The 144,179-nt window shown below is 50.0% G+C and overlaps 1 protein-coding gene across 8 annotated transcripts; it reads left to right on the forward strand.

Annotated features, from left to right (window-relative positions):
- Nucleotides 1-25,357: 25,357 nt before the first annotated feature.
- Nucleotides 25,358-119,699, forward strand: PTH1R (parathyroid hormone 1 receptor). Of its 8 annotated transcripts, none has more exons than XM_038755740.1 (14): nt 25,358-25,547; nt 37,720-37,825; nt 79,425-79,530; nt 98,934-99,044; nt 99,265-99,383; nt 101,287-101,384; nt 104,954-105,143; nt 105,282-105,435; nt 111,563-111,623; nt 111,759-111,825; nt 113,575-113,669; nt 115,752-115,893; nt 116,433-116,474; nt 119,005-119,699. In XM_038755740.1, the coding sequence occupies exons 1-14, from the start codon at nt 25,483-25,485 to the stop codon at nt 119,368-119,370; spliced, it is 1,722 nt and encodes a 573-aa protein (XP_038611668.1). In that variant the 5' UTR covers nt 25,358-25,482; the 3' UTR covers nt 119,371-119,699. The 8 variants fall into 8 exon arrangements, with proteins under 8 accessions (XP_038611668.1, XP_038611670.1, XP_038611669.1 ...); XM_038755742.1 differs by having other exon boundaries at nt 104,954-105,104; XM_038755741.1 differs by having other exon boundaries at nt 101,290-101,384.
- The last annotated feature ends 24,480 nt before the right edge of the window (nt 119,700-144,179 follow it).

The raw sequence follows: 144,179 nt of genomic DNA on the forward strand, positions 1-144,179 counted from the left end.
CTTTAATTCTATTTGTTCTGACGATTTTGACACCTGTCTCCATGTTTTGTTTTGTCGTCTGTCTCCCCCTTCTAGACTGTGAGCCCATTGTTGGGTAGGGACCATCTCTATATGTTACCGACCTGTACTTCCTAAGCGCTTAGTACAGTGCTCTGCACACAGTAAGCGCTCAATAAGTACGATTGAATGAATGAATGAATGAATGGGAATTTGGGAATCATCATCATCATCATCAATCGTATTTATTGAGTGCTTACTATGTGCAGAGCACTGTGCTAAGCGCTTGGGAAGTACAAATTGGCAACATCCCCTTAGAGGTGGGAGTTGAAGCCGTGGGAGCGAATGTGTTCTCCAAGTGAGTGGGTGTCGATGGAGACTAGAAGGGGACCCAGAAATTAACCTTGATAATAATAATAATGGCATTTATTAAGCACTTACTATGTGCAAAGCATGTTCTAAGCGCTGGGGAGGTTACAAGGTGATCAGGTTGTCCCCCTGGGGGTTCATGGTCTTCAGCCCCAATTTCCAGATGAGGGAACCGAGGCCCAGAGAAGTGAATTGACTTGTCCAAAGTCACCCAGCCGACAGTTGGCGGAGCCGGGACTTGAACCCAAGACCTCTGACTCCAAAGCCCGGGCTCTTTCCACTGAGCCACGCTGCTGCTTCCCTAGGGAGTTGGAGGAGACCTCAGGACCCCCTCCCAGGGCCCTGGGAGGGCCGGAGGAGACCCCAGGACTTCCTGATCTCCAGCCCACCGGCCCAAGAGAGCGTCAGCAAGCTGGACAACAGAAACCTCATTGCAGAACTGCTTTCTCATGACCCTTGACCCCCAGGCCTGTGGAGAAAGGTCAAAGCTGGATCCCCGGGAATTTACAATTCCCCCCGTCCCCAAATCCCCGGAGGGTAGGGACGGTGTCTCCTCCTCCCCCCATCCTCCCCCAGCGTCCAGCACAGTGTGTGTGCATTTGTGGAGCTTGTCCTGTCTCTCCATCAGACTGGCAACCCCCTGAGGGCCCGGTCTCCGTCTCCTCCTCACAGCCGCCAGCTCAAGGGCTGATTATAATAATAATAATGATGGCATTTATAAAGCGCTTACTATGTGCAAAGCACTGTTCTGGGGAGGTTACAAGGTGATCAGGTTGTCCCACGGGGGGCTCACAGTCATCACCCCCGTTTTACAGATGAGGGAACTGAGGCCCAGAGAAGTGAAGTGACTTGCCCAAAGTCACCCAGCTGACATGTGGCGGAGCCGGGATTTGAACCTCTGACTCCAAAGCCCAGGCTCTTTTCCACTGAGCCACGCTGCTTCTCTAATTATAATAATAATAATAATAATAATAATAATAATAATAATAATAATAATAATAATAATAGCATTTATTAAGCACTTACTATGTGCAAAGCACCGTTCTAAGCGCTGGGGAGGTTACAAAGTGATCAGGTTGTCCCACGGGGGGCTCACAGTCTTAACCCCTATTTTACAGATGAGGGAACTGAGGCCCAGAGAAGTCAAGTGACTTGCCCAAAGTCACACAGCTGACAAGTGGCGGAGCCGGGATTTGAACCCATGACCTCTGACTCCAAAGCCCGGGCTCTTTTCCACTGAGCCACGCTGCTTCTCTAATTATGTCCAGTGACCCTTCAAATAATAACAACAGTAATAATAATAGCTTTTATTGAGCGCTTACTATGTGCCGAATAACAATAATAATAATGATGGCATTTGTTAAGCGCTTACTATGTGCCGAGCACTGTTCTAAGCTCCGGGGGGATACAAGGTGATCAGGTTGTCCCACGTGGGGCTCACAGTCTTCATCCCCATTTTCCAGATGAGGGAACTGAAAAGTGAAGTGATTTGCCCAAAGTCACATGGCAGACAAGTGGCGGAGTCAGGATTAGAACCCACGACATCCGACTCCCAAGCCCAGGCTCTTTCCACTGAGCCACGCCGCTTCTCAATAATAATAATGATGGCATTTGTTAAGCGCTTACTATGTGCCAAGCACTGTTCTGAGCGCTGTTCCAAGTTCTCAGTGTGAGGCTCCCACCCCCGAAAAAAACGCCTGACCACCGCTCCCCTAAAGGAGCCCTGGGGCCGGGAAATCCGAGGATCTGGGTTCTAAACCTGGCTCGCCTGCTGTGTGGCGTTGGGCACTACACTTCACTGGGCCTCAGTTTTTGTTTTTGCATTTATTAATAATAATAATAATAATAATGGTATTTGTTAAGTGCTTACTATGTGCCAAGCACTGTTCTAAGCGCTGGGGGGATACAAGGTAATCAGGTTGCCCCACGGGGGGCTCCCAGTCATAATCCCCATTTCATCATCATCATCAATAGTATTTATTGAGCGCTTACTGTGTGCAGAGCACTGTACTAAGCGCTTGGGAAGTACAAATTGGCAACATCTAGAGACAGTCCCTACCCAACAGTGGGCTCACAGTCTAAAAGGGGGAGACAGAGAACAAAACCAAACATACTAACAAAATAAAATAAATAGAATAGATATGTACATTTGACAGATGAGGTCACTGAGGCCCAGAGAAGTGAAGTGACTTGCTCAAAGTCACACAGCTGACAACTGGCGGAGCCGGGATTTGAACCCATGACCTCTGACTCCAAAGCCCGGGCTCTTTCCACTGAGCCACGCTGCTCAGTTTCCTCACTGTCAAATGGGCCTTTGTGACCCATTCTCCCTCCCTCCCCTTATATCCAGCCTGACCATCTCACGTCAACCCCAGCGTTTAGCACAGCACTTGGCGCTTCACAAAGACCCCGGTGATCATCCCAACCTCACCTTCTCCTCCAGGAAGCGTGCCCAGATTCCATTCCCAGCATCCCGGCTGCCTCCGGCCGGCACCGTCGACTCCTCTGCATTTGAACCCACAACCCAGGGTGGCCCAGTGGAAAGAGCCCGGGCTTTGGAGTCAGAGGTCACGGGTTCAAATCCCGGCTCCGCCAACTGTCAGCTGGGTGACTTTGGGCAAGTCACTTCATTCATTCATTCAATCGTATTTATTGAGCGCTTACTGTGTGCAGAGCACTGTATTAAGTGCTTGGAAAATACAGGTTGGCAACATAGAACAGAAAAGAGAACTTCACTTCTCTGGACCTCAGTTACCTCATCTGTAAAATGGGGATTAAAACTGGGAGCCCCCCGTGGGACAACCGGATCACCTTGTAACCTCCCCAGCGCTTAGAACGGTGCTTTGCACATAGTAAGCGCTTAACAAATACCATCATTATTATTATTATTATTATTAATCCCGAGTGCTTGCGGAAATCAGCCCGCTTTCCCCGGCTCATTATTTCTCGGAACATTCAATTATCTTTTGGCTTGTTTGTTGTATTTCTGTGGCTTTCCTGTTTATACTGCTTCTTCCTGCCGCTTTCCCTATCTGGAAGGCCTTCGGCCCCTCTCCGGGGGCGGTGGGATTGTCCCCTGGAGGCCAGGGAGCTTGGGTCAGCACAGTGCTTGGCACAGTGTGCGGCACTCAGTGGGCACCTGCACCAGGCCTCGGATGCCCTCGGAGTGGGGTGGGCCGGGCCTGCTTGGGTGGAGGGATCCGCTGCAGGAGGATGGGAGTCTTGGCTGCCCACAGTAGGCCCCTGCCCTCTTCCCCTCCCCAGGTCCTGAGTGCGAACTGCGCGCTCGCCAGCGTCCCCCTCGCTCGGTGCATCTGGGGAGCCTTCTGAGCGTCTATTTGAGCAGTAAGCGCTTAACAAATGCCATCACTATCCCCCCCCCCACTTTTAGACTGTGAGCCCACTGTTGGGTAGGGACTGTCTCTATATGTTGCCAACTTGGGCTTCCCAAGCGCTTAGTCCAGTGCTCTGCACACAGTAAGCGCTCAATAAATACGATTGATTGATTGATTGATTGATCTTTGTCTCCCCCTTTTAGACTGTGAGCCCACTGTTGGGTAGGGACTGTCTCTATATGTTGCCAACTTGGACTTCCCAAGCGCTTAGTCCAGTGCTCTGCACACAGTAAGCGCTCAATAAATACGATCGATTGATTGATTGATCTTTGTCTCCCCCTTTTAGACTGTGAGCCCACTGTTGGGTAGGGACTGTCTCTATATGTTGCCAACTTGGACTTCCCAAGTGCTTAGTCCAGTGCTCTGCACACAGTAAGTGCTCAATAAATACGATTGATTGATTGATTGATCTTTGTCTCCCCCTTTTAGACTGTGAGCCCACTGTTGGGTAGGGACTGTCTCTATATGTTGCCAACTTGGACTTCCCAAGCGCTTAGTACAGTGCTCTGCACACAGTAAGTGCTCGATAAATACGATCGAACACCGGACTAAGCGCTTGGGAAGTCCAAATCGGCACCAGATAATAATAATAATAATAATAATAATAATAATAATAATAATGACGACATTTATTGAGCGCTTCCTATGTGCAAAGCAATCTAATAATAAATAATAATAATAATGGCATTTATTAAGCGCTTACTATGTGCAAAGCGCTATCTGATAGTAATAATAATAATGATGGCCTTTATTAAGGGCTTACACAAAGCACTGTTCTAAGATAGAGATGGTCCCTACCCAACAACGGGCTCACAGTCTAGAAGGGACAGACGGACAACAAAACAAGTAGACAGGTGTCAACACCATCAGAATAAATAGAATTATAGCTATAATAATAATAATAATAATAATAATAATAGCATTATTAAGTGCTTACTATCTGCAAAGCACCGTTCTAAGCGCCAGGGAGGTTACAAGGTGATCGGGCTGTCCCTCGGGGGGGGGCTCCCAGTCTTCATCCCCATTTGACAGATGAGGGAACTGAGGCACGGGGAAGTGAAGTGACTTGTCCAAAATCACACAGCTGACAAGTGGCGGAGCCGGGATGATGATGATGATGATGATGGTATTTGTTAAGCGCTTGCTATTTGCAAAGCACTGTTCTAAGCGCTGGGGGAGGGAATACAAGGTGATCAGGTTGTCCCACGTGGGGCTCACAGTCTCAATCCCCATTTGACAGATGAGGGAACTGAGGCCCGGAGAAGTGGAGTGACTTGTCCAAAGTCACACAGCTGACAATTGGTGGAGCCGGGATTAGAACCAAAGCCTGGGCTCTTTCCACTGAACCACACTGCTTCCCATATACGTTATATACACAGCATTAATAAAATAAATCCAGTATCCCATCTGCTAGACTGTGAGCCCACTGTTGGGTAGGGACCGTCTCTATATGGTACCAACTTGTACTTCCCAAGCGCTTAGTCCAGTGCTCTGCACCCAATAAGCGCTCAATAAATACGATTGATTGATTAATTGATTGCCGCAGCCTAACCCAGGTGAGGGGATCCCAACGGAGCAGCGGGGGGTCCCCTTTGAGTGTCCCCCGGGTGCTCCCGGCCCGCGTTCATTCCTTCATTCATTGTTGAGCGCTTACTGTGTGCAGAGCACTGTCCTGCTTGAGAAGAGAAGCAGCGTGGCTCAGTGGAAAGAGCCCGGGCTTTGGAGGCCATTTTTAAAATATATATAAAATATATAAAAATAAAATATATTTTATTTATATTATTTATATTTATATTATATATATTTTCTAAAATATAAAATAAAATATTTATTTTATTTTGTTAGTATGTTTGGTTTTGTTCTCCGTCTCCCCCTTTTAGACTGTGAGCCCACTGTTGGGTAGGGACTGTCTCTATATGTTGCCAACTTGTACTTCCCAAGCGCTTAGTACAGTGCTCTGCACACAGTAAGCGCTCAATCAATACGATTGGTGATGATGATGATGATGAGGCAGAGGTCATGGGTTCGAATCCCGACTCCGCCACATGTCTGCTGTGTGATCTTGGGCAAGTCACTTAACTTCTCCGGGCCTCAGTTCCCTCATCTGTAAAATGGGGATGAAGACTGGGAGCCCCACGTGGGACAACCTGATCACCCTGTATCCTCCCCAGTGCTTAGAACAGTGCTTTGCACATAGTAAGCGCTTAACAAATGCCAATTATTACTATTATTTATCCCTCCATCTTACCTCCTTCCCTTCCCCACAGCACCTGTATATATATGTTTGTACATATTTATTACTCTATTTATTTTACTTGTACATATCTATTCTATTTATTTTATTTTGTTAGTATGTTTGGTTGTGTTCTCTGTCTCCCCCTTTTAGACTGTGAGCCCACTGTTGGGTAGGGACCGTCTCTCTATGTTGCCAACTTGGACTCCCCAAGCGCTTAGTCCAGTGCTGTGCACACAGTAAGCTCTCAATAAATACGATTGATTGATTGATTGATTGATTGAAGTACAAGTTGGCAACATAGAGAGACAGTCCCTACGCAACAGTAGGCTCACAGTCTAGAACAGTGCTTTGCACACAGTAGGCGCTCAATAAATACGATTGATGATGACGACGATACTAAGCGCTTGGGAAGTCCAAGTTGGCAACATACAGAGACGGTCCCTACCCAACAGCGGGCCCACAGCCTGCAGAAGGGTGGTCTCGGAGGCCGGCTCCATGGCTAATTTTAGGCCGCCCGGAAAGGGCACCGGTGCCCCCCTCGCCCGGCCTGCCGCCTGCCAGCCGCCCTGGGGGAGCGGAATTCCTGAATATCTCATTAAACACCAGCGGGAATGTTATTGGAGCCTGACAGCAACAGAGCTGAACTTTGGCTCACGTCTGGGCCTGCGGGGGCCGGGGGTCGGGGGTCGGGGAAGGGGCTCGTGACTCCCAGAGAGGAGAAACCCCCCCCCCTTCCAATTTTCCCCTCCGAGGGGCCTCCCAAGGGCAGTGCCATTAAGAAGTAATAGTCCATTCACCGAGGGGGCAGAGGGGAAAAGTGGGGTGGGGGGGGCTCCCATTATGGGCTGCCCTCCAGGGTCAGGGGAAGGACAAAGAATGACTTTGGGGAAGTCGCTTAACTTCTCTAGGCCCCAGTTCCCTCCTCTGTAAAAATGGGGATGAAGACTGGGAGCCCCCCGTGGGACAACCTGATCGCCTTGTAACCTCCCCAGCGCTTAGAACAGTGCTTGGCACATAGTAAGTGCTTAACAAATACCATCATTATTATTACCTGTAAAAATGGGGATGAAGACTGTGAGCCCCCCGTGGGACAACCTGATCGCCTTGTAACCTCCCCAGTGCTTAGAACAGTGCTTTGCACATAGTAAGCACTGAACAAATACCATCATTATTACTATTATTATTAACTGCAAAAATGGGGATGAAGACTGTGAGCCCCCCAGGGGACAACCTGATCGCCTTGTAACCTCCCCAGCGCTTAGAACAGTGCTTTGCACATAGTAAGCGCTTAACAAATGTCATCATCATTATTATTTTTATTATCTGTAAAAATGGGGATGGAGACTGTGAGCCCCCCGTGGGACAACCTGATCACCTTGTAACCTCCCCAGCGCTTAGAACAGTGCTTTGCACATAGTAAGCGCTTAACAAATACCATCATTATTGTTATTATCTGTAAAAATGGGGATGAAGACTGTGAGCCCCCCGTGGGACAACCTGATTGCCTTGTAACCTCCCCAGCGCTTAGAACAGTGCTTTGCACATAGCAAGCGCTTAACAAATACCATTATTATTATTATTATTATCTGCAAAAATGGGGATGAAGAATGTGAGCCCCCCGTGGGACAACCTGATCGCCTTGTAACCTCCCCAGCGCTTAGAACAGTGCTTTGCACATAGCAAGCGCTTAACAAATACCATTATTATTATTATTATTATCTGCAAAAATGGGGATGAAGAATGTGAGCCCCCCGTGGGACAACCTGATCGCCTTGTAACCTCCCCAGCGCTTAGAACAGTGCTTTGAACAGTGTAAGCGCTTAATAAATGCCAGTATTATTATTATTATTATTAAAGAACAGCTCTAAATTCATTCAGTCAGTCCTACTTATCGAGCGCTTCGCTGTGAACGGAGCGCTATAATAATCATAACTGTGGTACCTGTTAAAGCGCTTACTCAACGCCGGGCACCGTCTTAATTGCCGGGGTGGATGAGAGAAGCAGTGTGGCTCAGTAGAAAGAGCCCAGGCTTTGGAGTCAGAAGTCATGGGTTCGAATTCCGGCTCCACCACTTGTCAGCTGGGTGACTTTGGATGAGTCACTTCACTTCTCTGGGCCTCAGTGACCTCATCTGGAAAATGGGGATGAAGACTGTGAGCCCCACGTGGGACAACCTGGTTGCCTTGTAACCTCCCCAGCGCTTAGAACAGTGCTTTGCATATAGTAAGCGCTTAACAAATACCATTATTATTGTTATTTATTTGCTGGCTTGTACTTTCCAAGCGCTTGGTCCAGTAAGCACTCAATAAATGGGAAGCAGTGTGGCTCAGTGGAAAGAGCCCAGGCTTGGGAGTCAGTGGTCGTGGGTTCGAATCCCGACTGCGCCACATCAGCTGTGGGCAAATCCCTTCACCTCTCTGGGCCTCAGTGACCTCCCCTGTAAAATGAGGATAATATAATAATAATAATAATGGCATTTGTTAAGCGTTTACTATGTGCAAAGCACTGTTCTAAGCGCTGGGGAGGTTACAAGGTAATCAGGTTGTCCCACGGGGGGCTCACAGTCTTAATCCCCATTTTACAGATGAGGGATCTGAGGCCCAGAGAAGTGAAGTGATTTGCCCAAAGTCACACAGCTGACAGTTGGTGGAGCCGGGATTTGAACCCATGACCTCTGACTCCAAAACCCGGGCTCTTTCCACTGAGCCACACTGCTTCTCCTAGACTGAAGACTGAGAGCCCCACGTGGTACAACCTGACGACCTTGTAAGCTTAGAACAGTGCTCGGCACATAATAAGCGCCTAACAAATGCCATCATTATTATTATTCTTAATTACGACTGAGTGAATGACAGAGCTTAATCGTGCCATCAACCGATCCATCACGGGTATTTATTTAGCGCCTACTTTGCGCAGAGCACTGGACTGAGCGCTCTCCCGCCTACTAGCGCTGGTTTTGCCTCCGCTTTCAGCCTCCTCCCACAAATAATGATAATAATAATAACGATGGCATTTATTAAGCGCTTACTATGTGCAAAACACTGTTCTAAGCGCTGAAATACACACATACATGCACACACACCAGGTAGCCTCCTGGATCTGGTTTGGCCTCCGCTATCAGCCTCCTCCCACAAATAATGATAATAATAATAACGATGGCATTTATTAAGCGCTTCCTATGTGCAAAGCACTGTTCTAAGCGCTGAAATACACACATACACACCAAGTAGCCTCCTGGATCTGGTTTGGCCTCCGCTATCAGCCTCCTCCCACAAATAATGATAATAATAATAACGATGGCATTTATTAAGCGCTTCCTATGTGCAAAGCACTGTTCTAAGCGCTGAAATACACACATACACACCAAGTAGCCTCCTGGATCTGGTTTGGCCTCCACTATCAGCCTCCTCCCACACATAATGATAATAATAATAACGATGGCATTTATTAAGCGCTTACTATGTGCAAAGCACTGTTCTAAGCGCTGAACTACACACATACACACCAAGTAGCCTCCTGGATCTGGTTTGGCCTCCGCTATCAGCCTCCTCCCACAAATAATGATAATAATAATAACGATGGCATTTATTAAGTGCTTCCTATGTGCAAAGCACTGTTCTAAGCGCTGAAATGCACACGCACCAGATACACACACCATGCATACACACAACACAACCCCCCCCAAACCATCCACACACCCACTTTGTACACGTAATTTGGCATCCATTCCTTCATTCAATCGTATTTATTGAGCGCTTACTGTGTGCGGAGCACTGGACTAAGCGCTTGGGAAGGACAAGTTGGCAACAATGCGTGCACATATCTCCTTCACACACACACCCTGTGGATACCTATGTTGCCAACTTGTCCTTCCCAAGCGCTTAGTACAGTGTGGCTCAGTGGAAAGAGCCTGGGCTCTGGGTTCAGAGGTCATTGGTTCAAATCCCGGCTCCGCCAATTGTTAGCTGTGTGACTTTGGGCAAGTCACTTCACTTCTCTGGACCTCAGTGACCTCATCTGGAAAATGGGGATTAAGACTGTGAGCCCCACGGGGGACAACCTGATCAACCTGTATCCTCCCCAGTGCTTAGAACAGTGCTTTGCACATCAATCAATCAATCAATCGTATTTATTGAACACTTACTGTGTGCAGAGCACTGTACTAAGCGCTTGGGAAGTACAAGTTGGCAACATATAGAGACGGTCCCTACCCAACAGTGGGCTCACAGTCTAGAAGGGGGAGACAAGAGAACAAAACAAAACATATTAACAAAATAAAATAAATACAATAAATACGTACAAGTAAAATAAATAAATAAAGGTGATCAGGTTGTCCCACAGGGGGCTCACAGTCTTCATCCCCATTTTACAGATGAGGTAACTGAGGCACAGAGAAGTGAAGTGACTTCCCCAAAGTCACACGGCTGACAAGTGGTGGAGCCGGGATTTGAACCCAGGACCTCCGACACCAAAGCCCGTACACTTTCCACTGAGCCACACTGCTTCTCACTTCCCAAGCGCGTAGTACAGTGCTCTGCACACAGTAAGCACTCAATAAATACGATTGAATGAATGAATGAATAAATAAATAAATGAACAAATGCCATCATAATTATTATTATTACAGTGCTCTGCACACAGTAAGCGCTCAATAAATACGATTGAATGAATGAATGAATGAATAAATGAACAAATGCCATCATTATTATTATTATTACAGTGCTCTGCACACAGTAAGCACTCAATAAACACGATTGAATGAATGAATGAATGAATGAACAAATGAACAAATGCCATCGTTATTATTATTACAGTGCTCTGCACACAGTAAGCGCTCAATAAATACTATTGAATGAATGAATGAATGAATGAACAAATGCCATCATTATTATTATTACAGTGCTCTGCACACAGTAAGCACTCAATAAATACGATTGAATGAATGAATGAATGAATAAATAAATGAACAAATGCCATCGTTATTATTATTATTACATTGCTCTGCACACAGTAAGCGCTCAATAAATACGATTGAATGAATGAATGAATGAATAAATGAACAAATGCCATCATTATTATTATTATTACAGTGCTCTGCACACAGTAAGCGCTCAATAAATACGATTGAATGAATGAATAAATAAATAAATAAATGAACAAATGCCATCATTATTATTATTATTATTATTACAGTGCTCTGCACAAAGTAAGCACTCAATAAATACGATTGAATGAATGAACAAATGAATAAATGCCATCGTTATTATTATTATGATGATAATGTTGGTATTTGTTAAGCGCTTACTATGTGCAAAGCACTGTTCTAAGCGCTGGGGGGAATACAAGGAGGTGAGGTTGTCCCATGTGGGGCTCACAGTCTTCATCCCCATTTTACAGCTGAGGGAACTGAGGCGCAGAGAAGTGAAGTGACTTGCCCCAGGTCCCACAGCAGACATGTGCTCTGCACACAGTAAGAGCTCCATAAATACGATTGAATGAATGAATGAATGAATAAATGAACCAATGCCATCGTTATTATTATTATTACAGTGCTCTGCACACAGTCAGCACTCAATAAATACGATTGAATGAATGAATGATTGAATGAGCCCCCCATGGGACAACCTGATCACCTTGTATCCTCCCTAGAGCTTAGAACAGTTCTTGGCACGTAGTAAGCGCTTAACAAATACCAAAATTATGATTATTATACCCACTGGCAGACCGCCACGCCATGCGGGCCCACGCCCTGGACGGACAGAGGGACAGACAGCCCCACACACTGTCCAGGCCGGCCCTTGGCTGGCAGGCTCGCCCCCATTCCTTGCGCCATTCCCTCCCTCCGTCCCATTCCCAACTTCCCAGGTCCGCCCGAAGCCACAGGGCCGGGACGTGGACGATATTTTGAGCAGAAGCAAACTTTCCAGCGAGCGGCGGCTCTTAAAAGCTATAAATAGCTCGGGGAAGTGGCCCCGAAGGGCCTGGAGGCCCAAAGCGGCCAGCTGCTACTGCTTCACAAAGTGGGCTGGACGCCCCCCACCCCGGGGACCCCCCCACATCCTTCCCTGGGGGGGCCCAACCCGCCGAGGGAGGGGAAACTGAGGCTCCAGAAACTAGGAAGACAGGGGGTGGGTGAGGAAACTAGACTGTGAATCTAGGAATCGTCTAGACTGTGAGCCCGTTGTTGGGTCGGGACCGTCTCTAGATGTTGCCGACTTGTCCCTCCCAAGCGCTTAGTACAGTGCTCTGCGCACAGGAGGCGTTCAATAAATACAATGAAATGAAAAGACACATAGCTTTAATTCTATTTGGTCTGATGATTTTGACACCCGTCTATGTGTTTGGTTTTGTCGTCCGTCTCCCCCTTCTAGACTGTGAGCCTGTTGTGGGGTAGGGACCATCTCTAGATGTTGCTGACTGGTCCTTCCCAAGCGCTTAGTACAGTGCTCTGCACACAGGAGGCGTTCAATAAATACAATGAAATGAAAAGACACATAACTTTAATTCTATTTGGTCTGATGATTTTGACACCCGTCTACGTGTTTGGTTTTGTCGTCCGTCTCCCCCTTCTAGACTGTGAGCCCGTTGTCGGGTAGGGACCGTCCCTAGATGTTGCCAACTTGTCCTTCCCAAGCGCTTAGTACAGTGCTCTGCACACAGGAGGCATTCAATAAATACAATGAAATGAAATATAGCTTTAATTTTATTTGTTCTGATGATTTTGACACCCATCTACGTGTTTGGTTTTATTGTCCGTCTCCCCCTTCTAGACCGCGAGCCCGTTGTGGGGTAGGGACCGTCTCTAGATGTTGCCGACTTGTCCTTCCCAAGTGCTTAGTACAGTGCTCTGCACACAGGAGGCGTTCAATAAATACAATGAAATGAAATGAAATATAGCTTTAATTCTATTTGTTCTGATGATTTTGACACCGGTCTACGTGTTTGGTTTTGTTGTCCGTCTCCCCCTTCTAGACTGTGAGCTCGTCGTCGCGTAGGGACTGTCTCTAAATGTTGCCGACTTGTCCTTCCCAAGCGCTTAGTCCAGTGCTCTGCACACAGTAAGTGCTCAATAAATACGATTGAATGAATGAATGAATGAATCCAGTAGGGGAGAGCAGCCAAGTCTAATAATATGAATTACAATGGCATTTGTTGAGCACTTTTTATGTGCCAGGCACTGTAATAATAATAATAACAATGATGATGGCTTCCTATGTGAATAATAAGTTAAGTAATAATAATAATGATGGCATTTATTAAGTGTTTACTATGTGCAAGGCACTGTTCTAAGCGCCGGGGGGATACAAGGTGATCAGGTTGTCCCACTTGGGGCTCACAGTCTTCACCCCCATTTTACAGATGAGGGAACTGAGGCCCAGAGAAGTGAAGTGGTTTGCCCAAGGTCACCCAGCTGACATGTGGGAAGCCGGGATTCGAACCCACGACCTCTGACTCTCAAGCCCGAGCTTTTTCCACTGAGCCACACTGCTTCGTGCTTATAATAATAAGAATTACAATGGTATTTGTTGAGCACTTATTATGTGCCAGGCACTGTAATAATAATAATGATGATGGCTTACTATATAATGATAGCATTTATTAAGCACTTACTATGTGCAAAGCACTGTTCTAAGCGTTGGGGAGGTTACAAAGTGATCAGGTTGTCCCACGGGGGGCTCACAGTCTTAATCCCCATTTTACAGATGAGGTAACTGAGGCACAGAGAAGTTAAGTGACTTGTTCAAAGTCACACAGCTGACAAGTGGAGGAGCCAGGATTAGAACCCACGACCTCGGACTCCCAAGCCCAGGCTCTTGCCACTGAGCCACACTGCTTCTGTAATAGTAATAATAATAATGATGGTATTTGTTGAGCACTCCACCCATTGTCAGCTGTGTGACTTTGGGCAAGTCACTTCACTTCTCTGGGCCTCAGTGACCTCATCTGGAAAATGGGGATGAAGACTGTGAGCCCCCCATGGGACAACCTAATAATAATAATAATAATGATGGTATTTGTTAAGCACTTACTATGTGCAAAGCACTGTTCTAAACGCTGGGGAGGTTGTCCCACAGAGGGCTCACAGTTTTAATCCCCTTCTCTAAGCCTCAGTTCCCTCATCTGTCAAATGGGGATGAAGACCGTGAGCCCCACGGAGGACAACCCAATCACCTCGTAGCCCCCCCAGCGCTTAGAACAGTACTCCGCACATAGTAAGCGCTTAACAAATGCCATCATTATTATTATTATTATCGTCATCTAGAAATCATTAAGGCCTCACCCCATGATCCCCCCATCTTACCTCCTTCCCTTCCCCACAGCACCTGCATATATGTATATATGTTTGTACATATTTATTACTCTATTTATTGATTTATTTTACTTGTACATATCTATTCTATTTATTTTATTTTGTTAGTATGTTTGGTTTTGTCTCCCCCGTCTAGACTGTGAGCCCACTGTTGGGTAGGGACTGTCTCTATATGTTGCCAATTTGTACTTCCCAAGCACTTAGTCCAGTGCTCTGCACACAGTAAGCGCTCAATAAATACGATTGATGATGATGATGATGATCAGTAGAAACCCCGGGCAGATTTAGGCTGTGTGACCTTGGACGGGTCACTTAACATCTCCGGACTCGTTTCCCCGGCCTCTAGGACGACGGGGAACTCGACCCCCGGGGTCGATATGGGGTCCACAGGGGGGAAATGAGGGACCTGGGAAGCAAACTCCGCATTCCGGCTGCTGGACATGGCCCGGCCCAACCAGAAATTCATTCATTCATTCATTCCATCGCACTTATTGAGCGCTTACGGTGTGCGGAGCACTGGACTAAGCGCTTGGGAAGTACAAGTCGGCAACATCTAGAGACCCAACAACGGGTTCACAGTCTTGTCGGCCAAACCGGCCCTGCGGGGAGCCGGACAGACGGACCCCGTCCGTCCCTTGGGAGCCTCTCAACCCTCCCTCTTTCATTCATTCATTCATTCATTCAGTCGTATTTATTCATTCAGTCATTCAATCGTATTTATTGAGCGCTTCCTGTGTGCAGAGCACTGGACTAAGCGCTTGGGCAGTCCAAGTCGGCAACATACGGAGACGGTCCCTACCCACCAGCGGTCTCGCAGTCTAGAAGGGGGGAGACAGAGAACAAAACCAAACATATTCACAAAATAAAATAAATAGAATAGATATGTACAAGTAAAATAAATAGAGTAATAAATAGAGTAATAATAATAATAATAGAGTAATCCAGGATTTGGACGGATCCCCCAATGGGCCCACCCTAAATAATCCTGATGATAATGGTAAATGTTAAGTGCTTACTATCAATCAGTCAATCAATCAATCGTATTTATTGAGCGCTTCCACTGGACTGAGCGCTTTGGAAGTCCAAGTAGGCCCCATACGGAGACGACCCCCTACCCAACAACGGGCTCACGGGCTAGAAGTCTCCCTCGGCCTTCTAGGCCCCTCATGGGCCAGAAGGTTCATCCTTGAGTCTAACTCAAGTCCCTCTCGCTTCACCCCACACCCCCTCGCCTTCGTCCTCCTCCTAAAAACCGTGGGCGGCGAGGGAGGGCCGGGGCGGCCTGCACAGTTTTCCTGGGGAATTTCATGAGGTGTCAGCAGGTTTTAAACGCGCTGGGCTTGCAGGTTGTGAAGCCAAGAGGGACATATGAATTTCCATCCTCCCGGGGAGAATTGTTGACCCACCGCCCGGAGACAGAGTCCGGTCTCTCCCGGGGGGCGACCCCCAGGCCGGGGTCATCCCGTCCATCCCCCTCCCTCCGTGCGGCCCTGTCTTCCCTCCGCTGGAGTCGGCGGGAGAGCGAGGAGGTGGGGGTTGCTATTTATTGATGATGATGATGATGATGGCATTTGTTAAGTGCTTACTATGTGCAAAGCACTGTTCTAAGCGCTGGGGGAGGTTACAAGGTGATCAAGTTGTCCCACGGGGGCTGAGGCACAGAGAAGTGAAGTGACTTGCCCAAAGTCACACAGCTGACAGCTGGCAGAGCCGGGATTTGAACCCGTAATCTCTGACTCCAGGAGGAGTCAGACTCCAGAGCTCACCTCCTCCAGGAGGCCTTCCCAGACTGAGCCCCTTCCTTCCTCTCCCCCTCGTCCCCCTCTCCATCCCCTCCATCTTACCTCCTTCCCTTCCCCACAGCACCTGTATATATGGATATATGTTTGTACATATTTATTACTCTATTTATTTATTTTACTTGTACATATCTATTCTATTTATTTTATTTTGTTAGTATGTTTGGTTTTGTTCTCTGTCTCCCCCTTCTAGACTGCTCAATAAATACGAGTGAATGAATGTACCCTCTCCATCCCCCCATCTTACCTCCTTCCCTTCCCCACAGCACCTGTATAGATGGATATATGTTTGTACAGATTTATTACTCTATTTATTTATTTATTTATTTATTTATTTATTTATGTATTTTACTTGTACCTATCTATTCTATTTATTTTACTTTGTTAGTATGTTTGGTTTTGTTCTCTGTCTCCCCCTTCTAGACTGTGAGCCCACTGGTGGGTAGGGACCGTCTCTAGATGTTGCCAATTTGTACTTCCCAAGCGCTTAGTCCAGTGCTCTGCACATAGTAAGCGTTCAATAAATACGATTGATGATGATGATGATGATGATGACTCCAAAGCCCGTGCTCTTTCCACTGAGCCACGAGCCACCGTGCGCGAAGCACTGTGCTGAGCGCTGGGGAGCGGCCAATCAAGATGGGAGACGTGATCCCTGACCTCCTGGAGCCGACAGTATGGCGGGATTTACAGTCCAGTGGGACCCCCTAAATTATGGAGCTTGGGGGGTCAGTGTGGGCCCCCTTAGACGCCCCCAAACCAATCTAGGAAACCCCAAGAACACCCAGATTAGGACTAACTCGCCCAGTAAGTGCAGAGCGTGTTTGTTTGTGTGTGTGTGTGTGTGTGTGTGTGTGTGTGTGTGTGTGTTGGGGGGAGGGACAACTGCTCCAGGGAGAGATTCCAGGAGGAGGATGAGGAGGAGGAGGATAATAATAGTAATAATAATAATGATGGCATCTGTTAAGCGCTTACTATGTGCAAAGCACCGTTCTAAGCCCCGGGGAGGATACAAGGTGATCAGGTGGTCCCCCGTGGGGCTCCCAGGCTTCATCCCCATTTTCCAGATGAGGGAACTGAGGCCCAGAGAAGTGACTTGCCCAAAGTCACACAGCAGACAAAATAATAATAATAATGGCATTTGTTAAGTGCTTGTTATGCGCTAAGCACTGTTCTAAGCACCAGGGAGGTTGCAAGGTGATCAGGTTATCCCAAGGGGGGCTCCCAGTCTTCACCCCCATTTGACAGGTGAGGGAACTGAGGCCCAGAGAAGTTAAGTGACTTGCCCAAAGTCACACAGCAGACATAATAATAATAATAATAATAATAATAATAATAATAATAATAATAATAATAATAATGGCATTTGTTAAGCGTTTACTATGTGCAAAGCACCATTCGAAGCGCCAGGTAGGATACAAGGTGATCAGGTTGTCCCCCATGGGGCTCCCAGTCTTCATCCCTATTTTCCAGATGAGGGAACTGAGGCCCAGAGAAGTTAAGTGACTTGCCCAAAGTCACACAGCAGACATAATAACAATAATAATGACATTTATTAAGCGCTTATTATGTGCAAAGCACTGTTCTAAGTGCCGGGGAGGATACAAGGTGATCAGGTTATCCCAAGGGGGGCTCACAGTCTTCACCCCCATTTAACAGGTGAGGGAACTGAGGCCCAGAGAATTGAAGTGACTTGCCCAAAGTCACACAACTGACGGAGCTGGGATTTGAACCCATGACCTCTGATTCCCAAGCCCAGGCTTTTTCCATTGAGCCACGCTGCTTCCCACAGGGATGTAAGCTCCTTGTGGGCTGGGCAGGGAATGTGACGACCAACTCTGTTACACTGTGCTCTCCCAAGTGCTCAGTATAGTGCTCGGCACACAGGAAGCGCTCAATAAGTACGATTAACTGGTGGAGGGGGAGGAAGAGGGGGGAGAAGAGGAGGAAGAGTATAAGGAGGAGGAGGAGGAGGAGAATGTAAGCTCCTGTGGGCAGGGAGTGTGTCTACCAACTCTATTAAATCGCCCTCTCCCAAGCGCTTAGTACAGTGCTCTGCACATACTAAGCGCTCAATAAATCCGATTAATTGATTGAGGGGGAGGAAGAGGGGTTAGGAGAGGAGGAACAGAAGAAGGAGAAGGAGGGGGAAGAGGAGGGGGAGGAAGAGGAGGAGGAGGGAAAGAAGGGGAAGGGGAGGAGGAGGGAGGGAGAGGAAGAGGAGGAAGAGAAGGAGGTAAGGGGTGGGGGGAATAACCCACCATGATTAAGACTGTATTCCTGTATTCTACTTTCCAAGCGCTTAATACAGTGCTCTGCTCACAGTAAGCGCTCAATAAATACGATTGAATGAAGACTGTGAGCCCCAAGAGGGACAGGGACTGTGTCCAGCTTAATTTAGCTTGTATTTTCCCCAGCGCTTCGAATAGGGCTTGCCACAGAGTAAGTGCTTAACAAATAGCATCACTGGTATCCCCGCTCCACCTTGGGGTCAGCGGAGGCCGGAGCGTTCAGCACAGCTCCCGGCCGGGGCTGAGAGGGGCCGGGGAAGTCAGGGGGGAGGGTTGGGGGGGAAGCTTGGGGGTCCAGGAGGGTCCCAGGAGACTGAAGGAGATTGGGGGGCAGTGGGGAGCTGGGGGGAATAATAATAATAATAATAATAATGGTATTTGTTAAGCGCTTACTATGTGCAAAGCACTGTTCTAAACGCTTTGGAGGTTTCAGGGTGATCAGGTTGTCCCACAGGGGGCTTGCAGTTTTCATCCCCATTTTACAGATGAGGTAACTGAGGCCCAGAGAAGCGAACTGACTCACCCAAAGTCACACAGCTGACAGTTGGCAGAGCCGGAATTTGAACCCATGACCTCTGACTCCAAAGCCCGGGCTCTTTCCACTGAGCCATGCACAGGGGGAGAGAGAAGGCCCCGACTTGAGGCCGAAGTCACCTTGGACAAGTCACCCGTCCTCTCTGGTCCCCAATTTTCCTCTGTAAAATGGGGATAAATTCCTTGCTCTCCCCACCTCTCTGCGGGCAGGGAGAGTGTCTACCAGCTCTATTACCTCGCCCTCTCCCAAGCGCTTAGTACAGTGCTCTGCACACAGTAAGTGCTCAGTAAATCTAAGAGAAGCAGCTTGGCTCAGTGGAAAGAGCGAGAGCTTGGGAGTCAGAGGTTGTGGGTTCTAATCCCGGCTCCGCCACTTGTCAGCTGTGTGACTTTGGACAAGTCGCTTCACTTCTCTGGGCCTCGGTTCCCTCATCTGGAAAATGGGGATGGAGACTGTGAGCCCCAAGTGGGACAAACTGATCACCTTGTATCACCCCCAGCGCTTAGAACAGTGCTTGGCACATAGTAAGCGAAGACTGTGAGCCCAATGTTGGGTAGGGACCGTCTCTCTGTGTTGCCGACTTGTCCTTCCCAAGCGCTTAGTCCGGTGGTCTGCACACAGTAAGCGCTCAATAAATACGACTGAATGAATGAATAGTAAGCGCTTAACAAATACCATCATCATTATTATTATTATTAGAGGGGGAGATGGGCATTAATATTCATTCATTCATTGGGCAAGTCACTTCATTCATCATCATTATTATTATTCAGTGCTTAGAACAGTTCTTTGTACATAGTAAGTGCTTAACAAATACCATTATTATTATTATTCTTATCATTCAATAGTATTTATTGAGCGCTTGCTGTGTGCAGAGCACTGTACTAAGCGCTTGGGAAGTACAAGTAGGCAACATATAGAGACGGTCCCTACCCAACAACGGGCTCACGGTCTAGAAGGGGGAGAAATAAATAAATGACAGATTTGGACAAAAGGGTCGCGGGGCTGGGAGGGGGGGGATTCATTCATTCATTCAATCGTATTTATTCATTCATTCATTCGTATTTATTGAGCGCTTACTGTGTGCAGAGCACTGTACTAAGCGCTTGGGAAGTCCAAGTTGGCAACATCTAGAGACGGTCCCTACCCAACAGTGGGCTCACAGTCTAGAAGGGGGAGAAATAAATAAATGACAGATTTGGACAAAAGGGTCATGGGGGGGGGGGATTCATTCATTCATTCAATCGTATTTATTGAGCGCTTACTGTGTGCAGAGCACTGTACTAAGCGCTTGGGAAGTACAAGTAGGCAACATCTAGAGACGGTCTCTACCCAACAACGGGCTCACAGTCTAGAAGGGGGAGAAATAAATAAATGACAGATTTGGCCGAAAGCGGGGCTGGGAGGGGGGGATTCATTCATTCATTCAATCGTCTTTATTGAGCGCTTACTGTGTGCAGAGCACTGTACTAGGCGCTTGGGAAGTACAAGTCGGCAACATATAGAGACGGTCCCTACCCATTACGGGCTCACAGTGCAGAAGGGGGAGAAATAAATAAATGACAGATTTGGACAAAAGCGTCGCGGGGCTGGGAGGTGGGGGGATTCATTCATTCATTCAATCGTATTTATTGAGCACTTACTGTGTGCAGAGCACTGTACTAAGCGCTTGGGAAGTACAAGTCGGCAACATCTAGAGACAGTCCCTACCCAACAACGGGCTCACAGTCTAGAAGAGGGAGAAATAAATAAATGACAGATTTGGCCAAAAGTGGGGCTGGGAGGGGGGGATTCATTCATTCATTCAATCGTCTTTATTGAGCGCTTACTGTGTGCAGAGCACTGTACTAGGCGCTTGGGAAGTACAAGTCGGCAACATATAGAGACGGTCCCTACCCATTACGGGCTCACAGTGTAGAAGGGGGAGAAATAAATAAATGACAGATTTGGACAAAAGCGTCGCGGGGCTGGGAGGTGGGGGGATTCATTCATTCATTCAATCGTATTTATTGAGTGCTTACTGTGTGCAGAGCACTGTACTAGGCGCTTGGGAAGTACAAGTCGGCAACATCTAGAGACGGTCCCTACCCATTACGGGCTCACAGTGTAGAAGGGGGAGAAATAAATAAATGACAGATTTGGACAAAAGCGTCGCAGGGCTGGGAGGTAGGGGGATTCATTCATTCATTCAATCATCTTTATTGAGCGCTTACTGTGTGCAGAGCACTGGACTAAGAGCTTGGGAAGTCCAAGTTGGCAACATCTAGAGACGGTCCCTACCCAACATTTCTACCAAGAAATAAATGAATGCCAGATTTGGACAAAAGCGTCACAGGCCTGGGAGTGGGGGGATGAAACCTCTCTGCGTGGGTTACTTCGAACCGTGGTCCTTCCTGGGGTGGGAAGATGTCCCCGTTCCCCCAGCCCTTTCTCAGGGCCCAGGGGCCCCCACCCTGTTCCTTCCACCCTCTGGGAGCCCCCCATCACGCCCCCAGCCTGCTTTTTGGCCTCCCCTGGCCGTCCTCCAAACCCTCCCTTCAAAATCAAGCATCCTCTTGTGGTTTGCGGAAAGAAGGAGGATCAATTGATCCGGTACCCAAGCGCAACAGATGCGGCCTGCTTCCCGGCCCTGACAAAGCAGTTTTCCCGCCGCCATCCCACAGCAGGAAGAGCTAAAAATACAACGCTCATGTGTGGCCTAGGCCGGGCCCAGCCCCAGACGAAGCGGCGGCCTCCAGTCCTCCGGTCCGGACTTCCCCGTGGGCCCAAGGACTGGGTTCGAGGGGCTGAGTCCTGTCCCCCCATTCCGCAGCCGGTCTCCTGGTTCTCCTCTCCTTCCCCGGCGTGACTCAGTGGACAGAGCAGGGGCTTGGGTTCTAATCCCGGCTCTGCCCCTGATCGGCTGTGTGACTTTGGGCAAAGTCACTTCACTTCTCTGGGCCTCAGTTCCCTCATCTGTCAAATGGGGATGAAGACTGTGAGCCCCACGGGGGACAACCTGATAATAATGATGGCATTTATTAAGCGCTTACTACGTGCACAGCACTGTTCTAAGCGCTGGGGAGGCTAAAAGGTGATCAGGTTGTCCCACGGGGGGCTCACAGTCTTCATCCCCATTTGACAGATGAGGGAACTGAGGCCCAGAGAATAATAATAAATTTGTTAAGCGTTTACTATGTGCCAAGCACTGTTCTAAGCGCTGGGGAGGCTAAAAGGTGATCAGGTTGTCCCACGGGGGGCTCACAGTCTCAATCCCCATTTTACAGATGAGGTAACTGAGGCACAGAGAAGTTAAGTGATCACCCCGTATCCCCCCAGTGCTTAGAAGAGTGCTTTGCACATAGTAAGCGCTTAACAAATACCATTATTATTATTGTTATTATTATTATTATTATTATTATTATTATTATTATTATTACTCCCCGATGGCTTCGGCAGGTCGCTCTGCCTCTCCGGGCCTCTGGGGAGAAGCAGCGTGGACCGGCGGAAAGAGCCGGGCTTGGGAGTCAGAGGTCATGGGTTCTAATCCCGGCTCCATCACTTGTCAGCTGTGGGACTTTGGACAAGTCACTTCACTTCTCTGGGCCTCAGTTACCCATCTGTCAAATGGGGATGGAGAATGTGAGCCCCGCGTGGGACAACCTGATCACCTGGCATCTACCCCAGCGCTTAGAACAGTGCTTGGCACATAGTAAGCGCTTAACAAATACCATCATTCTTCTTCTGGAAAATGGGTTTCTTTGACCCGCCTTTTCCCCCGCTCGAGGCTGCTGGGATCCCACACAGAGGCCTCTCTACTTGTTTTGTTTTTTGGTTTGTCTCTCCGCTTCTAGACTGTGAGCCCGTTGTCGTCGTCTCTATTTGTTGCCGAATTGTACTTTCCAAGCGCCTAGTAATAATAATAATAATAATAATGGCATTTATTAAGCACTTACTATGTGCAAAGCACTGTTCTAAGCGCTGGGGAGGTTACAAGGTGATCAGGTACAGTGCTCTGCACACAGTAAGCGCTCAATAAATACGATTGAATGAACGAATGACCATTAGCTTCTCTAGGGAAGGTACTGTGTGTACCACTCCATTGGACTCTCCCCGACGTTCAGTACAGAGCTCAGTACACACAGGACTGTAAGCTTCTCCAGAGCCAGGACCACATCTACAAACTCTATTGGACAGACCCTGGCTCTCCCCACCTTATTAAAAGCCCTTCTCCTCCAAGAAGTCTTCCCTGATTGAGGCCTCCCTTTAAGCATTTGATAATAATAATAATAATAATGGCATTTATTAAGCACCTAGTAAGTGCCCTAGAAAGAGCCCGGGCTCTGGAGTCAGAGGTCATGGATTCGAATCCTGACTCCGCCACTTGTCAGCTGTGCGACTTTGGGCAAGTCACAGCACTCCATGAGAAGCAGCGTGGCTCAGTGGAAAGAGCCCGGGCTCTGGAGTCAGAGGTCATGGGTTCGAATCCTGACTCCGCCACTCGTCAGCTGGGTGACTTTGGGCAAGTCACTTCACTTCTCTGGGCCTCAGTTCCCTCATCTGGAAAATGGGGATGAAGACTGGGAGCCCCCCCGTGGGACAACCTTGTAACCTCCCCAGCGCCTAGAACGGTGCTTGGCACATAGTAAGTGCTTAATAAATGCTATTATTATTATTATTATTATTATTATTATTATTATTATTATTATTATAAATAGCTTCGACTGACTGGGGGCAAGGGCTCCCCAGGGTCCGATGTCTCCCACCTGCCAGGTGTCTGAGCCAAGGGGCGATCCTGCCAATCTCCCTGTGGTCGCTGGTCCCCCCTCATTCATTCATCCATTCAATCATATTTATTGAGCGCTTACTGTGTGCAGAGCACTGTACTAAGCGCTTGGGAAGTCCAAGTTAGCAACATATAGAGACAGTCCCTACCCGACAACGAGCTCACAGTCTAGAAACACTGACACATTCAGTCGTATATATTCAGCGCTTACGGTGTGCAGAGCACTGGACTAAGCGCTTGGGAAGTCCAAGTCGGCAACATCTAGAGACGGTCCCTACCTGGCAACGAGCTCACAGTGTAGAAACACTGACACATTCAATCGTATTTATTGAGCGCTTATGGTGTGCAGAGAGCACTGGACTAAGCGCTTGGGAAGTCCAATTCGGCAACATATAGAGACAGTCTCTAGCTGACAACGAGCTCACAGTCTAGAAACACTGACACATTCAATCGTATTTATTGAGTGTTTACTGTGTGAAGAGCACTGGACTAAGCGCTTGGGAAGTCCAAGTCGGCAACATCTAGAGACGGTCCCTACCCGACAACGAGCTCACAGTGTAGAAACACTGACACATTCAATCGTATTTATTGAGTGCTTACTGTGTGTAGAGCACTGGACTAAGCGCTTGGGAAGTCCAAGTCGGCAACATCTAGAGACGGTCCCTACCCGACAACGAGCTCACAGTGTAGAAACACTGACACATTCAATCGTATTTATTGAGCGCTTACGGTGTGCAGAGCACTGGACTAAGCGCTTGGGAAGTCCAAGTCGGCAACATCTAGAGACGGTCTCTACCCGACAACGAGCTCACAGTCTAGAAACACTGACACATTCAATCGTATTTATTGAGCGCTTATGGTGTGCAGATCACTGTACTAAGCGCTTGGGAAGTCCAAGTTGGCAACATCTAGAGACGGTCCCTACCCGACAACGAGCTCACAGTCTAGAAACACTGACACATTCAATTGTATTTATTGAGTGCTTACTGTGTGCAGAGCACTGTACTAAGCACTTGGGAAGTCCAAGTCGGCAACATATAGAGACAGTCCCTACCCGACAACGAGCTCACCGTCTAGAAACACTGACACATTCAATCGTATTTATTGAGCTCTTACGGTGTGCAGAGCACTGGACTAAGCGCTTGGGAAGTCCAAGTTGGCAACATCTAGAGACGGTCTCTACCCGACAATGGGTTCACGGTCTAGAAGGGGGAGACGGACGACAAATCAGAGCACCGTGGCTCAGTGGAAAGGCCCTACATTCCCAGGGAACCCTTTCCCCCGTGGGCCTTTTGGGGGGTCAGGCCTTTTCGTGGCCTGAGTGGCGTTGGCACGATGGAAAGCGCTCAGCTCCCGTGTGAATCATTACCCGGAGGTCCCCGGGGCTTCCGCCCAGTACAGTCCGCCCGGAACCGGTCTGGGGAAGGAGGGCGGCCCACCAGGGCCCTCACGCCCCCCGAAATCCGTGGGGAGCCGCGGGGGGACCGAAGGGCAGAGAGGACACTCTGGAGGAGGAGAAATCCCTGCCACCCTCGCAGGCGGCCTGGAATGCCGTGGGCACGGCGCCAGCCTGACCCCAGCCCGGAAGGGATCAAGAGGGCAGAATCCGGGCCTGATGTTGTGTTTCGTAAAAACAATTAAAAATGTAAAAATCCACCCTCTCTCCCCGCCGGCCCCCTCCCGCCGTGGGCCCACGGGCTCCTTCCGTTGGCTTCGGGTCAGCGAGTGGCGGGAGAGGAGGCCTGGGCACCGACCGCCTAGAGTCCCCGGCCCGGCCCGGCCAGATGGGTGCCGGGCCCGAATCCTGCGGTGGTCTCTCGTCTCGCCCCGCAGGTGAGCGGCGGGGAAGGTGGGCAGACTGGGACACGGGGGGGGGGGGGGGGGTCTCGGTGAGCGAAGGAGGGTCTTCTCGCCCTCTTCTCGCCCTTAGGCCTCAGGGTTTCCGGCTGCGGGACTTCTAAATCAATCGATCAATAAATGTTGGTATTTGTTGAGCGCTTACTACGTGCCAAGCACTGGGGTAAGCTACAAAGTGATCAGGTTGCCCCACGCGGGGCTCACGGTCTTCATCCCCATTTTCCAGATGAGGGAACTGAGGCCCAGGGAAGTGAAGTGACTTGGCCAAAGTCACACGGCTGACAAGTGGCGGAGCCCACCGTTGGGTAGGGACTGTCTCTATATGTTGCCAATGTGTACTTCCCAAGCGCTTAGTACAGTGCTCTGCACACAGTAAGCGCTCAATAAATACGATTGATTGATTGATTGATTGAGTGATTGATTGATTGACCTCGGACTCCAAAGCCCAGGCTGTTTTCCACTAAGCCACGGTGCTTTCCGACTCTAGACTGTGAGCCCACTGTTGGGTAGGGACCGTCTCTATATGTTGCCATCTTGGACTTCCCAAGCTCTTAGTACAGTCCTCTGCACACAGTAAGCGCTCAATAAATACGACGGAATGAATGAATGAATCGCCCCCTCCCAGCCCCGCGATGCTTTTTTCCAAATCTGTCATTTATTTATTTCTCCCCCTTCTAGACTGTGACCCCGCTGTTGGGCCGGGACTGTCTCTAGATGTTGCCAACTTGGACTTCCCAAGCGCTTAGTACAGTGCCCTGCACCCAGTAAGCGCTCAATAAATACGATTGAATGAATGAATGAGTGGGACGTGCCCACTGGGGCCGTGGGTGAAAGAGCGGGTACTGAGCCGCGTGGCCTAGCGATCGGAGCCCGGGCTTGGGAGCCAGAGGACGTGGGTTCAAATCCCGGCTCTGCCACGTGTCTGCTGGGTGACCTTGGGACAGTCACTTCACCTCTCTGGGCCTCAGTTCCCCCATCTGGAAAATGGGGATGAAGACCGTGAGCCCCACGGGAGACAGGGATTGCGTCCAACCTGACGACCTTGAATCTACCCCAGGGAGGCACGGAGTAGCGGCTTGGGAGTTGGAAGGTTGTGGGTTCAAATCCTGGCTCAGCCACATGTCTCTTGTGTGACCTTGGATAAGTCACTTTACATCTTTGGGCCTCAGTTCCTTCTTCTGGAAAATGGGGATTAATAATAACAATAATAATAATAACGATGGCATTTATTAAGCACATACTATGTGCAAAGCACTGTTCTAAACGCTGCGGAGGTTACAAGGTGATTATGTTGTCCCACGGGGGGCTCACAGTCTTCATCCCCATTTGACAGATGAGGTCAATGAGGCACAGAGAATAATAGTAATAGCATTTACTAAGCGCTTACTATGTGCCAAGCACTGTTCTAAGCGCTGTGGAGGTTACAAGGTGATCAGGTTGTCCCACAGGGGGGGCTCACAGTCTTCATCCCCATTTGACAGATGAGTACACTGAGGCCCAGAGAAGTGAAGTGACTTTCCCAAAGCGACACAGCTGACTGTTGGAGGAGCCGGGATTTGAACCCATGACCTCTTGACTCCAAAGCCCGGGCTCTTTCCACTGAGCCACACTGCTTCTCCTAGACTGAAGACTGTGAGCCTCACGTGGTATAACCTGACGACCTTGTAAGCTTAGAACAGTGTTCGGCACATAGTAAGCGCTTAACAAATGCCATCATTATTATTATTACCCAACACCGGGCTCACGGTCTATTATTATTATTCTATTAAGTCGTATTTATTGAGCGCTTACTGTGTGCAGAGCACTGTACGAAGCGCTCGGGAAGTCCAAGTTGGCAACATATAGAGACGGTCCCTACCCTGTATCCCATCTAGCATTTAGAACAGTGCTTGGCACATAGTAAGCGCTTAACAAATCCCAACATTATTATTATCACCCAACAACGGGGTCACGGTCTATTATTATTATTCTATTCAATCGTATTTATTGAGCACTTACTGTGTGCAGAGCACTGTACTAAGCGCTTGGGAAGTCCAAGTTGGCAACATATAGAGACGGTCCCTACCCTGTATCCCATCTAGCGTTTAGTACAGTGCTTGGCACATAGTAAGCACTTAACAAATACCAACATTATTATTATTACCCAACAACAGGCTCACGGTCTATTATTATTATTATATTCAATCATATTTATTGAGCATTTACTGTGTGCAGAGCACTGTACGAAGCGCTTGGGAAGTCCAAGTTGGCAACATATAGAGACGGTCCCTACCCTGTATCCCCTCTAGCGTTTAGAACAGTGCTTGGCACATAGTAAGTGCTTAACAAATCCCAACATTATTATTATCACCCAACAACGGGCTCACGGTCTATTATTATTATTATATTCAATCGTATTTATTAAGCGCTTACTGTGTGCAGAGCACTGTACGAAGCGCTTGGGAAGTCCAAGTTGGCAACATATAGAGACGGTCCCTACCCTGTATCCCATCTAGCATTTAGAACAGTGCTTGGCACATTGTAAGTGCTTAACAAATCCCAACATTATTATTATCACCCAACAACGGGCTCACGGTCTATTATTATTATTATATTCAATCGTATTTATTGAGCGCTTACTGTGTGCAGAGCACTGTACGAAGCGCTTGGGAAGTCCAAGTTGGCAACATATAGAGACGGTCCCTACCCCGTATCCCCTCTAGCGTTTAGAACAGTGCTTGGCACATAGTAAGCGCTTAATAAATGCCAACATTATTATTATTATTATTACAGGGTGATCAGGTTGTCTCCCGGGGGGGCTCCCAGTCTTCATCCTCATTTTCCAGATGAGGGCCCGGAGGCCCGGAGAAGTGAAGTGACTCGCCCAAAGTCACCCAGCTGATAATTGGTGGAGTCGGGATTCGAACCCATGACCCGGGGAGGAGGGAGGGGGGTTTGGTTTCAGTCGGGGCTCACAGCGCCCTGGGCAGAGCCCTTTTCCAGGGATCACTGCCAGCCTGTGTACATATTTGTTTAATCCATAAGGGTGTCTATTGAAGCAGACAGATCCCTGGCTGTTAGTTTGAGCTCCAGAGCTCCACCCTTCTCCATCCCCTACTTTCCCCCTCTTCCCTCCCTTAATAATAATAATAATGATGATGATAATAATAATAATAATAATAATAATAATGTCATTTATTAAGCGCTTACTACGTGCCAAGCACCGTTGTACCCAGGCTTGCGGGGCTCTCTGGAGAAGGGCTCAGTCCAGGGCCCTGTGATCCACAGCTGAAACCAAACCCCCATCCCACCCCCAGATAATAATAATAATAATAATAATAATAATAATAATAATAATAATAATCGCTTACTATGTGCCAAGCACCGTTGTACCCAGGCTTGCGGGGCTCTCTGGAGAAGGGCTCGGTCCAGGGCCCTGTGAGCCGCGGCTGAAACCAAACCCCCATCCCACCCCCAGATAATAATAATAATAATAATAATAATAATAATAATAATAATAATAACAATAATAACAATAATAATCGCTTACTATGTGCCAAGCACAGTTGTACCCAGGCTTGCGGTGTTCTCTGGAGAAGGGCTCAGTCCAGGGCCCTGTGAGCCATGACTGAAACCAAGCCCCCATCCCACCCCCAGATAATAATAATAATAATAATGATAATAGTAATAATAATGATAATAATAATAATAATAATCACTTACTATGTGCCAAGCACTGTTGTACCCAGGCTTGCGGTGCTCTCTGAAGAAGGGCTCAGTCCAGGGCCCTGTGAGCCGCGGCTGAAACCAAACGCCCATCCCACCCCCAGATAATAATAATAATAATAATAATAATAATAATAATAATAATAATAATAATAATAATAATAATCGCTTACTATGTGCCAAGCACCATTGTACCCAGGCTTGCGGTGCTCTCTGGAGAAGGGCTTGGTCCAGGGCCCTGTGAGCCGCGGCTGAAACCAAACCCCCATCCCACCCCCAGATAATAATAATAATAATAATAATGGCATTTATTAAGTGCTTACTATGTGCAAAGCACTGTTCTAAACGCTGGGGAGATTACAAGGTGATCCGGTTATCCCACGGGGGGCTCAGGATAATAATAATAATGGCAAATCCCCCAGCCTCCCCAAGGCCTCAGAGTGACCCCACATTTCGGGGGTCACCTAGCAATGAAGCAGCCTGTTCATTCATTTATTCATTCAACCGTACTTATTGAGCGCTTACCGTGTGCAGAGCACGGGACTGAGCGCTCGGGAAGTCCAAGTTGGCAACATATAATAGACTTCTAGACTGTGAGCCCACTGTTGGGTAGGGACCTTCTCTATGTGTTGCCAACTTGGACTTCCCAAGCGCTTAGTACAGTGCTCTGCACACAGTAAGCGCTCAATAAATGCGATTGAATACAATAATAATAATAGACCGTGAACCCGTTGTTGGGTGATAATAATAATGTTGGTATTTATTAAGTGCTTACTACGTGCCAAGCACTGTTCTAAATGCTAGAGGGGATACAGGGTAGGGACCGTCTCTATATGCTGCCAACTTGGACTTCCCAAGCGCTTGTGCTCTGCACACAGTAAGCGCTCAATAAATACGATTGAATAGAATAATAATAATAGACCGTGAGCCCGTTGTTGAGCGCTTACTGTGTGCAGAGCACTGTACTAAGCGTTTGGGAAGTACAAGTTGGCAACATATAGAGACGGTCCTGCTGTTTCAAGGCCGGGCTCTTTCCACCGAGCCACGCTGCTTCTCAAGGATTCATTAATTCATTCAACCGTATTTATTGAGCGCTCACTGTGTGCAGAGCACTGTACTAAACGCTTGGGAAGTACAAGTCGGCAACATATAGAGACGGTCCCACTGTCCCAAGCCCGGGCTCTTTCCACCGAGCCACGCTGCTTCTCAAGGATTCATTCATCCATTCAATCGTATTTATTGAGCGCTTACTGTGTGCAGAGCACTGTACTGAGCGCTTGGGGAGTCCAAGTTGGCAACATATAGAGATAGTCCAGCTGTCCCAAGCCCGGGCTCTTTCCACTGGGCCACACTGCTTCTCAAGGATTCATTCATCCATTCAATCGTATTTATTGAGCGCTTACTGTGTGCAGAGCACTGTACTGAGCGCTTGGGGAGTCCAAGTTGACAACATATAGAGATAGTCCAGCTGTCCCAAGCCCGGGCTCTTTCCACTGAGTCACGCTGCTTCTCAAGGATGAGAATAGGGGTTCCGCGCAGGAGGGGACGGGGAGCGGGTGCGGGAATCTCCGGCTCCCCAACTCCGTCTTGGGGTGAGGGATAAGGGGGGGATTGTTCCAGCATGGCGATGGGAAGTGGGGGGTGGTTTTCCTTCTGCTCTACTGAGTCCAGAGCACCTACATGGCCCTGAGGAGGTAGAGCAGTTTAAACATCATCCAATCAATCAATTAATAGATGGTACTTATTGAACGCTTACCGTGTGCGGAGCACAATTCTAACCACTTAGGAGAGTACAATATAACAGATTTCATAGACCAGCCCATGATGATGATGATGGCATTTATTAAGCGCTTACTATGAGCAAAGCACTGTTCTAAGCGCTGGGGGATGCAAGGTGATCAGGTTGTCCCACGGGAGTTCACAGTCAGGCCCCATTTTACAGATGAGGGAACTGAGGCCCAGAGAAGTTAAGTGACTTGCCCAAAGTCACACAGCAAGGTGGGGGGGAGGGGTTCCCTCTGCTCTACTGAGCCCAGGGCTCCTACATGGCCCTGAGGAGGTAGAGCAGTTTAAACATCATCCAATCAATCAATTAATAGATGGTACTTATTGAACGCTTACCGTGTGCGGAGCGCAATTCTAAGTGCTTAGGAGAGTACAATATAACAGATTTCGTAGACCAGGATTTCGTAGGCAGGGTCGTTGGGGAGTGTTGCCGACTTGGACTTCCCAAGCGCTCAGTACAGTGCTCTGCACACAGTAAGCGCTCAATAAATACGACTGAATGACTGAATGAGGGGGTGGGGGCCTGGGCGGGCAGACAGGAGGCTGATGGAAGGTGTCAGCTGTCAATCACAATCTACCACTCTGCAGAAGCAGGCCTGGGATTCAGAAAGACCTGGATTCGAATCCCGGCTCCGCCACTTGTCTGCTGTGTGACCTTGGGTGAGTCACTTCACTTCTCCGTGCCTCAGTTCCCTCATCTGTCAAATGGGGATGAAGACCGTGAGCCCCACGGGGGACAACCTGATGACCTTGTATCTACCCCAGTGCTTAGGACAGTGCTTGGCACATAGTAAGCGCTTAACAAATACCATCAGCAGCAGCATTTGCCTCAGTTCCCTCATCTGTCAAATGGGGATGAAGACCGTGAGCCCCACATGGGACAAGGGACTGTGCCCAACTCGATTTGCTTGTGCCTATCCCAGTGCTCAGTACTTGCCCTCTCTGGGCCTCAATGATTTCCGGGCTTTGGAGTCAGTGGTCATGGGTTCAAATCCCGGCTCCACCAATCGTCAGCTGGGTGACTTTGGGTAAGTCACTTCACTTCTCTGGGCCTCAGTTGCCTCTTCTGTAAAATGGGGATTGACTGTGAGCCCCCCCCCCCCCCCCCCCCCGCCCTGCTGTGGGACAACCTGATCACCTTGTAACCTCCCCAGCGCTTAGGACAGTGCTTTGCAAATAGTAAGCGCTTAATAAACACCATCATTATTATTATTATTATTAAGTAGTAGTACAGTGCCTGGCACATAGTGAGCGTCTAACAAGTAATAGCATAGTGCCTGGAACATAGTGAGTGGCTAACAAGTAGTAGTATAGTGCCTGGCACATAGTGAGCATCTAACAAGTAGTAGTATAGTGCCTGGGACATAATGAGTGTCTAACAAGTAGTAGTATAGTACCTGGAACATAGTGAGCATCTAATAAGTGAAGCGCTTAGTACAGTGCTCTGCACATAGTAAGCACTCAATAAATACGATTGATTGATTGATTGATTAATAAGTGGTAGTATAGTGCCTGGGACATAGTGAGTGTCTAACAAGTGGTAGTTTAGTGCCAGGCACATAGTGAGCATCTGACAAGTAGTAGTATAGTGCCTGGAACATACTGAGCATCTAACAAGTAGTAGTATGGTGCCTGGGACATAGTGAGCATCTAACAAGTAGTTGTATAGTGCCTGGGACATAGTGAATGTCCAACAAGTAGTAGTATAGTGCCTGGGACATAGTGAGCATCTAACAAGTAGTAGTATAGTGCCTGGAACATACTGAGCATCTAACAAGTAGTAGTATGGTGCCTGGGACATAGTGAGCATCTAACAAGTAGTTGTATAGTGCCTGGGACATAGTGAGCATCTAACAAGTAGTAGTATAGTGCCTGGGACACAGTGAGCATCTAACAAGTAGTAGTATAGTGCCTGGGACATAGTGAGCGTCTAACAAGTAGTAGTAGTGTGGCTCAGTGGAAAGAGCCCGGGCTTTGGAGTCAGAGGTCACGGGTTCAAATCCTGGCTCTGCCAACTGCCTGCTGTGTGACCTTGGGCAAGTCACTTAACTTCTCTGCGCCTCAGTTCCTTCATCTGTAAAATGGGGGTTAAGACTGTGAGCCCCCCGTGAGATAACCTGATCACCTTGTAATCTCCCCAGTGCTCAGAACAGTGCTTTGCACATAGTAAGTGCTTAATAAATGCCATTATTATTATTATTCTAGTATAGTGCCTGGGACGTAGTGAGCGTCTACCAAGTAGCAGTATAGTGCCTGGCACATAGTGAGCGCCTAACGAATACCATAAAAACAGAAAAAGGCAGGCCTTCAGGCGTGGCCCCTCGCCCGCCTCCTCTCCACCAAGCCAGCAGGGCCCGGGGGGCTGCAAACGCCCCCTGCCCGCCCCCCAGCCCCGCCATCCAACATGGGTTCTAATCCCGGCTCTGCCACGTGCCAGCTGTGTGACCTTGGGTGAGTCACTTCACTTCTCCTGGCTTGGCCCCGCCACCCAGCTCCGAGATGGGCCATCATCTGCAGCTATTAAATCCCCCAATACGGCAGTGGGGCAGAGGCCCTGGCACCGCCGCGGGCTGGGGCGGGGTCTCGCCCTCAGCATCCCGGCCTCCCCCCGCCCACCCGGCCGCCCCCCGGCCGCCCCGCCCACCAGGCCGCCATGCCCCCCCCGGGGCGGTGCCCACCCGGGCCGCTGTGGGGTCGGTGAGCCCCTGCGGGCGGACCCCACCCCCGGACCCACCCCCCACAAAAGCGGGCGTCAAAACCCCTCGCCCGCTTGTGTGGGGACCATGTGGCCCGAGGACCGGCCCCCCTACCCTTTCTCCCCCCTTCTCCCTCCTCCTCTTCTACTTCTCCTTCTCCCCCTCCTCTCCTTCTCCCCCTCCCTTCCTCTCCCTCCTCCTCCTTTACTCCATCTCCTTTCCTTCTCCTCCTCCTCCTCCTCTTCTTCCCCTTCTTCCCCCCTCCCCTTCTCTTCCTTCCTCCTCCTCTTCTTCTCCCCCTCCTCTCCCCCTTCCACTTCTACCCCTCTTCCCCTTCACCCCCTTTCCCCTTCTCCCCCTCCTCTTCTTCTACTTCTCCTTCTCCCCCTCCTCTCCTTCTCCCCCTCCCTTCCTCTCCCTCCTCCTCCTTTACTCCATCTCCTTTCCTTCTCCTCCTCCTCCTCCTCCTCTTCTTCCCCTTCTTCCCCTCCTCCCCTTCTCTCCTTCCTCCTCCTCTTCTTCTCCCCCTCCTCTCCCCCTTCCACTTCTACCCCTCTTCCCCTTCACCCCCTTTCCCCTTCTCCCCCTCCTCTTCTTCTACTTCTCCTTCTCCCCCTCCTCTCCTTCTCCCGCTCCCTTCCTCTCCCTCCTCCTCCTTTACTCCATCTCCTTTCCTTCTCCTCCTCCTCTTCTTCCCCTTCTTCCCCTCCTCCCCTTCTCTCCTTCTTCCTCCACTTCTTCTCCCCCTCCTCTCCCCCTTCAACTTCTACCCCTCTTCCCCTTCACCCCCTTTCCCCTTCTCCCCCTCCTCTTCTTCTCCCCTTCCTCTCCCTCTCCCTCTATTCCCCTTCTCCCCTCCTCTCCTTCTCCCCCCTCTCCATCTTCTCCCCCTCTTCCCTTTCTCCCCCTCCTCCCCTTCTCCCCCTCCCTCTTCCCCTTCTCCCCCTATTGCCCTTCTCCCCGTCTTCCCCTTCTCCCCCATTGCCCTTCTCCCCGTCTTCCCCTTCTCCCCCTAGTGCCCTTCTCCCCCTTCTCTCCTTCTCCCCTCCTCTCCTTCTCCCACTCTTCTCCTTCTCCCCCTCCTCTCCCTCTTCCCCTCTTCCCCTTCTCCCCCTCCTCTCCTTCTCTCCCTCTTTCCCTTCTCCCTCTTCTCTCCTTCTCCCCCTCCTCTCCCTCTTCCCCTTCTCCCCCTATTGCTCTTCTCCCTCTCCTCTCCTTCTCGCCCTCATCTCCCTCCTCTTCTCATCCTCCTCCCCCTCCCCCTCCTCTCCCTCTTCCCCTTCTCCCCCTCATCTCCTCCTCCCCCTCTTCTCCCCCATTCCCCTTCTCCCCCTCCTCTCCTTTTCTCCCTCTTTCCCTTCTCCCCCTCCTCTTCTTCTCCCCTCCTCTTCTTTTCCCCCTCCTCCCCTTCTCCCCTCCTCTCCTTCTCCCCCTCCTCTCCCTCTTCCCTTTTCCCCCCTATTGCCCTTCTCCCCTTCCTCTCCTTCTCCCCCTCCTCTCCCTCTTCTTCTCCTCCTCTTCCCCCTCCCCCTCCTCTCCCCTTTCTCCCCCTATTGCCTTTCTCCCCTCCTCTCCTTCTCCCCCTCCTCTCCCTCTTCCCCTTCTCCCCCTCCGCCCCCTCCTGTCCTTCTCTCCCTCCTCCTCCTCCTCCTCCCCATCCTCCTCCATCCCCTCCTCCCCCCCCAGCTCCTCCCCCTCCCCCCATCCCGGACCCCGCCCCAACCAGGCCGACTCCGTCCCGAAGAAGAGCTGGGCCTGGAAAAGAGAGCGCAGATGGGGGAGGGGGAGGGGGTCCCACTCTTCAGATGGGGGGGATGGGGGGGACACTCTGGCTACTTCAAGGCCGCCCCCCCCTCCCGTCACGTGGGCACCGAGGGCGACCAATAAGACAGAGAGATCCCGGGGCTACTTAATACCTGCCTCCCCCCCCGCCCCGTTATTCCAAGCCCTCCCCATTCCATCCTGCCAAACCGGGATGGACCGGGAGAGGGGAGAGCGGGGGGGAAGAGGAAGAGGGAGACGGGAAGAGCAGGAAGAGGGGAAGACAAGGGAATGAGGAGAGGGAAAGGGGGAGGAAAAGAGAGAGAGGAAAAAAGGGGAGTGGGAGAGACTTTTTTCCCCCCAACAGGAAACTCTCTGCTGCAGGAGAGAGATCCTTTTCATAAAATCAGCTGAAGGCACCTATTCAGTAGCCCGAGGGGCCGGATAATTAGTGGGAAGGGGGGCAGAAGAAAGATCGGAACCCACCCCCACGTCAATTCACCCCAAATAAAGAAGTAAGGACCGACCCCGCATCCCCAGAAGGGGGGAAGGATCTTGAGGAGTTAAATAAACCCCAGTCGGGCTCCTCCCCTGGCCTTATTTCGGGGGGTCCCACGGGTGTGTGGGGGGGTAGATCCCGTCCCTTCCCCCCGGGGGTGGCCCCTGAACCCCCTCCCCGAGTCCAGGGGGGGACGTCCAGCGGATACCCCCCGCCCAGAGCCCCCGTCTGGGCCTGGAGTAATAATAATGATGGCATTTATTAAGCGCTTAATATGTGCAAAGTATTTGTGGGGAGGGGGAAATCCTCGTTCTCTGCCTACTTTATGAATGAAACCGAGAAGCCACAGCTGGGGGGAGTCTTGGGGGGGGGGGGTCCTGGGCCTCCCCATCCTCCCTCCCCCTCCCCTCCATCCTCCCCCCTTCCCCTTCCCCCCCATTCCTGGGCCGTGCGGTTCTGCTCCCTGGCTTGGGGCAGGGGGGGCGGGGGCTGCGGAGGGAGGGGACCCCCTCCCCTCCTCCCAAACACACACACACACATACACACACACACACACCCTCCTCCAGCTCCTCCCGGTGTGTAGCCCCCTCCCACCCTCCCCTGAAGCCCCCCTCCTCCCTCTCCCTGTAAACAAACTCAGCGGGAGGAGCCCTGCCGCGGCCCAGAGGAGAGGGGAGATTTGGGGGGTAGGGGGGTGGGGGGGTCCCTGGGTTTCGGGGGAGCCGCCTCGGAGAGCTCAGGGGCGTCCAATGCAGCCCCCCCGGAATCCCGGGGGGCGCCGGGGCCGATGGAAAAGCCGGGACCGGGGAGGAGTAAGTAAAAGAAAAAAACAAAAAACGATGGAATTGGGGAGGGGGTCGCGCCAGGACTTCCAGGGATCTGTCCGGGGGGAGGGGAGGGGTCTTTGGAGGGAAGGGAAAAGTGCGGGGGAGGGGGGGCTGGGAATTTGGGATGGGGAGCCACGGTACCTCGACTTCCAACTGGCAGGGATTTTTGAGGATGGGGGCGGGGGTCTCCCCGGGACAGGGCCGGGGGTGGGGGGGCGTCGACTCCCGTTGTTTCCAGTGTCACTGCAAAGTTGAACGCTATTCCCTCCGTTTTTTGGCTTGGGTCAAAATCTCTCTCTATATATATAAAATATAAATCAATATATACATAAAAGAGGGTCAGATAATATATATAAAAAAAGATTTTCGGGGCGCCCCCTCCCCACCCGTCCCTCCTCCTCCTCCTCCTCCTCCTCCTCCTCATTCTGCGTTTCCCTCTGCTCCGCGGCCCCCCTCCCCTAGAAACCTGGAAAAGATAAAATTACCCGATCTAAAAATAAACCGGTTCTCCCCCCCCCCCACGCCCCCTCCCCACGCCCCTCCCCCCTGGCGTGGGACGAAGCCACGAACCGAACGTGTCACGGCTCCATAAAGGGGGCCGGGGGGCGGGGTGGGGGGCACTTTTGACATGTGGATGTGATTTGGGCTCCTCGAGGTAGCAACCAGGGACCCAGCCCTCCCCCCTCCAAAGCCCCCCTCCCCAAATGGGGGGAAACCAAGGCCAGGAGGAGGCGGAGGGGGGCCCGGACCGGTTCCATCCGCTTACCTCTCCAGGCCCAAGAAGTTTTTTTTGCTCTCTTTTGGCCCCCCCCCTCCCCTTTTTGTTTTTAATTTTCTCTTTTAATTCCGTGTGTCCCCCTCTCCCCATCCCCTTCCCGCCTCCGTCCTCAGCATCCCGGGATTCGGGTGTAGCTTCCCTGCTATGGGCTCCTCTCCGGCTGATCCGGGCCTGGGCGTCCTTCTCTGCTTTTCCCTGCTCAGCTGCGTGTCCGCACTGGTGAGTAGCTTGGGAATCCGGGAATGGGATGTGGGAAGGGGTCCTCTCCCCCCCTAAAGACCTACTGAACCCCCCCTACCCGGCTGCGGGCCCCGCCACGGGACCCCTGGGGAGATGGACCCCTGGATTGTCCCTATTTGGTACCAAATCGTACTGTCCAAGCGCTTAGTACAGTGCTCTGCACGCGGATAAAGCAGCGTAGCCTGGTGGCAAGATTCAGGGCTCGGGAGTCAGGGGTCGTGGGTTCTAATCCCGGCCCCGCCACTTGTCTGTTGGGTGACCTTGGCTTCTCTGGGCCTCAGTGACCTCATCTGGAAAATGGGGATGAAGAGCGGGAGCCCCACGTGGGACAACTTGATTCCCTTAAGAGAAGCAGCGTGGCTCACTGGAAAGAGCACAGGCTATGGAGGCAGAGGTCAGGGGTTCAAATCCCGGCTCCGCCACTTGTCTGCTGTGTGACTCTGGGCAAGCCGCTTCACTTCTCTGGGCCTCAGTTCCCTCATCTGGAAAATGGGGATGAAGACTGTGAGCCTCCCGTGGGACAACCTGATCACTTTGTAACCTCCCCAGCGCTTAGAACAGTGCTTTGCACATAGTAAGCGCTTAATAAATGCCACTATTATTATTATTACCTTGTTTCTTCCCAAGCTTTTAGTACAGTGACTGGTATATAGTAAGCGCTTCACAAATGCCATCACCTTTATTCTTATTAATAAGTACAATTGAACGAATGAATGACTCCGGGGGAGGACTGGGGAGCCCCCCCCCAGGGCATGGGAGCCCACCACCTCGCACTCAGACCTCAGAGGGTGGTCCAGTTCAGTCTCCTCTACCCCCCAGTCCGGTCCCCCCCACCGTCGTGCCCGTGGGGAGCCTCTGGAGGGGTTGGTAAGGGTGAAATGGGGATGAAGACTGTGAGCCCCCCGTGGGACAACCTGATCACCTGGGAACCTCCCCAGCGCTTAGAACGGTGTTTTGCACATAGTAAGCTCTTAATAAATACCATCACTATTATTATTATTATTATAAGGGGGTGCCAAGCAGGGTCTCCAGATGTTAAGGCTTGGGTCCTCCTGCATCCTTTTCGGGCCGGGGGGCAACGAGACTGGTCTGATAGGGGTGGGGGGTAATCCTTCTCAAGACTGTCAGCTCCTGGAGGGTGGGGAATCCCGTCTTCTACCTCTACTGCCTTCTTTTAAGCGCTTAGTACGATGCCAAGCACTCAGTCAGTAATAATAATGATGGCGTTGGTTAAGTGCTTACTATGTGCCACGCACCGTTCTACGTACAGTAGATACAAGTCTGGATGAAGTCTAAACCCCCCCAAGACTGTCAGCTCCTGCAGGGTGGGGAATCCCGTCTTCTACCTCTACTGCCTTCTTTTAAGCGCTTAGTACGATGCCAAGCACTCAGTCAGTAATAATAATGATGGCGTTGGTTAAGTGCTTACTATGTGCCACGCACCGTTCTACGTACAGTAGATACAAGTCTGGATGAAGTCTAAACCCCCCCAAGACTGTCAGCTCCTGCAGGGTGGGGAATCCCGTCTTCTACCTCTACTGCCTTCTTTTAAGCGCTTAGTACGATGCCAAGCACTCAGTCAATAATAATAATGATGGTAATAATGATGGCGTTGGTTAAGGGCTTACTACGTGCCATGCACCGTTCTAAACGCCGGGGTAGATACAAGGTGATCAGGTTGTCCCACGGGGGGCTCCCAATCTTCATCCCCATTTTCCAGATGAGGTCACTGAGGCCCAGGGAAGTGAAGCGCTTAGTACAGTGCTCTGCACATAGTAAGTGCTCAATAAATACGATTGATGATGAAGCGCCTCGCCCAGAGTCACCCAGCTGACAAGTGGCGGAGCCAGGATTAGAACCCACGACCTCCGACTCCCAAGCCCGGGCCCTTTCCACTGAGCCACGCTGCTTCCGTACGAATACTTTGTGCAGCTTGTATCCGCTCCAGCGCTCAATACAGTGCCTGGAACATAGTAAACACTTAACACAAACCGTAGTTATTACTATTATTATTATTATTACCGACGGATTGATACATCTGGGATAGGGGCTGTCTAATCTGGAGCCAGGGGCTTTGGCTTTCTGGAAATAGGTGAGGCCCTCCGCCCCACGTGGGGGCCTTAATAATAATAATGGTATTTCTTAAGCGCTTACTGTGTGCAAAGCACTGTTCTAAGCGCTGTCCCCAGGTTACAGGGTGATCAGGTTGTCCCACGGGGGGCTCACAGTTTTAATTCCCCTTTTCCAGATGAGGTAACTGAGGCACAGAGAAGTGAAGTGACTTGCCCAAAGTCACACAGCTGACAGTTGGCAGAGCTGGGATTTGAACCCCTGACCTCTGGCAGGGCCTTGGCAGTGGGCTTCCGTCGGCGGTGATTGTGAAGGCGGGAGGTTGCGTGAGCGTAAACTCTTTCGCCCCGAATCGGATCTCGTTGACTTTGGAGACGGTGTCGAGTGGATCCACTGAGTCACGGCCCCGGCCCTGGCCACGGGCCACCCCGGAGCTCATCTGGTAGCTGGCCTGGGCCGGCGAGGAGGCCGCATTCCCATCCACGTCCGTCCTCGCCTTCCTGCAGGGCTCAGATGGTAGGCAGGGCCGGACGGGATGGTAGACAGTGCAGAACAGTGCTTCGCACATAGTAAGCGCTTAATAGAGTAGCAGCGTGGCTCAATGGAAAGAGCCCGGGCTTGGGAGTCGGAGGTCATGGGTTGGAATCCCGGCTCCACCAGTTATAATAATAATAATGGCATTTGTTAAGCGCTTACTATGTGCAAAGCACCGTTTTAAGCGCCGGGGAGGATACAAGGTGATCAGGTTGTCCCCCGTGGGGCTCCCAGTCTTCATCCCCATTTTCCAGATGAGGGAACTGAGGTCCAGAGAAGTGACTTGCCCAAAGTCGCACAGCAGACATAATAGCAATAATAATGGCATTTGTTAAGCGCTTACTATGTGCAAAGCACTGTTCTAAGCGCTAGGGGGGATACAAGGTGATCAGGTTGTCCCACGTGGGGCTCACAGTCAACATCCCCATTTTACAGATGAGGTAACTGAGGCTCAGAGAAGTTAAGTGACTCGCCCAAGGTCACACAGCGGACATGTGGCGGAGCCAGGATTCGAACCCATGACCTCTGATTCCAAAGCCCGTGCTCTTTCCATTGAGCCACGCTGCCTCTCTAATCATCATCATCAATCGTATTTATTGAGCGCTTACTGTGTGCAGAGCACTGTACTAAGCGCTTGGGAAGTACAAATTGGCAACATATAGAGACAGTCCCTACCCAACAGTGGGCTCATGTCAGCTGGGTGACTTTGGGCAAGTCACTTCACTTCTCTGTGCCTCAGTGACCTCATCTGTCAAATGGGGATGAAGACTGGGAGCCCCACAGGGGACAACCTGATCGCCTTGTAACCTCCCCAGCGCTTAGAACAGTGCTTTGCACGTAGTAAGTGCTTAATAAATGCCATTATTATTATTATTTAGGAAGAGCTGTGTCACCGTGACGATGTCAGGGGGCATCGCAGGTCCCCGTTGAACCCGTCTCTGGTGGGTGGCACAGCTAGTGGGCACACAGGTGAGCCGTGAGGCTCGGTTCCTGCCGGCTCTGGATTCGAGGACCGGATAAGCACCCATCGCTTAGTATGGCGCCTGGCACATAGTAAGCGCTTAACTATTAGGTCCTTATTAGGTCCAGAGGCCAGGGCGGGAAGGTGTGTGGCCCAGGGAGACTGGCGTGTCTTCTTCTGGGGGTCCCTGGATGATGGGATGGCACGGATGACCCCGAGAGGGGCTCAGCAGCAGGAGGATGGGGGGACGGGAAGGGTCCAACCATGGTCTATCCATTATGTCCTGCTGCCAGGGCTGATCTGAGAAGGATTCGGGGGGGGGGGGGTCATTCAATCGTATTTATTGAGCGCTTACTGTGTGCAGAGCACTGTACTAAGCACCCCAGAGGGCAAAGCTTGGCTGGCTTGTTGTGGGCAGGGAATGTGTCTGTTTATTGTTGTATTGTCCCCTCCCAAGTGCTTAGTATGGAGCTCTGCAGAGTAACCGCTCAATAAATATGATTGATTGACTGATTTTCCCAGCTCAGAGGGGGCAGGGAGACACGGTGCTGGGCCTCCCGCCCCTCCGGGGAGCAGGAGGTGGTGCTTACTGCATCCAATTGGGGGACAGATGGGTGGGACCCCCCATTCCATCCAGCGTGGATGGGCTCGTCTCCTCTTCTCCAAGGCCGGGAGACCCCCAAAGCCCCGGGGCTGGGGCCTCTGGACAACCGGGAAGCCCATCCTTAAGTCTCACTCAACTCCTTCTCGCTGCAGTTCCCAGACCCAAGTCAGGAATCCGCAGAAGTCACACCATCCGTGCCCCTGTCCCCAGGGCCGCCTGGGCGGAGGAAAGTGTGTGTCTCCTGGACAGGAGATTCCCCCTTGGTCACCCGTCCTGGCAGGTCACCCTCTGGAGGGGGTAGGGACAACCAGGAGGAAGGGGGGTCTCTCACAGGCTTCCATGCACAAGACATGCATGCATGCATGCATGCATGCATGCACTCACATGAGCCCGACACACGTACACGCACATAGATATATGCCCACGATCACACACACGCACACAACTAGCAGAATATGCCCACACAGCCCCTCTAGGGAGGTAACTGACCCAATGCCCAGAGCGGGGGAGAAGCCCAGAGCCAGGGCATCGAGGGGACAAGACGAGAGCTTTCTCGCTGGGCATAATAATAATAATAATGATAATAATAATAATAATAATAATAATAATAATAGCATTTATTAAGCACTTACTATGTGCAAAGCACTGTTCCAAGCGCTGGGGAGGTTACAAGGTGATCAGGCAGTCCCACGGGGGGCTTACAGTCTTCATCCCCATTTTACAGATGAGGTCACTGAAGTGACTTGCCCAAAGTCACACAGCTGACAACTGGCGGAGCAGGGATTTGAACCCATGACCTCTGACTCCAAAGCCCGGGCTCTTTCCACTGAGCCACGCTGCTTCTCATGGGGTGAGCCCGTTGTTGGGTAGGGACCGTCTCTATCTGTTGCCAACTTGTCCCAAGCGCTTAGTACAGTGCTGTGCACACAGTAAGCGCTCAATAAATACGATTGAATGAATGAATGAATGAATGAACCCCAGCCTGGGAGACAGGAGGACCTGGGTTCTAATCCCCGGTTCCGTCGCTCGTCTGCTGGGCGATCTTGGGCAGGTCACTCAACTTCTCTGTGCCGCGGTTCCCTCATCTGAAAAATGGGGATTGTCGGCCTCGTGCGGGACGGGAACGGCGTCCAAACTAATTAGCTTTGTGTCTGCCACAGTGCCTGGAATGTAGTAAGCGCTTAAATACCGTAAAATAAAATGGAAAAGGTGCCGACAGGCCGCTGGTTTCTGTGGTTGTGATTCAGGCGAGAGGCTGGGCAGAAACGATTTCAGTTAGATGTCAGGAAGAACTTTCCGATGGCACCAAGGTGTCAAAGAGAAGCAGTGTGGCTCAGTGGAAAGAGCCCAGGCTTTGGAGTCAGAGGTCATGGGTTCAAATCCCAGCTCCGCCAATTGTCAGCTGGGTGACTTTGGGCAAGTCACTTCACTTCTCTGGGCCTCAGTTGCCTCATCTGTAAAATGGGGGTGAAGACTGTGAGCCCCCCGCGGGACAACCTGATCACCTTGGAACCTTCCCAGAGCTTAGAACAGTGCTTTGCACATAGTAAGTGCTTAATAAATGCCATTAGTATCATTATTATTAAAGCACCCTGATTCAGGGTGGATCAATCACTCAGTGGTATTTATACAGCGCTGACTGTGTGCAGAGCACTGTACTAAGCGCTTGGGAGAGGACAATACAACCGAATTGATCAATACGTTTCTTGCCCACCACGAAATTAGAGGGGGACGTGGAACTGTGTTTGATCTGCTTCTATTGTATCGAGTGCGAGTCCCATGTGGGACAGGGACTGTGTCCAATGTGATTACCTCGTATCTACCCCAGTGCTTAGAACAGTGCTTGGCACAAAGTAAGTGCTTAACAAATACTGTTTACTTGCCGGTTGACTTGTTTTGATGTCTGTCTCCCTGCTTCTAGACCGTGAGCCCGTTGTGGGCAGGGACTGTCTCTATTTGTTGCTGAATTGTACTTTCCAAGCGCTTAGTCCAGTGCTCTGCACACAGTAAATGCTCAATAAATACGACTGACTGAATGAATGAATGAATGAAAAGTGCTATTATTATTATTAATATCTAGCCCAACACTCAGCACAGTGCTTGGTACTTCATCACTATTGTGGTGTTTCTTAAGTGCTCACTAGGGGCCAAGGACTGTAATAATAATAATAATAATGGTATTTCCAAAGCGCTTACTATGTGCGAGGCACTGTACTAAGCGCTGGAGTCGATACAGTTGGACACAGTCTCTGCCCCGTGTGGGGCTCACAGTCTAGGGGAGAAGAAAATGGGTACTTTGTTCCCGTTTTACAGATGAGGAAACTGAGGCACGGAGAAGTAAGTGGTTAACAAATACCGCTCTTCTCTTTTTTCCCCAATCCTAATGATTATTAGGGTCGTTGAACTAAGTTCTTTTCAAGTGGAGAGAAAGGGGATCCGGGAAAGGAGAAGGGAAAGGGGGGAGGAGGAGAAAGAGGGAAAGAGAGGAGCCAGAGGAGGGGGAGAAAGAGGAATAGCCTCTGTTGTTTTAGGAAAGACCCTGAAACATTCATTCATTCATTCAATCATATTTATTGAGTGCTTACTGTGTGCAGAGCACTGTATTAAGCGCTTGGAAAGTGCAAACCCAGCAGGCAGGGGTAGTGGGGTGGGGGTTGGGGGGAAGGGACGGGGGGATGATATTTACAACTTTAATTTCCTTCAGAATCTGTCATGACACACCAACACATTTGCAGCCAAATTTAGTTTCAAAGGCGAGGAGGGGGATGGGAGAGGGGAGCCACTGTTATTTCCCTTTTCAGACTTCCCGAGTGCATCCCAAGATTTATGGAGGGACTATGTCTGCTTATTGTTGTAGTGTCCTCTCCCAAGCGCACCCAGGAAGCACTCAATAAATAGGATGGAATGAATGATTGAATCCCCATCCACCCCCCAGGTCCCATCTGCCCCATTGGAGGATGGTCACCAGCCTGGAAATGGGAGTGGGCTGCGGGGGTCACAGGCCTCTGGTGAACCCTGAAGTTCACAGAGGGGAGGACAGAGGGGTAGAGGGGCAGGGAGAAAGGGGAAAAGCAGACTGAATGTTGGGGGGCGGGGTGGGAGGGAAATAGGGGGTCGGACTGGGGGGGCCAGAGGGATGTGGAGGGGGGGAGAGGAGAGAGAAGGTAGAGAAGTGGGGAGGAGATGGGAGAAGAGAGAGGAGGGGAGAGGCAGAGGAGATGGAGAGGAAAAGGAGAAGAGAATGAAGGAAAAGGGGAAGTGGGAAGAAGGGGAGAGGGAGGGGAGACTGGAGGGAGAGGAAAAGGATGGAGGAGAGGAGAGGGAAAAATGGGGAAGAGAGGAAGAGGAGAGGGGAGTGAGGGGAGAGGCAGAGAGGAGGGAGGAGAGAAAATAGAGGCCAAAGTGGGGAGAAGAGGAAGAGGAGAGGCAGGGGGGAAGGAGGAGAGAGAAGGTAGAGAAGTGGGGAGGAGAGGGAGAAGAGAGGGCAGAGGCAGAGAGGAGGGAGAAGAGAGAGAAGGTGGAGGCCAAAGTGGGGAAGAAGAGGGGATTGATGGAAGAGGCAGAGAGGAGAAGAGAGAGAAAGTAGAGGCCAAAGTAGGAAGGAAAGGAAGAGGAGAGGCAGAGGGGAAGGAGGAGAGAGAAAGTAGAGAAGTGGGGAGGAGAGGGAGAGAAGAGGAGAGTGAAGGGAGAGGCAGAGGGGAGGGAGGAGAGAAGGTAGAGGCCAAAGTGGGGAGGAAAGGAAGAGGAGAGGCAGAGGGGAAGGAGGAGAGAGAAGGTAGAGGAGAAGTGGGGAAGAGAGGGAGAGGAGAGTGAGGGGAGAGACAGACAGGAGGGAAAAGAGAGAGAGAGAAGGTAGAGGAGAAGTAGGGAGGAGAGGGAGAGGAGAGGGGAGAGGCAGGGGGGTGGGAGAAGAGAGAGAAGGTAAAGAAGTGGGGAGGAGAAAGAAGAGAAGGGGGAAAGGTGGAGGGGAGCGAGAGGTAAGGGAGAGGGGAGGGAGAAGAGGGAGAAGGTAGAGGAGAAGTGGGGAGGAGAGGGAGAAGAGAGAGGAATAAGGGGAGAGGCATAGAAGAGGGAGAAGAGGGAGAAGGGAGAGAAAAAGAGGGGACGATAGGGAGAGGTGAGGGGAAAGACAAAGAGGAGGAATAAGACAGAGGAGGTAGAGGAAAAGTGGGGAAGAGAAAGGGAGAGAGGTGGAGGGGAGGGAGAGGAAAGATAGAGGGGAGGGATAAGAGAGAGAAGGTAATAATAATAATTATGGCATTTGTTAAGCACTTACAAGGTGCCAAGCACTGTTCTAAGCGCTGGAGCACTGTTCTATGTGCTGGAGCACTGTGAGGAGAAAGAAGAGAGAGGAGAGGGAGAAGAGAAAGAAGGTAGAGGAAAAGTGGGGAGGAGAAGGGAAAAGAGGAGAGTGAGGGGAGATGGGGAGGGGAGGGAGAAGAGAGAGAAAGTAGAGGAAAAGTGGGGAGTAGGGGGAGTGAGGAGAGAAGGGAGGGAGAGGAAAGAGAGGAGAGAGAGGAGAGAGAAGGTAGAGGAAAAGTGGGGAGAAGGGAGAAAAGAAAAGTGGGGAGAAGAGGGAGAAGAGATGGGAAAGATAGAGGAGAGGGAGAAGGGAGAGAAGTGGGGAACAGAGGGAGAAGAGATGGGAGAGACAGAGAAGAGGGGGAAGGGAGAGAAGTGGGGAGGAGAGGGAGAAGAGATGGGAGAGACAGAGGAGAGGGAGAAGGGAGAGAAGTGGGGAACAGCGGGAGAAGAGATGGGAGAGACAGAGAAGAGGGGGAAGGGAGAGAAGTGGGGAAGAGAGGGAGAAGAGATGGGAGAGACAGAGGAGAGGGAGAAGGGAGAGAAGTGGGGAGGAGAGGGAGAAGAGATGGGAGAGACAGAGGAGAGGGAGAAGAGATGGGAGAGACAGAGGAGGGGGAGAAGGGAGAGAAGTGGGGTGGAGATGGAGAAGAAATGGGAGAGACAGAGGAGAGGGAGAAGGGAAAGAAGTGGGAAGGAGAGGGAGAAGAGATGGGAGAGACAGAGGAGAGGGAGAAGGAAGACAAGTGGGGAGGAGCGGGAGAAGAAATGGGAGAGACAGAGGATAGGGAGAAGAGATGGGAGAGACGGAGGAGAGGGAGAAGGGAGAGAAGTGAGGTGGAGACAGAAGAAATGGGAGAGACAGAGGAGAGGGCGAAGGGAGAGAAGTGGGGATTACAGGGAGAAGAGATGGGAGAGACAGAGGAGAGGGAGAAGGAAGACAAGTGGGGAGGAGAGGGAGAAGAAATGGGAGAGACGGAGGAGAGGGAGAAGAGATGGGAGAGACAGAGGAGAGGGAGAAGGGAGAGAAGTGGGGAGGAGAGGGAGAAGGGAGAGAAGGGGGAGGAGAGAGAAGAGATGGGAAAGACAGAGGAAAGGGAGAAGGGAGAGAAGTGGGGAGGAGAGGGAGAAGGGAGAGAAGTGGGGAGGAGAGGGAGAAGGGAGAGAAGTGGGGAGGAGAGGGAGAAGGGAGAGAAGTGGGGAGGAGAGGGAGAAGGGAGAGAAGGGGGAGGAGAGAGAAGAGATGGGAAAGACAGAGGAAAGGGAGAAGGGAGAGAAGTGGGGAGGAGAGGGAGAAGGGAGAGAAGTGGGGAGGAGAGGGAGAAGGGAGAGAAGTGGGGAGGAGAGGGAGAAGGGAGAGAAGGGGGGAGGAGAGGGAGAAGAGATGGGAGAGACAGAGGAGAGGGAGAAGGGAGAGAAGTGGGGAGGAGAGGGAGAAGAGATGGGAGAGATGGAGGAGAGGGAGAAGGGAGAGAAGTGGGGTGGAGACAGAGAAGAAATGGGAGAGACAGAGGAGAGGGTGAAGGGAGAGAAGTGGGGATTACAGGGAGAAGAGATGGGAGAGACAGAGGAGAGGGAGAAGGAAGACAAGTGGGGAGAAGAGGGAGAAGAAATGGGAGAGATGAAGGAGAGGGAGAAGAGATGGGAGAGACAGAGGAGAGGGAGAAGGGAGAGTGGGGAGGAGAGGGAGAAGGGAGAGAAAGGGAAGGAGAGAGAAGAGATGGGAAAGACAGAGGAAAGGGAGAAGGGAGAGAAGTGGGGAGGAGAGAGAGAAGAGATGGGAGAGACAGAGGAGAGGGAGAAGGGAGAGAAGTGAGGGCTAGGGGAGGGAGATGAAGAGAGGGGAGGGGAGGGGGTTAGGTGGTGAACCATATTCACGGTGTTCGTGTTTGGGCTTCTCCTTTTTTTCAGAGCTCAGAACACAGGCGGCCTGTTCGGGAAGGCCAAAGTGAGAAAAATAAATTCCCCGTTTGTCAGCTGCGTTTCACCAAAATAGTCGCTGGGGAGGGAGGGTTTCCGCCTCCTCCTCCTCCTCCACCCCCCCTGCCCAGCCCCGGGAGGTCGGTGCCCGCAGGCCCGCCGGCTCGGGGTGCGGGAAGGCGGGAAGGGAAGTGTCCCCGAGTCTGGTTCCCCTGGGCCGCGGTCACGTCTGGCGGTGTTGCGGCCTGCTCCTGAGGGACCCCTCCACTGCCCTTCCTCTCTGAGCATGGATGGGCCGGACCCCCAGACTCTCCCAAGGGGGTGGCCCGTGGGTACCAGCGATGCCCACGTAGGCCGTCGCGGCAGGCCTCAACCGGGGCCCACGATCCATGGGGCCCACGATCCATGGGGCCCACAAGACCCGTGGGGAGATGGGCTGAAATTGCAACAGGAAGGATTGAGGTTAGGTGGGGATGGGGTTGGGGATGGGGACGGGGACACCTTCCTATTGTAGGAAAGAGAGCTACCTGTCTCACAAGCACACCCTGCCCCACAAGGACTTCCAGAATGCCCCGCATATTCCCCAAGTGGACGCACAATCCCACACACAAACAGCACAGACAGAGACACCTCACTACTCTCCTATCCCAACCCAGCCCGCGCACTTCGCTTCTCTAACCTCAACCTACTCACTGTACCTCGGTCTCGTCTATGTCACAGCCCACATAATAATAATAATAATAATAATAATAATAATAATAATAATAATAATAATAATAATGTCATTTAATAAGCGCTTACTATGTGCAAAGCACTGTTCTAAGCGCTGGGGAGGTTACAAGGTGATCAGGTTGTCCCATGGGGGGCTCACAGTTTTAATCCCCATTTTACAGATGAGGAAACTGAGGCCCAGAGAAGTTAAGTGACTCTCCCAAAGTCACACAGCTGACAAGTGGTGGGGCTGGCATTTGAACCCATGACCTCTGACTCCAAAGCCCGGGCTCTCTCCACTGAGCCACGCTGCTTCCACATCCCGCCTCTGGCCCGGGATGCTCTCCTTCCTCATACCCGACAGACCATCGCTCTTCCCTCCTTCAAAGGCTTTTCGAAGGCCCATCTCCTCCAAGAGGCCTTCCCTGACTGCGCCCTCCTTTCCTCTTCTCCCACTCCCTTCTGCATCACCCCAACTCACTCCCTTTCTTCATCCTTCCCCTCCCAGCCTCACACCGCTTATGTCCGTATCTCCGATTTATTCATTTCTATTCATGTCTGTCTCCCCCTCTAGACTGTAAGCTCGTCGTGGGCAGGGAATGTGTCTGTCGATTGTTGTATTGTCCTCTCCCAAGCGCTTAGTACAGTTCTCCGCACACAGTAAGGACTCGATAAATATGTTTGAACGAATTAAGGCTGATAATAATAATAATAATGGCATTTATTAAGCGCTTACTATGTGCAAAGGACTGTTATAAGCTCTGGGAAGGTTACAGGGTGATTAGGTTGTCCCACGTGGGGCTCACAGTCTTCATCCCCATTTTACAGATGAGGTCACTGAGGCCCAGAGAAGTGAAGTGACTTGCCCAAAGTCACACAGATGACAAGCCACCTTAGCCTTGCTGGGCGACAGAGCTGGGTGGGTTTTAGGATTGCCGTGGGTTCCAGGATCACAATCAGTCAGTCGTATTTATTGAGTGCTTACTGCATATACAGCACTGTAATAATAATAATAATAGCATTTATTAAGCGCTTACTATGTGCAAAGCACTGTTCTAAGCGTGGGAGAGCGCCCTAGGAGAGTACAGTAGAACAGAGGGGTTTTTTTAAATGTATTTGTTATGCGTTTGCTATGTGCCAGACACTGTTCTAAGCAATGGGGTAGTTACAAGTTAATCAGGTTGGATACAGTCCCTGTCCCACGTGGGGCTCACAGTCTCAATCCCCGTTTTACAGAGGAGGGAACTGAAGCCCGGAGAAGTGAAGTGACTTCCCCAGGGTCACACAGCAGAAGAGTGGCGGAGCCGGGATTAGAACCCAGGTCCTTCTGACTCCCAGCTCTGGGCTCTATTCACTAGGCCACGCTTCCCCACAAAATTGGTAGAAATATTCCCTGCCCACAACGAGCTCACAGTCCAAAAAGAGTTGTGGGGTCACCGTGGGGCTGAGTGAGCATCTTTTCTGCCGTTTCCAGTTGTCCTTGCAAATACACACGTATGTACAAACACATGTATGTACGCACACATGTACATAAAGACATCCTCAGCTACCCCCAAGTGTGCTTTTGCACCGCAGAGAGTGATTGGAAAACGAGGGATCGCTGCTTACTCAGCCATCGTCGACGCTGGGCCCAGAACGGAAACGACAGCGGCAGGGATTCGAGTTAGACACAATAAAAGCTTAGAACAGTGTTTTGTACACAGTAAGCCCCTAATAAATGCTATTTAAAAAAAAAGACCCCTGGTAGTGTGGCTTTCTGGAATGGGAAAGCAGGGGAGTCGGCTTAGTAATAATAATGGCATTTATTAAGTGCTTCCTATGTGCAAAGCACTGCTCTAAACGCTGGGGAGGTTCCAAGGTGATCAGGTTGCCCCACGTGGGGCTCATAGTCTTCATCCCCATTTTCCAGATGAGGTAACCGAGGCCCAGAGAAGTGAAGTGACTCGCCTAAAGTCACACAGCTGACAAGTGGCGGAGCCGGGATTGGAACCCATGACCTCTGACTCCAAAGCCCACGCTGCTTCTCTGGTTTAGGTTTAGGTGCTGCTTGGCATGGAGGCAGGGGGCTAGACAAGATGACCTCTGAGGAATCTGTTTCACCGGGAGGAGTTTCTCCGTCTGAGCCCTACCCGTCCGTTTTTGCGGATAAACCTGAGGAGGGAAAGATGAGGGAGGCTGAGAGGGAAAGGCTGAGGGAGAGAGGTTTATGGGAGAGGCCGAAGGAGGCTGGTGGATTGGGAACTCTGAGTTCCCGTCAGGAAGACGAGAATTCTGTCACCTTCCCGAGACCTTGGAGCGGGCGCTGAGGCGATGTGTCAGCGTTTGTGCGGCCTCACCCCAAACCGAGGATCGGGCCCCTGTTTTCAGGGTGTTGGGGTGAGAAGGGGGCAGAGTCCCCGGGGAGATGGGACACAGCTAAAATTCCCTCTTTAATCAATCAGTCGTATTTATTGAGCGCTTACTGTATGCAGAGCACTGTACTAAGAGCTTGGGAAGTCCAAGTTGGCAACATCTAGAGCCGGTCCCTACCCAACAGTGGGCTCACAGTCTAGAAGGGGGAGACAGACAACAAAGCAAAACATATTAGCAAAATAAAATAAATAGAATAGATATGTACAAGTAAAATAAATAGAGTAATAGGCTGTTTAGGAGCCTTCCCGCTCCTCTTGGATTCTCTCGGTCTGGTCAGAGCCGCCGGGGAGACTGAGGCGGGAATCCACCCCGCAGCTGTGGTGGGGAAGTTGGGACATGGCTAAAATTCCCTCTTTAGGAGCCTTCCCGCTCCTCCTTGGATTCTCTCAGTCTGGTCAGAGCTGCCGGGGAGACTGAGGCGGGAATCCACCCCGCAGCTGTGGTGGAGACAACCGCTTCGTCCCCACAGCCGGACCTGGGGGGTCAACGGCCCCGTCGTCTCCCAAACTGGGATGGGGGACCCCAGGCCCATCACTTCCGCGGCATGAACCCAGGCCCGTCGTCGATTCCCAGGGTCCTCCAAGATTTTCGGTTTTCCCGGCCGGTGCCATCTCCGGAAACCCGTCCAGCTTGGGACATTTAGCTCCGCTAACGCAGTGCCCTTCGACCCCTGGAGCTTATGTTTGTCCCCTCCCTCCCAAATCCCCCCAAGCTTCCCCCCACCAAGTCTCAGAGACCTCACTGTCCTCCTGCAGCCAGCCTGAAAGGCTAATAAAACGCCCTGGTGCACAGGGAGACAGCGGGGAGACAGAATTGGGTAAATTCCTTTGAGTCCCCTGGAGTCCGGAGCTTGTTAGAGTTACTTATTAAGAAAGTTCCCTATATACAATAAAGAGGAGGTCGGTTAGCCATTAAGACACTGGGGGGGAAGGCAGTTTGATGGCCGAGGAGCGCCTGTTTTATTTCACTTTATTCTCATCCCAGTCCGTGCCTTCCAAGGGGTCGAAGTCGTTGAGTTAAAAATCGCACACCGTCCCTTCTCCCAGTTAGCTGAATTGGCATCTCCGGCCTTTTTAATTAATCCACGGATCTCCAGCTGGATATTTGGGAGAGCCAATCCTGAGAGGATTTGGAGGAAGGGGGTGGATTTAGGAAAAATAGGTATAAGAAGGGAGGGAGAAGTTGGAGTTTCATTCATTCAGTGTCGTATTTATTGAGCGCTTACTGTGAGCAGAGCGCTGGGGAAAATACAACACTAAACAGTGACGCTCCCTGCCCGCAACAAGCTAGTTTCATTCATTCATCCAGTCGTATTTATTGAGCACTTACTGTGTGCAGAGCACTGTACTAAGCGCTGGGGAAAATACAACATTAAACAGTGACACTCCCTGCCCACAACAAGCTAGTTTCATTCATTCATTCGAGTGCTTACGGTGTGCAGAGCACTGTACTAAGCGCTGGGGAAAATACAACATTAAACAGTGACACTCCCTGCCCACAACAAGCTAGTTTCATTCATTCATTCGAGTGCTTACGGTGTGCAGAGCACTGTACAAAGCGCTGGGGAAAATACAACACTAAACAGTGACACTGCCTGCCCACAACAAGCTAGTTTCATTCATTCATTCGAGTGCTAACTGTGCGCAGAGCACTGTACTAAGCGCTGAGAAAAATACAACAATAAACAGTGACATTCCCTGCTCACAACAAGCTAGTTTCATTCATTCATTCGAGTGCTTACAGTGTGCAGAGCACTGTACTAAGCGCTGAGAAAAATACAACAATAAACAGTGACATTCCCTGCCCACAACAAGGTAGTTTCATTAATTCATTCGAGTGCTTATGGTGTGCAGAGCACTGTACTAAGCGCTGGGGAAAATACAACACTAAACAGTGACACTCCCTGCCCAAAACAAGCTAGTTCCGTTCATTCATTCGAGTGCTTACGGTGTGCAGAGCACTGCACTAAGCGCTGGGGAAAATACAACACTAAACAGTGACACTCCCTGCCCAAAACAAGCTACTTTCATTCATTCATCCAGTTGTATTTATTGTTCGCTTACTGTGTGCAGAGCACTGTACTAAGCGCTGGGGAAAATACAACACTAAACAGTGAAACTCATTGCCCAAAGCAAGCTAGTTTCATTCATTCATTCGAGTGCTTACGGTGTGCAGAGCACTGTACTAAGCGCTGGGGAAAATACAACACTAAACAGTGACACTCCCTGCCCAAAACAAGCTAGTTCCATTCATTCATTCAAGTGCTTACGGTGTGCAGAGCACTGTACTAAGCGCTGGGGAAAATACAACACTAAACAGTGACACTCCCTGCCCAAAACAAGCTAGTTCCATTCATTCATTCGAGTGCTTACGGTGTGCAGAGCACTGTACTAAGCGCTGGGGAAAATACAACACTAAACAGTGACACTCCCTGCCCACAACGAGCTAGTTTCATTCATTCATTCGAGTGCTTACGGTGTGCAGAGCACTGTACTAAGTGCTGAGGAAAATACAATAAACAGTGACATTCCCTGCCCACAACAAGCTAGTTTCATTCATTCATTCGAGTGCTCACGTTGTGCAGAGCACTGTACTAAGCGCTGAGGAAAATACAACAATAAACAGTGACATTCCCTGTCCACAACAAGCTAGTTTCATTCATTCATCCAGTCGTATTTATTGAGCACTTATGGTGTGCAGAGCACTGTACTAAGCACTGGGGAAAATGCAACACTTAACAGTGACACTCCCTGCCCACAACAAGCTAGTTTCATTCATTCATTCGAGTGCTTACAGTGTGCAGAGCACTGTACTAAATGCTGGGGAGAGGACAATACAACAATAAACAGATTTTACAGTCTAGAAAGCGGGAGACCGACATCCACACGAATAAATAAAATTACAGAGATGGACAGAGATGGGCTGTGGGGCTGGGAGAGGGGTAGCAGCGCTTAGAACAGTGCTTTGCACATAGTAAGCGCTTAACACATGCCATCATTATTATTATTAGAAGGAGGTTGGTCAGGTAGGAATCGGCTTTGCTGGTTAATTATGGAAGAATGTTTATTATCTCATTAGTAGTTGCCCCCCTGGTTCCCTCCTCCCCAAAGACCGTAAGTTCCTTGTGGGCAAGGAAAAGAGCCCGGGCTTTGGAGTCAGAAGTCATGGGTTCAAATCCGGCTCTGCCACTTGTCAGCTGGGTGACTTTGAGCAAGTCACTTCACTTCTCTGTGCCTCAGTTCCCTCATCTGTAAAACGGGGATGAAGACTGGGAGCCCCCCGTGGGACAACCTGATCACCTTGTAACCTCCGCGGTGCTTTGCACATAGTAAGCGCTTAATAAATGCCATCATTATTATTATTATGTCTACCAACTCTCTGTTGTACTCTCCCAGGCGCTTAGTACAGTGCTCTGCACTTAGTAAGCACTCAGCAAATACCCCTGATGGGTTGGGCGAGCTTTCATCGACCTGTTAACCAGATCATCTGCCTGTTCGGCGGAGGGGGATTTGAGGTTGGATGGGGAGTGGTAAAATAACGACAATGATGAATATTAATATTAGCAATCATAGTGCACAGATAGGATAATAATAACATAATGAGGGCTTAATGTTATTATTATCATATCTGTAAATTATTATAATTCTGTTTATTTTTATTAATGATGTGTATCTATCTATAATTCTATTTATTTATAATGATGCTACCGATGTCTGTTTACTTGTTTTGGTGTCTGCCTCCCCCCTTCTAGACTGTGAGACTGATGTGGGCAGGGATTGTTGCTATTTGTTGCTGAATTGTACTTCCCAAGCGCTTAGTACAGTGCTCTGCACAGAGTAGGCACTCAATAAGTACGACTGAATGAATGAGTTTATGTTAGCATCCCTCTCTGGACTGTAAGCGCGATAGGAGCAGGAAATTTTCTACCAACTTTCTTTTAGCGTACTCTCCTAAGCGCTTAGTACACTGCTCTGCACACAGTAAGCGCTCAATAAATATGACTGAATGAATGAGTTTATGTTAGCATCCCTCTCTGGACTGTAGCGCATTAGGGGCAGGGAATTATCTACCAACTTTCTTGTAGAGTACTCTCCTAAGCGCTTAGTACAGTGCTCTGCACACTGTAAGTGCTCAATAAATAGGATTAAATGAACAAGTTTATGTTAGCATCCCTCTCTGGACTGTAAGCACTTTAAGGGCAGGGAATTATCTACCAACTTTCTTGTAGTGTGCTCTCTTAAGCGCTTAGTACAGTGCTCTGCACACAGTATGCGCTCAATAAATAGGATTAAATGAACGAGTTTATGTTAGCATCCCTCTCTGGACTGTAAGCACGTTAGGGGCAGGGAATTATCTACCAACTTTCTTGTAGCGTGCTCTCTTAAGCACTTAATACAGTGCTCTGCACATAGTAAGCGCTCAATAAATAGGATTAAATGAACGAGTTTATGTTAGCATCCCTCTCTGGACTGTTAAGCACGTTAGGGGCAGGGAATTATCTACCAACTTTCTTATAGCATACTCTCCTAAGCGCTTAGTACAATGCTCTGCACACTGTAAGTGCTCAATAAATACGACTGAATGAATGAGTTTATGTTAGCATCCCTCTCTGGACTGTAAGCATGTTAGGGGCAGGGAATTATCTACCAACTTTCTTGTAGTGTGCTCTCCTAAGCGCTTAGTACAGTGCTCTGCACACAGTAAGCGCTCAATAAATATGACTGAATGAATGAGTTTATGTTAGCATCTCTCTCTGGACTGTAAGCACGTTAGGGGCAGGGAATTATCTACCAACTTTCTTGTAGCATACTCTCCTAAGCGCTTAGTACAGTGCTCTGCACACTGTAAGTGCTCAATAAATAGGATTAAATGAACAAGTTTATGTTAGCATCCCTCTCTGGACCGTAAGCGCGTTAGGGGCAGGGAATTATCTACCAACTTTCTTGTAGCGTACTCTCCTAAGCGCTTAGTACAGTGCTCTGCACACTGTAAGTGCTCAATAAATAGGATTAAATGAACGAGTTTATGTTAGCATCCCTCTCTGGACTGTTAACGCGTTAGGGGCAGGGAATTATCTACCAACTTTCTTGCAGTGTACTCTCCTAAGTGTTTAGTACAGTGCTCTGCACACTGTAAGTGCTCAATAAATAGGATTAAATGAACGAGTTTATGTTAGCATCCCTCTCTGGACTGTAAGCACATTAAGGGCAGGGAATTATCTACCAACTTTCTTGTAGTGTGCTCTCCTAAGCGCTTAGTACAGTGCTCTGCACACAGTAAGCACTCAACAAATAGGATTAAATGAATGAGATTATGTTAGCATCCCTCTCTGGACTGTTAAGCGCATTAGGGGTAGGGAATTATCTACCAACTTTCTTGTAGCGTACTCTCCTAAGCGCTTAGTACAGTGCTCTGCACATAGTAAGCGTTCAATAAATAGGATTAAATGAACGAGTTTATGTTAGCATCCATCTCTGGACTGTAAGCGTGTTAGGGGCAGGGAATTATCTACCAACTTTCTTGTAGCGTACTCTCCTAAGCGCTTAGTACAGTGTTTTGCACGCAATAAGTGCTTAATAAATATCCCATTGATGGATGGATGGATGGAGAGATTATTATTATTATTTATTATTTTGGTATTTGTTAAGCGCTTACTATGTGCAAAGCAAGAGATTTGATCACAACTTCATCCTCTCTGGACTGGTGGGGGCCAGGCTATTTTGCCTCAAGTTGAGGGGTGGTTTGGAAGGGCTCCTAAGGGAGAAATACTCCTGGAATTCCCAAACATGCCGGGAAAACTGTTGGCATGTTTGGGACCCGGGATTTCATTCCATCGTATTTACTGAGCGCTTACTGTGGGCAAGGCACCGTACTAAGCGCTCGAAAGCATCCCTTTCCATCTTCCCTGGAGGAAAAGTCAGCCTGGACCTAATGCCCCCTCCCCCTCCCAGCCCACCGTGGGGAAAGAGTCAGGAGACTTGGGTTCTAATCCTGCCACGTCCCCACTGTGGGACGGTGGGAATGTCATTTGGCTGGGTTTTACTTTCCTCGTCTGTAAAATGGGGATTCTAGACTGTGAGCCCACTGTTAGGTAGGGACTGTCTCTATATGTTGCCAGCTTGTACTTCCCAAGCGCTTAGTACAGTGCTCTGCACACAGTAAGCGCTCAATAAATACGGTTGATTGATTAAGATACCGGATCTCCTTGTTCTCCTGCTTAAAGAAGCAGCGTTGTGCGGTGAACTGAAGGACCTGGGTTCTAATCCTGCCTCCGCCACGGGTCTGCTGTGTAACCTTGGGCAAGTCACTTCACTTCTCTGTGCCTCAGTTCCCTCATCTGGAAAATGGGGATGAAGACTGTGAGTCCCATGTGGGACAACCTGATCACCTTGTATTTCCCCCAATGCTTAGAATGGTGCTTGGCACATAGTAAGCGCTTAACAAATACCAAAATAATAATAATAATAATTATTATTATTATTGTAATTATAATAATAATAATTATTATTATTCTCTGGACCTCAGTTCCCTCATCTGTAAAATGGTATCGAGATCGTGAGCCCCGCGTGGGACAGGGACCGTGTCCGACCCGATTAGCTTGCATCCACCCCAGCGCTTAGGACAGTGCCTGGCACATGGTAAGCGCCTAACGAATACCACAATAATTATTAATTAGAGAAGCAGCGTGGCTCAGTGGAAAGGCCACAGACTTTGGAGTCAGAGGTCATGGGTTCAAATTCTGGCTCTGCCATTGGCAGCTGTGTGACTTTGGGCAAGTCACGTAACTTCTCTGGGCCTCAATCACCTCATCTGTCAAATGGGGATTAAGACTGTGAGCCCCCCGTGGGACAACCTGATCACATTGTAACCTCCCCAGCGCTTAGAACAGTGCTTGGCACATAGTAAGCGCTTAATAAATGCCATTATCATTATTATTATTATGGATTCAAATCCCGGCTCCGCCAACTGTCAGCTGTGTGACTTTGGGCAAGTCACTTCACTTCTCTGTGCCTCAGTTCCCTCATCTGTCAAATGGGGATGAAGACCGTGAGCCTCCCATGGGACAACCTGATCACCTTGTAACCTCCCCAGCGCTTAGAACAGTGCTTGGCACACAGTAAGTGCTTAATAAATGCCATTATTATTATTATTAGCTTGCATCCATCCCAGCGCTTAGGACAGCGCCTGGCACGTAGTAAGGGCCTCACGAATACCACAATCATTATTAATGACCATTATTATTAAAATAGTTACCTCATCTGTAAAATGGGGATGATGACTGTGAGCCCCACGCGGGACAACCTGATCACCTTGTATCCTCCCAGCGCTTAGAACAGTGTTTTGCACATAGTAAGCGCTTAACAAATGCCATCATCATCATCATCCTCATCATCAGTATAACAGTTGCATTCCCTGCCCTCAGAGAGCCTAAAATCTAACCCGATCGCGTGACTCTCTCCCGGGCTGGGGACTCAGAGGACCTGGGTTCTAATCCCGACTCCGCCGCTTGTCTGCTGTTAGACCTTGGGCAAGTCACTTCACTTCTCTGAGCCTCAGTTCCCTCATCTGTAAAATGGGGATTAAGACCGTGAGCCCCACGTGGGACAACCTGATGACCTTGTATCCCCCCCAGCATTTAGAACAGTGCTTTGCACATAGTAAGCGCTTAACAAATGCCATCATTATTATTATTATTCTCTGTGGGCCTCAGTTCCCTCATCTGTAAAATGGGGATGAAGACTGTGAGCCCCACGTGGGACAACCTGATGACCTTGTATCCCCCCAGCATTTAGAACAGTACTTTGCACATAGTAAGTGCTTAACAAATGCCATCATTATTATTATTACTCTCTGTGGGCCTCAGTTCCCTCATCTGTAAAATGGGGATGAAGACTGTGAGCCCACGTGGGACAACCTGATTACCTTGTATCTACCCCAGAGCTTAGTACAGTGCTTGGCACATAGTAAGCACTTAAACACCATAAAAAAGTGTGATTGGGGTGCCAGATTAATATTTTCATTCGATCGTATTGATTGAGCGCTTACTGTGTGCAGAGCACTGGACTATGAGAAACGGCATGGTATATTCATTCATTCAATCGCATTTATTGAGCGCTTACTGTGTGCAGAGCACTGTACTAAGCGCTTCGGAAGTACAAATCGGCAACATATAGAGACGGTCCCTACCCAACAATGGGCTCACAGTCTATTCCTTCATTCAATCGTATTTATTGACTGCTTACTGTGTTCAGAGCACTGTACTAAGCGCTTGGGAAGTACAAGTCGGCAACATATAGAGACGGTCCCTACCCGACAATGGGCTCACAGTCTATTCTTGGCTCCGTGGAAAGAGCCCGGGTTTTAGAGTCAGAGGTCACGGGTTCAAATCCTGCCTCCACCAATTGCCTGCTATGTGACCTTGGGCAAGTCACTTAACTTCTCTGTGCCTCAGTTCCGTCATCTGTAAATGGGGGTTAAGACTGTGAGCCCCCCGTGGGATAACCTGATCACCTTGTAACCTCCCCAGCGCTTAGAAAGTGCTTTGCACATACTAAGCGCTTAATAAATGTCATTATTATTATTCCTTCATTCAATTGTATTTATTGAGCTCTTACGGTGTGCAGAGCACTGTACTAAGCGCTTCGGAGGTACAAGTCGGCAACATATAGAGACGGTCCCTACCCAACAACGGGCTCAAGTGGATAGAGCCCAGGCCTGAGAGTCAGAAGGACCCGGGTTCTAATCCCGCCTCCCCTACTAGCCTGCTGTGTGACCTCGGGCCAGTCGCTTCGCTCCTCTGCGCCTCAGTTCCCTCATCTGGAAAATGGGGACGGAGACCGGGAGCCCCACGGGGGACAGGGACCGTGTCCAACCCGATTTGCTTGTCTCCACCCCAGCGCTTAGTGCAGTGCCTGGCACGTAGTAAGCGCTTAACAAATACCGTAATTATTGCTAGGCGCTTAGGAGAGTCCAATGTGACGATAACCAGACACATTCCCTGCTCAGGGCCGGATCAGAGGAGCTTAGTGGAAAAGCTGGGCTCATAAATGGGAGAAATTCTGTGCCGCCGGTTGTTTGGGGGGCGGATAATCAGTCGGTGGGGGTGATTACAACATAGCTGACCGGTTTGGGGCCTATCAAGTTGGCTACGTGGCTCCTCTCCCCGCCTCAGACGGAGGGGTCCTCCCAAGGCCGGATTGTGTCATCTCCGACCTCAGCCAGGCCCAGCCGACTTTCACTCCCGGACTCCGTTCATTCCTTCATTCAGTCGTGTTTATTGAGCGCTTACTGTGTGCAGAGCGCTGTACTAAGCGCTTGGGAGGCCCAAGTCGGCAACAGGTAGAGCCGGTCCCTACCCAACGACGGGCTCACGGTCTAGGAGGGGGAGACAGATGACAAAATAAAACAGCTGAGAAGCAGCGTGGCTCGGTGGGAAGGGCCCGGGCTTTGGAGTCTGAGGTCACGGGTTCAAATCCCGGCTCCGCCATTTGTCAGCTGGGTGACTTTGGGCAAGTCACTTCACTTCTCTGGGCCCCAGTTCCCTCATCTGTAAATTGAGGATCAATCCAGCGCTTAGAACAGTGAGCGCACATAGTAAGCGCTTAATAAATGCCATTATTATTATTAGTATTATTATTGAGCGCTTACTGTATGCAGAGCACTGTACTAAGCGCTTGGGAAGGACAAGTTGGCAACATATAGAGACAGTCCTTACCCACCAGTGGGCTCACAGTCTAGTATCCCTTCATCTAAAAGGGATGAAGACTGTGAGCCCCCCGTAAGACCACCTGATCACCTTGTATCCTCCCCAGCGCTTAGAACAGTGCACATAGTAAGCGCTCAATAAATGCCATCATTATTACTGATGGCATTTGTTAAGCGCTTACTATGTGCAAAGCACTGTTCTAAGCGCTGAATAATGATGGCATTTGTTAAGCGCTTACTATGTGCAAAGCACTGTTCTAAGTGCTGAATAATGATGGCATTTGTTAAGCCCTTACTATGTGCAAAGCACTGTTCTAAGCGCTGAATAATGATGGCATTTGTTAAGCACTTACTATGTGCAAAGCACTGTTCTAAGCGCTGGGGGGGATACAATGGGATCAAGTTGTCCCACGGGGGGCTCACAGTCTTAATCCCCATTTTTACAGATGAGGGAACTGAGGCTCAGAGAAGTGAAGTGACTTGCCCCAGGTCACACGGCAGACCTGTGGTGGAGCCGGGATTCGAACCCACGACCTCTGACTCCAAAGCCCGGGCTCTTTCCACCGAGCCACGCTGCTTCTTAAGAGGTGACCGAGGCCCAGGGAAGTGATTTACCAGAGACGGGGTGGAGCCGGGATTAGAACCCACGGCCTTCTGGCTCCAAGGCCCGGGCTCTCTCTCCACTACGCCATGCAGAACACTGTACTAAGCGCTTGGGAGAGGACAAAATAACAGTCTCACGGACACATTCCCCGCCCACAAGGAGCGACAGATGCGAATACAAAATCACAAAATGAAGGATACGGACATGAGTGGGGCTGGGACGGCGGGAGGGAGGAATCATCATGACGGCATTTCTTAAGCGCTTACTATGTGCCAAGCACTGTTCTAAGCGCTGGGGGGGGGATACAAGGTGATCAGGTTGTCCCACGTGGGGCTCACGGTAATCACCCCCATTTTACAGATGAGATAACAGAGGCTCAGAGAAGTTAAGCGACTTGCCCAAGGTCAATCAATCAATCGTATTTATTGAGCGCTTCCTGTGTGCAGAGCACTGTACTAAGCGCTTGGGAAGTGCAAGTTGGCAACATATAGAGACGGTCCCTGATGAGGTAACTGAGCCTTAGAGAAGTTAAGCCACTTGCCCAAGGTCAATCAATTGTATTTATTGAGTGCTTACTGCATGCAGAGCACTGTACTAAGCGCTTGGGAAGTGCAAGTTGGCAACATATAGAGATGCTCCCTACCCAACAGTGGGCTCACAGGCTAGAAGAAAACTTACTATGTGCAAAGCATTGTTCTAAGCGCTTGGGAAGTACAAGTTGGCAACATATAGATGAAGGGAGGGGCAGTGCTCTGCACACAGTAAGCGCTCAATAAGTACGATTGATTGATTGATTGACTCGGGGCGGCGCAGAAGGGAGAGGGGGAAGAGGGAAGGACCCAGGTGTCCGGGCCTCTGGATTGGGGGGCCCGTGAGGGAGGGAAAAGGGAGGGAAAAGGGAGGAGGGGGCCCACGCCGACCAGATGGAAGGAGTTCTACTTTCTGAGCGCTTTCCAGGCCGCAGAGATAAGAGATCTGAGCCTCTGGGAATCTCGAAGCCGCAAAGAAGCAGGCTCCGGGGCTGCCAGGCCGGAGGAGACGCAGCAGACATTTGGGCCGGCGCCTCAGTGGTGGGGGATCCGGGAATGGGGGCGGGGGGCGACGACTTGGGGGGCTCCGGCCCGGATTTGGGAGACGAGGGGGACCAGTTGCCAACTCTCCCTCACCCCCGGCCTCGTCACTCCTGGGATCCGGCAGCCCCGCTTCTGCGAGCCCACTGTTGGGTAGGGACTGTCTCTGTATCATCAATCGTATTTATTGAGCGCTTACTATGTGCAGAGCACTGTACTAAGCGCTCTGTATGTTGCCAGCTTGTCCTTCCCAAGCGCTTAGTCCAGTTCTCTGCACACAGTAAGCGCTCAATAAAAATGATTGATTGATTGACTCTAGACTGTGAGCCCACTGTTGGGTAGGGACTGTCTCTGTATGTTGCCAGCTTGTACTTCCCAAGCGCTTAGTACAGTGCTCTGCGCACATTAAGCGCTCAGTAAATACGATTGATTGATTGATTGATTGAGACGCCGCCTCCACAAAGCCTTTCCCGATTCCCCCCATCTACATAATAATAATGGTGGCATTTGTTAATAGTAATAATTGCATTCAGTCTTTCAGTCGTATTTATTGAGTGCTTACTGCGTGCCGAGCACTGGACTAAGCGCTTGGGAAGTGCAAGTTGGCGACATTTATTTATTTTATTTTGTTAGTATGTTTGGTTTTGTTCTCTGTCTCCCCCTTTTAGACTGTGAGCCCACTGTTGGGTAGGGACTGTCTCTATATGTTGCCAATTTGTACTTCCCAAGCGCTTAGTACAGTGCTCTGCACATAGTAAGCGCTCAATAAATACGATTGATGATGATGATGACATCTAGAGACGGTCCCTACCCAACAGCGGGCTCACAGTCTAGAAGGGGGAGGCAGACAACAAAATAATAATAATAATAATAATAATAATAATAATGGCATTTATTAAGTGCTGTTCTAAGCGCTGGGGAGGTTGCAAGGTGATCAGGTTGTCCCACTGGGGGCTCAGTTTTCATCCCCATTTTACACATGAGGGAACCGAGGCCCAGAGAAGCGAAGTGACTGGCCCCAAGTCACCCAGCTGACAGCTGGCGGCACCGGGATTTGAACCCATGACCTCTGACTCCAAAGCCCAGGCTCTTTCCACTGAGCCACACTGCTTCTCAAAAATAATAATAATGATGATGGCATTTGTTAAGCGCTTACTATGTGCAGAGCACTGTTCTAAGCGCTAGAACGTACACGGGCCTGGGGCGGGATTAGAACCCACGACCTCGGACTCTTGAGCCCAGGCTCTCTCCACTAAGCCACGCCGCTTCTCTGATCCTATATAATATATAATTATATAATATGATATATATTCTGCTCGCACGCTTCGCTTCACAAATACCATAAAACAACATTTTCCAGATGCCTTCTGGTGATGTCGTGGGGCTGGAGGGGGCATCCGGGGGGTCAAGCTGTCCAATCCCCTGCGGTGAATCCATAGAGAAGCAGCGTGGCTCAGTGGAAAGAGTCCGGGCTTGGGAGTCCGGGGTCATGGGTTCGAATCCCGGCTCCGCCAACTGTCAGCTGGGTGACTTCGGGCAGGTCACTTCGCGTCTCTGGGCCTCAGTTCCCTCATCCATAAAATGGGGATGAAGACCGTGAGCCCCATGGGGGACGCAGATTGTACCCAACCCGATTAGCTCGTATCTACCCCAGTGCTTAAGCCGGTGGCTGGCACGTAGTAAGTGCCGCTCAACAAATGCTTAACTTAACTTCTCTGTGCCTCAGTTACCTCATCTGTAAAATGGGGATGAAGACTGTGAGCCCCAAGTTACCTCATCTGTAAAATGAGGATGAAGACTGTGAGCCCCAAGGGGGACAATCTGATCACCTTGTATCCCCCACAGTGCTTAGAACAGTGCTTGGCACATAGTAAGCGCTTAACAAATACCACCATTATTATTATTATTATTAAAAAAAATCGGGGTGGGGGGGAAATGGATGACCCCTTGACCTCCTTCCAGGATTCCCTCATCTGTAAAATGGGGATGAAGACTGTGAGCCCCCCGTGGGACAACCTGATCACCTTGTATCCCCCACAGCGCTTAGAACAGTGCTTGGCACATAATAAGCGCTTAACAAATACCACCATTATTATTATTATTATTATTAAAAAAAAATCGGGGTGGGGGGGGAAATGGATGACCCCTTGACCTCCTTCCAGGATTCCCTCATCTGTAAAATGGGGATGAAGACTGTGAGCCCCCCGTGGGACAACCTGATCACCTTGTATCTACCCAAGCGCTTAGAACGGTGCCTGGCACATAGTAAGCGCTTCACAAATACCATCATTATTATTATTTGAAGTGACATTGTCCTCTCCCGAGCGCTTATTCATCCATTCATTCATTCAAGCGTATTTACTGAGCGCTTACTGTGAGCAGAGCACTAGACTAAGCGCTTGGAAAGGACAATTCGGCAACAGATAGAGACGGTCCTTACCCAACAACGGGCTCACGGTCTAGAATGGGGGGAGCTTAGTACAGAGAAGCGGCGTGGCTCAGTGGAAAGAGCCCGGGCTTGGGAGTCAGAGGTCGTGGGTTCTAATCCCAGCTCCGCCACTCGTCAGCTGGGTGACTTTGGGTAACTCAGTTCACGTCTCTGGGCCTCAGTTCCCTCATCTGTCAATTGGGGACTCAGACTGTGAGCCCCACGTGGGACAACCTGCTTACCTTGTATCTGCCCCCCCCCAGTGCTTAGAACATAGTAAGCGCTAAACAAATACCATCGTTATGATTATTACAGTGCTCTGCACACAGTAAGCGCTCAATAAATACGATTGAATGAATAAATTGAAGGTCTGGAGAAGATCTCCAAGCAGAAGAGCCCGGGCTTTGGAGTCAGAGGCCATGGGTTCGAATCCCAGCTCCGCCACTTATCCGCTGGGTGACCTTGGGCAAGTCACTTCACTTCTCTGAGCCTCAGTGACCTCATCTGGAAAAGGGGGATGAAGACTGTGAGCCCCACGTGGGACAACCTGATCACCTTGTATCCCCCCCGTGCTTAGAACCGTGCTTTGTACATAGTAAGCACTTAACAAATGCCATTATTATTATTATTATTATTCTCTGAGCCTCAGTGACCTCATCTGGAAAAGGGGGATGAAGACTGTGAGCCCCACGTGGGACAACCTGATCACCTTGTATCCCCCCAGTGCTTAGAACAGTGCTTTGCACATAGTAAGCGCTTAATAAATGCCATCATTATTATTATTATTCTCTGAGCCTCAGTGACCTCATCTGGAAAAGGGGGATGAAGACTGTGAGCCCCACGTCGGACAACCTGATCACCTTGTATCCCCCCAGTGCTTAGAACCGTGCTTTGTACATAGTAAGCACTTAACAAATGCCATTATTATTATTATTATTATTCTCTGAGCCTCAGTGACCTCATCTGGAAAAGGGGGATGAAGACTGTGAGCCCCACGTGGGACAACCTGATCACCTTGTATCCCCCCCAGTGCTTAGAACAGTGCTTGGCACATAGTAAGTGCTTAATAAATGCCATCATCATTATTATTATTATTCTCTGAGCCTCAGTGACCTCATCTGGAAAAGGGGGATGAAGACTGTGAGCCCCACGTGGGACAACTGGATCACCTTGTATCCCTCCCAGTGCTTAGAACAGTGCTTTGCACATAGTAAGCACCTAACAAATGCCATTATTATTATTATTATTATTATTATTCTTTGAGCCTCAGTGACCTCATCTGGAAAATGGAGGTGAAGACTGTGAGCCCCACGTGGGACAACCTGATGACCTTGTATCCCCCCCAGTGCTTAGAACCGTGCTTTGTACATAGTAAGCACTTAACAAATGCCATTATTTTATTATTATTATTCTCTGAGCCTCAGTGACCTCATCTGGAAAAGGGAGATGAAGACTGTGAGCCCCACGTGGGACAACCTGATCACCTTGTATCCCCCCCAGTGCTTAGAACAGTGCTTGGCACATAGTAAGTGCTTAATAAATGCCATCATCATTATTATTATTATTCTCTGAGCCTCAGTGACCTCATCTGGAAAAGGGGGATGAAGACTGTGAGCCCCACGTGGGACAACCTGATCCCCCCCGAATGCTTAGAACAGTGCTTGGCACCTAGTAAGCGCTTAATAAATGCCATCATTATTATAATTATTATTCTCTGAGCCTCAGTTACCTCATCTGGAAAAGGGGAATGAAGACTGTGAGCCCCACGTGGGACAACCTGATGACCTTGTATCCCCCCAGTGCTTAGAACAGTGCTTGGCACATAGTAAGCGCTTAACAAATGCCATCATTATTATTATTATTCCCTCGCCGCCCCCCACAGAGGGGGACGGGGTTGGGAGGAGGGGGTCCGGCCCAGACAGACGGGAGAGTCCGAGGGGCGAGACGATTTTATTTTGGGTGCGCCAGCCTAAATATATGTTGTAGGCCGTGGGCCGGACGACGGGCCCTCTGGACCCGCGGGCCGCAAGAGGAATGTCCAGACGTAGACCCCCGGAGCAGCTGGGTTTGGGCGGGGGTCTCCACTGCAGGGGCAACCACCGGTTATCTCATCCCCCGGCGTCCGTGGATGGGGGAGACGGACAGGGCCTAATCCCTCAGGACGGGGTGAGCATTCCTCTTCCACCCGTCTTTACTCCTCTAACCTATTTCTATTTATTTTATTTTGTTAGTATGTTTGGTTTTGTTCTCTGTCTCCCCCTTTTAGACTGTGAGCCCACTGTTGGGTAGGGACTGTCTCTATAGGTTGCCAATTTGTACTTCCCAAGCGCTTAGTACAGTGCTCTGCACATAGTAAGCGCTCAATAAATACGATTGGTGATGATGATGATGATTTATTTCTTTTCACGAGAAGCAGCGTGGCTCGGTGGAAAGAGGAGGCAGAGGGCCTGGGTTCAAATCCCGGCCCCGCCAACTGTCAGCCGGGTGACTTTGGGCGAGTCACTTCACTTCTCTGGGCCTCAGTGACCTCGTCTGGAAAATGGGGATTAAGACTGTGAGCTCCCTGTGGGACAACCTGATCGTCTTGTAACCCCTCCAGCGCTTAGAAAAGTGCTATGCACATTGTAAGCGCTTAATAAAGGGAAACAGCATGGCTCAAGTGGAAAGAGCCCTGGCTTTGGAGTCAGAGGCCATGGGTTCAAATCCTGGCTCCGCCACTTGCCAGCTGTGTGACTTTGGGCAAGTCACTTCTCTGGGCCTCAGTTCCCTCATCTGTCAAATGGGGATGAAGACTGTGAGCCCCTAGTGGTACAACCTGATTACCTTGTATCTACCCCACCGCTTAGAATAGTGCTTTGCGCATAGTAAGCGCTTAACAAATACCAACATTATTATAAATGCCATTATTTTTATTATCATTATTTTTCTCTGGGCCTCAGTTCCTTCATTATTATCATTATTATTATTATTTTTCTCCGGGCCTCAGTTCCTTCATCTGGAAAATGGGGATGAAGATTGTTAGCCCCCGTGGGACAACCTGATCACCTTGTAACCTCCCGAACGCTTAGAACAGTGCTTTGCACATAGTAAGAGCTTAATAAATGCCATCATTATTACCGTTTGTTATATTTTTAAAGATGCCTGTTTCTATTGATTCATTCAGTCGTATTTATTGAGCGCTTACTGGGTGCAGAGCGCTGTACTAAGCGCTTGGGAAGGTCGGCGACAGATAGAGACGGTCGCTACTCAACAACGTCGGTCTCCCACCTCGGAGACCGTGAGCTCGTTGTGGGCAGGGACTGTCTCTCTTTATTACTGAATTGTGCTTTCCAAGCGCTTAGAACAATGCTCTGCGCACAGTAAGTGCTCAATAAACAGCGTGGCTCAGTGGAAAGAGCCCGGGCTTGGGAGTCAGAGGTCCTGGGTTCTAATCCCAGCTCTGCCACTTATCAGCTGTGTGACCTTGGACAAGCCACTTAACTTCTCTGTGCCTCAGTTACCTCATCTGGAAAATGGGAATGAAGACTGTGAGCCCCACGTGGGACAACCTGATGACCTTCTATCTCCCCCAGTGCTTAGAACAGTGCTTGGCACCTAGTAAGCACTTAACAAATACCAAAATTATTATTATTATTATTATATTAATGTCTATCTCCCCCTCTAGACCATCAGCCTGTTGTGGGCAGGGAATGTGTCTGTTTATTGTTGTAGCGTGCTCTCCCAAACGCTCAGTACAGTGCTCTGCCCACAGTGAGCGCTCAGTAAATACAAATCGGTTTCCACCAAGTGTTGGGAGGGAGAGGGGGACGGTCCCCCACTCTGCCCATCTTCCACAGATCCCCCCATCCTCTTACATTCATTCATTCATTCATTCATTCATTCAATCGTACTTATTGAGCGCTTACAGTGTGCAGAGCACTGTACTAAGTGCTTCGGAAGTACAATTCGGCAAAAGATACAGTCCCTACCCAACAACGGTCTACATGTTTTGTTCTGTTGTCCGTCTCCCCCTCTGAGCCCATTGTGGGGTAATAAAAATAATAATGGCATTTGTTAAGCGCTTACTATGTGCAAAGCACTGTTCTAAGCACTGGGGGGGATACAAGGTGATCAGGTTGCCCCACGTGGGGTTCACAGTCTTCATCCCCATTTGACAGATGGGGTAACTGAGGCCCAGAGAAGTGAATAATAATAATAATGATGATGATGATGGCATTTATTAAGCGCTTACTATGTTCAAAGCACTGTTCTAAGCGCTGGGGAGGTTATAAGGTGATCAGGTTGTCCCACGGGGGGGCTCCCAGTCTTCATCCCCATTTGACAGGTAAGGGAACTGAGGCCCAGAGAAGTTAAGTGACTCGCCCAAAGTCACACAGCTGACAAGGGGCGGAGCCGGGATTTGAACCCATGACCTCTGACTCCAGAGCCCGGGCTCTTTTCCGCTGAGCCGCACTGCTTCTCTAGTGAAGTGGCTCGCCCAAGGTCACCCGGCTGACAAGCGGCGGAGTCGGGATAGGGACCGTCTCTGTTGCTGACGTGTCCTCTACCCAAGCGCTTAGTCCGGTGCTGCGCACACAGTAGGCGCTCAATAAATCCAATTGAATGCATGAATGAGGGACCGCAACCGCCAGCCAGGCCGCAGGGAGGGAGGGAAGAGGGAACGGAGCCTGGCATTTGTTTCTAATTGAGGAAAATCTGGATTTGGGATCCTCCCCCTGGCTCCCTCCATAGCACACGCAAACACACATGGATATCACACACAGACACACACACACACACACACACACCCGAGCACACTCGCCCACCCGTGCCCTGCTCCGCCGCCCCGGCTAAGTGAAACCAGGCGTCGCGGCCTTGGAGCCGGGAGTCCTGGGCCGGCCGGCCATCCCTGGACCACATTCCCGGCCCTCTCCTCCCGGGAAAGATGCGCTCGATTAACTTCTCTCGCCCGGCCGGGCCCGACGCCGCCTCCGGGAAGGCCTCAACCACCGGTTGCCGGGCCTGTTTAGGGCCTGTGGCCTGAGAGAGCCTCAACCACGTGTTGTGTCCGGGGATGCAGCGTGGCTCAGTGGAAAAAGCCTGGGCTTTGGAGCCAGAGGTCTTGGGTTCCAATCCAATAATAATAATAATAATAATGATGGTATTTGTTAAGCGCTTACTATGTGCGAAGCACTGTACTAAGCGCTGGTGAGGTTACAAGACGATCAAGTTGTCCCATGTGGGGCTCACAAGCCTCACCCCCGTTTTCCAGATGAGGGAAATTATAACAATAATTTATTATAATTAATTATATAATTGCATATAGTTAATATATGTATATAATATATTATAATATATAATTGTAATTAATTTATTATGATTGTAATTTCTTTATAATAATAAACCCAATCGTCAGCTGGGTGACTTTGGGCAAGTCACTTCACTTCTCTGGGCCTCGGTGACCTCATCCAGATGAGGGAAATAATAATAATAATTTATTATAATTAATTATATAATTACATATAATTCATATATATAATATATTATAATATATAATTATAATTAATTTATTATGATTCTAATTTATTTATAATAAGAAACCCAATCGTCAGCTGGGTGACTTTGGGCAAGTGACTTCACTTCTCTGGGCCTCAGTGACCTCATCCAGATGAGGGAAATTATAATAATAATAATTTATCATAATTAATAATATAATTACATAGAATTAATATATATGCATATATAATATATTATAATATATAATTGTAATTGATTTTTATGATTATAATTTATTTATAATGATAAACCCAATCGTCAGCTGGGTGACTTTGAGCAAGTGACTTCACTTCTCTGGGCCTCAGTGACCTCATCCAGATGAGGGAAATTGTAATAATAATAATTTATTATAATTAATTCTATAATTGCATATAATTCATATATATGTATGTATAATATATTATAATATATAATTGTAATTAATTTATTATGATTATGATTTACTTATAATAATAAACCCAATCGTCAGCTGGGTGACTTTGGGGAAGTCACTTCACTTCTCTGGGCCTCAGGGACCTCATCCAGATGAGGGAAATTATAATAATAATAGTGTATTATAATTAATTATATAATTACATATAATTGATATGTATGTATATATAATATATTATGATATGCAATTGTAATTAATTTATTATGATTATAATTTATTTATAATAATAAACCCAACCGTCAGCTGGGTGACTTTGGGCAAGTCACTTCACTTCTCTGGGCCTCAGTGACCTCATCTGGAAAATGGGAATGAAGACTGTGAGCCCCCCATGGGACAACCTTGATTACCTTGTATCCCCCCCCCAGCGCTTAGAACAGTGCTTGGCACATAGTAAGCACTTCACAAATACCAACATTATTATTATTATTCTGAGAGCCCAACAGGAGAAATGGCTTTAGGCTGCAGCAAGAGGGATTGAGGCTAGAACTCCCAGCCTTTCCATGGGGCAGTCGGTCAGTAGTGGTAATTATAATTACGGCATTTATAACGACAGTAACAACAATTACGGTATTTGTTAAGCACTTACTATGTGCAGAGCACTGTTCTAAGCGCTGGGGTAGATATAAGGCTATCAGGTTGTCCCACGTTGAAGGCACTGTGCACGGGCTTGGGAGTCGGAGGTCACGGGTTCTAATCCTGGCTCCGCCACTTGTCAGCTGGGTGACTTTGGGGAAGTCACTTCACTTCTCTGGGCCTCAGTGACCTCATCTGGAAAATGGGGATTAAGACTGTGAGCCCCCCGAGGGGCAACCTGATCACCTTGTAGCCTCCCCAGTGCTTAGAACAGTGCTTTGCACATAGTAAGTGCTTAACAAATGCCATCATTATTATTATTCAAATCCCGGCTCCGCCACTTGTCAGCTGTGTGACCTTGGGCAAGTCACTTCACTTCTCTGGGCCTCAGTGACCTCATCTGAAAAATGGGGATGAGGACTGTGAGCCCCACATGGGACAACCTCATCACCTTGTAACCTCCCCAGCGCTTAGAACAGTGCTTTGCACGTAGTAAGCACTTAACAAATACCATCATTATTAATATTATTTTGTCCACTTCCTCCTCCTGCCCCCCGGCATTCCGTGGGAGGAAAGAAAGGAGCTAAGCTATCCTTGCCAGGCCTTGCGGCTCTTTCACAGTAGGTGGATCGTATTTATTGAGGGCCTACTTTTCATTCATTCAATCGCATTTATTGAGCGCTTACTGTGAACAGAGCACTGTACTAAGTGCTTGGGAAAGTATGATAGCCCCACAGGGCACCAAATAATAATAATAATAATAATGATGGCATTTATTAAGCACTTACTATGTGCAAAGCACCGTTCTAAGCGCTGGGGAGGTCACAAGGTGATCAGGTTGTCCCTCGGGGAGCTCACGGTCTTCATCCCCATTTTCCAGATGAGGGAACTGAGGCCCAGAGAAGTGTAGTGACTTGCCCAAATTCAAACAGCTGACAAGTGGCAGAGCCGGGATTTGAACCCATGACCTCACGACTCTCAGGCCCGGGCTAAAGCCACTACGCCGGTTCAAATACCAGCTCCGCCAACTGTCAGCTGGGTGACTTTGGTCTAGTCACTTCTCTGGGCCTCAGTGACCTCATCTGTCAAATGGGGATGAAGACTGTGAGCCCCCCGTGGGACAACCTCATCACCTTGTAACCTCCCCAGCGCTTAGAACGGTGCTTTGCACATAGTAAGCGCTTAACAAATACCAACATTATTATTATTATTCTCTGGGCCTCAGTTCCCTCATCTGTAAAATGGGGATGAAGACTGTGAGCCCCCTGTGGGACAACCTCATCACCTTGTAACCTCCCCAGAGCTTAGAACGGTGCTTTGCACATAGTAAGCACTTAACAAATACCATCATTATTATATATGTTGCCAACTTGTACTTCCCAAGCGCTTAGTACAGTGCTCTGCACACAGCAAGCGCTCAGTAAATGCGATTGAATGAATGAATGTACCGTCGACTCGTTGACTGCTCCGTTAAGAGGTCGGGGTCTCGGTCTCCCCCGGCCCCCAAATTCCGAAGGCGGGAAGGCCGGCCGACGGGGCCTGTTCCGGAGCCGGGATAGCCTCGCCCTCTCTGATCCCCCCGGCTTCATCTCTCTCGCCTCGATTTCTGGGCCTTATCTCAGCGTCGCCAACGAGGAGCCAGGAGTCTATCCATCAATCAATCAATCAATCGTATTTATTGAGCGCTTACTGTGTGCAGAGCACTGTACTAAGCGCTTGGGAAGTCCAAGTTGGCAACATATAGAGACAGTCCCTACCCAACAGTGGGCTCACGGTCGAGCATCCGTCCCCTCCCAGTCGGTTCTGGGGGCCTCCCTGAGAGCCCTCTTCTACCGCTTTTCCGACCTCTCCGTCCGGGGGTCCGGTCTCTACCGAATTGTCCTTTCCAAGCGCTTAGTACAGTGCTCTGCACACGGGAAGCGCTCAGTAAATACGATGGAAGGAATGGACTGGGGCCTGGGGCCTCCGCAGTTTGGACCAGATGGGGAAATGGGGAGGGTCTGAGGGTCCCGGAGCCGGAGAAGGGAAGGCCCCGGGTGGAGTGGGCACCGTGGCTTAGGGGAAAGAGCCCGGGCTTTGGAGTCATTCACTCATTCAATCGTATTTATTGAGCGCTTCCTGTGCGCAGAGCACTGTACTAAGCGCATGGGAAGTCCAAGTTGGCAACATATAGAGACGGTCCAATAAGCGCACAGTAAGCGCTCAATAAATACGATTGAATGAATGAATGAATGGGGAGGTTAAAAGGTGATCAGGTTGTCCCCCGGGGGGCTCCCAGTCTTCATCCCCATTTTTCCAGATGAGGGAACTGAGGCCCAGAGAAGGGAAGTGACTCGCCCAAGGTCGCACGGCTGACGAGTGGCGGAGCCTTCTAGACCGTGAGCCCGCTGTTGGGTCGGGACCGTCTCTATATGTCGCCAACTTGGACTTCCCAAGCGCTTAGTCCAGTGCTCCGCACACAGTAAGCGCTCAATAAATACGACTGATTGATTGATGGACTCTATTTTATTTTGTTCGTATGCTTGGTTTTGTTCTCTGTCTCCCCCTTTTAGACTGTGAGCCCACTGTTGGGTAGGGACCGCCTCTATATGTCGCCAACTTGGACTTCCCAAGCGCTTAGTCCAGTGCTCCGCACACAGTAAGCGCTCAATAAATACGACTGATTGATTGATGGACTCTATTTTATTTTGTTCGTATGTTTGGTTTTGTTCTCTGTCTCCCCCTTTTAGACTGTGAGCCCACTGTTGGGTAGGGACCGTCTCTAGATGTTGCCAACTTGGACTTCCCAAGCGCTTAGTCCAGTGCTCGGCACACAGTAAGCGCTCAATAAATACGATTGCTGATGATGATGACCTCTGACTCCCAAGTCCGCTGGGCCCCGCTGCTTCTCTGCCGGGCCTCCTCCTTCAGGAAGAGCGGGAGGGGGGTAGTGAAATAAGAAGGGGAATTATGGTGTTTGTTAGGCGCTTACTACGTGTACTCTGGGCTCGCGGCCGGGCCTTCCTCCTCGCGGAGATAGGCCCCCGGAGCCCCCCGGGGATGGGGAGGGGGTGGGAGGCGCAGCCCAAGAAAGCTGGGGAACATCTGTCCTGAAAAACACAACCCCAAGCCAAGACCCTTGCTCCACTCCCACTGAGGGATTCTGGGAAACGAGGCCTTGGGTGGGGCGGCCTAAACGCCTCTTTGTGGGAAAGAGGCAGCGTGTGTCCTATAATAACAATAATGGGATTTGTTAATAATAATAATGTTGGTATTTGTTAAGCGCTTACTATGTGCAAAGCACTGTTCTAAGCGCTGGGGTAGATACAAGTTGATCAGGTTGTCCCACGTGAGGCTCACAGTCTTAATCCCCATTTTACAGATAGGGTAACTGAGGCACAGACAAGTTAAGTGACTTGCCCAAAGTCACACAGCTGACAATGGGCAGAGCCGGGGTTTGAACCCATGACCTCTGACTCCAAAGCCCGTGCTCTTTCCACTGAGCCACGCTGCTTCTCTTGTTAAGCACTTACTATGTGCCAAGCACTGTTCTAAGCGCTGGGGAGGTTACAAGGCGATCAGGTTGTCCCCCGGGGGGCTCACACTTTTAATCCCCATTATTCTTATAATAAGAAGAATAAGAAGAATAGTCAATCAGTCGTATTTATTGAGCGCTTCCTGCGTGCAGAGCACTGTACTAAGCGCTTGGAAAGTCCAAGTTGGCAACATCTAGAGACAGTCCCTACCCAACAGTGGGCTCACAGTCTAGGAGTGGGCTCACAGTCTGGCATCTATTCATTCATTCATTCAATCTTTGTGGGAAAGAGGCGGCGTGTGTCCTATAATAACAATAATGGTATTCGTTAAGCGCTTACTATGTGCCAAGCACTGTTCTAAGCGCTGGGGAGGTTACAAGGCGATCAGGTTGTCCCCCGGGGGGCTCACACTTTTAATCCCCATTATTCTTATAATAAGAAGAATAAGAAGAATAATCAATCAGTCGTATTTATTGAGCGCTTCCTGCGTGCAGAGCACTGTACTAAGCGCTTGGGAAGTCCAAGTTGGCAACATCTAGAGAGGGTCCCCACCCAACAGTGGGCTCACAGTCTAGAAGTGGGCTCACAGTCTGGCATCTATTCATTCATTCATTCAATCTTTGTGGGAAAGAGGCAGCGTGTGTCCTATAATAACAATAATGGGATTTGTTAAGCGCTTACTATGTGCCAAGCACTGTTCTAAGGGCTGGGGAGGTTACAAGGCGATCAGGTTGTCCCACCGGGGGCTCACACTTTTAATCCCCATTATTCTTATAATAAGAAGAATAAGAAGAATAATCAATCAGTCGTATTTATTGAGCGCTTCCTGCATGCAGAGCACTGTACTAAGCGCTTGGGAAGTCCAAGTTGGCAACATAGAGAGACAGTCCCTACCCAACAGTGGGCTCACAGTCTAGAAGTGGGCTCTAGTTTGGCATCTATTCATTCATTCATTCAATCACATTTATTGAGCGCTTACTGTGTGCAGAGCACTGTACTAGGCGCTTGGGAAGGACAAGTTGCCAACATATATTAAGCACTTACTATGTGCCAAGCACTATTTGAAGCGCTGGGGAGGTACAAGGCGATCCGGTTGTCCCACGGGGGGCTCCCAGTCTTCATCCCCAGCGCTTTGCACATAGTAAGCGCTTAACAAATACCACTATTATTATTATCCCCATTTTCCAGACGAGGGAACTGAGGCAAGGTGAAGTGACCCGCCCAAACTTACCCAGCTGACGAGTGGCGGAGCCGGGATTTGAACCCACGACCTCGGACTCCCCAGCCCGGGCTCTGGACCGTGAGATCGTTGTGGGCAAGGGAGTGTGTCTGTTGCTTAGTACAGAGCTCTGCACCCCGTAAGCGCTCAATAAATACGACAATGAATGAATGAAAGATCTCCCCATCAGCTACTTCATCTGAAAAATGGGGATTAAGACTGTGTGGGACACGGACTCTGTCCAAGCTTGGATTTTACCCCAGCGCTTAGTACAGTGCCTGGAACATAGTAAGCGATGAACAGACACTGTAATAATAATAATAACAATGGCATTTATTAAGCGCTTACTATGTGCAAAGCACTGTTCTAAGCGCTGGGGAGGTTACAAGGTGATCAGGTTGGCCCATTTTAATCCCCATTTTCCAGATGAGGTAACTGAGGCCCAGAGAAGTGAAGGGACTTGCCCAAAGTCACCCAGCTGACGATGGGAGGAGTCGGGATTTGAACCCAAAACCTCGGACTCCAAAGCCCGGGCGCTTTCCACTGAGCCACGCTGCTTCTCTTAGTAATAAGAGACCCACACTTCTAGACTGTGAGCCCATTGTCGGGTAGGGACCATCTCTAGATGTTGCCGACTTGGACTTCCCAAGCGCTTAGTACAGTGCTCTGCACGCAGTAAGCGCTCAATAAATACGATTGAATGAATGAATGAATAATAAAATTATTTATTACTAAGGAAATAAAAAAAATGTGATAAAAAACCCTGGCTGCCCCTCAAAGGCAGGGTCCGTATCTTCCCTCTTTGTCCCCTCCCCAGTGTCCAGCACAGCGTGTACGTTCATTCAGTCATATTTATGGAGCGCTTTCTGGGTGCAGAGCACTGTACTGAGCGCTTGGGAGAGGACTATAGACTATATAATAGACACTTTCCTTGCCCACAACGAGCTTACAGTCTACAGTGTACGTGTGTCAGAGACGAAGGGCAGATGTTCTCAATGCGGTGGGCTGGGTTCCGTACTTAGGTGCTTAACAAATACCATCATCATCATTATTATTGTTATTATTATCTACCCCGGCGCTTAGAACGGTGCTGTGCACATAGTGAGCGCTTAACAATTACCATCATCATCATTATTATTGTTACTATTATCTACCCCGGCGCTTAGAACGGTGCTGTGCATATAGTGAGCGCTTAATACCATCATCATCATTATTATTGTTATTATTACCTTCCCATAGCGCTTAGAACGGTGCTGTGCACATAGTGAGCGCTTAACAAATACCATCATTATCATTATTATTGTTATTATTATCTACCCCAGCGCTTAGAACGGTGCTGTGCACATAGTGAGCGCCATCATCATCATTATTGTTGTTATTATTATCTACCCCAGCGCTTAGAACGGTTCTGTGCACATAGTGAGCGTTTAACAAATACCATCATCATCATTATTATTGTTATTATTGTCTACCCCAGCGCTTAGAATGGCGCTGTGCACATAGTGAGCGCTTAACAAATGCCATCACCATCATTATTCTTGTTATTATTATCTACCCCAGCGCTTAGAACGGTGCTGTGCATATAGTGAGTGCTTAATACCATCATCATCATTATTATTGTTATTATTACCAACCCCAGCGCTTAGAACGGTGCTGTACACATAGTGAGCTCTTACAAATACCATCATCATCATTATTATTGTTATTATTATCTACCCCAGCGCTTAGAACGGTGCTGTGCACATAGTGAGCGCTTAATACCATCATCATCATTATTATTGTTATTATTATCTACCCCGGCGCTTAGAACGGTGCTGTGCACATAGTGAGCGCTTAACAAATACCATCATCATCATTATTATTGTTATTATTGTCTACCCCAGCGCTTAGAACGGCCCTGTGCACATAGTGAGCGCTTAACAAATGCCATCACCATCATTATTCTTGTTATTATTATCTACCCCAGCGCTTAGAACGGTGCTGTGCATATAGTGAGTGCTTAATACCATCATCATCATTATTATTGTTATTATTACCTACCCCAGCGCTTAGAACGGTGCTGTGCACATAGTGAGTGCTTAGCAAATACCAACTTCATCATTATTATTGTTATTATTACCTACCCCAGCGCTTAGAACGGTGCTGTGCACATAGTGAGAGCTCAACATATACCATCATCATCATTATTGTTATTATTATCTACCCCAGTGCTTAGAATGGTGCTGTGCACATAGTGAGCACTTAATACCATCATCATCATTATTATTGTTATTATTACCTACCTCAGCGCTTAGAACGGTGTTGTGCACATAGTGAGCACTTAAATACCATCGTCATCATTATTATTGTTATTATTATCTACCCCAGCGCTTAGAACGGTGCTGTGCACATAGTGAGCGCCATCATCATCATTATTGTTGTTATTATTATCTACCCCAGCGCTTAGAACGGTGCTGTGCACATAGTGAGCGCTTAACAAATACCATCATCATCATTATTCTTGTTATTATTATCTACCCCAGCGCTTAGAACGGTGCTGTGCACATAGTGAGCGCTTAATACCATCCTCATCATTATTATTGTTATTATTACCTACCCCGGCGCTTAGAACGGTGCTGTGCACATAATGAGCGCTTAATACCATCCTCATCATTATTATTGTTATTATTACCTACCCTGGCGCTTAGAACAGTGCTGTGCACATAGTGAGCGCTTAACAAATACCATCATCATCATTATTATTGTTATTATTATTATCTACCCCAGCGCTTAGAACGGTGCTGTGCACATAGTGAGCGCTTAACAAATACCATCATCGTCATTATTCTTGTTATTATTATCTGCCCCAGCGCTTAGAACAGTGCCTGGCATGTAGTAAGCGCTTAAGGAGTACCCTAAAAAGAGAGGGAAGGAGCAGGAGGAGGACCCCAGCGTTGTTTCCCGACGGCCCCCCATTCCTGACGGTCCTCCGTCCTCTTGCAGGTGGACCCCGACGACGTCCTTACGAAGGAGGAACAGATCTACCTCCTCAACAGGGCCCAGGCCAAGTGTGAGAGACGCCTGGACAGCAAGCTGTACCCCTTCCCAGGTGAGGCGGAGCCCAGCATGCAATGGGGAGGGGCAGGCAGGTCATCCCCGCATCCCCTGGGGTGGGGCCCAATCAATCAATCAATCAATCAATCAATCAATCATATTTATTGAGCGCTTACTGTGTGCAGAGCACTGTACTAAGCGCTTGGGAAGTCCAAGTTGGCAACATCTAGAGACGGTCCCTACCCAACAGTGGGCTCAGTCCTTCACATGCACCAGGGCAGGCCAGACCATATGTTTGTACATATTTATTACTCTATTTATTTATTTATTTATTTATTTATTTATTTATTTTACTTGTACATACCTATCCTATTTATTTTATTTTGTTAGTATGTTTGGTTTTGTTCTCTGTCTCCCCCTTTTAGACTGTGAGCCCGCTGTTGGGTAGGGACCGTCTCTATGCATCGGGACCGTCTCTATATGTTGCCAACTTGGACTTCCCAAGCGCTTAGTCCAGTGCTCCGCACACAGTAAGCGCTCAATCAATCAATCAATCGTATTTATTGAGCGCTTACTATGTGCAGAGCACTGTACTAAGCGCTTGGGAAGTACAAATTGGCAACACATAGAGACAGTCCCTACCCAACAGTGGGCTCACGGTCTAAAAGGGGGAGACAGAGAACGGAACCAAACATACCAACAAAATAAAATAAATAGGATAGAAATGTACAAGTAAAATAAATAAATAAATAAATAAATAGAGCAATAAATATGTACAACCATATATACATATATACAGGTGCTGTGCGGAAGGGAAGGAGGTAAGATGGTCAATAAATACGACTGATTGATTGATGGACTCTACTTACTTTATTTTGTTAGTATGTTCGGTTTTGTTCTCTTCCTCCCCCTTTTAGACTGTGAACCCACTGTTGGGTAGGGACCGTCTCTAGATGTTGCCAACTTGGACTTCCCAAGCGCTTAGTCCAGTGCTCTGCACACAGTAAGCGCTCAATAAATACGATTGATTGATTGATTGATTGATCTCTGCATGCCAGTCAATCCGTCGATTGTATTTATTAATCCGTTGATTGTATTTATTAATCATGGTAATAGTGATGGCATTTGTTAAGCGCTTACTATGTGCTTAGTCCGGCGCTCTGCACACGGTAAGCGCTCAGTAAATACGATTGAACGAATGTGCGGAGCACTGTTCTGAGCGCGCTGCGGGGGGATGCAAGGTGATCAGGTTGTCCCCCGTGGGGCTCGCGGTCTTCATCCCCATTTCACAGATGAGGGAACTGAGACCCAGAGAAGCGGAGTAACTCACCCAAAGTCCCCCAGCTGACAAGCGGTGGAGGCGGGATTAGAACCCATGACCTCTGGCTCCCAAGCCCGAGCTCTTTCCACTGAGCCACGCTGCTTCTCTATTAAGCGCTTTCTGTGTGCAGAGCGCTCAGAACAGTGCTTGGCACACAGTAAGAGCTTAACCAATACCATCATTATTACTAAGCGTTTGGGAGGGTACAATAGAACAGAGCCCGTTGTTAGGTAGGGACCATCTCTATATGTTGCCGACTTGTACTTCCCAAGCGCTTAGTACAGTGCTCTGCACACAGTAAGCGCTCAGTAAATACGATTGAATGGGTGAATAAACAGACACATTCTCTGCCCACAGTGAGCTGACAGTCTAGAGGGGGGGACAGATGTTAGTAAAAATAAGCTTGTGCTTTGGAGTCAGAGGTCGCGGGTTCAAATCCCGGCTCTGCCAATTGTCACCTGTGTGACTTTGGGCAAGTCACTTAATAATAATAATAATAATGGCGTTTATTAAGCGCTTACTATGTGCAAAGTACTGTTCTAAGCGCTGGGGCAGATACAAGGTGATTAGTTTGTCCCACGGGGGACTCACAGTCTTCATCCCCATTTGACAGAACTCGAAAGCTCCGTGCTTTTTTCCACTGAGCCCCTTCACTTCTCTGGGCCTCAGTTCCCTCATCTGTAAAAGGGGGATGAAGACTGAGCCCCACGTGGGACAACCTGATCACCTTGTAACCTCCCCAGTGCTTAGCACAGTGCTTTGCACATAGTAAGCGCTTAACAAATACCATCAAGTGTGAGCCCATTTGGGGGCAAGGACCGTCTCTATCTGTTGCCGATTTGTCCTTCCCAAGCGCTTAGTGCAGCGCTCTGCACACAGTAAGCGCTCAATAAATACGCTTGAATGAGTGAATTAAATGGTGAGGGGCTGGGAAGGGGGCGGCTGGATAAAGGGAGCCAGTCAGGGGGACGCAGAAGGGAGCGGGAGAAGAGGAAAGGAGGGCGCAGTCAGGGAAGGCCTCTTGGTGGAGGAGGAGACAGGCCTTCGATAAGGCTTTGATGAGGGGGGAGAGTCATAGTCTGTGGATTTCAAGCGCTTAGTCCAGTGCTCTGCACACAGTAAGCGCTCAGTAAATATGATTTAATGAATTTGAGGAGTGGGAGGACGTCCCAGGCCGGAGGCGGGATGTGGGTGATGAGGAAGAGGCCCGACGAGTGGTTTGGCATTAGAGGAGCAAAGTTTTGGGGCCGGGTTGGCGGAAGAGAGAGGCCCGGTGAGATGGTTGGAGGCGGCCTTAAAGCCGACGAGGATGAGTTTCTGTTGGATGTGGAGGTGGTTGGTACAGTGCTCTGCACACAGTAAGCGCTCAATAAATACGATTGAATGACTGAATGATGGGCGACCACCAGGATGGGGTGGATGGTCCATCTCCCAGCTCTGCCACTGGGAGAAGCTCTGCCCTGTGGCATTTCTGGGGGCCCCAGTGGGCGCTTAATAATAATAATAATAAGAATGGCATTTATTAAGCACTTACTGTGTACAAAGCACTGTTCTAAGCGCTGGGGAGGTTGCAAGGTGATCAGGTTGTCCCTCGGGGGGCTCACAGTCTTCATCCCCATTTTCCAGATGAGGGAACTGAGGCCCAGAGAAGTGAAGTGACTTGCCCAAAGTCACCCAGCTGACAATTGGCGGGGCCGGGATTTGAACCCGTAACCTCTGACTTCAAAGCCCGGGCTCTTTCCACTGAGAGCCACGCTGCTTCTCTTCACCCCCACTTTATCCCTACATCCCAATCTACTCCCAAATTTTCAGATTGTAGACTGTAAACCTGTCCCTCTAGATTGTAAGCATTGGACGTGTCCACACTGTCCTCGCCCAAGCACTTAGCTCAGTGCTCAGCACACAATAAGCGCTCAATAAATACAGCAGGGAATATGTCTGTTTATCGTCATCCTCTCCCACTTAGTCCAGTGCTCTGCACACAATAAGCGCTTAATGAATACGGCAGGGAATATGTCTGTTTATTGTCGTCCTCTCCCACTTAGTCCAGTGCTCTGCACACAATAAGCGCTCAATAAGTACGGCAGGGAATATGTCTGTTTATTGTCGTCCTCTCCCAAGCGCTTAGTCCAGTGCTCTGCACACAATAAGTACTCAGTAAATTCAGCAGGGAATATGTATGTTTATTGTCATCCTCTCCCACTTAATCCAGTGCTCTGCACACAATAAGCGCTCAATAAATACGGCAGGGAATATGTCTGTTTATTGTCGTCCTCTCCCAAGCGCTTAGTCCAGTGCTCTGCACACAATAAGCACTCAATAAATACGGCAGGGAATATGTCTGTTTAGTATTCTATCCTCCCAAGCGTTTATTCCAGTGCTCTGCACACAATAAGCGCTCATTAAATTCAGCAGGGAATATGTCTGTTTATTGTCATCCTCTCCCAAGCACTTAGTCCAGTGCTCTGCACACAATAAGCGCTCAGTAAATTCAGCAGGGAATATGTCTGTTTATTGTCATCCTCTCCCAAGCGCTTAGTCCAGTGCTCAGCACACAATAAGCACTCAATAAATACGGTAGGGAATATGTCTGTTTATTGTCGTCCTTTCTCAAGGGCTTAGTCCAGTGCTCAGCACCCAATAAGTGCTCAATAAATACAGCAGGGAATATATCTGTTTAGTATTCTACTCTCCCAAGCACTTAGTCCAGTGCTCAGCACACAATAATCCCTCAATAAATATGGCAGGGAATATGTCTGTTTATTGTCATCCTATCCCAAGCGCTTAGTCCAGTGCTCAGCACACAATAAGTGCTCAATAAATACGGCAGGGAATATGTCTGTTTATTGTCATCCTATCCCAAGCGCTTAGTCCAGTGCTCTGCACACAATAAGCACTCAGTAAATTCAGCAGGGAATACGTCTGGTTTTTGTCATCCTCTCCCAAGCACTTAGTTCAGTGCTCTGCACACAATAAGCACTCAGTAAATTCAGCAGGGAATATGTCTGCTTTTTGTCTTCCTCTCCCAAGCGCTTAGTCCAGTGCTCAGCACACAATAAGCGCTCAATAAATACAGCAGGGAATATGTCTGTTTATTGTCATCCTCTCCCACTTAGTCCAGTGCTCTGCGCACAATAAGCGCTCAACAAATACGGCAGGGAATATGTCATTTATTGTCGTCCTCTCCCAAGCGCTTAGTCCAGTGCTCTCCACACAGTAAGCGCTCAGTAAATACGACTGAACGGATGGATGAATGTTTGATTAATTGGTTGGAGGCCCAGTTTCCCTCCACTGCCTGACCCCTCCTTCTCTGCCCCAGAAATAAGCATCCGGGCCCTGGGCCCGGCAGAAACCAGGCTGCGGTCATAATGAACATCATTCATTCAGTCAGTCATATTTATTGAGCGCTTACTGTGTGCAGAGCACTGTATTAAGCGCTTGGGAAGTACAAGTTGGCCACAAAGTTTTGGGGGAGGCTTTCCCGGGACGTTGGGTCTGGATGTTGGGGGGAAGGGGAAAAGCCGGGAGCTGAGCGACTCCTCTTTCTCTTTGCGTAGGGGACTGGGAAAATGTCCCAAACCCAACCCAATTCCGGAGGCGCCCCCCCTTACCTTCCCCTTCTCCCCAATCAACACCTTATTAAACGCCCCGCGCTCTGGCAGCCACAGGAAATTGGCTCAGGATAGAGGGGGGACTGGGAAACCCCCCTCCCCATCCAGATCAGGGGAATTTCTAGGCCGAGAGGCCGAGCCAAACCAAGTCTGGTTTTAGACTGGTTTTAGTCTTTTAGACTGTGAGCCCACTGTTGGGTAGGGACTGTCTCTCTATGTTGCAAACTTGTACTTCCTAAGCGCTTAGTACAGTGCTCTGCACACAGTAAGTGCTCAATAAATACGATTGATTGATTGATTGATTGACTGGGCCTCCAAAAGCCCCAGCTGGAACCCCCAGTGCTCAGCCCAGTGTTTGACACAATAATGATGGTATTTGTTAATCAATCAATCAATCAATCGTATTTATTGAGCGCTTACTATGTGCAGAGCACTGTACAAAGCGCTTGGGAAGTACAAATTGGCATCACATAGAGACAGTCCCTACCCAACAGTGGGCTCACAGTCTAAAAGGGGGAGACAGAGAACAGAACCAAACATACCAACAAAATAAAATAAGTAGGATAGAAATGTACAAGTAAAATAAATAAAGCACTTACTATGTGAGAAGCAGTGGGGCTCAGTGGAAAAAGCCCGGGCTTGGGAGTCAGAGGTCATGGTTTCAGTCATTCACTCATTCCCTCGTATTTATTGAGCGCTTACTGTGTGCAGAGCACCGGACTAAGCGCTTGGGAAGTCCAAGTTAGCAACATAGAGAGACGGTTACCTACCCAACAGCGGGCTCACAGTCTAGAAGGGGGAGACAGAAAACAAACAAAACATATTAACAAAATAAAATCAATAGAATAAAGATGTACAAATAAAATAGAGTAATAATCAATCAATCAATCGTATTTATTGAGCGCTTACTGTGTGCAGAGCACTGTACTAAGCGCTTGGGAAGTCCAAGTTGGCAACATATAGAAACAGTCCCTACCCAACAGTGGGCTCACAGTCTAAAAGGGGGAGACAGAGAACAAAACCAAACATACTAACAAAATAAAATAAATAGAATAGATATGTACAAGTAAAATAAATAAATAAATAGATCCATACAAACATATATACTGTATTTATTTTACTTGTACTTATTTATTCTATTTATTTTATTTTGTTAATATGTTTTGTTGTCTGTCTTCCCCTTCTAGACTGTGAGCCCTCTGTTGGGTAGGGACCGTCTCTAGATGTTGCCGACTTGTACTTCCCAAGCGCTTAGTACAGTGCTCCGCACACAGGAAGCGCTCAATAAATACGATTGAATGAATGAATGAATATACAGGTGTTGTGGGGAGGGGAAGGAGGTAAGGCGGCTAAATGCTGAACTAGTCGGGATAATAATAATAATAATCCCGGCTCTGTCAATTGTCAGCTGTGTGACTTTGGGCAAGTCACTTTACTTCTCTGGGCCTCAGTGACCTCATCTGTAAAATGGGGAGGAAGACTGTGTGCCCCCCGTAGGACAACCTGATCACCTTGTTAACCTATCCAGCGCTTAGAACAGTGCTTTGCACCTAGTTAGCGCTTAATAAATGCTATCATTGTTATTATTAATGATGGCATTTGTTAAGCGCTTACTATGGGCAAAGCACTGTTCTAAGCACTGGAGCACTGTTAATAAGCGAATCAACGAATGCTAAGCGCTAAATTAGTCGGGATAATAATAATAATAATCCCGGTTCTGCCAGTTTGTCAGCTGTGTGACTTTGGGCAAGTCACTTCACTTGTCTGGGCCTCAGTTGCCTCATCTGTGAAATGGGGGCTAAGACTGTGAGCCTCCCGTGGGACAACCTGATCACCTTGTAACCTCCCCTGCGCTTAGAACAGTGCTTCGCACATAGTAATTGCTTAAATGTCATCATCATTCTTCTTATTGTCAACTGTGTGACTTTGGGCCACTCACTTAACTTCTCTGGGCCTCAGTTCCCTCATCTGTAAAGTGGGGTTGAAAACTGGGAGCCCCACGTGAGACAGCCTGATCACCTTGTATCTATCCCAGCGCTTAGAACAGTGCTTTGCACATAGTAATTGCTTAACAAATGTCATCATTATTATTATTCTTATTGTCAACTGTGTGACTTTGGGCCAGCCACTTCACTTCTCTGGGCCTCAGTTCCCTCATCTGTAAAATGGGGATGAAGACTGGGAGCCCCACGTGAGACAGCCTGATCACCTTGTATCTATTCCAGCGCTTAGAACAGTGCTTTGCACATAGTAATTGCTTAACAAATGTCATCATCATTATTCTTATTGTCAACTGTGTGACTTTGGGCCAGTCACTTCACTTCTCTGGGCCTCAGTTCCCTCATCTGTAAAATGGGGGTTAGGGCTGGGAGCCCCCCGTGGGATAGCCTGATCACCTTGTATCCATCCCAGCGCTTAGAACAGTGCTTCGCACATAGTAATTGCTTAACAAATGTCATCATCATTCTTCTTATTGTCAACTGTGTGACTTTGGGACAGTCACTTCACTTCTCTGGGCCTCAGTTCCTTCATCTGTAAAATGGGGGTTAAGGCCGGGAGCCCCCCGTGGGACAACCTGATCACCTTGTATCCTCCCCAGCGCTTAGAAAGGTGCTCTGCACATAGTAAGCGCTTAATAAATGCCATCGTTATTATTGTTATTTTATTGATGATGGTGTTTGTTAAGCACTTACTGCGTGGCAGGCACTGTACTAAGCGCTGGATGTGACACTTCCCACCTCTCTCCCGGCCACCCACCGTTGTCGCTGCCCTATTTTCCAGGTTCAGGAAGGAGTGGGGGAAGGGGACGGAAGCGCAATGTGATTATCCCCATCCCGGTAATGATATTAAGGATGGGGCAGGAGGAAAGAGAGCCGGTAATGACCTTTCCGAGGGTCGTGACGAGCTGGTCGAAGCAGACGGATTCCTTCCCGGGAATCAATCAATCAATCCATCGTATTTATTGAGCGCTTACTGGGTGCAGAGCACTGTACTAAGCGCTTGGGAAATACAAGTTGGCAACATATAGAAGCAGCATCGCGGCCTAGCGGGCAGAGCCCAGGCCTGGGAACCAGGAGGACCTGGGTTCCAATCCTGACTCTGCCTCTCCTCGGCTGTGCAGGCCTCAGTTCCCTCCTCTGGAGAATGGGGACGAAGGCCGGGAGCCCCTGTGTGGGACAGGGACTCTGTCCAGGCCGATTTGCTTGCATCCACCCCGGCGCTTAGTACAGCGCCTGGCACGGAGGAAGTGCTTAGCAAATAGGGAAGCGGCGTGGCTCGGTGGAAAGAGCCCGGGCTTGGGAGTCGGAGGTTGCGGGTTCTAATCTTGGCTCTGCCACTTGTCAGCTGGGTGACTTTGGGCGAGTCACTTCACTGGGCCTCAGTGACCTCATCTGTAAAATGGGGATGAAGACTGGGTGCCCCACGTGGGACAAACTGATGACCTTGTATCCACCCCAGAGCTTAGAACAGTGCTTGACACATAGTAAATGCTTAACAAATACCATTATTAAATACCACAATTATTATTGCAATGCAACAGAGTCTGTAGATATGTTACCTGCCCTCAATGAGCTGACAGTCTAGTGGGGGAGAGACAGATGTTAATATAGATTAATAAATTCTGTATAATAATAATAATAGTGATGGCATTTATGAAACGCTTACTATGTGCAAAGCACTGTTCTAAGCGCTGGGGAGGTTACAAGGTGATCAGGTTGTCCCACGCGGGGCTCACAGTCTTCATCCCCATTTTACAGATGAGGGAACTGAGGCCCAGAGAAGTGAAGTGAATTGCCCAAAGTCACACAGCTGACAATTGGCTGGGATTTGAACCCATGACCTCTGACTCCAAAGCCCAGGCTCTTTCTATTGAGCCATGCTGCTTCTGTATATGGAGATAAGTACTGTGGGGCTGAGGGTGGGGGGACTATCAAGTGCTTAAAGGGGAAAAGCCAAAAGAAGAGGAGACCCATAATAATAATAATAATAATAACAATAATAATAATAGTATTTGTTAAGCGCTATGTGCCAAGCACTGTTCTAAGCGCTGGGGGAGATACAAGGTCATCAGATTGTCCCACGTGGGGCTCACAGACTTCATCACGTGGATCAACGGAAAGAGCCCGGGCTTTGGAGTCAGAGGTCATGGGTTCGAATCCTGCCTCTGCCAGTTGTCAGCTGTGTGACTTTGGGCGAGTCACTTAACTTCTCTGGGCCTCAGTTCCCTCATCTGTAAAATGGGGATGAAGACTGTGAGCCGCCCGTGGGACAACCTGATCACCTTGTAACTTCCCCAGTGCTTAGAGCAGTGCTTTGCACAAAGTAAGCGCTTAATAAATGCCATTATTATTATTATGATTCATTCCCATTTTACAGAAGAGAGAGAGAGGAGGAGGGCAAGTCAAGGCAGGGAATGTGTGTCTAATCGTCCTCTCCCAAGAGCTCAGTACAGTGCTCTGCACACAGTAAGCGCTCAATAAATACGATCGACTGATTGGCTTAGGCAGAAGGATGGGACATCCCTTAGTTTTTCATCATCATCATCATCATCATGGTATTTATTAAGCGCTTACTACGTGAAAAGCACTGTTCTAAGCACTGGGGAGGCTACAAGGTAATCAGGTTGTCCCACGTAGGGCTCACAGTATTAATCCCCATTTTACAGATGAGGGAACTGAGGCACAGAGAAGTGAAGTGACTTGCCCAGAGTCACACAGCTGAGAATTGGCAGAGCCGGGATTCGAACCCATGACCTCTGACTCCAAAGCCCGAGCTCTATCCACTGAGCCACGCTGCTTTTGAGAAGCAGTGCGGCGTAATGGCTAGAGCCCGGGCCTGGGTGCCAGAAGGTCATGGGTTCTCATCCCGGCTCCGCCGCTCGTCTGCCGGGTGACCTTGGGCGAATCACTTCACTTCTCCAGGCCTCAGTGACCTCATCTGGAAAATGGGGATGAAGACTGGGAGCCCCTCGGGGGACAGGGACCGCGTCCAACCCGATTTGCTAGTATAATAATAATAATAACAATAATAATAGCATTTATTAAGCGCTGGGGAGGTTACTAGGTGATCAAGTTCTAGACTGTGAGCCCACTGTTGAGTAGGGACTGTCTCTATATGTTGCCAACTTGTACTTCCCAAGCGCTTAGTACAGTGTTCTGCACACAGTAAGCTCTCAATAAATACGACTGATTGATCAGGTTGTCCCATGGGGGACTCACAGTCTTAATCCCCATTTTACAGATGAGGTAGCTGATACCCCAGCGCCTTAGTACAGGGCCCAACTCGTAGTAAGTGTTTAATAAATGCTATTATTGTTGTTATTATTACTATTTTTCCCTTGGGGAACCCTCGTCCAGCAGGGGAAGGGTTGGACGGGCGCAAGATCAGAACCCCGCATCCCCCCGCGTGTCGTCCTGCGACTGATCAATCAATCAATCAATCGTATTGATTGAGCGCTTACAGTGTGCAGAGCACTGTACTAAGCGCTTGGGAAGTACAAGTTGGCAACATAGAGAGACAGTCCCTACCCAACAGTGGGCTCACAGTCTAAAAGGCCCAGGCCCGCCTGGGCACACACGGGTCTTGCCACGTGGGCTTCGTGGCGGCCATCTGGCCTGCGAAGTTGGCGGGGAGCGGGCGGCCCCGGGAACATATGTGTTGCTAGGCGTGTTCGGGACAAACACAGATGGGAAGACCGAGGCTCCCCCGCCTACACATCTGTCTCTGACACAAGGCCCCGGTTCCCCCCGTCTTCACGCCTTCCAGGGGCCTCTGGGATTCGGGCTTGGGGTGTAGGAGACCCCCACAAACTGGGGGGATGGCAGCTACCCAGAGAATCATCATCATCATCAGTCGTATTTATTGAGCGCTTATTGTGTGCAGAGCACTGGACTAAGCGCTTGGGAAGTACAAATTGGCAACATCTAGAGACGGTCCCTACCCAACAGTGGGCTCACAGTCTAAAAGGGGGAGACAGAGAACAAAACCAAACATACTAACAAAATAAAATAAATAGACTAGATATGTACAAGTAAAATAAATAAATAAATAAATAGAGTAATAAATATGTACAAACATATATACATATATATACATATACATATATACATATACATATATACACACATATATATGTATATATATATATATATATATATATACATATATACAGAGAATCAGCTTCCGCACCCGGAGTCTGAAGGCATCCCGGGCTGGAAGATTGGGAAAATAGCAATAATTGTGGTATTTATTAATCAATCAATCAATCAATGGTATTTATTGAGAGCTTACTGTGTGCAGAGCAATCAATCAATCAATCAATCAATCGTATTTATTGAGCGCTTACTGTTTGCAGAGCAATCAATCAATCAGTCAATCGTATTTATTGAGCGCTTACTGTGTGCAGAGCACTGTGCTAAGCGCTTGGGAAGTCCAAGTTGGGAACATACAGAGACAGTCCCTACCCAACAGCGGGCTCACAGTCTAGAAGGGGAGACAGAGAACAAAACCAAACATATTAACAAAATAAAACAAATAGAATACCTCACACTGTATTAAGTGCTAGTTAATCTGGTCAGACACAGTCCCTGTCCTTCACGGGGTTCACGGTCTTCAACCCCATTTTACAGGTGGGGTAACTGAGGCAAGGAGAAGGGAAGTGACCGGCCCGAGGTCACACAGCTGTTAAGTGGTGGAGCCGGGATTAGAACCCACGACCTCCGACTCCCAAGCCCGGGCTCTTTCCACAAAGCCACCCTGCTTCTCTCAAGAGGATAATAAAAATAGTGGTATTTATTAAGCGCTTAGTATGTACCGGGCACTGTTTATCAAGAAGACTCCATAGCTGGAGTCCATAAAGTCGCTATGAATCAGAAACGACTCTAACGATGATGATGATGACAGGCATTTGTTAAGCGCTTACTATGTGCCAAGCACTGTTCTAAGCGCTGGGATAGATCCAAGGTGATCAGGTTGTCCCCCGTGGGGCTCACGGTCTTCATCCCCATTTTCCAGATGAGGGAACTGAGGCACAGAGAAGTCAAGTGACTCGCCTAAAGTCACACAGCAGACGAGTGGCGGAGCCGGGATTTGAACCCACAACCTCCGACTCCCAACCCCGGGCTCTACGCACTAGGCCACACTGCTTCCCTCCTCCTGACCCCTCCTTCGGTTGCCCCCTCCCTGCCAGGACGGGGGTGGGACCATGGCCAGGGGAAGGGGTGGAAAACAATAATAATAATATTTGCTAAGTGCTTACTATGTGCCAGGCACTGCACTAAGCGCCGAGGCGGATACAAGCGAATCAGGTTGGACACAGTCCCTGTCCCACGGGGGGCTGTCAAGCAGCGTGGCTCAGTGGAAAGAGCCTGGGCTTGGGAGTTGGAGGTCGTGGGTTCTAATCCCGGCTCCCCCATATGTCTGCTGTGTGACCTTGGGAGAGTCACTTCACTTCTCTGAGCCTCAGTTCCCTCATCTGTAAAATGGGGGTGAAGACCGTGAGCCCCCCCCGTGGGACAACCTGATCACCTTGTATCCCCCCCAGCGCTTCGAACAGTGCTTTGCACTTAGTAAGTGCTTAACAAATGCCATTATTAATAATAATAATAATAATTTATTCAATCATATTTATTGAGCACTTACTGTGTGCAGAGCACTGTACTAAGCGCTTGGGAAGTACAAGTTGGTAACCCTTTTAGACTGTGAGCCCACTGTTGGGTAGGGACTGTCTCTATATGTTGCCAACTTGTACTTCCCAAGCGCTTAGTCCAGTGCTCTGCACACAGTAAGCGCTCAATAAATACAATTGATTGATTGATATAGAGGAATGGACGAGACGACCTCTGGATTCTGGCCCCGGTTGTCCTTGTCGTCGTCCTCCTCCTCCAGGCTGACCTCAGCCGTGGGTTCGAATTCCGGCTCCACCCCATATCTGCTGCGTGACCTTGGGCGAGTCGCTTCACTTCTCCGAGCCTCAGTGACCTCATCTGGAAAATGGGGATGAAGACCGTGAGCCCCGCAGGGGACACCCTGATCACTTGTATCCACCCCCAGCGTTTAAAATGACTGTGAGCCCACTGTTGGGTCGGGACCGTCTCTCTATGTTGCCAACTTGTACTTCCCAAGCGCTTAGTCCAGTGCTCTGCACACAGTAAGCGCTCAATAAATACGATTGAATGAATGAAGTAAGCGCTTAACAAATGCCATCATTATTATTATCCAGCCCACTCCTGCCGTCGCCCGGCCAAGCCAGTCCAGTCCCCCCTTCCACCTCCTCTGCCTAAATCAACACCTCGGGCCTGGCTTTGGCTTCCCATAGGGATGTTTGCCCTCGGCTCGCCCAATCAATCAATCAACCGTATTTATTGAGCGCTTACTGTGTGCAGAGCACTGTACTAAGCGCTTGGGAAGTCCATGTTGGCAACATAGAGAGACGGTCCCTACCCAACAGTGGGCTCACAGTCTAGAAGAAGGCCGCCCCCGGGTCACCTAGCTACTCTGGGCCTACGTCGTTTCTCCGGCCTACGCAGCGGGTCGAGTTGTTGGGGGGGGCCGCAGCGGGCGGGATGGAGGTTAGACTGGAGGAAGGGTCTTTGCAGGTTCAACCCGAGTGGGGCCGGCCCCACTGACTCACGTAACCTCGGACGGTCCCGTGGGGTGGACGGGGTGAAGACTTGTGGGTCCAGGGGGCTCCCTGCCAAACCTCTAATAATAATAATGATGGCATTTATTAAGCGCTTACTATGTGCAAAGCACTGTTCTAAGCGCTGGGGAGGTTACAAGGTTGTACCACGGTAGGAGCTCACGGTCTTCATCCTCATTTTCCAGATGAGGGAACTGAGGCCCAGAGAAGTGAAGTGACTGGCCCAAAGTCACATAGCTGACAAGTGGCGGAGCCGGGATTTGAACCCATGACCTCTGACTCCAAAGCCCGGGCTCTTTCCACTGAGCCACGCTGCTAGATTAGAAGTCGTGGGTTCTAATCCCGGCTCTGCCACTGATCTGCTGGGTGAGCTTGGGCGAGTCACTTAACTCCTCTGGGCCTCAGTTCCTTCATCTGTCAAATGGGGATGGAGACCGTGAGCCCCACGGTCCAACCCGATTTGCTTGGATCCATCCTTGTGCTTAGTACAGCGTCTGGTACAGTGTAAGCATCTAACAAATACCACAATTATTATATTATCAATGGGCCAGGGGCGGGGGGATCTGGGTGGGGTGGGAGGGACGGGAGGCATTGTTACCAGGCCTCCGCAGGGGAGGGGATACAGTTATAATAATAATAATGATGATGATGATGGCATTTGTTAAGCGCTTACTATGTGCAAAGCACTGTTTTAAGCGCTGGGGTGGGTACAAGGTGATCAGGTTGTCCCACAAGAGGCTCACAGTCTTCATCCCCATTTTACAGAAGAAGTAACTGAGGCCCAGAGAAGTGACTTAATAGTAATGTCATTTATTAAGCGCTTACTATGTGCAAAGCACTGTTTTAAGCGCTGGGGTGGGTACAAGGTGATCAGGTTGTCCCACGGGTGGCTCACAGTCTTCATCCCCATTTTACAGATGAGGGAACTGAGGCCCAGGGAAGTGAAGTGACTTGCCCAAAGTCACACAGCAGATGAGTGGCGGAGCCGGGATTTGAACCCATGACCTCGGACTCCAAAACCCGGGCTCTTTCCACTGAGCCACGCTGCTTCTCTGCTTCTTCCGCCTAACCTCTGAAGCAAACCCTGGGCCGGGAGGGAAAAACTTTTCTAGACTGTGAGCCCACTGTTGGGTTGGGACCGCTTAGTCCAGTGCTCTGCACACAGTAAGCGCTCAATAAATACGATTGAATGAATGAATGAATGAATGAAGGGAAACTGGAAAAATGCTAATAAAAAAACAGAGGCTGAGAAACCTCCAAACCCAAGCAAACCTACTGCAAGGGAGAGGAAGATGGGTAGGGACCGTCTCTATATGTTGCCAGCTTGGACTTCCCAAACGCTTAGTACAGTGGTCTGCACACAGTAAGCGCTCAATAAATACGATTGAATGAATGAATGAATGAATTAAGGGAAACTGGAAAAATGTGAATAAAAAAACAGAGGGCAAGAAACCTCCAAACCCAAGCAAACCTACTGCAAGGGAGAGGGAGATGGGTAGGGACCGTCTCTATATGTTGCCAGCTTGGACTTCCCAAGCGCTTAGTCCAGTGGTCTGCAAACAGTAAGCGCTCAATAAATACGAATGAATGAATGAATGAATGAAGGGAAACCGGAAAAACGTGAATAAAAAAACAGAGGCTGAGAAACCTCCAAACCCAAGCAAACCCACTGCAAGGGAGAGGGAGATGAGTAGGGACCGTCTCCATATGTTGCCAGCTTGGACTTCCCAAGCGCTTAGTACAGTGGTCTGCACACAGTAAGCGCTCAATAAATACGAATGAATGAATGAATGAATGAAGGGAAAGTGGAAAAATGTGAATAAAAAAACAGAGGCCGAGAAACCTCCAAACCCAAGCAAACCCACTGCAAGGGAGAGGGAGATGGGTAGGGACCGTCTCTATATGTTGCCAGCTTGGACTTCCCAAGCGCTTAGTCCAGTGGTCTGCACACAGTAAGCGCTTAATAAATACGATTGATTGAATGAATGAATGAATGAATGAATGAATGAATGAATGAAGGGAAACTAGAAAAACGTGAATAAAAAAACAGGCTGAGAAACCTCCAAACCCAAGCAAACCCACTGCAAGGGAGAGGGAGATGGGTAGGGACCGTCTCTATATGTTGCCAGCTTGGACTTCCCAAGTGCTTAGTCCAGTGGACTGCACCCAGTAAGCGCTCAATAAATACGATTGAATGAATGAATGAATGAATGAATGAATGAATGAATGAATGAAGGGAAACTAGAAAATAGTGAATAAAAAAACAGAGGCTGAGAAACCTCCAAACCCAAGCAAACCTACTACAAGGGAGAGGGAGATGGGTAGGGACCGTCTCTATATGTTACCAGCTTGGACTTCCCAAGCGCTTAGTCCAGTGGTCTGCACCCAGTAAGCGCTCAATAAATACGATTGCATGAATGAATGAATGAATTAAGGGAAACTGGGAAAATGTGAATAAAAAAACAGAGGGCGAGAAACCTCCAAACCCAAGCAAACCTACTGCAAGGGAGAGGGAGATGGGTAGGGACCGTCTCTATATGTTGCCAGCTTGGACTTCCCAAGCGCTTAGTCCAGTGCTCTGCAAACAGTAAGCGCTCAATAAATACGAATGAATGAATGAATGAATGAAGGGAAACCGGAAAAACGTGAATAAAAAAACAGAGGCTGAGAAACCTCCAAACCCAAGCAAACCCACTGCAAGGGAGAGGGAGATGGGTAGGGACCGTCTCTATCTGTTGCCAGCTTGGACTTCCCAAGCGCTTAGTCCAGTGGTCTGCACACAGTAAGCGCTCAATAAATACGATTGAATGAGTGAATGAATGAATGAATGAGGGGAAACTAGAAAAAAGTGAATAAAAAAACAGAGGCTGAGAAACCTCCAAACCCAAGCAAACCTACTGCAAGGGAGAGGGAGATGGGTAGGGACCGTCTCTATCTGTTGCCAGCTTGGACTTCCCAAGCGCTTAGTCCAGTGGTCTGCACACAGTAAGCGCTCAATAAATACGATTGAATGAATGAATGAATGAATGAATGAATGAAGGGAAACTAGAAAAAAGTGAATAAAAAAACAGAGGCCGAGAAACCTCCAAACCCAAGCAAACCCACTGCAAGGGAGAGGGAGATGGGTAGGGACCGTCTCTATATGTTGCCAGCTTGGACTTCCCAAGCGCTTAGTCCAGTGGTCTGCCCCCAGTAAGCGCTCAATAAATACGATTGAATGAATGAATGAATGAAGGGAAACTGGAAAAATGTGAATAAAAAAACAGAGGGCGAGAAACCTCCAAACCCAAGCAAACCTACTGCAAGGGAGAGGGAGATGGAAAGCAGATTCCTGTGGGAGCCACATCCATGCCCACGTTGCCGCCGGGCGGGAGGGTTGGCTTTCCACTGCCCCCCACCCTCGCCCCTCCTGTCGCCTCTCCTCCCCCGACCCCTGGCTTGGCGGCCCCCGGCCCACCCCTGGGCCTGTTGCCATTTCCACTGAACCGCGGGGCGCAGGCCCCCGTCGGGTGGCAGGGAGGGTGAGGGGGTGGGTGGCAGGGGGCTGGTGGGTGGACGCCCCCCGGAAGGACGAGCCAAGCCTAACAGGCCCGGGGAGGGACAGAGGCGCCTTCACGGAGAGCAGGCCCGGTTTTGGAGGCCGCGGGATGGCTGCTGACCGCAGAGACACGTCCAGGATCCTTGGTCGCGGCCTGCAGCGTTGGCAGGGAGGACCAGTGGGTAGTGCGGGGGGGGCTGGGCACCGCTCCCTCCCACTCTCCAGATTCCCCCTGTGGATGGGGGGCAGCGGCGGAGGGACCCCCAGCCTGGGCACGAAAGCTGGAGGCCAGACGCCCTGCCGCTGTGTGACCTCCGGCCCTCTCCGGTCCCCCCTGGACGTCCAGACGTAAAACGGGGACCCCCGAGCGGAGTCCGAGTCCGGCCCATCGGTTGGGCCTCCCCACCCCAAGGTGGAGGAGGGAGGCGGAGGAGTCCTACCCGCCAGCCAACCCACACGGGCCTGGTGAAAAGAAATAATAATAATAATAATGATGGCATTTATGAAGCGCTTACTATGTGCCAAGCACCGTTCTAAGTGCTGGGGAGGCTACAAGGTGATCAGGTTGTCCCATGGGGGGCTCACAGTCTTCATCCCCATTTTACAGATGAGGGAACTGAGGCCCAGAGAAGTGAAGTCACACAGCTGACGAGTGGCAGAGCCGGGATTTGAACCCATGACTTCAAACTCCAAAGCCCGGGCTCTTTCCACTGGGCCACGAAGCGCTTACTATGTGCAAAGCACCGTTCTAAGCGCTGGGGAGGTTCCAAGGTGATCAGGTTGTCCCACGGGGGGCTCACAGTCTTCATCCCCATTTTCCAGATGAGGGAGCTGAGGCCCAGAGAAGTGAAGTGACTTACCCAAAGTCACACAGCTGGCAATTGGCAGAGCCGGGATTTGAACCCGTGACTTCTGACTCCAAAGCCCGGGCTCTTTCCACTGAGCCACGCTGCTTCTCTAATAAGAAGGCAGAGGGGCTTTCCAGCCTCCAGCTGCCAGTTTGCCCCCTGAGTAGTGTGGCTCAGTGGAAAGAGCTCGGACTTGGGAGTCAGAGGTCATGAGTTCGAATCCCACCTCCGCCACTCGTCAGCTGGGTGACTTTGGGTGAGTCACTTCACTTCTCTGGGCCTCAGTTCCCTCATCTGGAAAATGGGGATGAAGACTGTGAGCCCCACGTGGGACAACCTGATCACCTTGTGTCCCCTCCAGCGCTTAGAACAGTGCTTGGCACATAGCAAGAGCTTAACAAATGCCATCATTGTTATTATTCATTCATTCATTCATTCATCCAATCGTATTTATTGAGCACTTACTGTTTGCAGAGCAGTGTACTAAGCGCTTGGGAAGTCCAAGTTGGCAACATCTAGAGACGGTCCCTACCCAACAATGGGCTCACAGTCTAGAAGGGCGAGACAGACAAAACAAAACATGTGGACAGGTGTCAGGTCATCAGAATAAGTAGAAAATAAATGAAGGACATCATAATAAATGAAAGCACAGATTCCAAATATTATTAATACCATTTCTAGACTGTGAGCCCACTGTTGGGTAGGGACCATCTCTATATGTTGCCAACTTGGACTTCCCAAGCGCTTAGCCCAGTGCTCCACACACAGTAAGCGCTCAATAAATACGATTGATTGATTGACCGTCTCTATGTGTTGTCAACTTGTGCTTCCCAAGCGCTTTGTCCAGTGCTCTGCACACAGTAAGCGCTCAATAAATACGATTGAATGAATGAACGAATGTTGGGTAGGGACCGTCTCTCTATGTTGCCAACTTGTACTTCCCAAGCGCTTAGTCCAGTGCTCTGCACACAGGAAGCAATCAATAAATACGATTGAATGAAATGAATGAATACATCCACTGACACCTGTGTGTGTGTTTGGGTGTGAGAAGCAGCGTGGCTCAGTGGAAAGAGCCCGGGCTTTGGAGTCAGAGGTCATGGGTTCGAATCCCGTCTCTGCCAATTGCCAGCTGTGGGACTTTGGGCAAGTCACTTCACTTCTCTGGGCCTCAGTGACCTCATCTGTCTCTATATGTTGCCAACTTGTACTTCCCAAGCGCTTAGTACAGTGCTCTGCACACAGTAAGCGCTCCATAAATACGATTGATTGATTGATTGATCTGTCAAATGGGGATGAAGACTGTGAGCCCCCCGTGGGACAACCTGATCACCTTGTAACCTCCCCAGCGCTTAGAACAGTGCTTTGCACACAGTAAGTGCTTAATAAATGCTATTATTATTATTATCATTCAACTTGTACTTCCCATACAGTGCTCTGCCCACAGTAAGCGCTCACTAAATACGATTGATTGATTGTTTGGGTGTCTGCCCCCAATTCAGATGGCTTCTGCCCACCGGAGTGGGACAATCTCGTATGCTGGCCGGAGGGCGTGCCTGGCAAGGTGGTATCCGTGCCCTGCCCCGAGTACATCTACGATTTCAACCACAAAGGTACACGTCCAGTGCCCCCCTACCCATTCCCACTTTGGGAATGACAGGAGGCGGAGGAGGCCGGAGGGGATGAAGACCACCGGCCCCTGGCAGGCGTCCCGGAGGAGAAGGGTTGGGAGGGCGGATTGGGTGGTTATGGGGGGCGCTGGGAGGGGAAAGGAAGGGGCAGAGGGTCTGGGGGGCGTCCAAGACAGGCCCCCTGCACCCGTCGTGTCTCCAGGCCAGGCCTATCGGCGATGTGACCTGAACGGCAGCTGGGAATTAGTGGCTGGCAACAACAGGGCATGGGCCAACTACAGCGAATGCCTCAAGTTTCTCACCAACGAGACCAAAGAACGGGTAGGTGACCTCTGACCCCGGCCGGCCCCCACCGAGCAGAGACCCCCGCAGCCTTCCGCCCCCTCCAACCCGCCCTCTCTGGTCTCCCCTGGCTTCCCATCCGGAGTCAGAGGCGTTCATTCCATCACTGGGTGCCTAGCCCTGTACTAAGCGCTTGGGAAGGACAGTTCCGCAACAGGTACAGCCCCTACCCAATAACAGGCGTCGTGGGTTCTAATGATAATGATAATAATAATGGCATTTATTAAGCACTTACTATGTGCAAAGCAGTCAGTCAATCGTATTTATTGAGCGCTTACTGCGTGCAGAGCACCGGATTAAGCACTTGGGAAGTATAAATTGGCAACATATAGCGATGGTCCCTACCCAACAGTGGGCTCACAGTCTAGAAGGGGGAGACAGAGAACAAAACAAAAGAAATTAACAAAATGAAATAAATAGAATAGATATGTACAAGTAAAATAGAGTAATAATAAATAAATAGAGTAATAATAGATAAATAAATAGGGTAATATAAATAAATTAAGCACTGGGGAGGTTACAAGGTGATCAGGTTGTCCCACGGGGGGGGCTCACAGTTTTAATCCCCATTTTACAGATGAGGGAACTGAGGCCCAGGGAAGTGAAGTGACTTGCCCAAAGTCACCCACCTGACAATTGGCGGAGTCGGAATTTGAACCCATGACCTCTGACTCCAAAGCCCGGGCTCTTTCCACTGAGCCACGCTGCTTCTAATCCCGCCTCCGCCACTTGTCCGCCGTGGGGCCCTGGGCAAATCACTGCTCTGGGCCTCAGTTCCCTCATCTGGAAAATGGGGATGGAGACCAGAGGCCCCATGGGGGACAGGGACTGGGTCATTCATTCATTCAGTCGATCGTATTTATTGAGCGCTTACTGTGCGCAGAGCACTGTACTAAGCGCTTGGGAAGTACAAGTTGGCAACATAGAGAGACGGTCCCTACCCAACAGCAGGCTCACGGTCTAGAAAAGCATCATGGCTCAGTGTAAAGAGCCCGGCCTTGGGAGCCAGAGGCCATGGGTTCAAATCCCGGCTCCTCCAACTGTCAGCTGTGTGACGTTGGGCAAGTCACTTAACTTCTCTGGGCCTCAGTGACCTCATCTGGAAAATGGGGATGAAGACGTGGGACAATCTGATCACCTTGTATCCCCCCCAGTGCTTAGAACAGTGCTTGGCACACAGTAAGTGCTTAATAATAATAATTATTATTATTAGAAGGATTGGGTCCAACCCGATTTGCTCAGTACAGCTCCTGGCACATAGTAAGCGCTTAACAAATACCATAATTCTTATGTCATGATTCTGCAGGGTGGTAGGGATGTTAGGATCCACCCCAGCGCTCAGTACAGCGTATGGCACATAGTAAGCGCAGGGTGGTGGGGTGGGCTGCTAAGCTGGGGGTGAAGGGGGTGCGAGGATGGGGCAGGCTGTGAGTCAAATCCTGGCTCCGCCAACTGTCAGCTGTGTGACGTTGGGCAAGTCACTTACCTTCTCTGCGCCTCAGTGACCTCATCTGGAAAATGGGGATGAAGACTGTAAGCCCCACGTGGGACAACCTGATCACCTTGTACCTCTCTCCCCAGCGCTTAGAACAGTGCTTGGCACACAGTAAGCGCTTAATAATAATTATTATTATCATTAGAAGAATGGGGTCAACCTGATTTGCTCAGTACAGCTCCTGGCACATAGTAAGCGCTGAACAAATACCCCAATTCTTATTATGTCATGATTCTGCAGGGTGGTAGGGATGCTGGGATCCACCCCAGCGTTCAGTACAGTGTCTGGCACATAGTAAGCGCAGGGTGGTGGGGTGGGCGGCTAAGCCGGGGGTGAAGGGGGTGGGAGGATGGGGCAGGCTGTGAGTTCCGGCCCCTGCCCCCTCAGCAGGAGGTGTTTGAGCGCCTTGGCCTGATCTACACGGTGGGCTACTCCATCTCACTGGGCTCCCTGAGCGTGGCCGTCCTCATCCTGGGCTACTTCAGGTAGGTACACCTCCACCCCACCCCAAAGACCCCCGGGATTAGACCCTCGGGTGGGATGGGGGGGGGGTCCTAAAATTTGAGGCCGGACGGAGGCCTGGGGTGGACGCAGGCCTCACAGCCGGAACAGACGCTTAGTCCAGTGCTCTGCACACAGTGAGCGCTCAATAAATACGATTGAATGAAGGAATTAATGAATGAAAGGCCCCCGGGAGGGGTCAATCGTTCATTCACTCGTTCATCGAGAAGCAGCCCGGGCTTGGGAGTCCGAGGTCGTGGGTTCTAATCCCGCTCCGCCAGGTGTCAGCTGGGCGACTTTGGGCAAGTCACTTCACTTCTCTGTGTCTTAATGATAATAATGGTGTTTGTCTTAATAATAATAATAATAGTGTTTGTTAAGCAGCGACCTCATCTGTAAAAGGGGGATCAAGACTGGGAGCCCCAAATGGGACAAGTGAATAACCTTGTATCTCCCCCGGTGATTAGAACAGTGCTTGGCACCTAGTAAGCGCTTAACAAATACCACCGTTATTATTATTATTATTATTGTTCCCTGTGCCTCAGTTCTCTCATCTGTACAATACCAATTAAGTCTGTGAGCCTCCACGTGGGACAACCTGATTACCCCGTGTCTCCCCCAGCGCTTAAAATGGTGCTTGGCACATAGTAAGCGCTTAACAAATACCATCGTTATTATTATTATTATTCCCTGTGCCTCAGTTCTTTCATCTGTACAATGCAAATTAAGTCAATGAGCCCCCACGTGGGACAACCTGATTACCTCGTGTCTCCCCCAGTGCTTAGAACGGTGCTTGGCACATAGTAAACGCTTAACAAATACCATCATTGTTATTATTATTATTCTCTGGGCCTCAATTCCCTCATCTGTATAATGCAAATTAAGTCAATAAGCCCCCACGTGGGACAACCTGATTACCCCCTGTCTCCCCCGGCGCTTAGAACGGTGCTTGACACATAGTAAGCGCTTAACAAATACCACCATTGTTATTATTATTATTCTCTGGGCCTCAGTTCCCTCTTCTGTATAATGCAAATTAAGTCAATGAGCCCCCACGTGGGACAACCTGATTACCCCGTGTCTCCCCCGGCGCTTAGAACGGTGCTTGACACATAGTAAGCGCTTAACAAATACCATCATTGTTATTATTATTATCCTCTGGGCCTCAGTTCCCTCATCTGTACAATGCAAATTAAGTCAATGAGCCCCCACGTGGGACAACCTGATTACCCCGTGTCTCCCCCGGCGCTTAGAATGGTGCTCGGCACGTAGTAAGCGCTTAGCAAATACCATTATTATTATTCATTCATTCGAGCTTATTTATGGGGCGCTTACCATGTGCAGAGAGCTGTACTGAACGTCTGGGAGAGGACAACGTGACAATAAACAAAGACATTCCCTGCCCGAGCGGACGATCTAGAGGACGAGTTTACAATTTAGGGGGAGCGGCCCACCCTGGGGGCTGAGGGTGGATAGAAGGCCCGGGGTCTCGGGGGGTCATTCATCCATTCATTCAATCGTATTTATTGAGCGCTTACTGTGTGAAGAGCACTTCATCCATTCATTCAATCGTATTTATTGAGCGCTTACTGTGTGAAGAGCACTTTATCCATTCATTCAATCATATTCAATTCAATCAATCAATCAATCAATCAATCGTATTTATTGAGCGCTTACTATGTGCAGAGCACTGTACTAAGCGCTTGGGAAGCCCAAGTCGGCAATATATAGAGACGGTCCCTACCCAACAACAGGTTCACAGTAGAAGGGGGAGACAGACAACAAAACAAAACATGTAAAAAATCTTGTCAAGGTGGACTCTGAGGAAATACCAGGTTTCTCTCTGTCGCATTTCATTCAGTCAATCGTACTTATTGAGCGCTTACTGTGTGTAGAGCACTGGACTAAGCGCTTGGGAAGCATATTTATTGAGCCCGCTGTTGGGTAGGGACAGTCTCTAGATGTTGCCAGCTTGTACTTCCCAAGCGCTTAGTCCAGTGCTCTGCACACAGCGCTCAATAAATACGACTGAATGAATGAATGAATGAATTGAGCGCTTACTCTATGCAGAGCACTGGACTAAGCGCTTGGGAAGCATATTTATTGAGCCCGCTGTTGGGTAGGGTCCGTCTCTATATGTTGCCAGCTTGTACTTCCCAAGCGCTTAGTCCAATGCTCTGCACACAGTAAACGCTCAATAAATACGAATGAATGAATGAATTGAGCGCTTACTGTGTGCAGAGCACTGTTCTAAGCGCTCGGGAAGTACAAACTGGCAACTTTATATAGAGATGGTCCCTACCCAACAACTGGCCCACGGTCTAGCACTGTTCTAAGCGCTGAGGAGGTTACAATAATAATAACGGTATTCTTCCCCTTCTAGACTGTGAGCCCACTGTTGGCGTTTATTAAGCACTTACGATGTGCCTAGCACTGTTCTAAGCGCTGGGGAGGTGACAATAATAATAATAACGGTATTCTTCCCCTTCTAGACTGTGAGCCCACTGTTGGCGTTTATTAAGCACTTACGATGTGCCAAGCACTGTTCTAAGCGCTGGGGAGGTTACAATAATAATAATAACGGTATTCTCCCCCTTCTAGACTGTGAGCCCACTGTTGGCGTTTATTAAGCACTTGCGATGTGCCAAGCACTGTTCTAAGCGCTGGGGAGGTTACAATAATAATAATAATGGTATTCTCCCCCTTCTAGACTGTGAGCCCACTGTTGGCGTTTATTAAACACTTACGATGTGCCAAGCACTGTTCTAAGCGCTGGGGAGGTTACAGTAATAATAACGGTATTCTCCCCCTTCTGGACTGTGAGCCCACTGTTGGCGTTTATTAAGCACTTACGATGTGCCAAGCACTGTTCTAAGCGCTGGGGAGGTTACAATAGTAATAATAAGTGTATTCTCCCCCTTCTAGACTGTGAGCCCACTGTTGGCGTTTGTTAAGCACTTACGATGTGTCTAGAATCAATCAATCAATCGATCGATCGTATTTATTGAGCGCTTACTGTGTGCAGAGCACTGTACTAAGCGCTTGGGAAGTCCAAGTCGGCAACACATAGAGACAGTCCCTACCCAACAGTGGGCTCACAGTCTAAAAGGGGGAGACGGAGAACAAAACCAAACACACTAACAAAATAAAATAAATAGAATAGATATGTACAAGTAAAATAGATAAATAAATAGAGTAATAAATATGTACAAATATATACATATATACAGGTGCTGTGGGGAAGGGAAGGAGGTAAGATGGGGGGATGGAGGAGGGACGAGGGGGAGAGGAAGGAAGGGGCTCAGTCTGGGAAGGCCTCCTGGAGGAGGTGAGCTCTCATTAGGGCCTTGAAGGGAGGAAGAGAAGGGTCTCTTTTCTAGTCTAGTCTCAGTCTAGAAGGGTCAAGGCCGTGCGGCCTGAGAGGTTGGATGTAGGGTGGGCACGCAGGTCAGGGCCTGCGATCCCAAGGGGTTGGGAGTGGGCTTGGAGGGGGGGGGTCCTTTCCCCACCAGGGACCCCCCACTTATGTGTGGTCCCCCCCCAACATCCCCAGGCGACTCCACTGCACGAGGAACTCCATCCACAAGCACCTCTTCGTGTCGTTCATGCTGAGGGCCGTCAGCATCTTCGTCAAAGACGCCGTCCTCTACTCCCGCCTGGCCCTGGACGAGGTGGAGCGCATCGCTGCCCACCAGGACCCCCAGGTGGGCACCGAGGTGCCCCCGGCCGACAAGTCGCAGCTCGTGAGTGCCCACGGGGAGCGGGAGGGGGGACCGCCCCCCGCCACCCGTGCCCAGCCCCACACCAAGACGTCGCCCACCCTCACCCGGGGGAACCCCATGGCCACCCCATGCCCACCTCGCCCCCTCCTCCCCACCCAGGTGGGCTGCAAAGTCGCCGTGACCCTCTTCCTCTACTTCCTGGCCACCAATTACTACTGGATCCTGGTAGAAGGCCTCTACCTGCACAGTCTCATCTTCATGGCCTTCTTCTCGGAGAAGAAATATCTCTGGGGCTTCACCCTCTTCGGCTGGGGTAGGTGGGCTGTGCCAATCGATTCGTCAGGGACCGCTCACTTATTCTTATTTTTGCGGGGGCGCGGTATTTAATAATAATAATGGCATTTATTAAGCACTTATGATGTGCCCTGTTCTAAGCGCTGGGGAGGTTACAATAATAATAATGGTATTCTCCTCCTTCTAAACTGTGAGCCCACTGTTGGCGTTTATTAAGCACTTACTATATGCCAAGCACTGTTCTAAGCGCTGGGGAGGTTACCATAATAATAACGGTATTCTCCCCCTTCTAGACTGCGAGCCCACTGTAGGCGTTTATTAAGCACTTACGATGTGCCAAGCACTGTTCTAAGCGTTGGGGAGGTGACAATAATAATAACTGTATTCTCCCCCTTCTAGACTGCGAGCCCACTGTTGGCGTTTATTAAGCACTTACGATGTGCCAAGCACTGTTCTAAGCGCTGGGGAGGTTACAATAATAATAACGGTATTCTCCCCCTTCTAGACTGCGAGCCCACTGTTGGCGTTTATTAAGCACTTAACAATGCGCCAAGCACTGTTCTAAGCGCTGGGGAGGTTACAATAATAATAACGGTATTCTCCCCCTTCTAAACTGTGAGCCCACTGTTGGCGTTTATTAAGCACTTACGATGTGCCAAGCACTGTTCTAAGCGCTGGTGAGGTTACAATAATAATAATGGTATTCTCCCGCTTCCAGACTGCGAGCCCACTTTTGGCGTTTATTAAGCACTTACGATGTGCCAAGCACTGTTCTAAGCGCTGGGGAAGTTACAATAATAATCATGGTATTCTCCTCCTTCTAGACTGCGAGCCCACTGTTGGCGTTTATTAAGCACTTACGATGTGCCAAGCACTGTTCTAAGCGCTGGGGAGGTTACAATAATAATAATGGTATTCTCCTCCTTCTAAACTGCGAGCCCACTGTTGGCGTTTATTAAGCATTCATTCAATCGTATTTATTGAGCGCTTACTGCACTTATGATTTGCCAAGCACTGTTCTAAGCGCTGGGGAGGTTACAATAATAATAACTGTATTCTCCCCCTTCTAGACTGCGAGCCCACTGTTGGCGTTTATTAAGCACTTACGATGTGCCAAGCACTGTTCTAAGCGCTGGGGAGGTTACAATAATAATAACGGTATTCTCCCCCTTCTAGACTGCGAGCCCATTGTAGGCGTTTATTAAGCACTTACGATGTGCCAAGCACTGTTCTAAGCGCTGAGGAGGTTACAATAATAATAATGGTATTCTCCCCCTTCTAGACTGTGAGCCCACTGTTGGGTAGGGACCGTCTCTATATGTTGCCAACCTGTACTGCCCAAGCGCTTAGTACAGTGCTCTGCACACAATAAGCGCTCAATAAATATGATTGAATGAATGAATGAGCCCACTGTTGGGTAGGGACCGTCTCTAGATGTTGCCAACTTGTACTTCCCAAGCGCTTAGTCCAGTGCTCTGCACACAGTAAGCGCTCAATAAATACGATTGAATGAATGAATGAATGAATGAGCCCACTGTTGGGTAGGGACCGTCTCTATATGTTGCCAACTTGTACTTCCCAAGCGCTTAGTCCAGTGCTCTGCACACAGTAAGCGCTCAATAAATACGATTGAATGAATGAATGAAAGAATGAGCCCACTGTTGGGGAGGGACCGTCTCTATATGTTGCCAACTTGTGCTTCCCAAGCGCTTAGTAAAGTGCTCTGCACACAGTAAGCGCTCAATAAATACGATTGAATGAATGAATGAATGGTATTTTTTAAGCGCTTACTATGTGCTATTCTAAGCCCTGGGGAGGTTACAAGGTGATCAGGTTGTCCCCCGGGGGGCTCACAGTCTTCATCCCCATTTGACAGATGAGGTCACTGAGGCACAGAGAAGTGAAGTGACTTGCCCAAAGTCACCCAGCTGACAAGTGGCGGAGTCGGGATTTGAACCCATGACCTCTGACTCCAAAGCCCGGGCTCTTTCCACTGAGCCAAGCGCTCACTGTGCGCCCGGCCCCGTGTTGAGCGCCGGGGAGGATCCAACCTAACCGGGTTGGCCGCGGCCCGTGTCCCCCGCGGGGCTTGTGGTCTTTATCCCCATTTTATGGTGAGGAAACTGAGGCACACGGAACGATGAACGATGGTATTTGTTACGCGCTTACTCTGTCCCCAGGGATGTTCTAAGCGCTGGGGTGGATACAGTCCCACAGGGGGCTCGCGGTCTTCATCCCCATTTTACAGATGAGGGAATTGAGGCCCAGAGAATAATAATAATAATGGTGGTATTTGTTAAGCGCTTACTATGGGCCAAGCACTGTTCTAAGCTCTGGGGGAGGTTACAAAGTGATCAGGTTGTCCCACGTGGGGCTCACAGTCTCCATCCCCATTTTACAGATGAGGGAACTGAGGCACAGAGAAGTGCAATGCAAATTAAGTCAATGAGCCCCCACGTGGGACAACCTGATTACCCCGTGTCTCCCCCGGCGCTTAGAACGGTGCTTGGCACATAGTAAGCGCTTAACAAGTACCATCATTGTTATTATTATTATTCTCTGGGCCTCAGTTTCCTCATCTGTACAATGCAAATTAGGTCAACGAGCCCCCACGTGGGATAACCTGATTACCCCGTGTCTCCCCCAGCGCTTAGAACGGTGCTTGGCACATAGTAAGCGCTTAACAAATACCATCATTGTTATTATTATTATTCTCTAGGCCTCATTTCCCTCATCTGTACAATGCAAATTAAGTCAATGAGTCCCCACGTGGGACAACCTGATTACCCCGTGTCTCCCCCGGCGCTTAGAACGGTGCTTGGCCCATAGTAAGCGCTTAACAAATACCAAATGGTGGTATTTGTTAGGCGCTTACTATGGGCCAAGCACCGTTCTAAGCGCTGGGGGAGTTTACAAGGTGATCAAGTTGTCCCACAGTCTCCATCCCCATTTTACAGACGAGGGAACTGAGGCACAGAGAAGTGAAGTGACTCACCTGAGGTCACACAGCCAACAAGTAATTCCCAGGCCCGGGCTCTATCCATTAAGCCACGCTGCTTACTGTGTGTGGAGCACTGTGCTAAGCACCTAGGAGAATACAGGATAGCCCCGTAGAGGGGCAGCATAACTTTGTAGTTGGAGCACGGGGCTGAGAGTCAGAAGGACCTGGGTTCTAATTCTGGGCCTGCTGGGTGACCTTCGCTTCTCCGTGCCTCAGTTCCCTCATCTGTAAAATGGGGATTCAGCCTGGGAGCCCCAGGTTGGACTGTGTCATTCATTCAATCGTATTTATTGAGCGCTTACTGTGTGCAGAGCACTGTACTAAGCGCTGTGTCCAGCGTGATTATCCTAAATCTCGCCCAGTGCTCAGATGGGCGCCTGCCACATAGTAAGCGCTTAAGCAACACCCTTAAAAATATAAATTGCCCCTCCTTTGCGCCCCCCGATAGCGTTCACCCCCCAAGCCGGAATTTCGGTCCGCATTGTCTCCTCCAACATCCGAGCCCCAAGTATCTTTCTTTCTTCTTTCAATCGTATTTATTGAGCGCCTAAGTTTGGTCCCAGTGGGAGTCGGGAGGCTATCCCGGGATGACCATCCCGGAACCACCCCGGGCGGGAAGGCCGGAGGACTGTCCCAAAGGAGCCTAGGCTGAAGCCTGAGGAAGCCGGCCTTCCCTCCTCCTCATATATGTATATATGTTTGTACGTATTTATTACTGTGAGCCCACTGTTGGGTAGGGACTGTCTCTATATGTTGCCAACTTGTACTTCCCAAGCGCTTAGTACAGTGCTTTGCACACAGTAAGTGCTCAATAAATACAATTTATTGATTAATTACTCTATTTATTTTACTTGTACATATCTATTCTATTTATTTTATTTTGTTAATATGTTTGGTTTTGTTGTCTGTCTCCCCCTTCTAGACTGTGAGCCCACTGTTGGGTAGGGACCATCGCTATATGTTGCCAACTTATACTTCCCAAGCGCTTAGTCCAGTGCTCTGCACACAGTAAGCGCTCAATCAATACGATTGATTGACTGATCCTCAGACAGAGGCCTGGGCCCTGACCTTGCCAGGGTTTTATTTTATTTTATTTTATTTTGTTAGTATGTTTGGTTTTGTTCTCTGTCTCCCCCTTTTAGACTGTGAGCCCACTGTTGGGTAGGGACTGTCTCTATACGTTGTCAACTTGGACTTCCCAAGCGCTTAGTCCAGTGCTCTGCACACAGTAAGCGCTCAATGAATACGGTTGATGATGATGATGTTGGAGGGGCGATTCTTCCAGGAAGGGGGCTTTGGGGCAGGGATTCCTGTGGGCGGCCGGCCGGCCCGGGGCCTTTGAAATCCCCCGGCCTCGGTTTCCCCACCTGCGGAATGGGCGGCCGCGAGCCCCAGCGGGCGATGGCGTCAGCCTTAATTGCAGGTTTGTCCGGCGGGTGGCCGGGGGCCAGCAGGCCGCGGGAATTAGGGGTTTGCCGTGGGGGTGTTGATGTTGGCCGCGGGACGGGGCGGCCATGCCAGCGGAGCACACAGGCCCTTTCAGGCTTGGGTGTGGGCTAGGCCGCACCAGGCCGGGGACTCCCTAGAATAGCCCCTGTGGCTGGACTGGCCGCTCCTGAGGTTTCCTCCGGCCTCCTCCTCTCCGGCCCCCCAAGCCCCCTGCCCCCTGAAGACGAAGCAGCCGCCGGGACCCCATGGGGACCCCCGAGAAGCCTTGATTTTGTCTCCCCGACCACCGTGGGGTCAAGAGATAATACTACTACTACTAATAATGGCGTTTATTAAGCGCTTAGTACGTAGAAAGCACTGCTCTAAACGCTGGGGAGGTTACGAGGTGATCAGTTTGGCCCACGGGGGTCTCCCAGTGCTTCATCCCCATTTTGCAGGTAAGGTCACTGAGGCCCAGAGAATGATGATGATGATGGCATTTATTAATAAAAAGACGGCGTAGCGGATAGAACACGGGGCTGGGAGTCAGATGGTCCTGAGTTCTAATCCCGGCTCCGCCACGCGTCTGCTGTGTGACCTTGGGCAAGTCCCTTCACTTCTCTGGGCCTCATCTGTAAAACGGAGACTGGGAGCTCCACATGGGACAGGGACTGCGTCTAACCCGATTTGCTCGTGTCCCCCCCAGCGCTTAGTACAGTACCTGGCAAACTGCAAGCGCTTCACAAATACCACGGTTATTATTATTATGCCACGCCACTTCCCAGGAAGTTTTCCCTTCAGTCTAACCACCGTCCCTCCTGCTGCAGTTTGAGGCTATTTCCTCACTGTCCAGCGCGGACCCGTTGGCGGCGGGCCACAGATATCAGAGACCCCCAACCCCGCTCCGCTGAACCAGGGACCCCCCGTGGGCCTGTAACCTCCCCAGCGCTTAGAACAGTGCTTGGCACATAGTAAGCGCTTAATAAAATGCCATTATTATTATTATTATTAATTGCATGATTGCCCCATCAGCACAGGGCTCCAGGTCACTGGCTGCCCTCTCAATCAATCAATCAATCAATCAATCAATCAATCGTATTTATTGAGCGCTTACTGTGTGCAGAGCACTGTACTAAGCGCTTGGGAAGTACAAGTTGGCAACATATAGGGACAGTCCCTACCCAACAGTGGGCTCACAGTCTAAAAGTCTCTCCCAAGCGCTTAATACAGTGCTTTCCACGCTGTAAGTGCACATTGAATGGGCCACCTGACCTTTGACCTGGCTGGGTTTAGAATCATCATCATCATCATCATCATCATCAATCGTATTTATTGAGCGCTTCCTATGTGCAGAGCACTGTACTAAGCGCTTGGGAAGTACAAACTGGCAACACATAGAGGCAGTCCCTACCCAACAGTGGGCTCACAGTCTAAACGGGGGAGACAGAGAACAAAACCAAACATACTAACAAAATAAAATAAATAGGATAGATATGTACAAGGAAAATAAATAGAGTAATAAATATGTACAGCCATATATACAGGTGCTGTGGGGAAGGGAAGGAGGTCCTGGATGGCTGGGCGCCCCCGCCACCTCGAGTCAGATGGGGAAACTGAGGCTGCGGGGGAGGAAGGGGGGGAACCCCCGTTTGCAGATGGTGATTCCGGCCTCCTGTCTTCTCTTCCCTGCATCCCCCCTCACCCCCTCTGTCCCCAGGTCTTCCTGCCGTGTTTGTGGCCATCTGGGTGAGCGTGAGAGCCACCTTGGCTGACACCGAGTGAGTGAAGCGGGCTGGGGGGCTAGGGAGGGGGTTGGGGGGCGGGGATGGGGGTGCCTTCTTCCCCGGGGCAGCCCCCCGAAGCCCACCCGGCCTTCCTGGGCCTGACGGCGCGCTGGGAAACCTTCTCTCCAGGTGCTGGGACCTTAGCGCGGGAAACTTAAAATGGATCGTGCAAGTGCCCATCCTGGCAGCTATCGTGGTGAGCACCAAGGGGGGTGGGTGGCACAGGGCCGGGGGAGGGGGCGACCTAGGAGGGGTCTCTAGACTGTAGGCCCGTTGTGGACCCTCTCTCTATGTCGCCAACTTGGACTTCCCAAGCGCTCAGTCCAGTGCTCTGCACACAGGAAGCGCTCAATAAATACGACTGAAGGAATGACTGAGCCAGAGACCTCCCACAACCAAGGTGGGCCCTGGGTGATCTGGAAGAGGGGGCGTCCAGAAGGGGTCGAGGCGTGGGAGCTGACCCCTCTCATAATAATAATTTTGGTGGTCAGGGTGTGGGAGTTGACCCCCTCTCACAATAATTTTGGTATTGGTTGATGATGATGATGATAATGGCATTTATTAAGCGCTTACTATGTACAAAGCGCTGTTCTAAGCGCTGGGGAGGTTACAAGGTGATCAGGTTGCCCCCCGGGGGGCTCACAGTCTTCATCCCCATTTTACAGATGAGGGAACTGAGGCCCAGAGAAGTTAAGTGGCTTGCCCAAGGTCACACAGCTGACAATTGGGGGAGCCGGGGTTAAGCGCTTACTAGGGGCCGAGCACTGTTCTAAGCGCTGGGGGAGAAGCAGCTGGCTCTGCGGAAAGAGCCCGGGCTTTGGGTTCAAACTCTGGCTCCGCCAGCTGTCAGCAAGTCACTTCACTTCTCTGGGCCTCAGTGAGCTCATCTGGAAAATGGGGATGAAGACCCGGAGACAACCTGATCACCTTGTAACCTCCCCAGTGCTTTGCACATAGTAAGCAGCGTGGCTCAGTGGAAAGAGCCCGGGCTTTGGAGTCAGAGGTCAGGGGTTCGAATCCCGGCTCCACCACAAGTCTGCTGTGTGACCTTGGGCAAGTCACTTAATTTCTCTAAGCCTCAATTCCCTCATCTGTAAAAATGGGGATTAAGACTGTGAGCCCCACGTGGGACAACATGATCACACTGTATCCCCCCCAGCGCTTAGAACAGTGCTTGGCACATAGTAAGCGCTTAACAAATGCCACCATTATTATTATTATTAAGCGCTTAACGAATGCCATCATTATTATTGTTATTATACAAGGTGATCAGGTTGTCCCCCGTGGGGCTCCCAGTCTTCACCCCCGTTTTCCAGATGAAGTCACTGAGGCCCAGAGAGGTGAAGCGACTCGCCCAAAGTCACCCAGCTGATAAGTGGCGGGGCCGGAATTAGAACCCACGACCTCCGACTCCCAAACCCGGGCTCTTTCTGCAGAGCCACAATGCTTCTCTAATCCCCCAACTCAGAGGTTCCGCCACTTGTCGGCTGTGTGACCCTGGCCAAGTCACTTCACTTCCTTGGGCCTCGCCTGTAAAATGGGCGATCGAGTCCGCGAGCCCCACGTGGGACAGGGACCGTGTCCGGCCCGACTTGCTGGGCTCCGCTGCAGCGCTCAGTACAGCGCCTAAACGCTTAACAAACGCCAATTATTACTACTTTGACCCCTCCTCAGCCAGCTGACCCCTCTCCTGTCCACCCCCCACCCTCCCACTGGGGATCTTGACCCCACTGGGCTCTACAGAGCACTGTACTGAGCACCAGGGAGAGTACAGTGTAAGAATATGACACACTCCCTGCCCACAACGAGCTCACAGTCTAGAGTCCTGGTGGTGGTGAGGACTCCCCTCGGGTCAGTGGGTGGGGGTCTTCACCGGGCCCCCCTCCCCTCCAGGGAGACCAGCCGGCCCCCAGTCACCACCCCGACCCCCATTCTTCTTTTTCAGGTAAACTTTATTCTTTTTATCAACATTATCAGAGTCCTCGCAACCAAACTCCGAGAGACCAACGCAGGGAGATGTGACACGAGACAACAATATCGGTGAGAAGCCCCCCCAACACACACCCCGCGACAAACCCGCGCCCCCCACCCGTCACTTGTCAGCTGTGTGACTCTGGGCGAGTCGCTTCGCCTCTCTGGGCCTCAGTGACCTCATCCGTGTAATGGGGATGAAGGCCGTGAGCCCCACGGGGGACAACCTGATGACCTTGTAATGATAATGGTAATAATAATAATGGTATTTGTGAAACGCTTACTATGTGCAAAGCACTGTTGTAAGCGCTGGGGAGGTAACAAGGTGATCAAGGTGATCTTCTAGACTGTGAGCCCACTGTTGGGTAGGGACCGTATCTATATGTTGCCAACTTGTACTTCCCAAGCGCTTAGTACAGTGCTCTGCACACAGTAAGCGCTCAATAAATACGATTGAATGAATGAATGAATAAATACGAATGAATGAATGAATGAATGAATGAATGAATGAATGAATGAATGAAGTTGTCCTGCGGGGGGCTCACAGTTTTAACCCCCATTTTACAGATGAGGTAACTGAGGCACAGAGCAGTGAAGTGACTTGCCCAAAGTCACACAGCTGACAGTTGGCGGATCTGGGATTTGAACCCATGACCTCTGACTCCAAAGCCCGTGCTCTTTCCTCTAAGCCATGCTGCTTCTCTTGTATCTCCCCCAGCGCTTACTACAGTGCTTGGCACATAGTAAGCACTTAACAAATGCTATTATTATTATTATTATTATTATTATTATTATTATTATTCTCTGGGCCTCAGTTCCCTCATCTGTCAAACGGGGACTAAGTCTGTGAGCCCCACGTGGGACAACCTGATGACCTTGTATCTCCCCCAGCGCTTAGAACAGTGCTTGGCACACAGTAAACGCTTAACAGATACCATCAACACCCCCCCACACACACACACGTGCATCAATCTTTCCCCGCCCCCCGTGCCCCTTCCATCCCTCCCATCCCGGGAACTCAAGGCACCAACCCGCTCCGCAGAGACGCTCATCCTCCATCAATGTGGCCCTAAGGTTCTGAAGTAATAATACTAATAATAATGATGGCATTTATTAAGCACTTACTATGTGCAAAGCACTGTTCTAAGCGCCGGGGAGATTACAAGGCAATCAGGTTGTCCCACGGGGGGCTCACAGTCTTCATCCCCATTTTCCAGATGAGGGAACTGAGGCCCAGAGAAGTGAAGCGACTTGCCCAAAGTCACCCAGCTGGCAATTGGCGGAGCCGGGATTCGAACCCGTGACCTCTGACTCCAAAGCCCGGGCTCTTTCCACTGAGCCACGCTGCTTCTCTAGTAGTAGTAGTAGTAGTAGTAGTAGTAGTAGTAGTAGTAGTAGTAGTAGTAGTAGTAGTAATAGTATCTGTTAATAATAATAATAATAATGGCATTTGTTTAGCGCTTACTATGTACCAATCACTGTTCTAAGCGCTGGGGAGGTTACAAGGTGATCAGGTTGTCCCACGGGGGGCTCACAGTCTTCATCCCCATTTTCCAGATGAGGTCACTGAGGCCCAGAGAAGCGAAGTGACTTGCCCAAAGTCACACAGCTGACAATTGGTGGAGCCGGGATTTGAACCCATGACCTCTGACTCCAAAGTCTGTGCTCTTACCACTGAGCCACGCTGCTTCTCTAGTAGCGGTAATAATAATAGATCTGTTAAGCGCTCACTATGTGTCAAGCACTGTTCTAAGCGCTGGGGGAGATAGGAGATAATCCAGTTGGACACAGTCCCTGTCCCACCTGGGGCTCGTCATCCCCATTTTACAGAGGAGGGAACTGAGGCCCAGAGAAGTGAAGTGACTCGCTCGAGGTCACGCGGCAGACCGGTGGCAGAGCCGGGATTAGAACCCAGGTCCTTCTGATCCCCAGGCCCGGGCCCTAGCCACTAGGCCATGCTTCTGAAAGAAACAAGGCAGCGGGAGGAGGGGAAATGAGGCAGCGGGGGGGAAATCCATCCTCTTCCCAGGTATCTTGGGGAGAGGGGGGGTCTCCACGGGTGAGCCAAAAGGCCCCGCTCGGGCTGAGGGGGACGTGGGGGTCTCTCCCTCGACCTCCCCGCCCTTTACCGCCGTCGCCCGCTGCCTTCAGGAAGCTGCTGAAATCTACCCTGGTGCTCATGCCTCTCTTCGGAGTCCACTACATCGTCTTCATGGCGTTGCCGTACACGGACGTATCAGGGACCCTTTGGCAAGTCCAGATGCACTACGAAATGCTCTTCAATTCTTTCCAGGTACGCCCAGGGGATCAATCAATCAATCAATCAATCGATCGTATTGATTGAGCGCTTACTGTGTGCAGAGCACTGTACTGAGCGCTTGGGAAGTCCAAGTTGGCAACATAGAGAGACGGTCGCTACCCAACAGTGGGCTCACAGTCTAGAAGGGGGATGTCTTCACTGGGCCCGGCTCGGCGGGGTAGGCCGGGGGGCATTACCCCGATTTCTCCCGCCGGGGAGATGGAAGGGGGGAGAGGCAGCTGGATTCTGAAAGCTATTCCTGGAGCCCTCGGGGATGAAGGAGGGGGGTCGACTTATATTCGAGACATGGGGCTACCAGCAGGACGACAACGGCGATTGGAAGGCCGGCTCCCGTCCTGCCCGTCCCCACTCCCCTGGGGAGGGGATAGGGTGGGCGGCCGGCCCCTAGGGCACTCAGGAAGGCTTCCTGGAGGAGGAGGAGGAAGGGGGCTTTGGGGAGGCAGGAAGCCCTGCTACCCAGAAGGCCGTTCCCAGAGGCTCTGACCGGCTTCGCCTGGTTCCTCTTTGCACAGGGATTTTTTGTGGCCATCATTTACTGCTTCTGCAACGGAGAGGTGAGGGGGCTGGGGGGGTGGTCTCCCCAGGGGTGGGGTCCGGCCCTTCTCCCCGCCCCGCTCCCCCTGCTCCACTTCCCTCCTACCCCCACCCAGCCCGGCCTCCTTCAGAGACCTGCCTGCTCTCCCGACCCATTCCTCTTCCCGACCCATTCCTCTTCCCTACTCATTCCTCTTCCCGACCCATTCCTCTTCCCGTCCCGGGAGAGACCCCGGTTGGCCCTTTGACCCCCGAGGGGCATCCAGGGAAGCTGACCCTGAGAAGGGACAGACAGACACACACAAGCAGCACGGCCTAATAATAATAATAATGGCATGTATTAAACGCTTACTATGTGCAAAGCACTGTTCTAAGCGCTGGGGATGTTACAAGGTGAAATAATAATAATAATAATAATAATAATAATGGCATTTATTAAGCGCTTACTATGTGCAGAGCACTGTTCTAAGCGCTGGGGAATTTACAAGGTGATCAGGTTGTCCCCCGTGGGGCTCACAGTGTTAATCCCCATTTTACAAATGAGGTAACTGAGGGCCAGAGAAGTGAAGTGACTTGCCCAAAGTCACACAGCTGACGAGTGGTGGAGCCGGGATTTGAACCCATGACCTCTGACTCCAAAGCCCGGGCTCTTTCCACTGAGCCACGCTGCTTCTCTAAGAGCATAGATAAAAATAAGAGCATAGATGCAAAGATATGAAAAAATAATCGAATGAGTGGAAAGACTCATGCATGCTAAGGTGGCTGATTAGCTGAGTACCAGTTCCAGGAAGCTCAAAATAATATGCCCTCAATAGTTTCATAGCTTTAAACTGGAGAAGCTTTGGCATTTTCTTTTTCCTGAATTAAGCATCCAGCCATTTCCATCAGACTTCTAAGGATTAAAAGCATTCATTTACAATGTACCTGCAAATTAACGGTAGAAAGTGATCACCTCCTTCTGTGTGCATGCACCCTATAGTCACACAAGACCATATTGAGCATTTTGATAGGGTTTTAGTTACAATTGTTCATGGAATATCACTGAGAAACAACCTGACCCTAAATAATATAATGTCTTCATAAGATTGTGGGGTTTGCCAATTACCAATTTTATAATAATGATGGTATTTGTTAAGCGCTTACTACGTGCAAAGCACCGTTCTAAGCTCTGGGGAGTTGACAAGGTGATCAGGTTGTCCCACGGGAGGCTCACAGTCTTCATCCCCATTTTACAGATGAGGTCACTGAGGCCCAGAGAAGTGAAGCGACTTGCCCAAAGTCACACAGCTGACAGTTGGCGGAGCCGGGATTTGAATTTGAACCCACGACCTCTGACTCCAAAGCCCGGGCTCTTTCCCTTGAGCCACGCTGCGCTGTTTCTCTACCCGGGCTTGGGAGCCAGAAGGACCTGGGTTCCAATCCCGGCTCCGCCACCCGTCTGCTGTGTGACCTTGGGCGAGCCGCTTCACTTCCCCGTGCTTCAGTGAGCCCACTGTGGGACAGGACTGTGTCCTATCTGATGAGCTCAAATCCACCCCAGCACTTAGAACGTAGTAAGCGCTTAACAAACGCCATCATTATTATTCAATCGTCTTTATTGAGCACTTACTGTGTGCAGAGCACTGTACTAAGCGCTTGGGAAGTACGAGTCGGCAACATAGAGAGATGGTCCCTACCCAACGACGGGCTTACAGTCTAGAAGGGGGAGGCGGACGACAAAACAAAACATGTGGACACGTGTCAAGTCATCAGAATTAATAGAATTAAAGCTAAATGCACATCATTAACAAAATAAATAGGATAGTAAATAAGGACAAGTAAAATAAATGGAGTGATAAATCTGTACAAACATATATACAGATGCTGTGGGGAGGGGAAGGAGGTAGGGCGGGGGGGATGGGGAGGAGGAGAGGAAAAAGGGGGCTCAGTGTGGGAAGGCCTCCCGGAGGAGGTGAACTCTCAGTAGGGTTTTGAAGGGAGGAAGAGAGCTAGCTTGGCGGATGTGGGGAGGGATTGGGGGCATTCCGGGCCAGGGGGAGGACGTGGGCCGGGGGTCGATGGCAGGACGGGCGAGAACGAGGCCTAACGGTGAGGAGATTAGCGGCAGAGGAGCGGAGGGTGCGGGCTGGGCTGGAGAAGGACAGAAGGGAGGTGAGGTAGGAGGGGGCGAGGTGATGGATGGACAGCCTTGAAGCCGAGGGTGAGGAGTTATGCTTGATTATCTGCTGTGTGACCCTGGGCAAGTCACTTCTCCGTGCCTCAGTTCCCTTGTCTATAAAATGGGGGTTACGACTGTGAGCCCCACGTGGGACATGGACTGTGTCCAACCTGATGACCTTGTATCTACCCCAACGCTCAGAACAGTGCCTGGCATGTAGTAAGCACCGAACAAGCACCATAAACCAAACGCACACACACACACGCCATCCTTTCCACGGTGACCCCGGGGATTTCATTCATTCCCTCGTGTTTATTGGGCGCTTACTGTGTGCGGAGCACTGTACCGAGCGCTTGCTGCTCTGGCCCCACCCTCCCACCCCCCGACCGCAGGTCCAGGCGGAGATCAAGAAGTCGTGGAGCCGTTGGACGCTGGCGCTGGACTTCAAGCGGAAGGCCCGGAGCGGCAGCAGCACGTACAGTTACGGGCCCATGGTGTCACATACCAGTGTCACCAACGTGGCACCCCGGGGTGGGGGCGGCGGCCCGCCCCTGGGTGCCCGCCTGGTGCCCGCCGCCCTCAATGGCCATCGCTCCCTGCCCGGCTACGTCAAGAATGGCTCCATCTCCGAGAACTCGGTCCCCTCGTCTGGGCCGGAGGACTTCCTCAATGGACCAGGCCTGCTGGACGGGGCGGACAAGGCCCCGGCCCCGCCACCGCTGGCTGAGGACGAGGAAGAGCGGGAGACGGTTATGTGACCCCGCGGGGCCTCGTGCCCCTTTAGGCCTCATGCCCTCTGTAGGCCTCACCCACCCCAGGGTGGGCACCAGGCCCAGAGGAGGCCTAGGAACCGGGGCGAGGGCAGACTGGATGGCACGGAGGCTCTCCCGGGACTTGTTGAGGACCACAGCGGTGCCCCTCTGGGGGGTCCCGGGCCCCTGGGGATGGGGCACCGCTCACAGAACCGCCCCCGCCGGTGCGGCTGGCCGGGGGGCGGCGGGGACTAGACGGACAGACAGCCACTACACATCCCCGGAGACCGGGGTGGGGGAAAAGAGGGGCCAGAGATTAAAGATGCCAAAACCCAGCCTGAGAGCCTGATCTGTCCTGGGTCCCCTAGATGGGGCAGGAATCAATCAATCGTATCTTCTTTATCAAGCTCTTACTGTGGGCAGAGCACTGCAGTGAGCGCTTGGAAGAGTCCAATACACTAGAATTCGCAGATACATTCCCTGTCCAGACGAGCTCCACGTTTTATCATCATCAGTGTTATTACTGAGCCCTTACTGTGTACCAAGCGCTTGGAAGGGTCCAGTACACCAGAGTCGGTGGACGCGTTCTCTGTCCGCAGCGAGCTTCCGGTCTAGAGGACTTTTATCATCATCATCCTGTGTTATTTATTTAGGGATTACCTGTGCAGAGCACTGTACTAAGCTCTTGGGAGAGTACAGGATTACAGAGTTGTAGAAACGTTCCCTGCCCAAAATGAGCTTCCAGACTAGAAAGGGGGTGGGCATGAACACGGGTGGTATTTGGGTGCGTGCGTGACTAACTATGGTATTTATTAAGCACCTACTGTTAATCTATCAATCACTGGTATTTATTGTGCGTGCAGATCACTGTACTTTGCACTTGGAAGAGTACAATATAGCAGAATTGGTAAACATGCTCCCTGCCCACAAGGAGCTTACGGTCTAGAGGAGGACAGCCTTGCCATTTTCATCTGAAAAGGAGCATCTGTCCAGCGCAGAACCCCTTGTTCTGGACTGAAGCTGGGCCTCGCCACCTTGTCGGGAGGCCAGAGGTTTGCCCCAGAGATGGAGATCGGGGGGCGGGGGGTGATTGTGGGAGTTTTGAAGCGGGAGGGGAGGGGAGAGGAAGAAAGGGAGAGGGAGATGAGAATGAGAGGGAGAAGAGAAAGGGAAAGAGAGGGGAAAGGAGGAATGGGAGAGGGTCAGGGAGAGGAAGAGGGAAGAGAAAGGGAGAAGAGGAGGGGGGAGAGAGGAAGGGGGAAGAAGGGAAAGGGAGAAGAGAGGAGACAGAAGAGGATAAGTGGGGAGAGAGAAAGAGGGGAGAGGGGAGAGGGAGAAGAAGAGGGGAGAGAAGGAGGGGGAGACAAAGGGGAGAAAGAGAGAGGAAGAGGGGAGAAAGGGAGAGGAAAAGGGAGACAAAAGGAGGAAGAGGAGAAGGGGAGGAAGAGGAGAGAGAGAAGGGGAGGAAGAGGAGAGAGAGAGGAAAGGGCGAGAGAAGGGGAGGAAAGGGAGAGAGAGAGAAAGGGGGAGGAAAGGGAGAGAGAGAGAAAGGGGGAGGAAAGGGAGAGAGAGAGAGAAAGGGGGAGGAAAGGGAGAGAGAGAGAGAAAGGGGGAGGAAAGGGAGAGAGAGAGAAAGGGGGAGGAAAGGGAGAGAGAGAGAAAGGGGGTGGAAAGGGAGAGAGAGAGAAAGGGGGAGGAAAGGGAGAGAGAGAGAGAAAGGGGGAGGAAAGGGAGAGAGAGAGAGAAAGGGGGAGGAAAGGGAGAGAGAAAGGGGGAGGAAGAGGAGAGAGAAAAGAGGAGGAAAGGGAGAGAGGGAGGAAGAGGGGAGAAAGGAGAGGAAGAGGGGAGAAAGGAGAGCAAGAGGGGGAAAAGAGAAGAGAGGAGAAAGAAGGGGATAAGTGGGGAGAAAGGGAGACGAGAGGGAAAAGAGAAGGGGGAGAGGAGGAAGGGAGGAGGAGGGGACGGAAAGGGAGAGGAAGAAGAGAGATGTGAGAGAAAGGGAGAGGAAGAGGGGGAGAGAAAAAGGGATGAAGAGGAGGAAGGGAGACAAGGGAGGAGAAGAGGAGAAAGGGATAAAGGGGAAAGGGAGGGGAAGAAGGGAGACAAAAAGGAGGTCATCCCATGGAGATGAGCGGTAAGAGACTGAGATGGCCCTGCAGCCCAGCCCACACCCACTTCTAGTCCGCCCTGGGTTAGACAGTGTCTTCCCGGTTGGAGACAGGGGGCCGGGACCTTTGGCTGAACAAAACGGCCCAAGGAGGATCCGCTTCTCCAGATCAAGGCCTCGGTGGGGGTCATTCATTCATCCCCCTGCCTCTGCCAGGCCCCCCCAAAACAGAGTCACGGTGTGGCCTAATGGCTAGAGCCCGGGCCTGGGAGGTCAGAAGCACCTGGGCTCCGCCACTCGTCCGCTGTGTGACCTTGGGCAAGTCGCTTCACTTCTCTGGGCCTCAGTGACCTCAGCTGGAAAATGGGGATGGAGACCGGGAGCCCCACGCGGGACGGGGACCGCGTCCAACCCGATTTGCTTTGTATCCACCCGAGGGCTCGGTACGGTGCCTGGCACATAGTAAGCGCTTAAATTCCACAGTTATTGGTGTCTAACTGCAATCTCTCCCGCTGCAGCTACAGGCTTTTCTCCCCCCCACTGTCCTGCCCACAGTGGACAGAGCGTCCAAGGGAGAAACACGCAGCCGCTGGAAGTGGACGGTCCGTGCTGCCGATCCTCGATAAGGGGGGACACCCAGTCTCCCCCCAAGTCCAACCGGAGCCCCAGGGACTCCAGGCCGACCCTTCGACAAACAAACACCAGGGGCCTGGCAAGACTTGGAGGCCACAGATTCCCAAGCACGTCCATGAAGACCTGGAAAGCTTCGCCCCAAGAGCACAGACAGTGTCCCATTTAGGCCGGCAAATCCCCGGGGAAAACAAACCAACGGGGGGATGTTTTTCTGGGGTCCCCACGAGGGCCCCCGGCGACAGGCCGGCCTGGCGGAAGGGTCGGCTCCTACCCGCTGTGGTCGCCGTGATGTCACCGCGGCCTTTGAGGCCCACGCCGGCCAAGAGAAAACTGCGCGGAAAGGAAAATAAAAATAACCCGTGAATTCTAGAAATGAAAAGGAGGCCCCGGGGAGACTGCCTCAAGTCCTAAACCTGCATTCCTCGGCTCCTAACTTGAAACCCAGCTCTTCCGGTCATTCATTCAATCGTAATTTTTCATTCATTCACCCGATCGTATTTACTGAGCGCCTACGGTGTGCAGAGCACTGGACTGGGCGCTTGGAAAGTCCAATTCGGCAACAGATAGAGACGGTCACTACCCGACAACGGGCTCACAGTCTGGAAGGGTATTTACCTTTAGCTAGTATGTACCGAGCGCGTACTGTGTGCAAAGCACTGGGCAATATTTACCGAGCGCTCACTGTGTGCAGAGCACTGTGCAATAGAATAATAATAATGGCATTTATTAAGTGCTTACTATGTGCAAAGCGCTGTTCTAAGCGCTGGGGAGGTTACAAGGTGATCAGTTTGTCCCCCGTGGGGCTCACAGTCTTAACCCCCATTTTACAGATGAGGGAACGGAGGCCCAGAGAAGTTAAGTGACTGGCCCAAAGTCACACAGCTGACAAGTGGCAGAGGCGGGATTTGAACCCATGACCTCTGACTCCAAAGCCCGGGCTCTTTCCACTGAGCCACGCTGCTTCTCTAGAAGAGAGGACGATAGAACAATCAACAGACATCTTCCCTGCCTACGACGAGCTGACAGTTCAGCAGCGTGGCTCAGTGGAAAGAGCCGGGACTTTGGAGTCAGAAGTCCTGGGTTCAAATCCCGGCTCTGCCAATTGTCAGCTGGGTGACTTTGGGCAAGTCGCTTCACTTCTCTGTGCCTCAGTGACCTCATCTGTCAGATGGGGATGAAGACCGTGAGCCCCCCGTGGGACAACCCGATCACCTTGTAATCTCCCCAGCGCTTACGACGGTGCTTTGCACATAGTAAGCGCTTATTAAATGCCACCATTATCATTATAGCGGGGGAGACGGACATTAACATAAATAAATGAGAGGACGGTCCCCCCAACCTCTCCGCCTCCTTCCTTCGGACTACGGCGTAGGTTTCCGTGGCCCACGGTGGAAAGGGTGGGCAGGATGACCCGGGATGGCGGGTTAGAGGACGGTCAGGGAGTCCCACTCCTCTGGCTAAATGGAGGAAAGATTGGTGGAGGCCCGATCACAGACCTGTGCTTGAAAGTGGGAGGGATTGAGGCTAGACTGCGGAGCCTGAAGATTCTGGAAAAGGCAGGGCAGGGGAGGGCTATTTTCCTCGGTCACCAGACTGCAACATCGGGCTACTCGGGGCCCAGCAGACGTCCAGATTTACGGACCATTCAACCAGTGATATTTACCGAGCCCTTACTAAATGCGCAGAGCACTGTACTAAGCACTTGGAAGCCTCCAAAACAACAGACTTAGCAGACGTGTTTCCTGCCCGTGATGAGCTTACGGTCTAGAGGCGGGCTCACAATCTGCCACCCTGTGCAGAGCACTGCAATCAGCGCTTGGGTGAGTCCGAAGGGGTGGAAATAACAGACGTTATTCCCTGCCCACAACAAACTTACAGGCCCTGTCCCAATTTAGGGACGTCCCCTCCTGATCCCACCCCATGTAGCTCATTGTGGGCAGGAAGCTCATTGTGGGCAGGGAATGGGTGGGTTACAATGTTCTACTGGACTCCCTCAAGCGCTTAGTACAGGGTCCTGCGCATCGTAAGCGCTTGATGAGTGCAATCGATTGACGACTGACCCTTGTGGCTGTCTCTCCGGATTCCCACGGATCTGGCCTTCCCCCCATCCCCTTCCCCCCCGACTCCACGAGCCAGGGTCCGGGAGAAGGGAAGGGGCGACAGGGAAGCTTTTAATTAGAAGGTAGCCTCGTTTAAACCTCCTTCAAATACCTGCATTGAAGCCCTGTTGGCAGCGGCCCACCTCCTGGACAGTTGGGGCTCTGTCTGCCGGCCCGCGTCCTTTCCCCACGGACAGGGGGGTGGGGGTCCCGCAGAAGGGGCAGCTGGCAGGACCACCCCAATCCCGGCCCGCCCCCCTAGGCACAATTTCCAACCGATCAGCTTCTCCCCTGACCATCCGGACATCTCCGCCCCTCTCCAGTGACACCAAATACCCAAAGACGGGCAGGCCCAGACGGATGATGATGATGATGGCATTTGTTAAGCGCTTACTACGTGCCAAGCACTGTTCTAAGCGCTGGAGGGGGGATACAGTGTGATCAAATTGCCCACATGGGGCTCACAGTCTTAATCCCCATTTTTACAGATGAGGTAGGCTCAGAGAAGTTAAGTGCCTTGCCCAAGGTCACACAGCAGATTTGTGGTGGCGCCGGGATTCGAACCCATGACCTCTGACCCCAAAGCCCGGGCTCTTTCCACGGAGCCACGCTGACGGATGGCAGAATGGGCCCATTGGGGTGGGTGGAGGAGAGGGCCAACTGACGGTCTGATTGTTTCCATATCCCTTTCCAGTCTACACAGTCATTCTATTGTACCACTACCAATAGAATGACTGTGTAGACTGAAAAGGGATATGGAAACATAAAATCATGATAATAATGACGGTATTTATTAAGCGCTTACTATGTGCCAAGCACTGTTCTAAGCGCTGAGGTAGATACAAGGTGATCAGGTACATGGGGCTCACAATCTTAATCCCTATTTTCCAGATGAGGCATACTTCCCAATCAATCAATCAATCAATTGTATTTATTGAGCACTTACTGTGTGCAGAGCACTGTACTAAGCGCTTGGGAAGTACAAGTTGGCAACATATAGAGACGGTCCCTACCCAACAGTGGGCTCACAGTCTAGAAACACTTAGACTTCCCAAGCACTTAGTACAGTGCTCTGCACACAGCAAGTGCTCAATAAATACGATTGAATGAATGAGGTCCAGAGAAGTGAAGTGACTTGCCCAAAGTCACCCAGCTGACAAGCGGCGGAGCTGGGATTAGAACCCACGACCTCTGACTCCCAAGCCCGAGCTCTTTCCACTCAGCCACGCTGCTTCTGTCTCCCAACATGTCTCCCAACTCTGGTATATAATAATAATAATAATAATAATAATAATAATGATAATGATAATGGCACTTGTTACACGCTTACTATGTGCAAAACACTGTTCTAAGCGCAGGGGAGGTTACAAGGTGATCAGGTTGTCCCACGGGGGGCTCACAGTCTTCATTCCCATTTTATAGATGAGGGAACTGAGGCCCAGAGAAGTTAAGTGACTTGCTCAAAAGTCACACAACTGACAATTGGCGGAGCCTGGATTTGAACCCATGACCTCTGACTCCAAAGCCCGGGCTCTTTCCACTGAGACACGCTGCTACTTTCCCAAGCGCTTAGTACAGTGCTCTGCACATAGTAAAGCCCTCAATAAATATGGTCCATCAATCGATCACTGTACTAAGCGCTCGGGAGAGGACAACACAATATAACAGACACATACCCTGCCCACAATGAGCTTACAGTCTAGTGGGAGAGACAGACATTAATATAAAAAAGTTACAGAAATGGATATAAGTGCTATTTATTGAGCGCTTTCCAGGAGAAGCAGTGTGGTCTAGAGGTTAGAGTTCGGCCTGGGAATTATAAGGTCATGAGTTCCAATCCGGACTCTCTCCCCATCTGCTGTGTGACCCTGGAGAAGTCACTTCACTTCTCTGTTCCTCAGTGACCCCATCTGTAAAATGGAGATGAAGACTGTGAGCCCCATGTGGGACAGGGACTGTGTCCAACCTAACCCCAAGGTTTAGAATAATAATAATAATAATAATATTGGTATTAGTTAAGCACTTACTATGTGCCAAGGACTATGCTAAGTGCCAGGGTAGATACAAGGTAATCAGGTTGTCCCACGTGGGGCTCACAGTCTTAATCCCCATTTGACAGATGAGGTCACCGAGGCCCAGGGAATAATAATAATGTTGGTATTTGTTAAGTGCTTACTGTTTGCCCAGCACTGCGCTAAGCGCTGGGGCAGATACAAGGTAATCAGGTTATCCCCTGTGGGGCTCACGGTCTTAATCCCCATTTGACAGATGAGGTCACTGAGGCCCAGAGAATAATAATAATAATAATAGTGTTGGTATTTGTTAAGTGCTTACTATGTGCCAAGAACTGTTCTAAGCGCTGGGATAGATACAAGGTCATCAGGTTGTCCCACGGTGGGCTCACAATCTTCACCCCCATTTTACAGATGGGGTAACTGAGGCCCAGAGAAGTGAAGTGACTTGCCCAAAGTCACCCAGCTGGCAAGGGGCGGAGCCGGGATTAGAACCCAAGACCTCGTACTCCCAAGCCCGGGCTCTTTCCACGCTGAGGCGCTGAATATTATTACTGTTATTATTATTGTTATTATTATTACTTACTTCCTGACCCGGCGGTCTGAATGCGTAGTCCCTGCTCACCCGGGCAGAAGAGGAGGAGGAGAAGCAGGAGAAGCGGGAAGCAAAATCGGGAATAAATGGTGGCGTCTCGGGTTTTGTTGCAAGTCCCTTTGTGTTTGTGTGTGTTTGTGTGTGTTTGTGTGTAGCTGGCGGGAGCCTGGACTCTGATGTGGGTTTCGTGGAGCAGAGGATGAACAACTGAGTGACTGCCGAATAAAAGATCAATGCCGGCCTCGGAAGAAAAGCCCTGGTCCCAGGCCGCGAAGGCCTCTGCCACTCAATAAATACGATTGAATGAATAATAATAATAATAATAATGGTATTTGTTAAGCGCTTACTATGTGCCAAGCATCGATACTGGCATCGATACAAGGTAATCAGGTTGTCCCACGTGGGGCTTACAGTTTTCATCCCCATTTTACAGACGAGCTCACTGAGGCCAAGAGAAATTAAGTGTACAGATTTACACATTAATAATAATAATATTGGTATTTGTTAAGCGCTTACTATGTGCAAAGCACTGTTCTAAGCGCTGGGGAGGTTACAAGGTGATCAGGTTGTCCCACGGGGGGGCTCACAGTTTTAATCCGCATTTTTCAGATGAGGGAACTGAGGAACCGAGAAGTTAAGTGACTTTATTTTTTAATGGCATTTATTAAGCGCTTACTATGTGCAATGCACTGTTCTAAGCGCTGGGGAGGTTACAAGGTGATCAGGTTGTCCCACGGGGGGGCTCCCAGTCTTCATCCCCATTTTACAGATGAGGGAACTGAGGCCCAGAGAAGTAAAGTGACTTGCCCAAAGTCACACAGCTGACAATTGGCGGAGCCGGGGTTTGAACCCGTGACCTCTGACTCCAAAGCCCGGGCTCTTTCCACTGAGCCACGCTGCCCAATTACACATTACACATTGTACAGATTTATTACTCTATTTTACTTGTGTATATTTACTCTTCTATTTATTTTGTTAATGCTGTGCATCCGGTTTTACTTCTATTTATTCTGATGACTTGACACCTGTCCACATGTTTTGTTTTGTCGTCTGTCTCCCCAATCTAGACAGTGAGCCCGTTGTTGGGTAGGGGCCGTCTCTAGATGTTGCCAACTTGGACTCCCCAAGCGCTTAGTACAGTGCTCTGCACACAGTAAGCGCTCAATAAATACGATTGAATGAATGAATGAAGTGACTTGCCCAAAGTCCCACAGCTGACAAGTGGCAGAGGTGGGATTAGAACCCATGACCTCTGACTCCAAAGCCCGGGCTCTTTCCACTAAGCCACGCCGTACTAAGCCCTTGGGTCGACATAAGCTAATCAGATTGGGTACAGTCCCTGCCCCATAAAATAAAAATAATAATAATGGTATTTGTTAAATGATAATAATAATAATAGAGAAGCAGCGTGGCTCAGTGGAAAGGGCCCAGGCTTTGGAGTCAGAGGTCATGGGTTCAAATCCCGGCTCCACCACTTGTCAGCTGTGGGACTTTGGGCAAAATATTTACCATTCTATTTATTTTATTTTGTTACTATGTTCTGTTTTGTCGTCTGTCTCCCCCTTCTAGACTGTGAGCCGGCTGTTGGGTAGGGACCGTCTCTAGATGTTGCCAACTTGGACTTCCCAAGCGCTCAGTCCAGTGCTCTGCACACAGTAAGCGCTCAATAAATACGATTGAATGAATGAATGAAAGTCGATTCACTTCTCTGTGCCTCAGTTCCCTCATCTGTAAAATGGGGATTAAGACTGTGAGCCCCACGTGGGACAACCTGATCACCTTGTATCCCCCCAGTGCTTAGAACAGTGCTTTGCACATAGTAAGTGCTTAATACCATTATTATTATTATTATTACTATTATTATTAATGGTATCTGTTAAGCCCTTACTATGCGTGAAGCACTGTACTAAGCTCTGGATGGATACAAGCAAGTGCTTAATATTATTATTATTATTAATGAAATTTGTTAAGCCCTTACTATGCGTGAAGCACTGTACTAAGCGCTGGATGGATACAAGCAAGTGCTTAATACCATTATTATTATTATTATTATTATTAATTATATTTGTTAAGCCCTTACTATGCGTGAAGCACTGTACTAAGCGCTGGATGGATACAAGCAAATTAGGTTGGCCGCAGTCCCTGTCCCCCATGGGCCTCACCGCCTTAAACCCCGTTTTCCAGATGAGGCCACTGAGGCTCAGAAAGGTGAAGTGACTTACCCAAGGTCACACGGCAGACAAGTGGCAGAGCCGGGATGACCTTCAGACTCCCTTCGCTTTCCTGTGCCTCGGTTCCCTCATCTTTCAAAACGGGGATTCAAAACTGCGAGCCCCACGCCCGACGATCTCGTTGCTCCCCCAGCGCTTAGTACAGTGCTTGGCACATAGTAAGCGCTGAACGCCGCAGGAAAAAAAAAAAGACATCCTTGGCGGAGTCAAAACCAACAGGGTGAGAAATCCTCATCCCCGCCGGGCTGTTTCCAATTAGACTCATGGCTTTCTTTTCATCCTTTCTTGTTGGGGAACAATAAAAACAGTTGGTCCTATAAATGCAATAATAAAACCCTACGCTTATTCTGCCCCTTTCATCTTAAAATGACTCATAAATTAGATACAGCCTCCGGGGGCCTTGCCAGGCAGCCTCCCCCTGGCATGGCATTAGTTAAGCGCTCGCTATGTGTCGAACGCCACTCTGAGCTCCAGGGTGGATATGAGTTCACAACTCGTACTTAAGCGCTCAGTAAATACGATTGAATGAATGAATGAATGACTTGTACTTCCCAAGCGCTTAGTACAGAGCTCTGCACACAGTAAGCGCTCAATAAATACGATTGATTGATTGATTGAGAGGGGAGCCTAAGGATGACTCTTTTAGACTGTGAGCCCACTGTTGGGTAGGGACTGTCTCTATGTGTTGCCAATTTTGTACTTCCCAAGCGCTTAGTACAGTGCTCTGCACATAGTAAGCGCTCAATAAATACGATTGATTGATTGATGAGGGAAAATAGGGATTGAATCCCCATTTTACAGTAAACTGAGGATCAGAGACGTCCAGTGACTTGCCCGAGGTCACACAGCCGTGGGCGGAGCGGGGATTAGAACCCAGAACCTCTGACTCTGGGACAAATGACTCTCGGGGGGTTCTCCCTCCCAAACTGAGCCCCCTTTTTCCCCTCCTCCTCCCCATCCCTACCTCCTTCCCCTCCCCACGGCCCCTGTATATATGTTTGTACAGATTTATTATTCTATTTATTTTACTTTGTCCATATTTACTATTTTATTTATTTTGCTAATGCTGTGCATTTAGCTTTAATTCTATTTGTTCTGACGATTTGAAACCCGTCCACGTGTTTTGTTTTGTTGTCCGTCTCCCCCTTCTAGACTGTGAGCCCGTCGTTGGGTAGGGACCATCTCTATAGGTTGCCAACTTGGACTTCCCAAGCGTTTAGTACAGTGCCCTGCACACAGGAAGCGCTCAATAAATACGATTGAATGGAAGGATAAGCGGAGGAGGAGGCCCGAGGTCTGGGAAAGAGGGTTGGGGGTGGAGAGGGGGTGATGGGGACAGGGTTCCGTGCCATCTCTCCGGCCTCCAATCCCTCGCGCTGCTTTCCCGGCCTGGAATTCTCCCTCTCCCTTCCCAATCATCCAGACCGCAGCTCTTCCCAGCCTCAAAGTCCATCCGAAATCCCACCTCCTCCAGGAAGCCTTCCCCGACTGCCTCCCAATACCCCAGCCCTGCCAGCCCAAGATGCTGCATTGGCATGGAATAGCAGCACGGTCCAGGGGAAAGCGCCTGGGGCCTGAAAGTGCGAAGACCTGGGTTCGAATTCGTTCGTTCATTCATTCAATTGTACTTCCCAAGCGCTTAGTACAGTGCTCTGCACACAGTAAGCGCTCAATAAATACGATTGATTGATTGAATGATTCAATAGTATTTATTGAGTGCTTACTGTGTGCAGAGCAGACAAGCGGCAGGAGTAGGGGGGAATACAATACACCATCCTTGGTAGACACATTCCCTGCCCACGACGGGCTGACAGTCTAAAGCAGAGTTAGAAGCAGCGTGGCTCAGTGGAAAGAGCCCGGGCTTTGGAGTCAGAGGTCAGGGGTTCAAATCCCGGCTCCGCCAACTCTCAGCTGCGTGACTTTGGGCAAGTCACTTCACTTCTCTGGGCCTCAGTTACCTCATCTGTAAAATGGGGATGAAGACTGTGAGTCCTCCGTGGGACAACCTGATCACCTTGTATCCCCCCCAGCGCTTAGAACAGTGCTTTGCACATAGTAAGTGCTTAATAAATGCCATTAAGTGCTTAGTACAATGTTCTGCACACAGTAAGCGCTCAATCTTTGTACATATCTATTCTATTTACTTTATTTTGTTAGTATGTTTGATTTTGTTCTCTGTCTCCCCCTTTTAGACTGTGAGCCCACTGTTGGGTAGGGACTGTCTCTATGTGTTGCCAATTTGTACTTCCCAAGCGCTTAGTACAGTGCTCTGCACATAGTAAGCGCTCAATAAATACGATTGATGATGATGATTGATGAATAAATATAATTGATTATTATTAGGGGGGAGACGGACATTAATATAAACGAATAAATGATGGATTTGGACACAAGTGAGAAGAGAAGCAGCGTGGCTCAGTGGAAAGAGCCCGGGCTTGGGAGTCAGGGGTTGTGGGTTCTAATCCCGACTCCCCCACTAGTCAGCTGTGTGACTTTGGGCGAGTCACTTCACTTCTCTGTGCCTCAGTTACCTCATCTGTAAAATGGGGATGAAGACTGTGAGTCCTCCGTGGGACAACCTGATCACCTTGTATCCCCCCCCAGCGCTTAGAACAGTGCTTTGCACATAGTAAGTGCTTAATAAATGCCATTAAGCGCTTAGTCCAGTGCTCTGCACACAGTAAGTGCTCAATAAATACGATTGATTGATTATTATTGGGGGGGAGACGGACATTAATATAAACGAATAAATGATGGATTTGGACACAAGTGAGAAGAGAAGCAGCGTGGCTCAGTGGAAAGAGCCCGGGCTTGGGAGTCGGGGTGGTGGGTTCTAATCCCGACTCCCCCACTGGTCAGCTGTGTGACTTTGGGCGAGTCACTTCACTTCTCTGTGCCTCAGTGCCTCATCTGTCAAATGGGGAGGAAGACTGTGAGCCCCACGTGGGACCACCTGATGACCTGGTATCCCCCCCAGCGCTTAGAACAGGGCTTGGCACACAGTAAGCGCTTAACAAATACCATCATTATTATTATTATTATTATAAGTGGTGTGGGGCTGAAGGAGGGGGGAATAAAGGGGGCAAATCCAAGCGCAAGCAGAAGGGAAGGAAAGTTTGGGAACAAAACCAGATTTGAAGCAAACATCAGGGATCCACCCATTCTTCTCACTTCGGTTCTTGGTTTCTGGATTTCCCTGCGGTGGAGGATGAATCATGTTTCCTATTTCAGGCTGCGATTTCTCCACCTCCCGATCCCTCTCCCTGCTGCTCTCAGAATAGGAGCAACAATTCCCGGGAGAGAAATCCCATAGGATCTTTCATCCTCTGCCAGGAAGAGAGGAAGATGGAGGAGCGCTGACAGTGCCTCTCTTCCCTTTCAGAACCAGGGCCTTGCTCCTTTCCAAAGGGTCCCTGGCGAGGGTCATCATCATCATCATCATCATCATCAATCGCATTTATTGAGCGCTTATTATGTGCAGAGCACTGTACTAAGCGCTTGGGAAGTACAAATTGGCAACATATAGAGACAGTCCCTACCCAACAGTGGGCTCACAGTCTAAAAGGGGGAGACAGAGAACAAAACCAAACATACTAACAAAATAAGGGAGGGGCTTAGTACAGTGCTAAGCGCTTAGTACAGTGCTCTGCACACAATAGGCACTCAATAAATGCGACTGAATGAATGAAGGGGCCGCCCCTGATGCCAGGGGAAACCTGCGCCGGTTTTCAAAATCCCCAGACATCCAGAAGCCTGGAAACTCCCAGATTCTCCGGCCCCGGAGGGGACCATGGTCTCAGCGTGGCTCAGTGGCAAGAGCCAGGGTTTGGGAGTCCCAAGTCATGGGTTCGAATCCCGACTCCACTACTTGTCAGGTGTGGGACCTTGGGCAAACCACTTAGCTTCTCTGTGCCTCAGTTACCTCATCTGTAAAATGAGGATGAAGACTGTGAGCCTCATGTGGGACAACCTCATCACCTTGTATCCCCCAGCGCCTAGAACAGTGCTTCACATGTAGTAAGCGCCTAACAAATACCATCATTATTATTATTATTATTCAGGATCCCTGCCGGACATCCGTCCTCTGGGGCTCCTCTCCCCAGCTCCGTCCTTCTGTCCTTTCTGTTCCTCTGAAGTGAGCTCTGCTGGACGCTTAGCACTGTACTGAGCGACCTCAGGGAAGCAGCGTGGCTCAGTGGAAAGAGCCTGAGCTATGGAGTCAGAGGTCATGGGTTCAAATCCTGGCTCCACCAATTGTCAGCTGTGTGACTCTGGGCAAGTCACTTCACTATGCCTCAGTTCCCTCATCTGTAAAATGGGAATGAAGACTGTGAGCCCCCTGTGGGACAACCTGATCATCTTGTAACCTCCCCAGCGCTCAGAACAGTGCTTAGCACACAGTAAGCGCTTAATAAATGCCATCATTATTATTATTATTATTAATAGCGGTCATAATAAGAGCCAGGATTGGATAATAACAACAACAATAATAATAGTGGTATTTGTTAAGCACTTACTTTGTGCCAAGCACCGTTCCAAGCTCTGGGGGAGATACAAGGTGATGAGGTTGTCCCACGTGGGGCTCACAGTCTTCATGCCCATTTTACAGATGAGGTCACAGAGAAGTGAAGTGACTCGCCCAAGGTCACACAGCTGACAAGGGGAGGAGCCGGGATTAGAACCCATGACCTCTGACTCCCAAGACCGGGATTTTTCCACTGAGCCACGCTGCTTCTCGTGAGCCCATTAATAGCGTGAGCCCCTTCTGGGACAGGGACCGTGTCCAACCGATTTGCTTGTATTCAACCCATTGGAGTCATTCATTCAATCGTATTTATTGGGCACTTATGTGCAGAGCACTGTACTAAGCGCCTGGGAGAGTACAATACAACAATTAACAGACACCTTCCCTGCTCACAGCGAGCTTACAGTCTGGAGATGAGGTGGTGGAGGGAGAATAATAATAATAATAATAATAATAATAATAATAATAATGGTGGCATTTATTAAGCACTTACTATGTGCAAAGCACTGTTCTAAGCGCCGGATAATAATGACGGTATTTGTTAAGCGCTTACTATGTGCAAAGCACTCTTCTAAGCGCTGGGGGGGGATACAAGGTGATCAGGTTGTCCCACATGGGGCTCCCAGTCTTCAGCCCCATTTTCCAGATGCGGTAACTGAGGCTCAGAGATGTGAAGTGACTTGCCCAAAGTCACACAGCTGACTAGCGGCAGAGCTGGGATTTGAACCCATGACCTCTGACTCCAAAGCCCGGGCTCTTTCCCCTGAGCCACGCTGCTGTTGGAGAAGAGGAAGTAGAGGAGGAGGAGGCGCTTAGTACAGAGCTCTCCACACTGAAAGTGCTCAATAAATAATACGATTGAACGAATGAAGGGGCCGCCCTGATGCCAGAGGAAACCTGCCCCGGTTTTCGAAATCCCCAGACATCCAGAAGCCTGGAAACTCCCAGATTCTCCGGGCCCGGAGGAAACCGTGGTCTCAGCGTGGCTCAGTGGCAAGAGCCCGGGCTTGGGAGTCCGAGGTTATGGGTTCGAATCCCGGCTCCATCACTTATCAGCTGTGTGACCTTGGGCAAGCCACTTAGCTTCTCTGTGCCTCAGTGACCTCATCTGTAAAATGAGGATGAAGACTGTGAGCCTCATGGGGGACAACCTCATCACCTTGTATCCCCCAGCGCTTAGAACAGTGGTTTGCACGTAGTAAGCGCTTAACAAATACCATCATCATTATGTTGAACTGAATTGCTTTGTTAAGTACTAAGCATTTGGGAGAGTATGATACGCAGTAAACGGACACATTCCCTGCCTGCAATAAGTTTAGTACAGTGCTCTGCACACAGTGAGGCACTCAATCAATACCACTGATCGACTGATAGAAAGGCGTCTGGTACAGAGTCTGGAATGGACCAGCTGGGCCCTGACATATCGAATCAGGAAATCAAGAGCATGGACTGAAAACTGCTAGAAGTCCCCCGTGGGTGGGAACAACAAAAATGATGGTATTTGCTGAACGCCTACTACGCGCCAGGCACTTATACTAAGCGCTGGGGTGGGTACAAGTAACTCGGGTTTGACACTTGTCTGCTGTGTGACGTTGGGCAAGTCGCTTCACTTCTCTGGGCCTCAGTTGCCTCAACTGTGAAATGGAGAGTGAGAGTATGAGCCCCTTGGGGAGCAAGGACTATGTCCGACCCGATTGGAGTGTACCGGCCCCAGCGCTTAGTACAGTGCCTGGCATGTAGTAAGCGCTTAACGATGTGCATTTAGCTTTAATTCTATTTGTTCTGACGACTTGACAATTGTCCACATGTTTTGTTTTGTTGTCTGTCTCCCCCTTCTAGACTGTGAGCCCACTGTTGGGTAGGGACCGGCTCTATATGTTGCCAATTTGGACTTCCCAAGCGCTTAGTACAGTGTTCTGCACACAGTAAGCGCTCAATAAATACGACTGAATGAATGAATGAATGAACTAAGGGAAGCAGCGTGGGTTAGTGGAAAGAGCCCGGGTTTGGGAGTCGGAGGACGTGGGTTCTAATCCCGGCTCCGCCACTTTGCTGTCTGACCTTGGGCAAGCCACTTCACTTCTCTGGGCCTCAGTTCCCTCGTCTGTAAAATGAGGATTAAGTCTGTGAGCCCCATGTGGGACAACCTAATAATAATAATAATAATGGCATTTATTAAGCGCTTACTATGTGCCAAGCACTGTTCTAAGCGCTGGGGAGGTTACAAGGTGATCAGGTTGTCCCACGGGGGGCTCCCAGTCTTCATCCCCATTTGACAGATGAGGGCACAGAGAAGCGAAGTGACTTGTCCAAAGTCACACAGCGTCTACCCCAGCGCTTGGTGCTTGGCACATAGTAAGCGCTTAGCAAATGCCATTATTTTAAGGGAATGGGGGGGGCTGTAAGGAGCGAAAGTAGGATGGGGAGATGAGAGGTTAGTCAGGGAAGACTTCCTGGAGGAGGTGTGATCTCAGTAGGTCTTTGAAGATGGGGAGGGCCCTTGTCTGTCCGATATTTCAGGGAGGCAGGTCACAGACTGGACCTCTCCCCTGCAGAAAATTGGCCTGGGGGGCTGGGGTGTGTGTTGTGTGTGCGTGCGCACGCGAGGGTGTGCATGTGTGTATATGCGAGACGGCCTTCTGTGGTTGCATTTCCCGCCTCACTGGGCTTTTTTCCCTTCCCTTTCATGAGAAGCTGAATTCTTTGGCTCCCGGCTTAGTTTCCATGTGGTATTTATTTTTGTCCCCGCGCCCAGAGGCCTGTGAGTAATGGGAACATTTAAATAAAACCAATAAATAAATACAAAATATAATCATTATGAACTGCTCATTTTCTTCCCGGGCCTCCCAGCCCGGCCGCTGGTGAAGTCACTCAATCCTTCCCCGCCTCGCTGGCCGGTTCCCCAGTCCTCCCGGCCCTGAAATCCCCTCTCCCAGGTTGGCTGTGTGACCTTGGTCGAGTCACCCAACCTCTCTGGAAGTCAGGTTCGTCACGGGCCCGTCCCCCAGACGGGAGCTTCGGCCAATGAAAAGGGAGAAGGACTATCAGAGGGCCGTCCTGTGGGTCTCCAGACAGGATCCATAAATCATTCCAGCCAACAGTCCCAGTCCCATCCTGTTTCCAAGCTGCCGAGACGACTGTCACCTCTTCCTGCCTTAGGGATAGGCAGAAATGACAGAGAAGCAGTGTGGCTCAGTGGAAAGAGCATGGGCTTTGGAGTCAGAGGTCATGGGTTCAAATCCCAGCTCCGCCAATTGTCAGCTGTGTGACTTTGGGCAAGTCACTTCACTTCTCTGTGCCTCAGTTACCTCATCTGGAAAATGGGGATTAAGACTGTGAGCCCCCCCGGGACAATCTGATCACCTTGTAACCTCCCCAGCGCTTAGAACAGTGCTTTGCACATAGTAAGCGCTTAATAAATGCTATAAAAAAAAATGAGCCTTTTTCCACCTGGGTGCCGGCTTCCTTTCCCATTCTTTGCCATCTGCCACGCTGGGAGAAGCAGCGTGGCTCCGTGGAAAGAGCCCGGGCTTTGGAGTCAGAGGGCATGGGTTCAAATCCCGCCTCCGCCAACTGTCAGCTGTGTGACTTTGGGTAAGTCACTTCACTTCTCCGGGCCTCAGTCACCTCATCTGTAAAATGGGAATTAAGACCGTGAGCCTCGTGTGGGACAATCTGATCTCCTTGTAACCTCCCCAGCGCTTAGAACAGTGCTTTGCACATAGTAAGCACTTACTAAATGCCATCATTATTATTATTATCATCCCTTTAGGGGGGCAAAGAGTCCCCACCCCTCCCCTGCAGGCAAAGTGAGACCCCCCCCCCCACCAAGAAGCCACCCCCTCCCAGAAGGCTTCCCTAACTCCCAGCTTTCCATCCGGGCCTAATCCTTCCTAAATGTCCCTGTTTGCTTTGATAGTTTGTTTACTAGACTGGAATCTCCTTTAATAATAATAGTATTTAATTAAGTGCTTACCATGTGCCAAGCACTGTACTAAGCGCTGGGTTAGATACAAGAGCTTCAGGTCCCACATGGCTCTCACAGGGTATGCGGAAAGGAGAACATGTATTTAAAATCCCCATTTTACAAGAGGAGGGAACTGAGTCTCAGAGAAGTTAAGCGACTCGTCCAAAGTCACACAGCAGGCAAGTGGCAGAGGCAGGATTAGAACCCACGTCTGCTGACTTCCAAGCCTGGGCTCTTTCCACTAGGCAACCCTGCTTCTCTACTCTTCCAAGCACCTAGTATAGTGCTGTGTATGCAATCGCTGCTCAAATAATACTTCTGATTGCATAATGGACTAATTAGTTGACTGACATAGCTGGGAAAGCCCAGCCCAAGAAGTTCCCCGTCTTTTCCCACCAGGAGCTCCTCTCTCCCATTCTTCCCGCTGTCAGGGATGGTGGGTTAGTCCTAATTCTCCCAGATTATTTTCCTATCATTTCCGGCCAGCTAACACCTCAGAGACCCCAGGAATTCTCCTCTTCTTCCCCCACCTTTTCCTCCTCTTCTCTTCCTTCCTCCCCTTATTTCCCTTCCTCTTTCTTCCCCTCTTCTTCTTTTCTTTTTCTTTCCTCTCCTCCCTCTTCCTTTTCCTCCCCTTCCTCTTCCTTCTCTTCTTCCTCCTCTCCTTCCTCCCCTTTTCTCCTCTCTTCTCCTCTTTTCCTCTTCTCCCTCTTCCTTTTACTCCCCTTCCTCGTTCTGTTCTTCCTCCTCTTTTCCTCTCCTCCCTCTTCCTTTTACTCCCCCTCCTCCTTCTCTTCTTCCTCCTCTCCTTCTCCCCCTTCTTTGCCTCCTCTCTTCTCTTTTCCTCTCCTCCCTCTAGCCCTTTATTCACCCTTTCCTCCTCCCCTTCTCTTTCCCCTCCTTCCCTCCCTCCTTCTCCCCCTTCTTTTCCTCCTCTCTTCTCTTTTCCTCTCTTTTCTCTCCTCCCTCTGTCCCTTTACTCCCCCTTCCTCCTCCTCCTCCTTTCTCCTCCTCCCCTTCTCTTTCCCCTCATTCCCTCCCTCCTTCTCCCCCTCTCTTCTTCTCTTTTCCTCTCCTCCCTCTGTCCCTTTACTCCCCCTCTTCCTCCTCCTCCTTTCTCTTCCTCCCCTTCTCTTTCCCCCCCTTCCCTCCCTCCTTTCTCCTCTTCCCCTTCCCTCACTCCTTTCTCCTCCTCCCCCTTCTTCCCTCCCTGACCCTCCTTCACCTCCTCCTCTTCCTCCTTTCTCCTCTTCCCTCCTCCTTCTTTCTCTCTTCCACCTCCTTTCCCCCTTTTCTTCCCCCTTCTCCTCCTCCTCCCTCCCCAGCCATCTTTCCCGCCCCACTGTCCCTCGGCCTCTTCCACAGGAAGTGTGAGTGTCCCAGCTGGTCAAGGGCACTGCCAAAGGAAAGGAAATCCTTCACATCTTGGCCCAGGCAGAGTGGCATGCTGACTCGCAGTGCCCAACTTTTAGAGAGGTGCCCTCCCTTCCCACCCCCTTCCCCTCCCGGAAGAAGGAGACGGGCCCCAGCTGGAAAAGAGAACCCCAGAGAACGACCCCGGAGAGGGCGAGAGGTTGGAGAAAGGTGAATGGAAATTCACAGAGCAGTCGGTCAAAATGGCTCCAGCAGCTGTTGTTTGGAAACCGCTTCCGGAGGGTCGATTAGATCCAGCTCTGCCTGGGCCCTGAACCGCTGGTCACTAGGGTCCCCCTAGAGACCTTGAATTCTCGAGATCGCGTCTACGGCCTCTTCGCTATTGCATCCTGGCAGGCCTCCACTGCTGAGGAAACTGCTAACCTGAGCATCTCCGTTAACCATCGCCATGGGGACCAATGGCTAGAACATCCCTGCATCCATCCATCACCATTAGACCAATTAACTAGAGCATCCCTGGAATTCTCCATCACCATGGGGACCAATAACCCCTTCATCACCATGGAAACTGTTAGCTAGCGCATCCTTTCAGCCCTCCATCTACTAACTAGAGCATCCCTGCATCCCTCTATCACTGTGGAAACTTAACTAGAGCAGCCCCAGGGCTCTCCATCGCCAGAGCATCCCTGGAGTCCTCCATCGCCATGGGGACCAATAGCTAAAGCAACTCTGCATCTTTCCATCACCCTGGGAACTCTTATCTAGAGTCTCTTGCCTCTTCCTACCTCTTCCTGCCTCCCTCTGCTCCATTCTTCCCCCAATAATCATATTTATTGAGCACTTACTATGTACAGAGAACTGTGCTAAGCACTTGGTACAACTAAGTACAACAATAAACAGATGAAAGCTCAGGTTCGTTATTACTCTGCCTCCACTTGTCCTTTGCAAGATTGGGGGTGGACCTTAGGGTGTTGGATCCTGTCTCCTTTGGCTCCTCTATGTCGACTATGAACACGACTTTTCATGAAAGGGCAGGCCTATAATAATAACAATAATAATGACACTCATTAAGGCTTACTATATGCCAAGCACTGTTCTAAGCGCTGGGGTAGATACAAGGTGATCAGGCTGCCCCACACTTTTAATCCCCATTTTACAGTTGAGGTAACTGAGGCCCAGAGAAGTTAAGTGGCTTACCCAAGGTCACCCAGCAGACAAGTGGCGGAGCCGGGATTAGAACCCACGTCCTCTGACTCCCAAGATCGTGCTCTTTCCAGTAAGCCATGCTGTATTCTATATTGGCTCAGCATGCCCTAGAGGAAAGACCCCCCCCACCCCCAGAGCTGGGAGACAGAGGACCTGGGTTCTAATCTGAGCCCTACCTCTGATCTGCTGAGTGACCTTGGTCAAGTCCCTTAATTTCTCTGTGCCTCAGTTCCCTCATCTGTAAAATGGGGATCCCTTGCCTGCTCTCCCTCCCCAGTCCCATGGGGTCAGGGACTGATTAGATCTCTGGGTCCGGCCGAAGCTGGGGGTCTGGAGTCCTTGGTCCTTAGAGAAGCAGTGTGGCTCAGTGGAAAGAGCCCGGGCTTGGGAGTCAGAGATCATGGGTTCAAATCTCGGTCTCCACCAATTGTCAGCTGGGTGACTTTGGGAGAGTCACTTCGCCTCTCTGGGCCTCTGTGACCTCATCTGGAAAATGGGGATGAAGACTGGGAGCCCCCCGTGGGACAACCTGATCACCTTGCAACCTCCCCAGAGCTTAGAACGGTGCTATGCACATAGTAAGCGCTTCATAAATGCCATCATCGACCGTATTTATGGAGCACTTATGATGTGCAGAGCACCGTACTAAGCGCTTGGAAAGTACAATTCGGCAGCAGATAGAGACGATCCCTACCCAATGATGGCTCATAGTCTAGAAGGGGGAGACAGACAACAAAACAGACAGGCGTCAATACCGTCAAAACGGATCAACAGAATTATAGATCTGTACACATTATTAATCAAATAGAGTAATAAATACGGATAAATAGACCCAAGCGCTCAGAGACCTTGTAGGCCCCTCCGTGAAAAATGGAGCGGGCCGGAGGGGTCAAGGGTCACGGGGCCGAGGGGTGAGGAGGCCCAGACGCCAGGGGCCCGGTGCCAGGGGCCGGTTGGCAGGGAGAGCGGCCGGGCTTGCCCCAGGCCACGGTCCAACTCGCGGACGCACGTGAGGCCGGCCAGGGCTGCTTACCTTGGCCGAGGGTCAAGGCCGGAGGCTCGCTAAATCTGGCCGGCGCGTGCCCGGAGGAAGGGAGGGAGCCCACCGGGAGCGGGCCGGGGAAGCGGAGGTGGCATGGGAAGGCAGGGAGGAGCCGGAGTCACCTCCTCTTTCAAGGAGACTTCCGTGATTGGGAAGCAGCCGGACGCCCCCGGCCCCCCCCCGGATTTTCTCTCCCTGGAAAAGATCAAATTTGTGGGTGGACGGGGAATGCGTCTGCTAATTGTATTGTCCTCTCCCAAGCACTTAGCCCAGTGCTCTGCAGGCACTAAGTGAAGCAGCGTGGCTCAGTGGAACGAGCCCGGGCTTGGGAGTCAGAGGTCATGGGTTCAAATCCCGGCTCCGCCACTTGTCGGCTGGGGGACTTGGGGCAAGTCACTTCACTTCTCTGGGCCTCAGTGACCTCATCTGTCAAATGGGGATTAAGACTGTGGTCAACCTGATCACCTTGTAACCTCCCAGCGCTTAAAACGGTGCTTTGCACATAGTAGGCGCTTAAAGAGCCCGGGCTTTGGAGTCAGAGGTCATGTCTGCTGTGTGACCTTGGGCAAGTCACTTAACTTCTCTGAACCTCAGTTACCTCATCTGTAAAATGGGGATTAAGACTGTGAGCCCGTGTGGGACAACGTGATCACCTTGTATTCCCCCAGTGCTTAGAACAGTGCTTTGCACATAGTAAGCACTTAACAAATGCCATCATTATTAATAATAATAATAATAATAAATGCCATCATTATTATTATTATTATTATGTCACTTAGCTTCTCCGGGCCTCAGTTACCTCATCTGTTGAATGAATGAATAAAACGGGGATTAAGGCTGTGAGCCCCACGTGGGGAAACTTGATTACCTTGTATCTCCCCCAGAGCTTAGAACAGTGCTTCGCACATAGTAAGTGCTTAAGTGCCATCATCATTATTATTATTATTACTAAGTGCTCAATAAATACGACTGAATGAACGTGCCTGTTTATCGTCGCCCTGTCCTCTCCCGAGAGCTTAATCCGGTGCTCTGCGCGCAGTAAGCGCTCAATAAACACGATTCGATTCGTATTTATTGAGCGCTTACTGCGTGCAGAGCACTGTACGATCCCCACTTCTGGGTTGGGACCGTCTCTATATGTTGCCAACTTGTACTTCCCGAGCGCTTAGTGCAGTGCTCTGCACACAGCAAGCGCTCAATAAATACGATTGATTGATTGATTTGGATTTATTGAGCGCTTACTGAATGCAAAGCAGGGAAGTACAAGTTGGCAATATAGAGAGACGGTCCCTACCCAACCGAATGGGATGAAATACGACTGAATGAAGGAATGGAGGCGGGGAAGAGATGAGTTAGTGTGGGATTTTGTCAACTGTTGGGTTTGTTTGTTTAATGGGGGGCAGGAGGGTGGGGGGCTCTGGACTGCCAGGATGAAGGTGGTTGGGAGGGAGGTGGGGGCAGCCACGTCTGGAGTTTCGCGGTCATCCCATTCATCACCCGGGAAGGCCAACGGGATGGCTCCCTTGGGAGGGATTGGGATCTTTGGGGAGCAGGCCGCCAGGGCTATTCATCACGCCTTTTAGTGGTTTCGTTAGCTCTGGGGTTTGTGAGCTCACTGTTGGGTAGGGACTGTCTCTATACGTTGCCAACTTGTACTGCCCAAGCACTTAGTACAGTGCTCTGCACACAGTAAGCGCTCAATAAATACGATTGATTGACTGACTGGGGCGGAGGGAGGAAGGAGAGGGGAATCTATCTTCCAGGCCTGGGGGAGCGATCAATCAGCTATCAATCATTTTTATAATAATAATAATAATAATAATGGCATTTATTAAGCGCTTACTATGTGCCAAGCACTGTTCGAAGCGCTGGGGAGGTTACAAGGTGATCAGGTTGTCCCTCGGGGGGCTCACAGTCTTCATCCCAATTTTACAGATGGGGTAACTGAGGCCCAGAGAAGTGAAGTGACTTGCCCAAAGTCACCCAGCTGACAATTGGCGGAGCTGGGATTTGAACCCATGACCTCTGACTCCAAAGCCCGGGCTCTTTCCATTGAGCCAGGCCGCTTCTCTAATAATAATAATAATAATAATGGCATTTGTTAAGCGCTTACTATGTGCAAAGCACTGTTCGAAGTGCTGGGGAGGTTACAAGGTGATCAGGTTGTCCCACGTGGGGCTCACAGTCTTAAACCCATGTCCTTCCCAAGCGCTTAGTACGGTGCTCTGCGCACAGTAAGCGCTCAATAAATACGATTGAATGAATGAATGAATGAATGGGGACGTTACAAGGTGATCAGTTTGTCCCACATGGGGCTCACAGTCTTAAACCCATGTCCTTCCCAAGCGCTTAGTACGGTGCTCTGCACACAGTAAGCGCTCAATAAATACGATTGAATGAAGGAATGAATGGGGAGGTTACAAGGTGATCGGTTTGTCCCACGTGGGGCTCACAGTCTTAAACCCCATTTTACAGATGAGATAACTGGGGTACAGAGAAGTTAAGTGAGTTGCCCAAAGTCACACAGCTGACAACTGGCGGCTTTATTGAGCTCCTACCGTGCGCAGAGCATTATTCAATCATCATAATTATTATTATTACGGTATTTAATAATAATAATAATGAAGGTATTTGTTAAGCGCTTACTATGTGCTAAGCACTAAGCCCTGGGGTAGATACCAGGACATCAGGTTGTCCCACGTGGTGCTCACAGTCCCAATCCCCATTTCACAGATGAAGTAACTGAGGCCCAGAGAATAATAATTAATAATAATAATAATAATGGTATTTGTTAAGCCCTATGTGCAAAGCACTGTTCTAAGCGCCGGGGGGTACAAGGTGATCAGGTTGTCCCACGTGGGGCTCACAGTCTTAATCCCCATTTTCCAGATGAGGTAACTGAGGCACACAGAAGTGAAGTGACTCGCCCAAGGTCACACAGCAGACAAGTGGCGGAGGTGGGATTAGAACCCACGTCCTCTGACTCCCAAGCCCGGGCTCTTTCCACTAAGCCACGCTGCTTCT

This window comes from Tachyglossus aculeatus, chromosome 13 (assembly GCF_015852505.1).
Source record: "Tachyglossus aculeatus isolate mTacAcu1 chromosome 13, mTacAcu1.pri, whole genome shotgun sequence".
NCBI lineage: Eukaryota > Metazoa > Chordata > Mammalia > Monotremata > Tachyglossidae > Tachyglossus > Tachyglossus aculeatus.

Bases quoted from the DNA above. Each gene is read 5' to 3' on its own strand.
- PTH1R (XM_038755740.1), top strand. From the start codon at position 25,483: ATGGGTGCCGGGCCCGAATCCTGCGGTGGTCTCTCGTCTCGCCCCGCA. The intron at 113,670-115,751 runs GTGAGAAGCCCC...CGCTGCCTTCAG, and splicing joins GACACGAGACAACAATATCG to GAAGCTGCTGAAATCTACCC. The intron at 116,475-119,004 runs GTGAGGGGGCTG...CCCCGACCGCAG, and splicing joins ACTGCTTCTGCAACGGAGAG to GTCCAGGCGGAGATCAAGAA.